The sequence below is a fragment of the Choloepus didactylus genome, chromosome 9 (genome assembly GCF_015220235.1).
Source record: "Choloepus didactylus isolate mChoDid1 chromosome 9, mChoDid1.pri, whole genome shotgun sequence".
In the NCBI taxonomy this organism is placed as follows: Eukaryota; Metazoa; Chordata; class Mammalia; order Pilosa; family Megalonychidae; genus Choloepus; species Choloepus didactylus.
In genome coordinates this window covers 116,164,599-116,308,777 of record NC_051315.1, presented here as the reverse complement: position 1 = coordinate 116,308,777, position 144,179 = coordinate 116,164,599, and positions in this window count along the sequence as shown.

Here is a 144,179-nt window from a genome sequence, read left to right as displayed (position 1 = left end):
TGATACATTTTGATACATCTTTACAGATGGCATTATAAAACCTACTGTAATGCATTTAATAGTTATTCCGTTTTTTGCTTTGCACTCACAATATTGCTTTGGGGGTTCCCTTCCCCCTTGCTGTTTAGGGAACCCTCTAGGCAGGAATAACCTCAGCTTTAATCATCTTTGAGCCTGTAGGAGCCCCAGGGGCTCTTGAATCAGCCCCAGGAAGGAAACTCCCCTCAGGGTCCCTACAGAAGAATATCTCATGATATCCTTTGGGGCCAGAAAATGCCATACCTGACTTAGTGTTGTTGTTTGATATTTTTTAATTATAAAAGTAATGCATATTCATTAAAACATTTAAAAAAACACTAAAAATGAAAACCAGAATAAATTTAAAACACTGCATAATCTCAGTACCTAGAGATAATCACTGAGTTTGCTGATGAATGTTTTTCTAGTCATTTTGTATTGCATGTAATACATATTTTTCTACAAAACTGAAATCCACTTAACAGATGATCCACATCAATATTCTTCTACAACATAAATTTTAATGGCTATATAATATTCCATTATATGGAAAATACATATAGTTCTTTTAACCAAGCCATCTATTATAAGATCTTTGGTTGGTATATCATCTTAACTCTGTGATCTTTTCCATCTAGGGTTTGCCAGATATGAGACCAGAAGCATCATGTTTGAGATTATTAAATTCAAAAGCATTGGCTCAAGTATATGGAGTATATGGAAGAAAGATATTGAATGAATACTTGCTAAACCAGATTTCACTTTTCCTTCTACCCTTGCAATACTCTTCCCCCAGTCTGCTCCCTCCTGCCCCCAACTGAAGTGGGGCAAAACACTCTTTTGGACTAGAGAAGGAAGAGAGTGTTAGATGCTCATGAAGGGTTAGGAGAAGGGGCTCCCCTCTCCTCACAGACTGCCATTAACCTCAAGGGATGGAGGCAATAGAATCCAGATCTGAGATTTGAAGATCTGAGAATTGAGGAATCTGTGCCCCTCTCAATTTAGAGCTCTGAAGTGGCAACCCTGCTCGGGTTCCCTGGGCCACTCTGGCTGCAAGATTGCTGGGCACAGAAAAGTCCTAAGGCATGATTCCTGAGCCTCAGAAAGGCAAAGAGGTGCAGCCAGATCTTCACTGTGCCATGAAAAGGGAGTGAAGGAGTGCTGAGAGAGAAAGCTAGCACATGAGAGGTGTCCTGCCCTGGGGTGAGAGGAGGCAGCGGGGGAAAGAAGTAAGGGTGGAAGGACCTGGGACCAGATGAAGTCAGCTGGGTTCATGTCCTTGTCCAGTGACTTGATGGTGTGTTGTAGGTATCAGCAGATGCCAACATAAGTAGGCCAACCAAGGACTGGGTGTGTACTCTTGCCAGAAATCTGAGTACTTGGGAACTTAAATGCCATTCCAGAGAGAAGAGGGAAAAGGGAGAAATCCTAAACTGACTGAGTTTAATCCTGAAAAGATTGAGTTAATCCAGGATAAAGTATGAGTGGGCAAAGTGAGAGTTCAAAAGAAACTTTTTGGAAAATAGAGTAGCTTTTATTGTTCACATGGTTGAGTACCTTTAATATCTCTATTAAAATACAATTCGCATGCCATAAAAGTCACCCATTTAAAGTGTACATGGGGTTTTAGTATAGTCACAGAGTTGTACAGCCATCACCACGAATTTTAGAACATTTTCATCACCCCCAAAAGAAACGCTGTAACCGTTAGCATTTACTTCACCTTCCCTCCATTCCCAGACCTGAGAAACCACTGATTTACTTTCTGTTTCTATAGATTTGCATAATTCTGAGCATTTCATATAAATGAAAACACACAAAATGTGGTCTTTTGTTACTGGCTTCTTTCACTTAGCAAAATGTTTTCAAGGTTCATCCATGCTGTAACATGTGTCAATGCTTCATTCCTTTTTAATGCATGCTAAATAATATGCCATTATGTGGACATACCACATTTTATTTATCCATTCTTCAGCTGGTGAACATTTGTTATTTCCACATTTGGCTATTGTAATAGTCAGGGTTCTCTAGGGAAACAGAATTGAAAGGATATATAGATGAGGGTTTTTAAATAGGAATTGGCTCATGTGATTGTGGGGATGGGCAAGTCCAAATTCCCTAGGACAGGCAGCAAGCTGGGAACTGGGATGACAGTCTTCAATGAATTCCCCAAGAAAAGCTGGCTGACAGAAGTAGAGATGGAGATTCTCCCTTCTGACTACTGAAATCATCATTTCTCCTTTAAAAGTGTTCAACTGATTGGTTGAGATTTCTCTCTTTGTTGAAGGCAATCTCTTCAGTTGATTGTAAATGTAATCAATCAGCCATAAATGCAATCAAATTTCTGATGATTTAAGTCCTTGAAATAGCCTCACAGTAACAATCAGGCCTGTGCTTTCTTGACCAAACAATTGGAGACCATAACCTAGCCAAGTTGACATGTGAACTTAACCATCACAGCTATCATGAAAAATCCTGCTAAGAACATTAGTGTACTCATTTTTACATGGAAATATCTTTTCATTTCTCTTGGTGTATACCTAGGAATGGAATTGTTCAGTTATATGGTAACTTAACGTTTAATATTTTGAGGAACTGCCAAACTGTTTTCCAAAATATCTGCACCATTTTACAGCATTGAATGAAGGTTCCAATTTCTCACATTCTCACCACTTCCTATTGTCTGTCTTTTTAATTTTAGCCATCCTCATGTGTGTAAGTGGTATCTGATTGTGGCTTTGATTTGCATTTCTCTAATGACCAGTGATGTTGAGCATCTTTTTTGTGTGCTTCTATTACATTTATATAACTTCTTTTAAAACTGTCTATTCAAAGTCCTTGCCTATTTTTCAATTGGGCTGTCTTTATATTGTTGAGTTGTAAGAGTTTCTGTCTATTTGAGAGACAAGTCCTTCATTACGTACATGATTTTCAAATACTTTTTCTCATTCTGTGTGCTGTCCTTTCACTTTATTGATAGTGTCTTTTGATGCACAACAGTTTTTAATTTTGACGGAGTTCAATATATCTAATTTTGCTTTTGTTGCTTGTGCTTTTAGTGTCTTGAAGAAGGATTTGCTTAATCCAAAGTTAAAAAAAATTTACTCCTTTGTCTTCTTCTAATATTTTACAGTATTAACTATTACATTTAGGTCTAGAATCCATTTTGAGTTACTGATTGTATATGTGATGTGGAAGGGGTCCATGTTCCTCATTTTGCAAGTGGACACCCAGTTGTCTCAGCACCATTTGTTGAAGAGACTGTTCTTACATTAATTGTCTTGACTCCCTTGTCAAAAATCAATTGACTGGAAATGTATTGGTTTATTTCTGGACTCCCAATTCTATTTCATTGATTTTATATCACACTGTCTTGAATACTCTAGCTTTGTAATAAGCTTTGAAATTGGGCAATTTGAAGTTTCCAACTTTGTTTTTCTTCAAAATTTGGGGGTCTACTTTCAGTTTCTTGCATTTTCATATGAATTTTAGGATCATCTTGTCAATTTCTGGATTTTGATAGAGATTGTGTTAGTTTGTAGCTCAATTTGGAGAGTATTTCCATCTTAACAATAATAAGTCTCCCTATCCATGAACACAAGGTGTCTTCCCATTTTTTGGATTTTGTTTATTTCAACAATGTTTTATAGTTTTCAGTATACAAGTCTTGTACTTCATTTTAAAAATATATCCTATGCATTTTATTCTTGCTGATGCTATGGTAAATAGAATTATTTTCTTAATTCTATTTTCAAATTGTTCATTGCTGGTATATAGAAACACAAACTGATGTTTGTATACTGATCTTGAATCTTGTAACCCTGTGGAAATTGTTTATTAGTTCCAGTAGACATTTTAGTGAATTCCTTAAAATTTTCCATATAAGATTATGCCATCTGCAAATAGAGACAGTTTTACTTCTTCTTTTTAAATCTGGGTGACTTTTATTTCTTTTTATTGACTAATTTCCTTGGCCAGAACCTCTAGTACAATGTTGAATAGAAGTGATGAAAGCAAATATCTTTCCTTTATTCCGATCTTATGGAGAAAAAACATTCAGTCTTTCACCATTAAATATGATGTTAGGTGTGGAGTTTTCACAGAGGCCCTTTAACAGGTTGTAGAGGTTCCCTTATAATCCTAGTTTGTTGAATGTTTTTATCATAAAAGGGTGTTGAATTTGACAAATGTGTTTTCTGTGTCCATTGAGGTAATCGTATGTTCTTGGTCCTTTATTTGAGTAACGTGTATTATATTGATTGATTTCTGACTTTAAATCAGCCTTGCATTTCTGGGATAAATATCACTTGGTGTGTTGGTTAGGTTCATGTGTCAACTTGGCCAGGTGATAGTACCCAGCTGTCTGGTCAAGCAAACACTGGCCTAACAATTGCTGTGAGGATGTTTGTGGCTGGTTAATAAACCAACAGGCTGGTTTATTAAATCATCAGTCAATTGACTGCAGCTGTGACTGATGACTCACCAAAGGGTGTGTCTTCCACAATGACAGAATGCAATTGGCTGGATTTAATCCAATTAATCAGTTGCAGACTTGTAAGTGAGACAGACAGAGGACCTTCACTTCTTCGGCTGCCCAGTGAAGTGTTTCCTGAGGAGTTCATCAAATATGTTCATCGAAAATCCCAGTTCATTTCCTGAGGAGTTCATCGAAGTTGCCGGTTCGTTTCCTGAGGAGTTCATCAGACATCTTCCTTGGAGATGACAGTTTGCTGACTGCTCTATGGAATTTGGACTCATGCATACCCACAGTTACATGAGTCACTTTTACAAATTTGATAGTCAGAGACACCTCTCATTGATTCTGTTTCCCTAGAGAACCCTAACTAATACAACTTGGTACCAGGAATGGTTCTTGAGAAACAGAATCTTATAATGGGCTTTTACAATTTGTTTTCTACTCTGGTTAGATTCAAAGGCACTAATGACTCTATTTCCGATAACCAAGAGGGCACTGACAGTCCATGGCATGAGTTGACAAAGGAGATATGAAAATAGCACCATTTGATTCTCCTAATCATACTTGAGTATGAAGCAAGGCTCTGGGTGACAGTGTTTTCAACACCTTCGCAGAGTTTTGCAGAATTAAGAGGTATAATAATGTTGGCTGGCTGCTCTTAGATACTTTGGATAAAGTTGTAAGAGAAAGAGATGAGCTAAAGGCTTCAAATTCAAAACTTAAACACCGTATGACAGATGTAAAGGTGTCTATGTGTGCCCTGAAAGAAATCTTATTTCCTGTGCCTGCAGACTGGAAGTTTCTGAAAACCAGACTCAGACTCTCATTGTGTGAGTAGCAGATTTACAATGTAAACTAAAATCTCAACCTCTCAGAGTGTCTGCTGTTAAAATAAAGGCATTGATTGGAAAAGAATGAGATCCGGAAACCTGGGATGGGGACATATGGATTGATAATAATGGCAGTGAGGACATTTACCCTGGATTCTGCTGAGTCATTGTTAGATTTACCTGTAGAGGGCTGTCCTGAGGAAACAGCTTCCCCACCTCCAGTCTGCCCTAAGGAGCCTGCCATCCAACTCCCACCTAAAGAAATTAACCCTTCAGTGCCTGCTGATCCTGTAATCACCTCCCCTGAGGAAGCAGCCCTCACTCCTCTGTCTGGAGAGATTAATTCTGTTTTAAGAGATGAAAATGCAACAGAATGTCCTGAGGTAAATAGCTTGAGGGATAATTCTAACTCTTTTTATGACCCAACCCCACCACCAATCTTTGCTTCAAGACCTATAACTAGGCTCAAGTCCCAACAGGCCCCAAAGGGTGAGATACAAAGTGTGACCCATGAAGAGGTATGCTATACTCCAAAGGAACTGTATGAGTTTTCCAACTTATACAGACAGAAACCAGGGGAAGATGTGTGGGAATGGATATTAAGGGTGTGGGATAATGGTGGAAGGACTATAAGGTTGGATCAGGCTGAATTTACTGATATGGGTCAACTAAGCAGAGATTCTGTATTCAATGTTGTAGCTCGAGGGGTTAGAAAGGGTGTTAACAGTTTGTCTGGGTGGCTGGCTGAAACATGCATCAAAAGGTGGCCGGCATTACCAGCGGTTGAAATGCCAGAACTGCCCTGGTACAAGGTGGACGAGGGATTCAAAGGCTTAGAGAGATTGGAATGTTAGAGTGGATTTATCATGGAAGACCTGCTCACACAGCCCTGGAATCTCTAGAGGACACAGCTCTTACCAGGACTGTAAGGAATAAATTTGTGAGACTAGCTCCATCATCCCTGAAGAGCTCTGTAGTTGTCCTTCTCTGTAGGTCAGATATTACTGTAGGAACTGCTACCACTGAGCTAGAATCCTTAAACACAATCGGGATAATTGGGTCCCAAGTCGGCAGAAGCCAAGTGGCTGCAGTTAATTGCCACAGACAAGGTGGTCATGGCTACCATAATGGAAAACAGGCTCAAAGCAGCAATCAAAATAATATGACTCGCAGAGACTTATGGCATTGGCTAGTGGATCATGGAGTACCAAGTAGTAAAATAGATGGGCAGTCGACTAAATTCTTGTTTGAACTATATAAGCAGAAGAATTCTAGGTCACATGAACAAAAGTCTCCCTCAAATTACAAAAACAGAGAGTCACGGCCCCTTAATCAATTCCCAGACTTGAGACAGTTTACAGATCCAGAGCCCCTTGAATGAAGGGAAGGCCAGGTACCCTTGGGGAAGGACCCTGTTACACTGCCAAAGTTTAGACTGTTAATCTCCCTCCCAGCCTTCCCCAGGGGGACCTATGGCCTTTTACCAGCATAACTGTGCATTGGGGAAAAGGAAATGATCAGATATTTCATGGATTATTAGACACTGGTTCAGAAGTGACATTAATTCCCGGAGACCCAAAACGTCACTCTGGTCCACCAGTCAGAGTTGGGGCTTATGAAGGTCAGGTGATTGATGGAGTTTTAGCTCAGGTCCGTCTCACAGTGGGTCCAGTGGGTCCCAGGACCCATTCTGTGGTTATTTCCCCAGTGCCAGAATACATAATTGAAATAGACATACTCAGCAACTGGCAGAATCCTCACATTGGTTCCCTGACTCCTGGAGTGAGGGCTATTATGGTGGGAAAGGCCAAGTGGAAGCCACTAGAACTGCACCTGCCTAGCAAAGTAGTGAACCAGAAGCAATACCGGATTCCTGGAGGGATTGCAGAGATTAATGCCACTCTAAAGGACTTGAAGGATGCAGGGGTGGTGATTCCCATCACATCCCCATTCAACTCTCCTATTTGGCCTGTGCAGAAAACAGATGGGTCTTGGAGGATGACAGTGGATTATCGTAAGCTTAACCAGGTGGTGACTCCAATTGCAGCTGCTGTTCCAGATGTGATATCATTGCTTGAGCAAATTAACACATCCCCTGGTAGCTGGTATGCAGCTATTGACCTGGCAAATGCTTTTTTCTCAATTGCTGTCAAAAAGGACCACCAGAAACAGTTTGCATTCAGCTGGCAAAGCCAGCAGTTTACATTCACTGTGCTACCTCAGGGTTATATCAACTCTCCAGCCCTATGTCATAATATTGTCCACAGGGATCTTGATCATTTCTCCCTCCCACAAGACATCACACTGGTCCATTATATTGATGATATCATGTTGATTGGACCTAGTGAGCAAGAAGTAGCAACTACTCTAGATTTGTTGGTAAGGTATTTGTGTGGCAGAGGATGGGAGATAAATCCAACAAAAATATAGGGGGCTTCCACCTCAGTAAAATTTCTAGGTGTCCAGTGGTGTGGGGCCTGTCGAGATATTCCTTCTAAGGTGGAGGATAAGCTATTGCATCTGGCCCCTCCTATGACCAAAAAAGAGGCACAACAGTTAGCTGGCTTTTTTGGGTTTTGGAGACAACATATTCCTCATTTAGGTGTGCTACTTTGGCCCATTTACCGAGTGACAAGAAAAGCTTCTAGTTTTGAGTGAGGACCGGAACAAGATGAGTCTCTGCAACAGGTCCACACTGCTGTGCAAGCTGCTCTGCCACTTGGACCATATGATCCAGCTGACCCAATGGTGCTGGAAGTGTCCGTGGCAAATAGAGATGCTGTTTGGAGTTTTTGGCAGGCTCCTATAGGAGAATCACAACGCAGGCCCTTGGGATTTTGGAGTAAAGCTTTACCATCTTCTGCAGATAACTACTCTCCATTTGAGAAACAGCTGTTGGCCTGCTACTGGGCCTTAGTAGAGACAGAACGCTTAACCATGGGCCACCAAGTTACCATGAGATCTGAGTTACCTATCATGAGCTGGGTATCGTCTGACCCACCAAACCATAAAGTTGGGCGTGCACAGCAGCACTCCATCATAAAATGGAAATGGTATATACGAGATAGAGCTCGAGCAGATCCTGAAATTACAAGTAAGTTACATGAGGAAGTGGCCCAATGCCCATGGCCCCCACTCCTGCCACATTACCTTCTCTTTCCCAGCCCATAACCATGGCATCTTGGGGAGTTCCTTACAGTCAGTTAACTGAGGAAGAGAAAACTTGGGCCTGGTTTACAGATGGTTCTGCACGATACGCAGGAACCACCCGAAAGTGGACAGCTGCAGCACTGCAGCCCCTTTCTGGGATGTCCCTGAAGGACAGTGGTGAGGGGAAATCCTCCCAGTGGGCAGAACTTCGAGCAGTGCACCTGGTTGTTCACTTCGCTTGGAAGGAGAACTGGCCAGAGGTGGGTCTGTATACTGATTCCTGGGCTGTTGCTAATGGTTTGGCTGGATGGTCAGGGACTTGGAAGGAACATGATTGGAAGATTGGCGACAAAGAAGTCTGGGGGAGGGGTATGTGGATAAACCTTTCTGAGTGGGCAAAAAACATGAAGATATTTGTGTCCCATGTGAATGCTCACCAGAGGGTGACTTCAGCAGAAGATTTTAATAACCAAGTGGTAAAATGACCTGTCTGATAGATACCAATCAGCCTCTTTCCCCAGCCACTCCTGTCATTGCCCAATGGGCTCATGAACAAAGTGGTCATGGCAGTAGTGATGGAGGTTATGCATGGGCTCAGCAACATGGACTTCCACTCACCAAGGCTGACCTGGCCATAGCCACTGCTGAGTGCCCAATCTGCCAGCAGCAGAGACCCACACTCAGTCCCCGATATGGCACCATTCCTCGGGGTGATCAGCCTGCTACCTGGTGGCAGGTTGATTACATTGGACCACTTCCATCATAGAAGGGGCAGTGATTTGTTCTTACTGGAATAGACACATACTCCGGATATGGGTTTGCCTTCCCTGCACAACATGCTTCTGCCAAAACTACCATCCGTGGACTTACAGAATGCCTTATCCACCATCATGGTATTCCACACAGCATTGCTTCAGACCAAGGAACCCACTTCACAGCAAATGAAGTGAGGGGATGGGCACATGCTCATGGAATTCTGTGGTATTACCATGTTCCCCATCATCCAGAGGCAGCTGGGTTGATAGAACGGTGGAATGGCCTGTTGAAGATGCAATTATGGTGCCAACTAGGTGACAATACATTGCAGGGCTGGGGCAGTGTTCTTCAGGAGGCTGTGTATGCTCTGAATCAGCGTCCACTCTATGGTGCTGTTTCTCCCGTAGCCAGGATTCATGAGTCCAAGAATCAAGGGGTGGAAAAACGAGTGGCACCACTCACTATCACTCCTAGTGATCCACTAGGTAAATTTTTGCTTCCTGTCCCTGCAAGCTTAAGCTCTGCTGGTCTCCAAGTCTTGGTTCCAAAAGGAGGAGTGCTTCCACCAGGAAACACAATAATCCCATTGAACTGGAAGTTAAGACTGCCACCTGGCCACTTTGGGCTTCTTATGCCTCTGAATCAACAGGCAAGGAAGGGGATTACTGTACTGGCTGGGGCAATTGATCTTGACTATCAAGGGGAAATAGCACTGCAACTACACAATGGAAGTAAAGAAGAGTTTTCCTGGAATATAGGAGATCCCCTAGAGCGTCTCTTAGTACTACCATGCCCTGTGATTCAAGTCAATGGAAAACTGCAACAACCCAATCCAAGCAGGACTACCAATGGCCAAGAAACTTCAGGAATGAAGGTTTGGGTCACCCCACCAGGCAAAGAACCACAGCCAGCTGAAGTGCTTGCTGAAGGTAAAGGGAACATGGAATGGGTAGTGGAAGAAGGTAGTGATAAATATGAACTATGGCCATGTGACCAGTTACAGAAATGAGGACTATGATGGCATGAATATTTTCTCCTTGTTTTGTTATGATTATGTTTGTATTTGTCTGTAAAGCAAATATCTTTGCTTTCTTCTCTGTCTTATCCCCTTATCATATGGCATAACCCGTACTGTTCGTTTTGCTGTATTTAAGCTAAAGGAAATCAATTTTAAGAGCTAATGTCACCCAAGGACTTGCATCCTATTCTGGAGAGATTTAGTGCATTTCCAGTTGTATGCTGCACAGAGGGGTATTGTTAGGCAAATATATGTCTGTTATTGTTATCAACTTAGAGATAAAGTATGGTTTTAAGTGATGTGTATAACTGCCAAGTTGACAAGGGGTGGATTGTGATGGTTAGGTTCATCTGTCAACTTGGCCAGGTGATAGTACCCAGCTGTCTGGTCAAGCAAACACTGGCCTAACAATTGCTGTGAGGACGTTTGTGGCTGGTTAATAAACCAGCAGGCTGGTTTATTAAATCATCAGTCAATTGACTGCAGCTGTGACTGATGACTCACCAAAGGGTGTGTCTTCCACAATGAGAGAATGCAATTGGCTGGATTTAATCCAATTAATCAGTTGAAGACTTATAAGCAAGACAGATAGAGGACCTTCACTTCTTCTTCAGCTGCCCAGTGAAGCGTTTCCTGAGAATTTCGTCGAAGTTGCCGGTTGTTTCCTAAGGAGTTCATCAGACATCTTCCTTGGAGTTGACAGTTTGCTGACTGCTCTACAGAATTTGGACTCGTGTATACCCACAGTTATGTGAGTCACTTGTACAAATTTTATAGTCAGAGACACCTCTCATTGATTCTGTTTCCCTAGAGAACCTTAACTAATACACTTGGCTACGGTATATAGTCATTTCTAGCTGCTCCTTTAAGTTTGCTAATTTTTGTTTTGAGGATTTTTGCATATAAACTCATGAGGCTATTTGCCTGAGTCTTCTTTTCTTGTGATGTCTTTATATGGCATTGGTATCAGGGCAATACTGGCCTCATGGAATAGGTTTGAAAGAAAGGCAATACTGGCCTCATGGAATAGGTTTGAAAGAAATTCTTCTTCTTTTTTTTTTTTATGAGTTTATGAAGAATTGGTATTAATTCTTCTTTAAATGGTTGGTAGATTCCACCATGGAAGCAGGGCAGTTTTCCAAAGTAATCCTTTAAAATCTTTTTATTTCTCTAAGGTCAGTATTAATATTCCCTCTTTCAACCCTAATTTTAATACTTTTAGTCTTCTCTCTTTTTTCTTTGCCATTCTAGCTAAAATGTTGTCAATTTTGTTGATCTTTTCAAATTAAAAAGAAGTATACATAAACTTGATTTCATTGATTTTCTTGAATGTTTTTTCTTTTCTATTTCATTTATCTCAACTCTAATCTTTATATATCCTTCCTTTTACTTGTTTTTCCTTTAATTTGCTCTTCTTTGTATAATTTCTTAAGGTGGAAGTTTTGGTTATTAATTTGAGAGCTTTCCTCTGTTTTTAATATAGGCATTAACAGCTATAAATTTCCCACAAAGCACTGCTTTAGCTGTATCCCATAAATTTTGGTATGCTATATTTATTTTCACTCATCTTAAAATATTTTTTAAACTCTCCCATGATTTATTCTTTGCTTCATTGATTATTTGGGAATGTGTTTTTTAATTTCTACATATTTGTTATTTGCTCAAATTTCCTTATGCTACTTATCTCTAATTTCATACCATTTTGGACAGAGAATGCACTTGCATAATTTTCCATTTTGGACAGAGAATATACTTGTATGATTTCAATATTCCATTTTGGACAGAGGACATACTTATATAATTTTAATTATTTTACATTTATTCATTTTTTTAATGACGTAACATATGATGTATCCTAGAGAATGTTTCTGTATGCACTTGAAAAAAATGTATTACGCTCTTATTTGTGGAGTTCTACAGATGTCTGTAAGGTATATGTATTATATGTATCTTCTGTATCTTCTGTATCTTTGTTTTATCATTATAAAATGCCTTTCTTTGTTTTTGGTAACACTTTTTGCCTTAAAGTCTATTTTGTCTGATGTTAATATGCCATTCTAGTCCTCTTTTGATTACTAATTGCATGGCTTATCTTTTCCCAGCCTTTTACTTTCAGCCTATTTATATGTTTGAATCTAAAGTATCTCTGGTAGACAGCCCATGATTGGATCATGTTGTTTTATCTATTCTACCAATCTCTGCCTTTTAATTACAGTGCTATACATTTACATTTAATGTAATTACTGATAAGGTAGGACTCACAGCTGCAATTTTGGTATTTGTTTTCTACATGCCTTAAGACTTTGATCTTCTCTTCTTCCATTACTGCTTTCTTCTGTGTTAAATAGATATTTTCTTGTGTGCCATTTTAATCTCCTTGGTGTTTCTTTTATTATTTTTTTAGTTATTTTCTCAGTATTTGCTCTGGGGATTGCATTTTGCATCTTAACTTAAAAAAAATCTACTTTGCATTAATACTCACTTCATGTATTTGGAGAAACTTTGCTCCAATGTAGCTCCTTTCCTTCCCCATCCTTTATGCTATTACCATCCAAATTATGTCCTTATACATTATAAGCTCAACACAGTTTAATTTATCCATTTTATTTCTGCATATAACCTAAATACTAGCCTTCATAATCCATCCCCACACTTTACTGTCTTTTGCTCTCTGGCTTAACTTGAAGAAATCTCTTCCTGGAGTTTACCCATTTACCATTGTCATCATTCTTCAAATCCTATCCCAGTCCCTCTTTCATGCAATCTAGCACCAGGATCAACACCAACAAACTTCTCCTGTCCATCATCTCATCCTTGGATTGACCAATTCTCATCAGGCCCTCAGTTTGGCCTTGGTTCTGAGGTCTGAACCAGAAAGAAATTTGACTTTTATGTTCAGGGGTTATAAGTAGAAATTTTAAAAGTGAGACAGCTTATCTCTCTGAGTTACTCTTCTTCAAGAAACACTCATGTTTTATTCCAGATGCCACTGACAGTTCAACACACCCCAAACTTGCAGCTAACTGAGTTTGGGTTGGGCCAGGGGGTGACGCTTGGAGAGAGGTGAGGATTAGGGCTAGGGTCAGGGCACAGGATACAGAACACAAGGCTTCCTCTTTCCTCCTATTTCTTCCCTCTCTCTTCTCTCCAGCTCATCTTGCCTGCTGGACTGGCTTAAAATGCAACCTCTTAGACACAAAAATTAGTTGAATATTATAAAAACAATTCACCAGGGAAACCAAGCTTGGTTTCTGTCCACCACCACCTCCCCTCTCCACTCACTCCCCCCACCCCAAGGATTACTTCTTAGGTAACTTTCACATTTTCTTCTTCAGTTATTGGGTACTCTGATACTTCAGATCTCAAAATCTGCCAATTTAGGTGTCTTACACATTTTTAGAAGAACATTATTTTATTGTGATTTTTGATTGATTAATATTCAACTTGATTACATTTGATACTTTTTCATTTCCTTTATACCTATTATTTCTTTGTCTTTCTAATCCTTAATTTGTATTTTTTCTCTTGACTTGAATTGCAAGGGCTTTATCTTTTGTATTGGTTTCAATAACTAATATTTTCCTTTTTATGAATAATTTCATATTCTTATGTCTTTTTGATTGTTTCATTTCCCACTGTTAAGAAAAATTATTATCCAAAACCTGGCAATGAGTAAAAAGATGACTATGTGTATTGTCAATGTCACAGGACTACTTAGGGATTATTTAATTTTCTGGAGGAGTATTCCTATGTTTGACTTACTATTTACACCATTGGTTAGGGCTTAGACTCTGTGAAGTTTCATGTTAACTTTTAGAAGTCTGTCATATCTTAGACTGAAAGCTTAATTCTTTTTTTTTTTTTTCATACAAAACAAATTGTACTTTCGATTGTTTACAGTACCATTACATAGTTGTACATTCATCACCTAAATCAATCCCTGACACCTTCATTAGCACACACACAAAAATAACAAGAATAATAATTAGAGTGAAAAAGAGCAATTGAAGTAAAAAAGAACACTGGGTACCTTTGTCTGTTTGTTTCCTTCCCCTACTTTTCTACACATCCATCCATAAACTAGACAAAGTGGAGTTTGGTCCTTATGGCTTTCCCAATCCCATTGTCACCCCTCATAAGCTACATTTTTATACAACTGTCTTCGAGATTCATGGGTTCTGGGTTGTAGTTTAATAGTTTCAGGTATCCACCACCAGCTACCCCAATTCTTTAGAACCTAAAAAAGGTTGTCTAAAGTGTGCGTAAGAGTGCCCACCAGAGTGATCTCTCGGCTCGTTTTGGAATCTCTCTGCCACTGAAGCTTATTTCATTTCCTTTCACATCCCCCTTTTGGTCAAGAAGATGTTCTCCATCCCACAATGCCGGGTCTACATTCCTCCCCGGGAGTCATATTCCACGTTGCCAGGGAGATTCACTTCCCTGGGTGTCTGATCCCACGTAGCGGGGAGGGCAGTGATTTCACCTTTCAAGTTGGCTTAGCCAGAGAGAGAGGGCCACATCTGAGCAACAAAGAGGCATTCAGGAGGAGACTCTTAGGCACAAATACAGGGAGGCCTAGCCTCTCCTTTGCAGCAACCGTCTTCCCAAGGATAAAACTTATGGTAGAGGGCTCAACCCATCAAACCACCAGTCCACTATGTCTGTGGTCATGTTAGCATCCATGGAGTTGGGGTAGGCGAATACCCCTGCATTCTCCACAGGCTCCTCAAGGGGGCACTACATCTTTTTTTTTTTTTTTTCCTTGTTTGTCTTTTTTTTTTTTTTAACTTTCCCTTCTTTTTTCTAATCACCTGTATGAAAAAAAAAGTTAAAAAGAAAACAAACATACAATAAAAGAACATTTCAAAGAGACCATAACAAGGGAGTAAGAAAAAGACAACTAACCTAAGATAACTGCTTAACTTCCAACATGTTCCTACTTTACCCCAAGAAAGTTACATAATATAGCAACATTTCAGTGAACTTGTTCCTACTACATCCATCAGAAATTAACAGACCATAGTCATTTCTGGGCATCCCCAGAACGTTAAATAGCTTATGTGTTCTTCTTGGATTATTGTTCCCCCTTCCTTAATTGCTCTCTACTGCTAGTTCCCCTACATTCTACATTATAAACCATTTGTTTTGCATTTTTCAAAGTTCACATTAGTGGTAGCATATAATATTTCTCTTTTTGTGCCTGGCTTATTTCGCTCAGCATTATGTCTTCAAGGTTCATCCATGTTGTCATATGTTTCACCAGATCGTTCCTTCTTATTGCCGCGTAGTATTCCATCGTGTGTATATACCACATTTTATTTATCCACTCATCTGTTGAAGGACATTTGGGTTGTTTCCATCTCTTGGCAATTGTGAATAATGCTGCTATGAACATTGGCGTGCAGATATCTGTTCGTGTCACTGCTTTCCGATCTTCCGGGTATATACCGAGAAGTGCAATCGCTGGATCGAATGGTAGCTCTATATCTAGTTTTCTAAGGAACAGCCAGACTGACTTCCAGAGTGGCTGAACCATTATACAGTCCCACCAACAATGAATAAGAGTTCCAATTTCTCCACATCCCCTCCAGCATTTGTAGTTTCCTGTTTGTTTAATGGCAGCCATTCTAACCGGTGTTAGATGGTATCTCATTGTGGTCTTAATTTGCATCTCTCTAATAGCTAGTGAAGCTGAACATTTTTTCATGTGTTTCTTGGCCATTTGTATTTCCTCTTCAGAGAACTGTCTTTTCATATCTTTTGCCCATTTTATAATTGGGCTGTCTGTACTATTGTCATTGAGTTGTAGGATTTCTTTGTATATGCAAGATATCAGTCTTTTGTCAGATACATGGTTTCCAAAAATTTTTTCCCATTGAGTTGGCTGCCTCTTTACCTTTTTGAGAAATTCCTTTGAGGTGCAGAAACTTCTAAGCTTGAGGAGTTCCCATTTATCTATTTTCTCTTTGTTGCTTGTGCTTTGGGTGTAAAGTCTAGGAAGTGGCCTCCTAATACAAGGTCTTGAAGATGTTTTCCTACATTATCTTCTAGGAGTTTTATGGTACTTTCTTTTATATTGAGATCTTTGGTCCATTTTGAGTTAATTTTTGTGTAGGGGGTGAGGTAGGGGTCCTCTTTCATTCTTTTGGATATGGATATCCAACTCTCCCAGCCCCATTTGTTGAAAAGACCATTATGGCTCAGTTCGGTGACTTTGGGGGCCTTATCAAAGATCAGTCGGCCATAGATCTGAGGGTCTATCTCTGAATTCTCAATTCGATTCCATTGATCTATATGTCTATCTTTGTGCCAGTACCATGCTGTTTTGGCAACTGTGGCTTTATAATAAGCTTCAAAGTCAGGGAGTGTAAGTCCTCCCACTTCGTTTTTCTTTTTTAGAGTGTCTTTAGCAATTCGAGGCATCTTCCCTTTCCAAATAAATTTGATAACTAGCTTTTCCAAGTCTGCAAAGTAGGTTGTTGGAATTTTGATTGGGATTGCATTGAATCTGTAGATGAGTTTGGGTAGAATTGACATCTTAATGACATTTAGCCTTCCTATCCATGAACATGGAATATTTTTCCATCTTTTAAGGTCCCCTTCTATTTCTTTTAGTAGAGTTATGTAGTTTTCTTTGTATAGGTCTTTTACATCTTTGGTTAAGTTTATTCCTAGGTACTTGATTTTTTTAGTTGCTATTGAAAATGGTATCTTTTTCTTGAGTGTCTCTTCAGTTTGTTCATTTCTAGCATATAGAAACATTACTGACTTGTGTGTATTAATCTTGTATCCCGCTACTTTGCTAAATTTGTTTATTAGCTCTAGTAGGTGTATCGTTGATTTCTCAGGGTTTTCTAGATATAAGATCATATCATCTGCAAACAATGAGAGTTTTACTTCTTCTTTTCCAATTTGGATGCCTTTTATTTCTTTGTCTTGCCGGATTGCCCTGGCTAGCACTTCCAGCACAATGTTGAATAACAGTGGTGACAGCGGGCATCCTTGTCTTGTTCCTGATCTTAGAGGGAAGGCTTTCAGTCTCTCACCATTGAGTACTATGCTGGCTGTGGGTTTTTCATATATGCTCTTTATCATGTTGAGGAAGTTTCCTTCAATTCCTACCTTTTGAAGTGTTTTTATCAAAAGGGATGTTGGATTTTGTCAAATGCTTTTTCAGCATCTATTGAGATGATCAATTGATTTTTCCCTTTCGAGTTTTTAATGTGTTGTAATACATTGATTGTTTTTCTTATGTTGAACCATCCTTGCATGCCTGGAATGAACCCCACTTGGTCATGGTGTATGATTTTTTTAATGTGTCTTTGGATTCGATTTGCAAGTATTTTGTTGAGGATTTTTGCATCTATATTCATTAGGGAGATTGGCCGGTAGTTTTCCTTTTTTTGTAGCATCTTTGCCTGGTTTTGGTATTAGATTGATGTTAGCTTCATAAAATGAGTTAGGTAGTGTTCCATTTTTTTCAATGTTTTGAAAGAGTTTGAGTAAGATTGGTGTCAGTTCTTTCTGGAAAGTTTGGTAGAATTCCCCTGTGAAGCCATCTGGCCCTGGGCATTTATTTGTGGGAAGATTTTTGATGACTGATTGGATCTCTTTGCTTGTGATGGGTTGGTTGAGGTCTTCTATTTCTTCTCTGGTCAGTCTAGGTTGTTCATATCTTTCCAGGAAATTGTCCATTTCTTCTACATTATCCAGTTTGTTGCCATACAGTTGTTCATAATATCCTCTTATAATTTTTTTAATTTCTTCAGGATCTGCAGTTATGTCACCTTTTTCATTCATTATTTTGTTTATATGGGTCTTCTCTCTTTTTGATTTTGTCAGTCTAGCTAGGGGCTTGTCAATCTTGTTGATCTTCTCAAAGAACCAACTTTTGGTGATATTTATCCTCTCTATTGTTTTTTTGTTCTCTATGTCATTTATTTCTGCTTTAATCCTTGTTATTTCTTTTCTTGTACTTGGTTTAGGATTGGTTTGCTGTTCATTTTCTAGTTTCTTCAGTTGATCCATTAGTTCTTTGATTTTGGCTCTTTCTTCCTTTTTAATATATGCGTTTAGTGCTATAAATTTCCCCCTTAGCACTGCTTTTGCTGCATCCCATAGGTTTTGGTATGTTGTGTTCTCATTTTCATTCGTCTCTATATATTTAGCAATTTCTCTTGCTATTTCTTCTTTAACCCACTGATTGTTTAGGAGTGTGTTGTTTAACCTCCAGGTATTTGTGAATTTTCTAAGTCTCTGATGGTTATTGACTTCTAATTGTATTCCATTGTGGTCAGAGAATGTGCTTTGAATAATTTCAATCTTTTTAAATTTATTGAGGCTTGTTTTATGTCCCAGCATATGATCTATTCTGGAGAAAGTTCCGTGAGCACTAGAAAAGTATGTGTATCCTGGTGATTTGGGATGTAATGTCCTGTAGATGTCTGTTAAATCTAATTCATTTATCAGATTGTTTAGGTTTTCAATTTCCTTATTGGTCTTCTGTCTGGTTGATCTATCTATAGGAGAGAGTGATGTGTTGAAGTCTCCCACAATTATTGTGGAAACATCAATTGCTTCCTTTAGTTTTGCCAGTGTTTCTCTCATGTATTTTGTGGCACCTTGATTGGGTGCATAGACATTTACGATTGTTATTTCTTCTTGCTGAATTGCCCCTTTTATTAGTATGTAGTGGCCTTCTTTGTCTCTCAAAACATCCCTGCATTTGAAGTCTATTTTATCTGAGATTAATATTGCTACACCTGCTTTCTTTTGGCTGTAGCTTGCATGAAATATTTTTTTCCATCCTTTCACTTTCAGTTTCTTTGTGTCCCTGTGTCTAAGATGAGTCTCTTGTATGCAACATATTGATGGTTCATTTTTTTTGATCCAGAAAGCTTAATTCTTGATAATAACAATATTAAAAGTCATCTTTTACTAGTTGCTGTTTCAATCATATATTTAAGGTTTTTGTCTCACTGATGCTTTTACTTTCTTTGTAAGCAACTGTTCTAAGTAAGTGCCTAGGCTTAGTTCCTCTGGTTGCCATATAGACCCCAGAGTGTTCACTGTTTTTATCCAGAAGACTATGGGGATGGTATCTGGTCCCTTTATTGTCTACCGTTCTCCAGTTTGAAGCTTTCATTCCCTTCTAGATTGCCCACTAAAATGCTGTTTCCTGTCTGCGGAATGCCTAAAGAATAACAGCTTATTTACAGAGGAAACTAAGATTGACACGAATTCATTAATCATCAAAAGGCTCAGGTTATCATTCCTCATCATACCCTCTATCCTCAGAGGATCTGGTGTCTCTCATTAGAATTCTATAGTACTAAAACACCTTGGGCCCATACTTAAAAATAGCAATCAGAAGACAGACAAAAGAGAAAGCACTCTACTTTCCTTGATGCAAGAGCAATTTAGTGCTTTGACAGATGTCCATGTCACCAATATCTCTGAAATATAACTCATAAAGTAACCCACAGTACAATAATAATCTGTAATTTTATCTCCAGCAGCAATTTGAAAGGGTATGTTTTCCATACAAACAAGTCTATAGAGTCAGACAAACCTGAGTGCAAATCCTGGCCTTACTGCTTACTCCTTGCCTAACAGAGGTTTGTATGAAAACTATATAGCTCAGTAATCTTACCTCCAAAATTAACAGGTATGTGCCCTATATACGTAACATATACCATGGAGAAAGTAAGTTCTGTGGCACAGACATCCTTTAGAAATAGCTGTGAGATTCAAAACTCATTTTATTAAATTTATGAAAGGGAAGTTACTGATATGCTTTTTCTACCATGAAATGAAAAACCAAATTATTTACTCAAACCTCAGCTCCATCCCCTCAAAAAGTAACATAACAGAAGATTAGGTGGCCCTCATCTGTAATAGAAAGTGCATTAGAAAAATGGGTACCCAATTTGATGGGAATTTTTTTCTCTTACTCTTATTCTAAATAGCAGTAGCTATTAGAACCATAAAATAGCCATTCATTAGTCAGAGAACAGGCTCCTGAAATGTCACTAAGAGCTTGATTTTCAAAAATGAGTCATGAGGAGTACCCATTTGGCTGCTTGCCTTTGAGCCATTTTGTCCCTGGCATAAATTGGTCTGATACTGTGACAGGGTCTAAGGGACTTTAGAACCTCTTTGGATGCCCTCAGAAACTGTAATAGCTCTACTCATACAAAGAGTTCCAGCCTAGAATCATAATATTTGGGTCAAGAAAGACAACCTAATGCAATTTTCTGATTTAATTGATGAGAGAAATAAAAAGTTAAGAAAGTTGCCAGAGGTCATGCAATTAACTCCAAAGTGCCTCTCCCATAATTCCTACCAGTGTCTGGCAATTCACCTTTAGAGTCTTACGTTTGGTCCTCATTAAAATTCAGGTATGCCTAGGAGGGATGACAACTTCAGTTTGCATAATTGGAGAGTAAGTATGCAATGAAACATTCGGGAAAGAGAATAGACTCGGTGAAATGAGCCACGGTCCCTTTGGGGCAAAGAGAAGTGCAAAACCAGAGAGGACACCAAGAAGAAGAGAAACATAGATGGAAGTTCTGGCTGAAACTACAGTTCTGGCTGAGCTCGCAGCCTACAGCCAGCATCATCCACCAGTCACTTGAACATGCCCTCTTGGACTTCCAGCTTAGTCAGACTTTTTCTATCAGCAATGCCAGCTGATACATAACTGCAACAGCATGAGACAACTGCATAAAATCATAAACAAAACACAGTGGTTGGCTGGGGTAATGTGCTATCTAGCAAGAGTCACTAAAACAGATGTGATTCCCTGATGAGTAGATTAGTGCTTTCAAGTGCTTCTAAGTCTCTGTGTCTTTTTGTATACATTATGTGGATGATTGCAATACTCCACGGGGGCATAGAGTGGTTTTGAGAATTGAAAGTGAATCCGATATGGTTCCTGATTCACAGTAAACACTTGTAAATATTCGTTTGTCTTTGTATAACCTGTAAACCATACACGTCTAATCTGTAGTTAGACCTTTAGATAACAAAAAGTTTGCTTCCATAGGCCCACTGTATTTTGTTTTCAAATTGATTCAGTTTTGGCTCAGCTGAGACTGTGAGGAAAGGGATCACTGTTAGTACCTAAAACTGGGGAATACTGAAGAGGGATCTATTCATGAAGGAGAGAGAGATATTAAAATTATGGAAATCCATGGTATGAGTCAAAATGTCTGTGTCTCGGAGGGCAGAAGCAACAACAAGAAGAGAATGAAGTGAGGACTGTCTGGGTCAGCTGTGATGTCTGTCCTACTGCCCTAGAATCAACCTTCACATGTTCTCATTTGCTGCTGTCTTGGAGTGCATTTTTTTAATTGAAAAAATAAGTACAATTCTCTACACATCATATTTTCCACTCCCAAGCAAGTGGGTAAATGAAAATCATCAACAGATTAATGTAACAAACTTTACTTAGTAACTATCATCAAGAGGAAAAACAATTTTCAAAAGAAAAAAATCCAGGAAAGACTCCTAGGTTTCCATGGCATAGCATCCAATTCTTGGATATTCTCTAGAGCAGTGCTTCTCAAACTTCAATATGCATACAAATTCCAGATGATTCTGTTGTTGCTGATTCCTGAACCACACATTGGGTAGAAAGATTACAACAGCACTGTCCAATAGACTTTCTGCAGTGATGGAAATATTCTACATCTACACTGCCCAATTCAGTAACCGCTAGCCACGAATGGCTATTGAGACCTTGAACTGTGGCTAGTGCAACTGAGCAACTAATCAATTAATTAAAATTTAAATTTAAATAGTCATATGTGGCAAGTGGCTACTATATTGGATAGCAAAATTCTAGAATATCTTTGCCAATCTGTAATCAAGTCTAAACCAAAAACCTACAATGAGAAGGAACTCACTACTTTCTGAAGCAGCTCGTTCATAATGTTTGTAACTTCATCTTCTGATAGCAGATCTTTACCTGTAATTATGAAGAATAATCATAGTAAACATAACTTCTTCTATGGGGAGGCCCTTGAAGTATCTAGATAGCATTTCTCTGTCCCTCTGAGAGTTTTCTTCTCTACTTTAAACCCTTCCACGTTCTCCAACTGCAGCTTAAACAGTATTTTTCACAGGTGCTGCTGTAAAATAATATCTGCCCCAATTATATTGCAATATTTTGTCCATCATTCTAATGTGTAAAGATGTTGTGGAATCTGGATCCAAAGTATCAGCTCTCCCTTGCAATTTTTTGTTTTCTACAAATTTGACTTCTGTCCCCTCAATATATTCATCCAGGTAATTAATAAAGACCTGAAAGAGGGCAGACATGAGGACAGAGGACTGCAGCACAACCCTGCAGACTCCCCTCTGGCTTTATTCATTCACTCCACAAAATTGAGTACCTCCAACAGGAGAGCCAAACATCCCAGTTTTCCAAAGATCAAGGGGCTTCCTGGGATGAGGGGCTTTCAGTGCTGGAACTGGGATAGTCCCAGGCAAACCAGGATGGCCTGTCACCCTCACCTCCAATGTACCTCACTTTGTTTTGGTCACTAGGGAAACAACTCAAAATAAGGCACAGTATCTACTCTCAAACATCTCAGAGCCTAGAATCTAGTTTTTCTCAAACTTATTTAAGATTTCCTTTTACATGCAACTTTTCCCTGATATTCAAGAAGATTAACTTTTACTTTCTATAGTTTATAGTACCAGAAAAATTGATATGTCCGGTATGTTGTTATTCAGAGTATACTCCCTTATAACTTAGGAATTATATTTGGCTCCTGGTTACAGAATGTAACTAGAAGTCTGGAAGAAGTCGCTGAGATCTTTTATAACAGCTCCATGATGTAATTAGGGATCCCAGCCCTTTCTGTTTCAACCCAGTCATCATTGCCTGTGTGCATCTTTTCATACCCACAAAGGGGCTGATCCATGCCCTTGTTCCAGACAGAAGAAAGAAAAGAACAAGGGACAAAAGGTACATGCCAACTGAATCAGCACCCTGAAGGATTTTTCCCCAAAGCCTTACTTAACAACTACTACTTACAACTCACTGAGCAGATCTCAGTTGCTTAATCACTTTTTTTCTGTAAGGAAGGCAGGGAGATGTAGTTTGTTAGCTGGGCACATTGCTCTCACCCTCCCCAATAATTAATTTTCTAATTAAGGATGAAGGGGGAAATCAGATATTGGGCCGGCATATCACTCATGGTCTCCAGAGAAACAGAACCAACAGGATATATGCATACATACATAAAGAGATTTATGATATGGAATTGGATTGTAGGAGCTGGAAAGTCTGAATTCTGTAGAGAGACCACAGGCCCGAAATTCTGGTTAAGGTGATGTTGAAGTCCTGGATCCAAATTCTTTAGGGGAAGCTGGCAGGCTGGAAATTTTGGTAAGAATTGAAATTGAAGTCTTGAGGCAGAAATTCTTCTGATCTCTGGAACCCTTAGTTCTTTGTGTTAAGACCTTCAGGTGACTTTATGGAGGGTGATATCCCTTACTTAAGGTCAAGTGATTGTAGACAATTATCCCATTTATAAATTGCAGCCACGGTAACAACTAGGCCAGCATTTGACCAAATAACTGAACACCATAATCTAGCTAAGTTAACCTATAAAATTAGTTATCACAGTAGGCAACCAGCTATCTCAACCTGACCCTCTCCCCTAAAATGGTGACCCTGCCTATCCTGAATCATTCCTGTTCCTCCCCATACAATTTCTATTTGTCAAATGCTTTATTAAAATCTAGATGTACAGTGTCAATGAGATACTGCTATCTACTGGCATAATTATAATCCTATCATAAACACCTGCAGGCAACTCCAGCTAAACTAGTGGAATTTGCTTGACTTTATGAATGACCAGAATAGTGAGGGCCACTAAAAGAGGTGGCTATCATTTAACGTTTATGGTCCCTAAACAGACCTAAAGAAATTGAATTACTTTTCACTACTTATTAACTATTTTCTCTCACATTTAGAGCTATATTCTTTAAGAAAAAAAAAAAAAAAACTGGCCAATAAAGTAAACAAAATTTGTAGTTAATCATGTAAAACATTTTAAATTACATATTAAAGAGAAAATAAATGCATTTTTATTGGTCTATTATTAATAATGTTTATTGTTTCATTAAACAGAGTATTATTCCAGACACAGCATTTCTTTGGGGCTAAGACTAGGGCATTCCCTTTAAATAAACTCTCTTAAAACAAGGATATTCCCTGACCTTTCTGTGAAAGCTGAGTAATCCTTTGGTTAAAAGTTATCAAGTGTTTTAGCTAAAAGCTGCAGCTCATGGGCTTGTGCCATTCCAACACTTAACTAGGGGCTTTTAGTTAGAGTTGTTTTAACTAAAAGAGTACTTAGTATGTGGGACCCATTGTTAAAATCACCTTTCATGCTTCAGTTGGGATAAAAGCACAGCAAGAGACTGCAAAGGAGAGGCTAGGCCTCCCTATATTTGTGCCTAAGAGTCTCCTCCTGAATGCCTCTTTGTTGCTCAGATGTGGCCCTCTCTCTCTGGCTAAGCCAACTTGAAAGGTGAAATCACTGCCCTCCCCCCTACGTGGGATCAGACACCCAGGGGAGTGAATCTCCCTGGCAACGTGGAATATGACTTCTGGGGAGGAATGTAGACCCAGCATCGTGGGACGGAGAACATCTTCTTGACCAAAAGGGGGATGTGAAAGGAAATGAAATAAGCTTCAGTGGCAGAGAGATTCCAAAACGAGCCGAGAGATCACTCTGGTGGGCACTCTTACGCACACTTTAGACAACCCTTTTTAGGTTCTAAAGAATTGGGGTAGCTGGTGGTGGATACCTGGAACTATCAAACTACAACCCAGAACCCTTGAATCTCGAAGACAGTTGTATAAAAATGTAGCTTATGAGGGGTGACAATGGGATTGGGAAAGCCATAAGGACCAAACTCCACTTTGTCTAGTTTATGGATGGATGTGTAGAAAAGTAGGGGAAGGAAACAAACAGACAAAGGTACCCAGTGTTCTTTTTTACTTCAATTGCTCTTTTTCACTCTAATTATTATTCTTGTTATTTGTGTGTGTGTGCTAATGAAGGTGTCAGGGATTGATTTAGGTGATGAATGTACAACTATGTAATGGTACTGTAAACAATCGAAAGTACGATTTGTTTTGTATGACTGCGTGGTATGTGAATATATCTCAATAAAATGATGATTAAAAAAAAAAAAAAAAAAAAAAAGCACAGCAAGAGAGGAAGGTGACAGAGTATGGTTCAGGACCTTTTGTTCTGCAGGTAAACAAACCTCTTACAACCTGCATCTGATTTAGAAGTAATGAACTCAAGTAAAGACTGATGCCACTCTTACTCACATTATAATCAATTTTTCATTCACCATAATTCCAATGCCATTGTGCAAGAAATGTTAGTTAATCCATCATCTCTAACTCTCATTGCAAATGCACAGCTGTAACATTATAATCCCCATTTTACAGTTGAGAAAATTAACATCCGTAAAGTTGTGTAACTTGCCCAATACGAGGATCCAAACTTAGGAGCATCAGTCTCCAAAGCTTAGACCCTTTCCAGAGCACTCCTCTGCCTTAATTGTAGGTCCTAAGGGAGCCTCAGAAATACATTTTAGAAAGGTATTTTAATACCTGATTAAACATATACACCCCTCAGGTGCCTTATTGTTGGAGGACTTCTTTTTTCTCTTTCAGTGCCTTAAAGAAGCACTGGCCTGGGTGTGAAAAGATCCAGGTGAGAGTCTTGACTTGAATTACCATGCACCAGCTGTGTGATCCTGAATTTCTCTTTTCACTTTACTGAGCCTCAGCACCATCATCTCTATAGTAGGGATTATAATATCTAGGAAAGATAATAGTAGCATCTGCATTATAAGGTTGTGGGTAAAATTAAAGAAGATAATTTAGGTTTAAATACTGTTCTAGTTTGCTAATGATTCTGGAATGCAAAAACACCAGAAATGGATTGGCTTTTATAAAGGAGGTTTATTTGGTTACACAGTTACAGTCTTAAGGCTGTAACTTAAGTGTCCAAGGTAACACATCAACAGTTGGGTCCCTTCACTAGAGGCTGGCCAATAGTGTCCAGAAAACCTCTGTTAGCTGGGAAGGCATGTGGCTGGTATCTGCTCCGCAGTTCTGGTTTCAAAATGGCTTTCTCCCAGGACGTTCCTCTCTAGGCTGCAGTTCCTCTTCAAAATGTCACTCTCAGTTGTTCTTGGGGGCATTTGTTCTCTCTTAGCTTCTCTGGAGCAAAAGTCTGCTTTCAAAGGCTGTTTCCAAAATGTCTCTGTAAACTGCAGTTCCTTTCTCAGCTCCTGTGCATTCTTCAAAGTGTCCCTCTTGGCTGTAGCAAGCTCACTCCTTTTGTCTGAGCTTACATAGTGCTCTAGTAAACTAATCAAGGCCCACACTGAATGGGCAGGGCCACGCTTCCATGGAAACTATCCAATCAGTCATCACCCACAGTTGGGTGGGTCACATCTCCATGGAAACACTCAAATAATTACAATCTAATCAACACTAATATGTCTGCCCGCACAAGATTGCATCAAAGAACATGGCTTTTTCTGGGGGACATAATATATTTAAACTGGTACAAATACCCAGAACATATCAGGTGCACAGTAAATATTGTTATATCATGTACTAGTCACTGCAGGGGGAAAAGAGAGTACTAGACACAGAGTCAACATTTATGGAGTTTGTAATCCAGTCAAATGACTTACTAGGAATGCTAACATAGAAGAGATTAATTTATTGTTATTAATTGTTATTAATTTAACTGCCCTTAGGAGTTAAACAACATCTAAAAGAATGGAACTTGAGACATATGAGTTTTATTGGGACAGTGTGGTACAATAGAAAGGTCATAGATTTTGGAATTAGTGGGTGGGGGAGTCTGGTTAGTGGGTGGGGGAGTCTGAATTTGAACTCGGGATATGAAATGCAATGTAAAGTGCATGGGGGGTGGGGCACCTGGGGGCAACATAAAGTTCCTGGTGATCTGGGGGTGTTGGAAAGCCAGTAGTCCTGAAGGACAGTATAAAGACATAACAACCTTACAGTATTTTTAGAGGGTAAAGGGATAACAGAGTAAAAGACCTATTGAAGTTTGGGTTCTCCAAAAGCAAGCACTGAAGCCATCTGGGGTGCAAACTATTTATTAGGGGGTCAACACCAATGAAAGGAAGGGTGAAGCAGCAGGATTGGACAGAGGGAAAAGTTGACTAAGTTCAACTGTGTTCAAAGCCTTGACTAATTGGCAACATGGATTGTCAAATTGTCCCATATCCAGCAGAAGTGCCCAGGAATTTATACCCCCACCACATTCAATCACCAGATGGAGAAGACCATGGGTTAGGGGTGGGTTGTGACCTCTGGTGAGATGGGTTTTCTACAAACTCTGAAAGAGTTGATGGCTGAAGACTGCCTACCAATTGCAGCAAATCCTGGATCTGGGTGGTGTATCTTAGTGTAAACCACAGGGCCATATTGGATTTTGTCCTTATGAGACCAGGAAGCAAAGAGCACTGGCCTGGAATTCTGAGATCATATCTGAGTTCAAGACCGCTCTCCATCCTTATGTGAGCTCTGACCTTGAATGTGTCACTTGACTATACCTCGACAGTTTCCTTTTCCATGGATAGGGGTTTGACCTCTGTGACCTCCAAAATCCACCCAATCTCTAATATTCTACAGTTCTATGGCTTTAATCATTCATTCATTCAACATGAATGCACCAGTCACCGTTCCAGGCAGTGAAGGGTGAGACTAATCAGTGAATAAAACATACAACACGCCTTAACCCTGTCGGGTGGCCATTCTAGTGCTTTGAAAGTTCTCTTCATTATGAATAAAAGCAATGAAGTATGAATTTAATCAGTCAGAGAGCTGCTTTCTTTAGTGAAATCACTGTAACTTTCTGTGATACTGCTTCAAAGCAGAGGAATTTGATGAGGGGGGCAGGGAAGATATATTATATCTTAAAAATAACTTGACTAACTTTTTATTCAGCCATACCATAGCTTCAAAACTTTACAGACAGTAAGGTATTCTTTACACCTTTGGTCTGTGAGAACTAATAAAATTATTGACAATCTTTTCTTACTGACAAAGGCCAGGAAGAATATTAAGGTCCAGAGGGGAGAAAAGCAAAATACATTTTTGGAAATTTGGACTGAAAGCATGTCAGTGCTCTTCTCAGTGATTCAGCCAGAAAGTTATTAAAACCACGATCATAACACAAGATACGGCAACAAATAAAGAATATTTCATCACATCTCATATGTGTCTCAATATTGCATTTTTTCATTTCTGCAGTTGTGATGGGGGTGGGGGAGTGGATAGAAAAATTTCCATGAGACTATCACTTTACTGCATATCCCTTTTAAATCCAACTGATAACCGTACATGTGCTAGCTAGCTTATTACATTAGGGAAAACCAAGAATGTATTCTAAGAGAAGGGGTCTTGATTTATTATAAAGAAGTAATCATTCAATCCAGATTAATGTTAAATTAACAAAGGAATTTTTGACATGATTGTTACTTGTGATTCAGTAATAATAAGCTTTTTTTTTTTTTTTTCAAAGAAAATATAAATGCACAGTACCTCAGTCAGGAACCAAATTTAGGAAAATCACTGTAGAAAATATCACTGGGCATTTTTTTCCAAGTTGGAGCAGAGGAAAGAATATGAGCACCAGCACAAAAACAACTGCCAAATCCTTATTACATGCCCTGGTGAAACTCATCTCATCCTCCGAACCCTAAAGAACTTTCTTTCTGCCCAGAAATTAGCCTTTCTCTGGCAGTAGAATAGCTATACCTGAGGCTGATTGGATCTCAAGTCCTCTCCATGACTGGGGAATCTACTTTCAGAAATAGCAAACAGGCTCTCTTACTGAGAATGGCCGGCAAAGCTGAGCAACAACAGAATCCATTTGAAGGCTTCAAAGAACTATTAAAGTAGTAAAGAATTACAGAGCCAAGTGCTAAGAGAAGAAAACCTAGAGAGGTGAGCCAGACCTAGGGCAGCTTCCATCTGGAGGTGTTTGCTGGCACCCTGAGGGACTCAGATGATGATGAGAACTTTGGAGAGAATCACAAGACTGGGGATCAAAATGGAAGTTCAGGTCCCACAGAGGAGTGGAGTCCTGGGAAAAACACCCAGGTTTGTAGTTGGGACCACAAAGGACTCTACTGTCAAGGAGTGAGGGAGATCCATCAATAGAAGAGCCCACAGAGAGTGAAGACCAGCTTGGAATGATTTCCATCCCTGATTGGATCAAGGTGATTAGGGTTTTCTAATGCCTCTCTCCTCCTTATGGAAGCACATTTATACCATGGAAAACACAGTGAAGGTTTCTGTTTATCCAAAGTTCAAAAATAGGCAAAACTCATCTATGGTGTGAGAAGTTCAGGCATGTGAGAAGTGAAGGAAGTCAGCATGGTGATTACCTTGTGTGGAGCAAGGGGTATGATCAGGAGAGGGAATGAGATGTGCTGCTGGGGACCTGGCTATTTTCTTTCTTTACCTGGATAGTGGTTACATGAGACAGAGTTTTGTGTTAATTGTCCAAGCTCCCAGATCTCACTCAGTGGTGATCTCACTTAGACCCACAAGTCTATCCAGTTGAATAGGAAAGCTGTTAGCAAACCACTCCTACTTAGAGCAGCTTTGTGCACAGCATCCACCTTGCTCTCTTGTGCAGGGGTCCCATCTGTCTGCCTTGCCCATGAGCTCAGTGACTCCCAGATTTCCCCTGCTACTAGGAAAATTATGGACACACTCAGCGGCCATCTCCCATCCCTCACCTACACCCTCCTTTTTTCTTCTTGCTTGTTTCCATTCAGGTATTCAGTATGTTGCCATTTTGCAAGAGACTGAAAACAGCCTGGGGGTGGGAGGGTGGTCCTTAAATCTCAACAAACCCCAGCTGCTTGCCAAGGTGCAAAGGTGCTTGATGAATGCTTTTTGTTCACTGGCAGGTTCCCTCCCTCTGGGGTATATATAAACCCAACACTTGGGCAACACAAGTGTCCCCCAACTCCAACAAGAGGCATGACATACAGAACCACCATCCACTGACCCCGAACCAAGCAACTGGCCTCCCTGGGGACTAGCCACTATGGACTCACTTCCCCTGCTCTCTTTGGCCCTTTGGGCTGGGTAAGTAATAAAGCCGTCATTTGCTGAAAGTCTCTGTTGTGCCTGAGCCTGTGTTCCCATGATGTTCCATGTAGCAACTCAATCTACACTTACCACACAAGGGCACAACTCCTTTCACTACTGGTTAGAGAACAGAAGCCCTCTCTAAAAGGCTGATCTTGTGCCCCTCTCCCAGCTAGGGTTCATAGATTTGGCAAATAAAAATATAAGATGCCCAGTTAAAGTTGAATTTCAGATAAGCATCAAATAATTTTTCATGTAATATGTCCAAACTATTGCATGGGGAGAATGCTCATACTAAAATAAATATTTGTTGTTTATCTGAAATTAGTTTAACTGGGCATTCTGTATTTTATCTAACATCCCTTTTCTCACCCCCTTTCCTTTGGTTCTTTGGGTTGGGAGATGTGGGGAGGTGAGGGCAGGGGGCAGGGAGCAAAGAGGGAGAAGCAATAAAGCAGCTGCTAAAGGAACCAGAAAGCAGTTTAATTATTCTGTACTTTACAGGCTATTGGATTAAACCTTAGTTTAAAAGAACTTGTAAGATAACTTGAATAGGGTTTTGAGATTAAAATCCAATGGAATTTGCTTTGATCACCATCAAGACCTCAAGTGGCATTTCCTAACCCAGAAAGAGGAGAATGTTGTTTATCTTCTGTCCACCTTTTTAAAGGTAAACAAGATCCCCTTGTGATCTAGGCCTGCACTGTCCAATATAGTAGCCATGATCCACATGTGGTTATTTAAAATTTTAATTAATTAAAATTAAACAAAATTAAAAATTCAGCTCCTCAATTGCACTAGCTTCATTTTAAATACTCAATAGCCACATGGGGCCCATAGATAACATTTTGGACAGTGCAGATTATAAAACACTTACATTAATGCAGAACATCCTATTGGGCAGCACTGCTCTATATCGTCTATCTTATTAAGGTAAATTGGGAATCAAGTATTGCGTTATTGGGGCTGACCACGGAGAAGACTGCCATCGAGCTGCACCTCACTGCACCTGATACCTTTACTGGGGGCTTTCCTTTATCCCCCTAGCTACAAAGCACAGTCTTGATTCAACACACCCAATAGAGGCATTTTGACTGGAGTTTCCTACAGAACTCAGACATATAGCCAAATTACCTGGTGTAGACTAAAAGCAGGGAAGGAAGTCATCATTGAAGAGAAATGAATTTTGCAAAACTAGTTGCTATGAGCAGAAATCACAGTCGTTGGTCTACAGGAGAGGTGGGAGGTCTCTGAGGAGGGAGTAAGGCAATGAGGGTTCTAGTAGCTTCTCTGCCATCATCTATTCTGTGGACTGGATCTAGGCACTTCCCTCTCTGGGCTTTATATTTCCTTCTGCAAAAGCACATTTTGTTTTCATTAAAATAAAATTCACGACTGATATTTGAAAAAGCCAATACTGTAATCTAGAGTAAAATACACTGTGTTCTTCATTATGTGATTACCTATGAAAACAACAAGTCTCTCCATATGGATTTCCTAAAAGTAAAACAATATTAGTTCCCCAGGACAGTCAGAGCCTCAGAATTCAGAAATTGGGATGAGCTTCCAGCTTTGGATTTCAATTTATTGTTTGGGTCTGGCCTGAGTTTCCTGGAATTTCAAATGTGAAGACATTTATTTAAACCCTGAATGAAATATTTAATAAATTACCTAACCACTTTAGACCTTAGTTTCCTCTTTAGTAAAGCAAGGATAATAATGCTAGCATCATATATTTATTAAGAGGATTAAATTAGGTAACATGATGAAAGGGAAAATAGAGATAACAAGGGAGAAGAAAATGTTAAATAAATAGAATCTGTCATTGATAATGATTTTTCTACTCTCTTTTTTTAAACTGTCAAAAAAGATAAAATAATTTTGATTCTATTAATTTTAACCCAGCTATCAGTTCTACCCAACATCCAATTAGGAAAGCATTTTTCTGCTTTTCAAAAATTGTACTAGTATTGACGAGAAGTATACACAGTATCTCTTTGTTCATCCACTAACGTACATTGTTCAAGAAAATTTGTCACCTTCAAAAAACTCCTCAATAACAGATACACTATCTAATGCAGAACAAAATAGGTTTTGTAGGTGGACAGTCTCAGCTGGGAGGTTCCCATTTTGAGTCTCTCATGGGGTCCTAGTTGGTTGTGGCTAGTGTAATCTGAAGGCTTGACAGGGTTGGTTGTCCTGGGCAGGCCACTTGAAACACTGTCATCTATGGCAGTCTGTAGGCTGTAGGCTCAGCTGTAGGCTCAGCTGTAGGTGGGCTGTAGGCTGAGAGCAGCAGGGGAGTTGGATCATCAAATGTGGTCTTTCCATATGGCTTGAGGTTTTCACAGTATGACTGCTGGGTTCTGAGAGAGCATCCCAAAAGTGAGTGTTGCAAGACACTCAGGCAGAAGTTTCAAGGCTTCTTATGATCTGGCCTCAGAGGTCTTGCAGGTCCACTGTGTTTTACTGGTCAACAAATCACTAAGACCAGAGTAGATTCAAGGAGAAAGAAATTAGACTCCAATCTTGACATGAGGAGTAGATGGAAGGAATTGATGGCAGTCATTTTTGGAGGCTATTAGAACATACATACTTCAAATTATATAATATCTAGTGGGTCCAAAAACATAAATGTCTGGGAACTTCAAGATTTCCACTTAAATTTGAATTTCAAATAAACAATCAATAATGTTTTAGTGGAAGTATGTCCCAATTCTTGCATGGGACATGCTAATACTAAAAATAATCCATTATTTATAAGAACTTCAAATTTAACTGGGCACTCTGAAATTTTATTTGCTTAATATGCAAGCCTATCCCTGAATAATATTGTGATTTTATTTCAGGCTTTTGCCTGCAAACACATCTAATGAAGAATAACTTTTGCATTTTGTTTCAAAATATAGGAATGAGAGCAGGCAGATAAATATAAAGAACATACAGAATGCTTTCTTAAAAATATTGAGATAAATATATTATTTAACATTTCTTAAGAACTTTAACATCTTAGCACAGTTGCAGACAGTATAAAACACTATTTTTTTTCCTTGGCAACCGTAAATTCCACCTTGTTACAATTAATGCTATTTTCCTCTTTTTTGGGTAGAGATTAAAACAGCTGGTCACCATATGAAAATACTTCATCACTTAAAGGCACGTGTTATCTCTGAGTGTTTCTCATCTTCAGGCCAAATTATGTCTGCTCCTTTTTCTTCTTTGGTTCTGGCTCCAACTCTTTTATCTTTTCCCTGTTTTTCTCTTCTGGCAGTCTACAAATTTTCCACATTTCTGAATCTATGGAGGTTGAAATGAAATTCAATATTGTAATAATGTGTTTATAGTAAATAAAACCATAAATATTTCTTAGGTTATATAATTCTGACTATTAACCTTATCATTTCAAATGCATAAAGTATATTTAAAATGCACTGACCAAATATAGCTACAAAGCAAATAGATAAATTAAAATGGAATTCTAAAAAAAATACAATGCAAATAATTTAAAAGAAATCAGGAAATCAGGAAAAGTGAAGCAGGGGAACAAAACACAAAGGTGATGATGGAAAACAAATAATAAAACACCTAAGGATAATAAAATAAAATAAAATAAAATAAAATAAAATAAAATCTGATCTGATTCTAACTATATCATTTACTACATTTAATGTTAATGGACAAAACACTCCAGTTAGGTAGATATTCTCCAAAAGTTAGAGATTCTCAGAATGACGGTTGATATATACCATCAATGATGGAAAGATACATACCATGCAAATGGGGAACATAAAAAGGCTTAGAGAGGCCATATTAATATCCCAGATAAAGTCTTCAAGACAAATAGTATCACCAAAGATTGAGAAATATTTCACAATGATCAAAGGGTTCATTCTTCAGAAGACCCAAAAATGCATATGTACCTAAAAAGAGAGCCTTAAAGCATTTGAGTCAAAATTTGAGAAATTAAAGAGAGAAATAGAAAATTCTGTGATTATATATGGAGAATTTAACATCCATCTCAAGACAATTGATAGAATTACTCGGCCAAAAAAAAAAAAATTAGTCAGTAAAAGTATAGAAGGTCTGAACAACAGTATCACCTATCTTGACCTAATCGATGTTTACAGAACACTCTACCCAACAAAAGTAAAGTACACATTCTTTGTACGTTCACCAATGTAGACCATATGCTCAGTCAGAAAATAAGCTTTATGAATTTAAAAGGATTGAAATCAGGGACTATTCTCTGATTCAGCAGAATTATAATAACATGCATGGATCTTGTCTTTCAGAGTTTTTAGTCATCGTTCAAAGATATTTTCCCACTTTTATTGACACATTTTAGATTTCTCTCTGGGCATACCTATCCCACTTATTTGGACACTTTTTTGGTCAGTCAATGAACCTATTCTCTTCTGTCTTTTCAATTCCCTTCTTATGAGACCTCCCCACTTCCGTATTGATGTTCTTTATAAATTAAAGAATACAGCTTGCTTATGAGCACACAGTGGATGTGCATGTGCTTGCATAAGAAGTGACACCAACAGCCTCTTAATTTCCAGTTCTAATGGTTGTCTCTGCCCACATCAAACTCTACATCATTTGGCTCCTGGGAACATCATTTTCTTGGACCCCTACCACCACTATGGCTTTCCTAACACAGCATTACCTGTGATCTCCAACCAACACTCCCTTCCTTCTTCATGGACCTCCACCCTCCGTCTCTCTCCTTGGAGCACTTCTCCTTACATGCTTTTCCTCAAATATCTTATCCATCCCTGCACCTTCCACTATTACCTCTGTGCAGATAATTTTCAAGTTTACATCTAGGTCCAATCTTTTCCTTGAGCTTCAAGTTCATAATCCCAAATAACTGTTGTGACTAAACACTTTACAGTAAAAACCCATATGTGGAAGATTTTTAGGTTTCTTTAGACTTTTTTAAAAGCAGGCTGAAGCTGAGTCTGAACACCCAAGCCTATGGAAAATCAACCCCAGTCATTACTGCCATTTTTTGCTTCATGGGGACATCACAAATTCCCAAATCATCTGGGAAGTCTCCCCAGTCATCACTTACCCATCTGTTCTAGATGCCATCGGAATGCCATCTGCCTCAGCTCAGAATCTCACCAGATTGGACTGCATTACTGTGTCCAGACCATGCTTGGGCAGAGTTATATGTAGTCAGGCTGGATCCACCAAGTCCAGGTCCCACTTCCTCAGGCAGATCCAGTAAGGTCCTGACTCTCACCCCTACATGCTGATAGGTAACTCCCCTGGATCCCCAGATCTTTGCAAGACTCATAACCCTTCAACCTTTTCCAAGTATGGGGAACAAAATCACTCATCTTATTCTCTCCTTGACCTCAAAGATGCTTAATATTTCAATTCATTCTTCTTCTGGGACAGAAAGTAGTACTCTTCAACAACCTGCAATTTCAAAAACTAGGAGACAAATATTAGTATTAAAGCAGTATCTTATTTATGCCCTGCAAAACATAAGGCAAAGAAATGCTAAAGTTTGTTTATTTGTTGGAACAGGAGGGTGGGGAAAAATATATGGTGAGCACTCACAAATTAAGATCTCAAAAAATTATGCTGTGCTTTCTTGATGCCTTCTCCTCAAAGTATTTATAGACAATCCACTATGTGTCATATTGTCTAGTTTAATCATCATATCTCCCTCCAGTAAAATAGACATAAGTTCTATTCTTTCTATATCATTATTTCTTTAGCTAATGCTTATTGTTATCCATCATAATTCTTTTGATTTTCCCTCTTTTTTCCATTCCTTTTCAACTCCTATAACATCTTTATTCAACTGTTCTAATAGCTTCCAAATGCTTTTTTTTTTTCCTCATCTCTCCTTCATCCTAAACACTGGTGCAAAAGAAGCCTGGCAAAGATGCAGATTCAATTACTACCTCATTTCCAATTAACCTGGTACACACGCTTCGCTTTTGATAAATTCCTCTGCAATCCTTCTGAGCCTACTTTGCCATTCTGATATCTGGCAGTAACCTCTACCTACTTATCCCATGATAGAATGAAAGTTGGCTATTTACAACTCCCTGAATAAACCGTCCACCCCCATCTCCTTTCCTTGTCCGTGCACTGGTTGTTTCTTCTTTCTGAAATACCCAAATATCCATGATTTTTTCCAGGCTCATATTAAATGCCCCCTCATCCACTCAAGAAAAACTTTTGTGGAAGAGTTTACTAATGCTGTCTCATAGCCAGTTCTCTTCTCTTTCCTGGAAACACAGAAATATTATATTTCCCAGCCCCCTTGCAATTAAGTAAACCGTATGACTAGTTCTGCCAATGAAATGTGAATGGAAGTAACATACATCAGGTATGGACTGAGATATTTTAATACCCATGTGCTAACTCTCATGTCCCATCCTCAGTGATCCTGTAAGTCATGTGTTTTAAACGGCAGGACTACAAATGGTGGAGTCTCCATCAGCCGGGGTCTTTTAGTGACTATATGGAGCAGAAACTCTCATCAATCCACGCTACACATATAAAAAAAAAGAGGGAAAATATCTTTTGTTTTGGCAAACTGCTTTGTTTTGGTGTTAATTTCTTACTGAAGCGTAGTTTAGCCTGTCCATACTAATGGAACTTCCTTAATCTTCCTTTTACAATTATAATTTCTCTCTTTAAACACAAAATGTTCTTCATGGGTTTTGTATGACACGCCTTTGTCTCTATATGATTGTTATTTGTTTAGTTGTCTAATCCTCCATACATAATAAGCCTTTATTGGTCAATGGGTCTGCCTCTTAATTAGTTTTTATTGATGCCTACTATTTGAGAGTCACTAAGCTATGTGTCAGTGATTCAGCATCTTTTGCATGAATAATGCATGAATAATAGACATTTAATGAATGCTTCTCAAATTGAAAACAATATGATACTTGGAAGAAAGGAAAGGAGGGCATATAATTTATTTAAATAGAGTCATCATAATCTCAGCAGGTTAAAAGAAGCATTGCTTATTTCTTTTCCAGGCTTCCATTTATAGTCAACAAAGCAGAATTATAATTTTATAATTATAGAAATATAATCACAATTTTAGATATAAAAATATTTGACATAGATTTTTCATATCAAGCTCATAAACCCTATAATTTCAAAATCTTTCATTAACTCATTAACCTCAGGTGCCATGTACATAATTAGATAGCAATGGACAAAATTAGGCAATGAGTGAGAGATAATAAAATAAACCAAATCACTGTCTAGTTTGATTGAGATCCCTATGTGAGTAAAATGTATATGTGATATTCTCTTAAATGGCCTGAGTGAGATTGATTGCGTTCATTTCTGCCTAATTCCCAGAGTTGGGTGTGTTGAGAGTGATTCAGAGAAGAATCTAATAGCATTTGTGACATGCCGGTTCAATTACCCAATGCTATAGTTGTAAATATTCATCTGTTTTGAATTGCCTGGAATTTATTTAGCTGTTATTTAGAGATCAATCAACCAACAAATATTTACTGAGCACTTTCTGTGTCAAGACTGTACAGAAACATTTACTGCTGACAATTAAAAAGAATTGATGAATTACCAGCCTTGGAAGAAAAGGGCATAAAATGATGAAATAACCAGAAAAGAATTTTTGAAGTAAAGAGAAAAGGTGAGGACACATTGTCCACAGAAGTTAATCGGATCACATTCTCTGTTAAGAATAAAACCCTTCATACTGAAGTATCAGATTGACCTGTTATCTTAGGGATGAGTCAGAAATTTGAAAACATTAGGATAAGGCAAAGATCTTAAAGGATCAAGTATAAAGTAGTCTACAAAATTCTAACAAAAAAAGTGCAGTTTGGTACATTTCCTGTTAACTCACCATGGGACACTGGACAACCCAATTTCCCTGCTTTGATGTTTCAGTCAATTTCTCTGTTGTGAGCAGTAGAAACTAACTCTGGAATCACTTTAGAAGAAAAAAGAAAATTGAGTGGAAGGATACTAATTCACAAGTCAAGGAAAAGGATGAACCATCAGGACTCAGGAGAAAGAAGACAGGGGGAAGAGGACCCAGACCCAGAGCTGCCAGGCTCACAGGGGCAGGGACTCAGGAAAGGTTTCTCTAGAATCCTGATGGTGGAACAGCTTGTTCACAATCAGCTTCCATCTTTCTGTCACCCTGGAAGAGAGAGTCTCTTTAATCTTGTTTGGGGTTCTGGGTTTGAGTGGGTTCAGCACCCAACTGACATTTCTCAGGCCCTTCTGAATACCAAAGAAGGATGAAGGGGGCACAGGGCTCGCCTAAACCATACTGAGTTTTCCTCATCTTAAAGCAAGAAGTCTGGACTAGAAGAATTCTCGGATCTCTTGGAGCTCTCATGTTCCTTGATTCTTGTTTTGCTTTGTTTTACTAAATCCAAAGAAGTCCTATACAGTTATTATGCATTTTCAAAAGAGGTATTAATCAATGACAATTGAAAGAAATATCCAAATTTGAAGGGAATAAAAAGACCACATGCTATATAAAGTGATAACTTTGTTGCTAACTAATCATGTGTTCATGGGTAAGTCCCTTAAGAATTTCAATGTATTTGACTATAGTATGAATACCCTAAATAGCTTGATATGAAGCCCATTGCTATTCTCAGATTCGAAATCGTATCTATATGACCTTAACCATAAATACTTGACTTCCTATAGGGTAGCCCAGAATAAACTTTTTTACCTCCTAAGTCATTTGCTGCCTTGATCCCAGATTTTAAGTATTGTTACTTACACCATTGATTAAAACTGTAAAAAGAGACCATTTGCTTTGTCATAAAATGCGAAATTATTTGCTTCTGTAAAGAAAGCTGTGATCTACACAAGAAGAAGCTGTTAAACCCAAATAGTTTTTAAGAGAATACAGCCTTAGACAGACCATGCAGCCTTAAATATATAGCATCTAAAAATAGCTTTAAGGTGGACAAGCGTGCATGTTTAATGTTGAGTGGTAAAACCATCCGAATATATTTCAAGCTGTATAAATGCCACCTGTTCTACATCAAACATTAAACATAACATTTTGATGTTCTTATACTGTGTTCACTCATCATCCCTCTTCAGATCACCTTAATTATTATGTTCCTTCCAGAAGCAGGAATTGTTCTCTCCTTTTAATTCTTCCAGGCCTATTTTAGACACTGTCTCTCAATGTGGGGTTATCTGGCTCTTTGCATGCCTAAGAATCGCTTACTGGCTTTGGAATTAGCTTTCAGAGCATATGTTTTGTTTAAAGAATAAATATCCATTTATGTGGTTATAAAACACAGACTCTTTGTCGGAGATTTGGAAAGTACGGTAAAGAAAGAAAGATCATCAACCAGGAATAAACATTATTCATAGACTTTTTGTGTTTCCTTCTAGTGTTTTTCCTGTGTGTATATGCAGTAGTTTAAAGCTGGATCATATAGAAAATAGTCTTTATGGTTTTAATGGTTGCATAGAATTCCTTCCAAGGAATGATGTAACAGTTTTCTGTATTCACATGCATTCTCTTTCTTGATAAATAAATGGCTCCATATTCTTTGGTATAGTCTTCTTGGTGGTATGAATATTGATAAAATAAGCCTTATTCTTAAAATAAGAACTGAGTATATATGGGAACTAATAATGCAGCACAGGAATATCACTAAGGAACTCACTCCTTAGTGAGTTTTACAGTCTTTACTTAGTGATTAAATATCTCTTCTGATGATAAAGTTTATGCAGAAGATTTAGCTAGCTCTCACCAAAAAGTCAAAAGCAGAAAGAAAGCATGAGTATCTCTTGTAATTTCTTTAGACAGCTACTATTGGATGTTGGGCTGATGTTTTTTAACGGATTTTAGATAGAGATTTAATTTGGACTCAAAATGCTAGATATTTTTACCATTTCACATTACTCTTAAGCTGTCTATGGATGCTTGGATAAGAGAGAATAAAGAAAAATAAAAAATAATTTCCAATCTGAGAATTAGAGAAAATGAATGGATGGATGGATGGGGAGATGGGGCCGGGCGGGACAGGGCGGAGGTGATAGATTCACACCCTTCACCTCTTCCCACTATTTCTGGGCAGAATTATTGCTTGCCTTATTTGGCTACAAGGGTAAAGAAGAGATTGGGAGAGAGTTTTGAGGAGATGATTGAAAAAGGACTTTGGTAAGGGGTTGCTGAGTATTCTGTGCTGTAATTCTCTTGTCCTTTTGCTGCTCCCTTAAAGCAGATCTTCAGTAAAGCTCTACATTGCTCTTCAAAGATTTCCAATGCAGGGTTTCTTCATATGGAAGCATCGGTGTACTGAGGCTGCCCTTGATGCAACAGCAAGGGTCCCCTCTCACATATACTTTTTGAAATTTGAATGGTTAATATGTAAATTAACCAGTAAATATGTAATTCGGTCCCTTGGCATGGTGCATCAAAAATAAATAAAAATCAAAACTAAAAAGTGTTGAACGAGAAGTTAGAAAATTGAAAAGTCAATGTCTTTGTTATCACTTAAACACTGCTTCAGGTTCATTATCTTAAAATGGGGAAAATAACTTGAGTCTTGCTTTACCCTGAACTTTTTTGTGGGTGTTCAATGGGAAAACCTTTTTAATTGCTTTGTAGACTACTGAGTGCCTCATAAGTGTGTTTATAATTGTTCATAATGAAGACTTTCTGTTGTTAGCAATTCCCAATTAAGATGTCTTTACTTCTCTGATTTTCAAGTTCTGCCACTTGTAAACTGGACTGTAAATGAGACAACGCCTTAGCTAAATATCTTCTGTTTGCATCCCTGCCTCCCAACCCAGTTTCTATCTTTTTCCACCCTTCTGCATGGCCAGGGATGTTGATCCATATGGGTTGAATCTATGGGTTCCCTTGCCTTTTCTTCCATTCCTCTGATTTTCTGGAGGTTTAGGGAGAAGATCAGAGAGTGGGAGAGTGAGGTCTGTTATTCCTTCCCTTATTTCCTCCCAGTCTGGTCACCGTGGGCTGGCTGTGATGCTGCATCAGAGGCCAGAACTGTCAGAGATACAGCCACTCTTTCCAGGCTCCAGCCACTCCTTCCTCCATTTGCCCCTTTAGGCTTAGTGGTGGTTCCTGCTCAGCAACACTTCCCAACCTTGAGGACCTGCACTATACCTTGTTACCTTAAAGTTCATCTATACCTTTGTAAAAGTCCCTTATTAAACTCTTCTCAAATTACCCATTTGAGTGTGCCCTCTGTTTTCCTACCCAAATTCGGAATGATACAGGTCTACATCTCCACTTGTTTTTGCTCCCTTAATCTCTATCATTGCTTTCTCCAGTCAGAGGTAATCTTGTTTTCCAGACATGTTCTAATTCAGGTTGTTAAAGTTACCAAAAAAGACAATTTTATACTCATATGTTTTATTATTTTTTATTACACAGAAGTATACAAGGGTAAAATGATGAAGTGTCCCAAATAAATATTACATAAATGGAAATGATTTAAATTGTTCCTGAAAGACAGATAACCATATCCCTCCCATTGCTTCCCCATGCCCGTTATCACTAGAACCGCACCACACACATGTGCACATATACACACACACTCGCCCATACCTAATTCAAAATACTTTAGGCCCAGAACAGTAGCCACACAAAGGTGGAATTTTGGTTTGCAAAGAATAGATAAGTCTGCCTATCCAACCCTTTCCGGTGTTCAGGGGAAAAGGAGGCAAGCCCTCCGCATCAGCCAAGCAAATGCACAGTTCAGAGTGTACACAGAAGAAAAGAGGAAAGTGGTCAATTCCATTTGTTTGTAGCTATACATGCAATACTTCCTAGAAATTCCCAGAAATAAGTAGGGAAAGAGATTTTGTTCTAACTTTTCTGCAAAAGTAGAAGAGCTTTCTGCAAAAGAAAAATGCTATAAAAATATCAAAGAGTTCAGAAAACATGAGTTACATAATTTTAAAATAGTAGAGGAAAAAGAATGAGGACAAAAGAGAGGAATAGAATACTCATGACCCTTTCAATACTAAGGATGTAGGGGGGATTGCTCTATGTTAAGTACTAAAATGGGCCAGTACCTACCCCCAGCACATGGTATGGTGAAGAGGGAGGGGCACATGTTTTCTCCAAAGCCCACTAATTAATTTCTTTTAAGCTTAGACTACTCTGATCAGATTTATTCTCATGGCTGCTTTAATGATGATTCTATTGCTATTTTATGCTTTTATTACGTGTTCAAAGAGTACAAAAGTTCATCTTTTTTAAAAGGCCAAAGGTACATAGAATATCTACAACACGATTATGAAAAGGACAAAACTGAAATATTTTAAAGCCATAGGGAGAAAATGAATTAACAAGGATTGTAAATAGCTCTATTAAAACTCCAAGACATCATTTTCCCAGTTAGCAGAAGAATGGAAGACCCATCACCTTCAGTATTTCTCCTTCAAACTGGTAAATGGAGATGATGACTGACACAATGTTCCAACTACCAAAACAGAAAAAGCCCTGATGAACAAACAGCCCTCAAATAAAATGGCAGGATGATTGAAAATGAAAGCAGGCATTCCAGAGACTTTTAAGTAATCAGAATTTAAAACCAATTATGAAACTCATCATGAAGGTTCTCAAAATATTTGAATTTCTCCTGCTCAAGAAACGCATCCTTTGTATTGCGCATTGTACCCTAGTTAAGGTTGATCCTGAGGTCACTACTTACGGCTGACTTCAGCCAAACATCTTTACCCCCAAGCCCATCTCAAAACACGTCCACAAATAAAAAGGCTCAGTGACTGAAACTCCCTCCTCCAAGCATTTATGACTTGGGTTAAGCACTGCATCTCCAGGGGTTTCCAATCAAATGCCCCATGAAATCCTGGGAAATGTTTTCCACCACAAAGTCACTGATGTATGTCAAAACAAGCAAATCTTTGCTTGTTTCTGAAGAGACTGGAGCTCCATGGCCTTCTTTCCCTCCAAATCCCCACCTTTACCCTAATATCTCCTAGGAGCTCCTGTGGTTCACAGTTTGAAATCATGAAGCTATTAAACCCTTGGTTCACTCATTATCCAAGGAGATATCAAGGGCATAAAGCTATACACAAACAGACAAAAGCTTTAGGATGTAGAGATAGATAATGGGGAGAAATATCCAGAAGAAAATTATTCTTAAAATTATCGTTCTTACCATATGCCAGGTGCCATGCTACTCACTTGACATGCAAAATCTCATTTCAGCCTTAAACCCATTAGGTAGAGATTTTTATCTCTACTTTTCCAGATAAGGAAACAAACTAAAACAGCCCCAAAGTCCACAACTGGTAACTGGTGAATCCAGAAATTGAACCCATGTCTATAATCTAAAGCCTCTGTTTTTTCCATGACACCCTGGGGCTTCTCACAGGCTTTGCTATTATTTCTAGAATCTCCAAAAAATCAAATATGGTTTCATATCAAAGAATCTTATATTTGATTCAATATTTAGTTAACCGAAAATAAAAATATTTGGTTTTAATTTGAATTAGTCTTTTTAAGGGCTCAGCTAGGTTTGGTTCATAATTCATTCTTTTAAGAAGTAAGGCTCAGTTTAATTTAGGATTCAATGTGCTGATGGTTGTTTAGAAGAGGAGTCAAAGACCTGGATTCTTGTTCCCAATTTATCACTTGCAGGGACTGTAACTTTGGATAAGTAACTAGCTTCCATAAATCTTAGTTTTGCATTTGCAAATAAGGAATTGGACTATGCAAGAAGAATTTCTTAAAGCTGGGTGACCTTGATTCATGGCTGTATTTGGAGTGGAAACCATGACAGTGCCTCAGAAAACCAAGAAATGATTTTCAATAAATCCAGTGCTTGTTTATTATAACATTGGAAAGCCAATGTAATGGTGGATATACAAAAATAAATTTATTATACTAGTCTTTTAAATGTATCCAACAGAATACAAATCCCATATTAAATTGATATGCATCATCTGTTTTTAAATACATGAAGAAAATTTCCTTAAAAGTCAGTATTATATGTTTTCTCTTTTATCCATTCTATTTCCCATAAATAATTTTATCCCAAAGAAATATATGTTTATGCTTAAAAGGATTTTATTGATCATTGCATAATTTTCCTCTGCAATAAACACACCATATAGAAATTGAAATTTATTTTTCTGTATGGCCATAAAACTCTGTGTGTTAACTATTGTTCTCCTGGATTTAGTTGTTCTTAATAATTATTAAAAATACACAATTGACCAAAACAGCATGCCCACATAATAAAACTTAATAATTTTTAATTATATAAAGCAAAATTTGACTCTAAATTCATCCCCTGATGATATAGATGAGGTGTTTTCCTTTTCAGTTAGTTCATATATTTGTGGTTGACAATTGCTCTGTTACAGAATGAATTATGATTCTGCATCAATATTACTTCTATTTTTCATTTTTAGAAATAGAAGCCCTGAGAAATGTTGTTTTCATAAATACATTGCTGGGAATGAGAGTTTTATTTGAACAATTTCATCCCATTCTTTAAACCCTGTCATAGCTTCATAGCACAATGAACTCTCATCAAAAATTATTTTCATGCTCAATAAATAAGCAGTTCAGTTAGGTATTTTTTCAATTTTGTTGAAATAAAAAAAAATGGGAACAAACTGACTTGCAAAATGATTTGTTACCCATATTTACAGTCATTTCCTCAGTTGGCCACAAGGCTTTACTAAGTTTTATAAAGTAAAACTCATTATACTCATGACCAGGAGCGGTATTCAAATATTAACTTGTGGTAAAGGCAGAGAACCAACCAAGCAGCAGGACTAGCCGCTGGCCCGAGCGCTGGAGAGGGTGCCGTAGACCTTGTGTTCTACAAGGCATTGACCGTACAGTTGCTAGATTGTGAAGAAGCTTGATAGGTCCCAGACCCGAGGGGTGGGGCCGAGGCTGCGGTAGGGCACCTATAAGGGCACAGGGACGTGACTATTTACCAACTAGTAGGAAAGGATGTGAATATTTCAATAAGGGAATGTCTCCTTGTTACGCATTTTCCCAGAGCATTTTGCCTTATTCTATGCTTTGAAATATATTTTCATCAAAACCTTGGAGCTGTTCAGTGAGCTCATTCAATTTGTAGAAAACATCTATCATCTAAGCTAATTGAAAAAGCCAATCTTCATTATCAAATCAGTCAGCAAAATCAGACCAGCTTTCCATTAGGAAAGGTCTAACCATCTCTTTTCAATTTGAATAACAGTGTTGAGATGCATCCCCACGACAACTGTCTCACTTCTTAAAGCAGATGGACAAAACATGGCACCCAGCTATGATGAATTGAGGCACAAAGGCCTCAGTTCAATACTTCTCACCAACAACATAGTCTTTGCTTTGCTTTAAGGATCCTCTCCTCAAAGGGACACATTCCATAGCAATAGCCAGGGGATGGGAGAGGAGAGGTTATTAGGGGAAAATATCAGCACTACTTCATGTCCTTCTTCAATGTTTCTAAATTCTGAACATCTCAACATGAATCAAAATGCCCCAAGTCTAAATGCATGATTCTCCTTTAAAAGAAGCATGTAGGATACAAGGAAAAACACAAAGCTGGATACCAATATTTGAAATTATCCATTTGGTTTTGTTCTAGAGGTTTGCACACCCAAAAAGACAATCCATCATAGAAAAATGTTGGGTGTATGGGAAGTACGCCTCTCTTTTGTAAATCAGCAGGAAGGAAACTGTGAAAGGGGAAGGTGAGATAGGAGAAAAATGGCTGTCTTGACCACAGGCTTATTCTCAGACAGGTCTGTTTTAAGAAAGGAATATGCATGTGAGTTAAGGACATAGAAATTAATTCATTTTAAATTATTCATGCTCAGGTACCCTTTGTGACGTTTTCATGTACCTCTAGAGGTACGTGGGCCCCAGTTTGAAGGCTACTAGACTAGATGGTCTTTAATAATTTCCTCCTTTGTGTCACATTTTAGGCAAGATCTTGGTCATTTCATCTGACTGAATCCTAACAAAAAAAAAATGGAGTAAATAAATTCCATCAAGTGCTATAATGACCAAAATAGGTGATTCTGCACATTTAGACACAAACTATCCACCCATAGCCAGTTGGGATGGTGCTGTGAATTATTTTCGTGGTAGAGGCAGGTTTCTCTGGGTGCTCCCCACTTCCCCCCAGGCATACATTTGTAAAGTGCTGGTAAAGTGGAGGGATAGCCTTTGGGTTTGCAACAGATAACATGGGCCTCCTGTTACTTTAGACCAGATACAAAAAATATGTACAGGATTTTGTGGAATAAATAGGCTGTATACTTAGCCCAGCTAGGAGATGTCAGGGAAGGAGGACTTTGCTGGAGGATGAAAACAGTTAGCCAGATGACAGAGATGGGAGAGGCTGAGGAAAGGGAAGAGGATTCTTTTCAAATAATCTTTTAACAGATCTTTCCAAATAATTCATATGATGTGCCAGATAAATCCAGGTTGAGGCTATTTTATTCCTGGTCTCATAAATTTGGTTACCATAATGGGGTCAGTAAGGTCCTGGGTCAATGTCTTGAGCCTTACTTTATCAAAATCACCTTATTTCATGGAATCCAAGAAGCTCTTATTTCAGACATATTAAGTGAATCAGAAATTGCTAATTGAATGAAAATCAGAGCAAAGGGATCTGGCTGCTCTTAAGGGTTGTTAACCTTGGGCAGAACAGACCTGATGATTGGTTTTATTTCATTACCGAGTCATCATCCTAACAGCTGGAATGCCCATGTCTGACAGATCCTTCATTTTAGGTATGTCTCATACATGTATATATCCTGGAAAGATATATCTACTTTTTTGTGTATGTGTATCCTGAACTTTCATAAATTGTGTTGTTAAAGTAAAATACAAAAAAAAAAAAAACTTGCTATTTTGGAATATAAAATTAATGTAAACAGCTTTGTAGTTTCTCAATAAGTTAAATATAGAATTACTGTATGATCTAGCAGTTGCATTCCTAGGTATATACTCAAAAGAATTGAAAACAGATGTTCAAATGAAAACTTGTACACAAATGTTCATAGCATCATCATTCACAGTAGTCAAAAGGTAGAAACAACCCAAATGTCCATCAAGAGATGGATGGATAAACAAAATTTGTTATATTCATACATGAATATATGTTATGTTCAGTCATAAAAAGGAATGAAATACTGATACATGCTACTTCATGGATGAACCTCAGAAACATTATGTTAAGTGAAAGAAGCCAGAGATAAAAGGACAAATGTTGTATGATTCCACTTTTATGAAATATCTAGAATAAGCAAATTCACAAAGATGGAAAGTAGATTAGAGGTTACCAGGGGCTGAAGGGAGGGGGGGATGATGAGCAACTGTTTAAATGATGAAAATATATTGGAACTAGATGGTGGTGATGATTGTACAACGTTGTGAATGTATTCAACATCATTGAATTATATACTTTAAAATGGTTAAAACGACAAATTTTATGTTATGTGTATTTTACCGTAATGTAAAAAAAAATCACATACACACAAAAAACTTGCAAGGCATCTCATCCCTTCCTCCTCCCACTCAAGAACAAAAGATCAAATGCTTTACTTTGTGGTACTTTTTAAGTGACACTTATATTTAAAAGCAGCATTGCTTCTTATTTAACAGAAGAAAAAAATCCCACAAAAAGTTAGACCTGAATTATCCAAATTTAAGGCCTACACGGAAAAACAGAATATCACAGGAAGACAGATGGTTGTATAAATGCATATCTATAAAATCAATTGCTCTCCCTTTCCAGGTGAAGGTGATTTATAATGAAGCTTTTCTGTCAGAAGCCCATCCCTTTTATGTAGCCTCTCTCTTCCTAGAGTTCCCATTCCATAGCCTGCCGTTGTAAATCTGCCATGGGCTTTATTTATATAATTATTTTCATTTATGTAATTTTTCCCTGAGTTCTTTCATGTATATTTTTAATTTCTTGACTTTCAGGCAGAGCAGAATCTATCACGGGAGATGAAAAATAGGTCAAATACTTCTCTGTTGCCCCATAAAACCTCTTGGCTGAATTCTGAGATACTGAACAGTACTTTGAGATTATTTATGGAGCAGCTGGTAGGCGTGTGCAGGTAATGCAAACATCAGTCCAGGGTCCCAATGAAAGGCAAAGAGAGAAAGGGTGCTGCTTGTAGCAGAAGCAATTTTGAAGGTACAAAATTCTGTGGAAGACTAAAAGCAGTATTCTTCAGTAGTCAGGTTAAGTCAGAAGCACTTCAGATTGTCAAAGGTAATCTTTTATTCTGAATTATTAGTTAAGGATGATTTAAAAAAAAAATGAAATTTAAAAATAGCCTGAGCACAGTCTGTAAATAAAAACAAAACAAAAAACAAGAATTTCTTGACCTTACAATTAGCACTTACTCCTACTTAATTTCCAATAACAGAGAGTAGAGAAACCCTTCTGAGTTAATAGCATATTTCTCTTTTCAGACAAGAATCAAATGCTTTCTGTGTTTCTATGAAAATGAGGGTTTAAATATTGTCTCCTTCCATTATGGCTGAATTACCTTTCATGTGTTACTTAAATTTACTATTCCTATTTCCTAATCTATAAAATGAGGATAATACTAATTATTATTATTGCCAGCACTTACTGAATGCTTAGAAGTTTCCAAGCACAGTCCTGAACACCTCACATGAATTATTTCTCATACCAACCTCACTAGGGAGGCCTTATTAATATCCTGCTTTTTTATTGACAAGACACCAAAAAGTTAAATAATTTGCTCAACGCCACTGTGGTAGGTTGAATTATTTACTCCAACAAACACATGTTTTTAATCTTAATCCATGTCCCTGTGGTGTGAACCCATTGGGAATAGAACCATTGAATATGTTAGGGTGAGTCAAGATATTGACTCACTTGTGAACAGGATCTTTGAAAGTCCTATTAAGGTGTGGCCAACTGAACCAGGGTGAGCCTAAATCCTCATTACTGGAGGCTTTAGAAAGAGAACCAGGAAGTCACAGAAGCAAGACAGGGGATGACATCAGCATGTGATGAGAGGCGGAGATACAAAGCAAGGAACTCCCAAGAATTGCTGGCAGCCCACACCAAAATGCCATAGATTCCAGGAGACAGCAAGTCTTGCCAATGTCTTAATTTTGGACTTCTTCTAGTCTCCACACCTTGAGCTAATAAACTCCTATTGCTTAGGCCAACTCGATGTGCGTTTGTCATAGCAGCCTGGCAAACTAAGCCAGCCACATAGTCAACAAGTGGTAGGGCCAGAACCTGAACCAGACAACCCAGCTCCAGAATTCATGGCTTAATGATTCTGCTGTCCTCTATGGTCACCTGCAGACACAAGGGCCTTGGGGCCACTGGGTTCCTTGCTCCCCTTCTCCCTATTTGTAGAGCTCTAACAGCAGCTTTGCAGTTGCAGGTTCTTATAGTGGTGAAGACAGCATCGTAAAGAAGAGGAAATGCCAGCTCTCCTCCAACTCTTGCAGGTAGTCAGGAATTGCCCTTGTATTGGGCCATTTTCTGAAGGATGAAAGTTATACTAGGCTATTCTCCAGCTGGAAGAGGTCCAGGTAGGCAGGACAGAAGAGCTGCTGAGAATCACACAGCAGTAGCATGAGGCTGTTTTCTCTGAGGCGCCCCATGGTCTGTACAAGCCAAGCTTCTGCTGCATCTGTGGCAGGACCAAGCAGACCCTAGTCTGCTTGCAGCAGTGGGAGGCTGGGCAGCAGCAGGGGCTGAAAAGGACCCTGGAAGTGCCTTACCAAGCCATCCTGGTGCCTAAAGCACAAGGAAAAAATCAGTAATCCTGGACCCGTCTTTATTTAAAACTATGAGGTTTTGTTCATTGTGGATATTTTTAATCAATTTTGATTTTTTGAAAAAAAAATTGCACTAAAATATCAATTATCTTGATCACTGGTATTTTTTGGTGTCCCCTTAAATTTTGTGCCCCAGGTAAGTGCCTCAGATGCCTCACCCTAGGTCGGCCTAGGTACGCTGCTCCAGCTGCTCCAGCTGTCAGATGTGCCAGCTGTCAGATGGCCTGGGCTTAGTGCTGACTCGCTACCGTAGCGTATGTGATGACACAAACTACTTGACTTGGTTTCTCTTCTGTGGAATTAGCGTAAACTCCCCTCTCCACTACAGAGGGCTTTTGTGATTATCAAACAAACTAGTATGGTGGAAGTGCTATGGGCCGTGAAAATGCAGGTCACTGTTGGTAAGTGTACCAAAGAAATTGTGCTCAGTGACCAGATTTGGCCTGAGTTACCCTTCTGCCTCCCACAGATTCCCCTTACATTTATGTAAAAATTAATAGTGACCCCATTGGACCACTGGCAGCAAAGAGGGAGAAGGAAATACTGTGATGGAAAGACACCAGCCCCCCAGCAGGTAGAGCCTGGAAGGAGAAACGTGATGCTTCTCCCCCTGCCCTGGTGAAAGCAGAGATCTTGGGGCTACTACTGTAGGAGTGATTTATTACTTCCCTCACTTCCCTACAGTTCTAGAATATTCTGCAGTCATGTGACTGTGCCCCAGGACCTGGCCCTAACAGGAGGTACACTGCTCCAAGTAAAAATGTTAAGAGAGATATAAGTCATAACCCTGGAATTATTGGACTTATGACTGAAGAGTATCACCAGATATATTCTTACCTATTTCAATGAACATCTCAGGAATTTGAGGACACAGATGTCAATCTCCCTTTATTAAAGAAACTCAGTACTTACTCTTATATCTGATTTCCTGGGTAAACTATACGGAAGAAGGTTTAGGTGAGGGTGAGAACAATTAAATAAGGGAAAAATGTTCTTAAGGTAAAAAAAACCAATGTCTCCCATCATATTGTTTCCTGATTGCTCAGAGATGACTCATGCAAAAAGCTCAGTTAAAAAAAAAAAAATTCAGATAACAACACATCTGCTTTTGGCGTCTTTGTCCTGTAGTTTTAGAGTTATTGATATGTGCCCCCCAAGTTCAGTAATTGGCCCCCTCTCCATAGCCATGACCTGGAATGGATGCTGGAGGAAGATAATGAGTTTCAGATCAGTAGGGGAAGCCTAGATATACAAGATTCAAGGAGCTCAGAAGAAAGTCGGAGACTTGCCAAGTGGCTATAGAAATGAACGTTTCTCTGCTTGGACATGTTTCTGCTGCTACATTTGTAACCAGCAGAACTACAGGGTTGGGTTTTTCTAATTTATTGAGCATGTATCCTCAGGTCTTCACATGGGGTTCCCATCCACTCCCCCAATTAGTCCTTTGACCATCTAATTGTGTCATATCATTTGACCATTTGGGACTTAGGTAAATGGGAGGGAAATCCTAAATTAAAACTCCAACTGAACTTCTCGTATGCTGCATTTCTCTATTTCAAAGACCATCTTGTTAAATCCTACAGCTGATATGCCTCCATTCCAGCTGAATCCTGCAGACCTGGCTTTGGGTCTGAACTCCTGTTGGGAATGATGCATTTGTTTTACATGCATCCAATCTTCTCCTTAATGTAGTCAATACGCATATTGTTGGGAAAAATGAGTCATGCCTCTGCATCCACAGGAAGTGATTCAGAAGTAGTCTTTACTGATATCATACAGCTAATCACAACAGGAAAGGGGGAGGAATGAGCAGATTCATGACAGGGGAAGTAAAGACACCAGACAAACAAGGGGGCCAAGTAGATGGAGTTTGCAGGGGCTTCCTGATCATACAGTCTTTCCTGAAAAATGCAAATCTGAAGACAGTCAGAGAGTGAGGCCACAGCCTATTGCTGAAAACTGACTGCATCTTGTTTCAAACCCCTCTATGGAGAGTGTTCTGCTTTATACGTGAGAGAAAGGAATTAAGTTATACAACATCTTCTAGAATTTTCCCAGGATGTACAATAAGGGCACAATGTAAATTTCATTTACACCAATAGCTTAGCTACAGCAAATTACAGTGTCATTCCAACCTGTTCAATTCCAGACTTCTCATTGCCATTAGGAACCCTCCATCAATTGAATAAGAAGTAAATATGTCTACCTAGTGTTCTCCAGTCATTCCTCAAATGCATATTTAGTTCTTACTCATATTAGTTATATATTGCTGCATAACAAACTATCCCAGAACTTACTGACTAAAAACAGTAGACATTTATTACCTCACAGTTTCTGTGGATAAGGAATCTGGACTCAGCTTAGGATCTCTCACAGGCTGTAAGCAATGTGTCACTGAGCTGTAAATTATCTCAAGGCTCAACTAGGAAAGGCTCTCCTCCCAAGCTCATGTGGCTATTGGCATTCCCAAATTCCTTGAAGGGGTTGCCCAGAGGCTGCCCTCAGTTCCTTGCTGGATGGGCTTCTGCAACATGCAATTTGCTTCATCAAAGCATGGAGGCCCAGAGGCAATAGAGAGTTTGCTAGCAAGACAGAGGTAAAAATCCTTTGTAATCTAATCATGGAAGTGATATCTTATTGCTTTGGCCAAATTCTAAATCACCAGATTCCACCCTCATTCAAGAGGATTACACAAGAGGTGAATACCAGGAGGTGGGCTGCATTGGGAGCTGTTAGAAGCTGCCTACACCACTACTCTATTGCAGGTTGTGTGTTCAGTGAGAAGATAAAGTGAGCACCAAACAGGAAACATTGCCTCCCTCCTGAAGTTCAGTTTGAGGCTAAGATACTCAATTATGAAACTCCAATTTCATATCTACAAAATAGAGACAGGGGACAAAGCAGGATCATAGACAGATTCAACCATCCTTTCTCATGAGTCCTGTGTTAAGTGGATGAATGAGAGGGAGTGTCTGAAAATTACGTTAGAACTCACTGGGGCAACTCCCAAGAGAGACGGAGCACATAGCTGTTAATATGAAGCAATTAGAAAGCAAAAAACATAACTCCCCTGGTAAAACTGCTGCCTCAAATCTCTTTACAAGAGGAGAATGCCAAGATGCATTCTAATGCAAATGCTTCTGGAATAGGTCACACCTTGTCTTCTATCTAAAGTACAAATGTTTGGATGTCAGATGTACAAAATGCCAAGCAAATTTGATGAGGGATGACCCTGCCATGGATGTGGAAAAGGAAGATCAAAGGATAGCTGGAAGGGATGTGATTTCCTGGCTATTTCAGAGAGTAGCCCCTGCTTGCAAAATAGGGATAATATTAGTACTTTATTGCGGTCTGCAGAATAATGGCCCCACAAATACATCCACACCCAAATCTCTAGAGCATGTGAATATGCTACCTTATGTAGCAAAAAGGATTTTGCAGATGTGATTAAGATTAAGGAGCTTGAGTTGGGGAAATTATCTGGATTACCGAGTGGGTCCAATGTAATCCCAAGGGTCCTTAAAAGTGGAAGAGGAAGGCAGAGGAGGGGGTCAGAGAGATGTGAGGCTGGAGGGAGGAGAGATTGGAGGTATGAAGATGAAGGAGGAATGCCAGGAAGCAAGCGATGTGGGGAGCCACTAGCAAATGGGAACAGCCCTCTGTGGCCAGGCAGCAAGGACATGGAGACCTCAGTCCTCCAGCTGCAAGAAACTGAATTCTGCCAAAAGCTGAAAAAGCAAGACAGTGGATTCTCCCTTAGAGCTTCCAGAAAGGAATGCATCGCTGATGGTACTTTGATTTTAGCCTAGTGAGACCCATGTCAGACTTCTGACCTATGGAACCAGAAGATAATAAACTTGTGTTGTTTTAACCTGCTCAATTTGTGGTAATTTATCACAGCAGCAATGGAAAACAGTACACTAACTCATAAGGTTGTTGTAAGGATTAAACTCATTAGTATATGTTTAAAGTACTTGGAAATGCATCTTGCACATGGTAAACACTCTTCCATGACCCTGCAATCCAGGAGTTGTTAGTTTATAGATGGAGAAATACTGCTCAGCTGAAAAACAGTTTAAGGAATGTCTCTACATACTGTTTATTTCTAAATAAATCTCTTTTAATGATCTACCTGTTGTCAGGCAATAAGCTGCAGGTTCCTGATGCCAGAACCCAGTGGAAGGTGACTAACGAACAGTATTTTTAGCACGAGTCAGTAAACTGAATAAAGGGCCACTGACCTTTTAAGATCTGACATCATACTTTTTCATTCTGGTAAAGTAATTTCCTTCTGGATTTAGTTTAATACATTTAGCACTAAAATAAGATTTGAGCCATATGTCAAACCCCAAAACAAATCTATTTCATAATATGTTTTCATCCTGTTATTGCCAGGATATCAATTTTCCCTCCTTTTCTTTTTATTCACCCCTTTATGCCCAGCACTTGTATTGGCAACACTCAACCAGCACCTAGGGCAAAGCAGATGCTCAGCGAGCGTTTGCTGATTGAGATGGAATCACTGTAAGATGTATCAGGGTATTTTTACCCTACTTATCCTTCTACCCAATTCCCATACTTACTATCTAAGCATTAGGATTAAGATAACCCTTATGCTGGGGATTGAATTATGTCCCCCACAAAAGATATGTTCAAGTCCTAAGTCTCTGTCCTGTAGGTAGGAACCCATTTGTAAATAGATGCTATTACTGAGGTGTGCTGAATGAGGATGGGCCTTATCCCAATATGGCTGAAGTTCTTAAAGACAAACAAAATTGGCTGTGGAAACAGAAACCAGAAGAGGAGACAGAAAGAGAGAGATAGCCATGTGATGGAGGAGTAGTACCATATGCCACCACCAGAATTCTGGAGAAAGCACAAACTTGCCAACACCTTGATTTTGGATTTCTAGCCTCCAAAATTATAAGCCAACCAGTGTGTTGTATTTTCTATAGCAGCTCTGGCAAACTAAGACAGATACTAAGGGAAATCAAGATCTTTAGTACCGTCAAAGAGTTTGTTAGTTTATTAACTAGTAGGAGGGGGCAGGGATTAAAAAACACATACACAATTGACAATATAAGGTGATGCATTATATGATAGCGTGTCTCGAGGTGTACTATGGCTAGTATGTGCCATACAGGGTGATTTCAGGCTGTATGAGAAAGACAGCATTAATAAGTTAAGTGCTTGAGTCAGAAAAGCCACTCTGCTTTCCATCCTTCAACTACTTTCAGAAGAAAGCCTAAGTTTCTTGTCAGAGTGCCCTTAACTCCATTCTCATACTTGATTTGTCTCTCTTTATAACCTTGAGGCTCAAAGACCCTGGTTGGATCATTGTGTAGCTAGAATTTAATCATGGTGTTTGGACTCTGCTGTATTTATTTCCATGGTTACCTTCTTTTTATAACAAATGAAATGCTGTTCTATTGTCAATAATTGTATATTTTTTCTTCTAAAATTACTTTATTTAAATTTTTAAAAAGTGAGTGCTCTGGTTTGCTAATGCTGCCAGGATGCAAAACATCAGAAATGGATTGGCTTTTATAAAGTGGGTTTATTTGGATACATAGTTACAGTCTTAAGGCCATAAAGCGTCTAAGGTAAGGCATCAACAATCGGGTACCTTCACTGGAGGATGGCCAATGGTGTCCGGAAAACCTCTGTTAGCTGGGAAGGCATGTGGCTGGCGTCTGCTTGGGAGTTCAGGTTTCAAAATGGCTTCCTCCCAGGATGTTCCTCTCTAGGCTTCAGCTTCTCTCCAAAATGTCACTCTCAGTTGCTCTTGGGGTGATTGTCCTCTCTTAGCTTACCTCCGGAGCAAAAGTCTGCTTTCAAAGGCCATCTCCAAAACGTCTCTGTAAACTGAAGTTCCTCTCTCAGCTCCTGTGCATTCTTTAAAGCGTCCCTCTTGGCTGTAGCAAGCTCGCTCCTTCTGTCTGAGCTTACATAGTGCTCTAGTAAATTAATCAAGGCCCATGCTGAATGGGCGGGGCCACCTCTCCATGGAAACTATCCAATCAGTTATCACCCACAGTTGGGTGGGGTGCATCTCCATGGAAACACTCAAAGAATTACAATCTAATCAACACTGATACATCTGCCCACACAAGATTACATCAAAGATAATGGTGTTTTGGGGGACATAATACATTCAAACCAGCACAGTGAGTAAACTTAAATTTTAAAAAATATTAAGTAAATATTGACCTAAATGCTTCAATGATATGGCAACAATTGCAAAAGTGTTTCAAGAATACTTAAAATTTGGGAAATACTGTCATAAAATTGAGTATATGGAAATGGGGTGAATATAGTGTTTGAGAGAAAGAGACACTGTTTTCAACTGAATTGGTCAATAATTGTATAATTTTTCTTCTAAAATTACTTTACCTCTTCATGATGAGAGGGCATCATGAAGAAAGTGGAATTTTGTACTAGCAATGAGAGAGGAATAGGGAGTATACACAGGGGGATGGCTGACTTGAAGCAGAAAAGGCTTCAGAAGGCAGCGAACAGTGCACTTTCACTGAAGTAAAAGTACAGATAGGCAAGTAGTGACAGGTAAACCTGCAATGAAGTTGCAGAAAAATCTTTCATTCCAGGCTTTCTCTCCTCCTTTGTGTCAAGTCCCAAGTCAAGACTTACCTGCTTCTCTCCAGAAGCTGCCCCCGAGAGAGCTCCCAGGTGCCCCATCACAGTGCAAATTCCACCATAGCATTTGCTTTGATTGCTGCAGGCTCTCCCAAACTCCTTGAACCTCTGCTGCACAGTCCACCAGCAAAGGCTGCACGTCTTGAGAAATCAGTCACATAGCCCTCTGATGAGTGAATTCCATGACTAACTTTATTTATGCACCGTTTTGCTCATTTGCAATATGAAGCTAGCAGGTGATGCTCTCCCTCAGTTTCAGGAGCCTACTCACCCTGCAGCTAGCTCTAAGAAACGGTGTCCACAGACTGGTCCCTCCAAACAGATGCCCTGTAGGGGAGTACAACCTGAATTCCCATGGTTTCGTTTAAAGGTTGTGATTTTTCTTTTAAATGACCTCTCTGGGAATCTCAAAACAACCATGGTGAAGTTAATTTATAATGCTCCTCTTCCTGGAGTTACATATGTGGGATAGAGACATGGAGGCAACTGGCAGTTTTATGAGACTAAATTTTTTTAGATTTTAAATTTCCTAGATTTCAAGAATAACTTCCTGAGTGTAAGCCTTATCCCTCAAGTCTGATCTTTCTAACCTATAACAAGAATGATGGAACCTTCTCTATCTTACTCTGAAGAGCTACCTGCAGTCCTTCCCAGCATCACATGAGTGGGCACCCATCCCATTTCCTAATGCTGAGGAGGGATCACGGTTGGCCCGGCAGAAGAGGAATGAGAAGTGAACTGGTTTAGTGTTCTGGAAGTGCAGGTCCTTGCCAAGTGGGTTGATTTGAAGGATAATAAAAGTCTTTGAAACCAAAGAAGTATTTCTTGCCACCTGCCATTGTGCCTGACATCACTACCCATCATTAATGACTAATGTCTTTGGATTAAGGCATTATTTCTCCATTGTTTGTATCTTTGGAGGAGTAGCACAAGGAGCCATCCTACCACGAATCAAAAACTCCTTAGAGACCTAAAGGGGCACAAGATACATACATATCGATAGAAAAGAGGCTTAAGAGTGCATGAGGAAAGCAGATTTTAATGGGCTTCACTGATAGTACCTGGTAAAGAAGCAGCAGGAAGGATGTTCAAAAAACGTTACAATGCTTTATTGCATATACCAACTGTGACGGTTACATTCGTGTGTCAACTTAGCCAAGTGATGGTGCCCAGGTGTCTGCTCAAGCAAGCACTGGCCTAATTGTTACTGCAAGGACATTTCATGGCTGGTTTATTAAATCACCAGTCAATTGGTTATGTCTACACTCAACTGAGGGACTGTCTTACACAGTGAGAGAATTCAATTAGTTGGATTTAATACAATCAGTTGAAGACTTTTAAGGGAGAAGAGAGAACTTTGATTTCTTCTTTGGCCAGCCAGCCTCTCCTGGGGAGTTCACTGAGGACCTTCATCAGAGTTGCCAGCTCTCAGCCTGCCTTACAGAGTTTGGACTCGTGCATCCTGCCCTACAGAATCTGGACTCGTACATCCCCACAGCTGCATAAGATACTTTTATAAAATCTCATATTTACAGATATCTCCTTTTGGTTCTGTTTCCCTAGAAGGCCCCGACTAACACACCAACCAATCAGAAAAGACTTCAACCCAATCAGAATAGACACAGGCCCTAAACAATTGGTGGGACTAGAGTGGTACATTCCGGCTAAACATCAGTACTCAGAAGAGGAATCATCATTTGGGAGGTCATCCCAAGGACAAACTCTATGAACTCATTTTAACATTCAATCAATCAGCATAGAGAACATTCATTGAATCCTTAATGTGTGCAATATGCTGTCCCAAGTGTGTGTGTGGAGGGGGGGTTTAAACAAGAATGCCTTTATAACTAGCCATTGTGCCCTGCCATAACTTATAATGTTTAGTTTTATTTTTTAACTCCGTATCCTATTAGTGCAAAAGCAATGTGATGCCACCGTAAGAAACTGACAACAGTGCAATGTTCAGCTGCATCCTGCCAGCACTCAGCACACCTGTGATCTACAGAATCTGTAGTTACTTGTGCTCTCAATGGGTACTGTTTTGCCTGAGCTACTTCACATATGGCTTATTAGGAGGTGAACCCCATTGCAATCCACCAAGCAAAAAAGACCCATCTAACCCCCTAGGTTAGTGAAAAACAGGCAACAATTTGACCTCTTCAAATATATTCCTACTCCTTAAGCTCTGGTCTCTACACCTATTTACTGTAAGGTGTAAAATTAAAAAGTAGTTGACCTTCCTGGCTGTCATATGATGCTCACAGCTTCAGAAAAGTGACAAATAGTACATGGACCAAAAATGACCAACCATGGTGGAATCATACACTGAAACTGTCATTAAAATGTCACATGTCACACAATAGGTGATTATATGCATGTCGTCCTTTTGACACACTGGAGAAATGGTTAGATGGTTAGGTGAGGAACTTTCTGCTCAACTGATGATCAGTCAGCTAAGAAGAAAACATTTAAAATGAGCCACTAGGTTGCAGAAGATGGAGGAGGAATATTTGAGACTACAGAGTTATGTATTGAATATCCACCATTGTTGCATGCTCAATATCTGTTATGCATTAAAGCACCCACTATTCCTTGGGGATCGTGGTGATTTGGAGCTCTATGTCCAGAAAACATGTTCTTAAACCTAATTCATTTCTGTGAGTATGAACCCATTGTAAATAGGACCTTTTGGTGAGCTTGTATAGCTCACTTCAATCAGGATGGGCTTTACTCCTATCACTGGGGTTCTTTTAAAGCAGAATGAAATGCAGAGAGAGAGAGAGGCATGGAGGGAGCAGCAGAAGTGGAACATCAACAGAACCCAGGAAGAGAAGAGAGAGGTCAGAAGAGGCTGCCATGTGCACTGTCAACCCAGGACCAAAGATTGCCAGCAGCCAGCCCCAGAACACCAAAGTCTTTGGGCAGAAAGCATTGACTTGTTGACATTTTGATTTGGACTTTTTTTCCTAATCTCAAAACTGTGGGCTATTGTTTAAGTTCACCCATTGCATAGTATTTGCTTGATTGGTCAAGGAAACTAAAACAGGGACTATCACTGTCCTACTCTCAGTACCAGCAATTTAGAAAGTTTACCCATCCTCTTACTTCAAACATGGGCACGTGACTCAGGCTATGTCCACCAAAATGTTGTGTCTACTTGGACATAGTGATTGCTACAGAGATGGTTACGTGACTCAGTTAGGTCAACCAGAGCCAATGAGACCTGTTCTAGTTTGCTAATGCTGCTGGAATGCAAAACACCAGAGATGGATTGGCTTTTATAAAAGGGGGTTTATTTGGTTACACAGCTACAGTCTTAAGGCCATAAAGTGTCCAAGGTAACACATCAACAATCGGGTACCTTCACTGGAGGATGGCCAATTGGTCCGGAAAACCTCTGTTAGCTGGGAAGGCACATGGCTGGCATCTGCTCCAAGTTCTGGTTTCAAAATGGCTTTCTCCCAGGACGTTCCTCTCTAGGCTTCAGCTTCTCTCCAAAATGTCAGTCTTAGTTGTTCTTGGGGCATTTGTCCTCTCTTAGCTTCTCCGGAGCAAGTCTGCTTTCAACGGCCGTCTCCAAAATGTCTCTGTAAGCTGCAGCGCCTCTCTCAGCTCTGTGTGTTTTTCAAAGTGTTCCTCTTGGCTGTAGCAGCTTGTTCCTTCTGTCTGATCTTATATAGTGCTCCAGTAATTTAATTTAGACCCACGCTGAATGGGTGAGGCCAACACCTCCATGGAAATGATCCAATCAGAGTCATCACCCACAGCTGGGTGGGGCGCATCTCCATGGAAACACTCAAAGAATTCCAGTCTAATTAACACTGATAGGTCTGCCCACACAAGATTACATCAAAGATAATGGCATTTGGGGAAACACAACACATCCAAATTAGCACAAGACCCAACTCTGAATCTCTTATTAGTATAATAGAAAGGGAACATCATTCCACTGGAGTTACTAAGAAGATGGGATGGCAGCCTAGAATCACTGGCAGCCATTCTGCCACCAGAAGGAGACCCCAAGATTTGGGTGAAAATGAAGAAGTCCTGAAAACAACTTTTGAAGATCTAAACTAAACCCTTGGATTCAGTACTTGGACTTTTCCATTATATGAGCAAGTAAATCTCTCCTTTTGATTTAAACCAGTTTGAAAGGAATTTCTAAACAATGCAGATTATATCTCCTAGGGTCATTTATCTTTGGTTACTCTAGGTGAGGGGTTGAAAATCTTCGTTGGTAAACAAATGTTATATTTCAAAATTTGGGAGAAGGGGCATTCCCAATGGCCCTGAAATTTCTCCTTAGGCAATGGCCAGTTGTTGTGGCCATTAAAAGGACTCTGAGTTGGAGGGAGTAGATGAGCAGACTGTTTGCCAGCCATGAGAGGGAGACCCTCCCCAAAAGAAGCATCAAGCCCAATTCAGCAAAACTGTCTGTGATTTTCTTCCAGTCTTTAGAGCAGTGAAAAAAAGGAAACTGTTCTTTAGCTTACCCCTCACTAGATTCTATCTGGCTTAATGATTTATCCCATTCTTTTTGTTGCCAAACTCTGTCCTGCTGAGTACAACATAGCATCATCACTCCATCAAGGTAGCTGACACTTAAAATTTAAAAGAGCGTGAAGGAAAATTAGAGATGTGAGAGAAAGAAGGTTCTGTCCTAGAGTTGTGAGTTGGGGTTCTGGCTGAGCCAGGAAAGATTTCCATGTAAACACCATCTTTTTAAAAAGCCAGACTTCTACCAGGAGAGTGACTGTGACTGTGAGAAACTAGAACATCCATCTTGATAAACTGGAAGATCATCAATTACAAATCTGTACCTTCCTATGCTATCAATTCTCTGCTCTTGAAAAATAAAAGGGCAACTGAATGCTTTTTATTGTTTTCTTTTCAATTTTTCTTGCTTTAAGATTTGGCCATCATAGAATTATAGGTGAGACCATTTGGATCACCCAGGAAGCAGTAAAGCAACAGGGCAACTAGTGTGAGTTCTGGAGGTCGATTAACTGATCTTGGCTCAGCCATTTATCATCAGTGTGGTCTCAGGCAAGCTGCTTAATGTTTCTGTGCCTTAGTTTCTTCCTTTATAAAATGGGAAACGTCACTGCCAGCCACACAAGCTTAAACAGGGATTAAAATAAATGCTATATAAAAAGCATGAGAAATATTAAGGGCTCAATATATGCTTAGGCATATTATTATTGTTGTTGTTATTATCATTATCTAGTTCCAATCCCTCAGGCAGGAAGCTGAGACCCCAGGGTGGTTTAAATGCCCTAGCCCAGTGGCCCCTAGATGTGTTCTGGAGCCAGGAATAGCACTCCGACTCCTAAATTCAGTTCTATGCTCTTCCCATCTCCAAAATGTTAAGCGATACTTGTACTTGTACTATATTTTTTAAACAAAACGACAGTAGGGAAAGCTTCAGATATTCCTCAGACCATCATCAAAAAGAAAGGGTTATTTAAGAAAAAAATAAAAACTTTGGAAAATAAAGGTATGGATGGTATTTTAAATCTATTGAATTGCAAAGAAACATAAAAGGATAAGAATTTGTTTTTATCTGCAAAAAATCAGTGCAACAAAAAATTCCATGCCATGCACCAAGGAGATAATCAATTACCAATTTCCCCAGACTATCTGGCGAGACTCTCACAGACTTACTGATAAGAAAAGCTCCTTTGCTAAAATTATGAAGGCATGTTTCCCAGGAACAAAGAAATTATAGGAAGGGTAACAAGGCAGAGGGTGGGTAAAACTCATAATTAGACCAAGTTTTTACCTAATGCACCATATGCTGTTTTGTTATCCAATTTGGTTTATTTGTTGTTTCAGAACCTCTCCACCAAGGCCTGCTTTCCCCAGGAAAAACTTTATCTCACAATTCAAACATTTTCTTTTTCCTCACTTCTCTCTCCCATTCCCCACATCAAACTCTACAAATGAAGTGTCCTATTTTCTCCAGGCCTTTCTGGGTGATAACCACTCAAGCTGATCCACTGCTCTGGGTTAATTGCATGGTGGGTAGTTAATGACTCAGCAAGCCATGCCCTTGGGACATATCTACACTGTACATAAGTCTGCTGGAAGCTCACGGTCATAACCCAAAGGAAGGAGGCTAATGTGAAAAACTACAAATAGTCGTGAGGAGAGGACAAAGACAGTAGCTGGTGGGAAAGCCCTATCGCAGTAAAAATCCTTCACCTATCTAGCTGCAGCTGTTTACTCCAGCGTCTCGTGTAGTTTGCTCAGAAGTCAGGGAAGATGGTTTTAACCTTGAAGCTGGCCCCAGAATTTGTATATTCATCCTTACATCCATGAACTGAATTGGATCCGAACCTAGTCCTTCACATATGAAAAACATTCTAATCTGGAGCATAATTACTGTCAGCAAAAACTACACCAAGCTCAACTAATTGGCTATGAACATGAAAAAATGGATCTTTTTTATTTCCAAAATTGACGACTATTTTCTTTAAAATCTCTCAGACATGTTTACAAGTGTTCAGAAGCAGCATTTGTATCTCCTTAGACACCGTCACTGGATTCAGATAAATGAATGCATGTCACAAACCAGTCAGTTGTGGACCAGATGTATGCCGATCCCTAGCCCATCAGACTTACATAGAACTGATGAAATCTACTGTAAAACAGGGCTAGTTATTTGCCTACTTCTAGCATATTTAAAGTTGTAGAAAATCAAACTCATATTTGGCAAATTCATCAAAGGCTCAAATTGAGCAATAATGTTTAGTATAGATTTTCAAGCTAGTGCACATGGATATGTTTTCAGTGATTCCTTTAATGAGCAGACTAAGAAATTAAAAATTTTGCAGAGTTATATTGAGTTACTATTTCCTCCCTTCACATCAACATGATATTTAGTGTACAAAACAAAAAGACTGCCTTGCCGAGATGGGGACACTGCTGACTTGAGAAGTTACCAGTGAATTTAGAAATTACTTTCCATGCTCACAGGAAGGACACGTAGAGCAAGACTAATTGATAAAGCATAATTTAGATGTTAACTCACCATGGAACATTTGCTGTGCATCCATTGACAAAGGAATGCCTTTAGGATGTTGAATTAGAGAAACTATTTAACTCTCCAATTAAGCCAGTAGGTATAATAGCTCTGGGACAATCTCTGCTCTGCCAGATATTTCAAACCTAATATGACCAAGGCAGAATTCTTGATTGTACCCCCCATACCCCCCTCAAAACACCCCACACTTTATCTTTACATACCCCACCTCAATAAATGATATGTGTATTCATCCACGCGTTCAAGTCCCAAATCTTAAAAACATTACTCTTCTTCTCACATCCCACAAAATTTTTATTTTTTTTCTCTGATATATCATTAACACATGGAATATAGCTTGGCATATTGTAGAGTCACAATAACTGAGCTCTAGTCTCTGGTTTTCCTTTTATACTTATTTCTATGGGTAATTCACTTAACCTCTTTGAGCCTCAGTCTTGATCATCTGCAGAATTAGGATAGCAGCTGCCTGTTAGTAGCATTTCTCTTGATTGCAACTACTGGGTAAAAAATCAACATGCTTTTAAAAAAAGAAATGAGTTTACTGGAGTAACCTCTTATCTCATGAACCCAAGGTCATGAACCCAAGCCATCAAAAAGATGAGTCATCCTCTCTGGATCTCTACTGTGCTTCTCCACACAGGTTTGCTTCAGTCTTCTCCCTCTTCAGACAAACTTCTGTGCTTCTCCTTTATTTAAGGAACTAGTCAAAAATGGTTATCTCAGTACCAATTATAAATTAGTGAGAGACAGAATCTAATTGTAATCCATTCAAGTCACCATCCATCTTACATTACATCAATTGAACCAGAGGAAGAACTTCACGTAATAGAAATGTAACCGTAGCGTTGAATGAATTTGGCTTCAAGGATACAAGCAGAAAGAAACTGGACTTTCTCACTCCTGCTACCTTAAGCCTACTCTATGAATCACTGTTTCCCACCTCAGGTGGTCCAACCCTCCAGGTGGCCTTCTTAGGCAAAGACTCCTTTAAGATGACTGCAGTCCTGCTCTTGTCTTTGGTCCACATGTTCGATGGAAACACTCCCACGTCCTTGGCCTGCCATTGATGGATGTTCAGCTTGACCCACTGAATCCCTTTCTATGTATCTTGCTATATGGGCAGCTCCAGACATCCTTGCTAGACTTCTCCCTTCCATATGAATGAGGTGGCCTTCCTGGGTACTCCTAGATCACTCCGAACATACACCTTTCATAGTGCTTGCCTCTCTTTACCACCCTCAATAGTTTGCCTGACTCCCTTATGTTCATTCTTCTCTGGCTGTGTCATCTACTTCATCTCTGACTTCAGGGACTAACACAGCATGCAGCACCCAGAAAGCACTCAAGTTTGTTAATGAATGAATGAATGAATGATGTGGAAGAACTGAAATCATAATCTAGGACTTCTCACAAAGCCTAATGCTCTTTCAGTTCTTTTTTGATAAACTATTTCAAAACATATATGATTTCTTATGAACAAGTGTAGCCAAAATATATCTTGACTATGGAAAAAAGTCTGGAAAAATGTTGCATTTTTTTAGTTCCTAAATTTATGCCTATATTCTTCAAATTTTCTCTCTGTGCAATGAAGATATGACCACAATCTAAAAATATCTCAACAGGCTGGAGTAAGTGTTGAATCCAAGAAGATAAAATCTGATGGGGATAAATTTAAGCTTTTGCCCATATATATATGACGGAAGAGAGAGATAACTTAACAAGAACATAGCTGAAAAAGACTTGGGAGTTAATTTGGAGGTAACCATAGGCTTCATATAAAACTGAAGTATAAGATTTGGCCCCTAAAAAATTTAACATGATCCTCAGTTGTTTTAATAAAAGTATTTTTTCTTAAATGATGGAGATAAAAATCCTGTTCTACCTTGTAATGGTTAGACTACAAGATGAAGTGGTGGTCTTCAGACTGGGATATGATTACTCCTGGGAGTGTGCAAAGACTTTGAAAGGGGATGTATTAGTCAGGATTCTCCAGGGAAATAGAACCAAAAATTTCTGAGGTTTATTATAGGAATTGGCTCATGCAACTGGGAGGATAGGCAAGTCAGAATTCCACAGGGCAGGCAGCAAGCTGGGAATTCCAAAGAAGGTTTTGATGAATTCCCCAGGAGAAGCCACATGGTCAACATGAAGATGGAGATTCTTCCTTCTGACTGCTGAAAACATCAGTTCTCCTTCAAGGACTTCATCTGATTGGATGTGACTTCTTTCATTGTTGAAGGCAATCTTAGTTGATTGTGGATGCAATCAGCCATAGATGCAATCAACTTACTGATGATTTAAATCCATAAAATATTCTATCTAACAATAACAATCAGATCAGGCCAATTTTTGCTTGACCAAACAATTGCACACCAAAACTAGTCAAGTTGATACAGGAAGTTAAACACCACAGAGAACATATACCTGGATATTTTTAAGGGAATCTATTGTCAGATCATCATCATCCAAATTTATTCTTTTCTAAACCCAATCTGCCTAAAATGGTGGCAGTGGTCAAGATTCTTCTCTACCTCCCCTGCCCCCACTTCACAATCATCCACATTATAAAAGGAAGACAGAGCTCTTACTCACTCTCAGTTTTACAGTGGTGTGTTGCTCAATGGTATAACACCCTCAGAGAAAGAAAAAATGAAGAAAGGAAAATAACAATTAGATAATTCAATCAAGGCCAACTAATTCAAATATCCACTTCATCTAACTCATTAAAAACATATGCATTAGTTAGGGTTATCCTGGGAAACAGAATCAATGAGAGATGTCTCTGATTATCAGATTGTAAAAGTGACTCACGCAACTGCGGGCACGCACAAGTCCAAATTCTGCAGAGCCGTCAACAAACTGTCAACTCCAAGGAAGACGTCCGACGAACTCCTCGGAAACGAGCCGACAACTTTGACAAACTCCTCAGGAAACAAACCGGCAATTTCAACAAGCTCCCCAGGAAATGCTTCACCGGGCAGCCGAAGAAGAAGTGAAGGTTCTCTAACCGTCTGGCTTATAAGCCTCCAACTGATCACCCGGACCAAATCCAGCCAATTGCATTCTCTCATTGTGGAAGGCACGCCCCTTGATGAGTCATCAGTCAGCCGCAGTCAATTGACTGATGATCCAACAAACCGGCTGATCACCCGGACCAAATCCAGCCAATTGCATTCTCTCACTGTGGAAGCACACCCTTGATGAGTCATCAGTCAGCTGCAGTCAATTGACTGATGATCCAACAAACCAGCCCGTTGGTTTATTAACCAGCCTCAAATATCCTCACAGCAATCATCAGGCCAGTGCCCGCTTGACCAGACAGCTGGGCCACCTAGCCAAGTTGACACATGAACCCAACCATCACAACATATTACAATAAATTTTTCCTTTTATTTTAATAATCATTATCAATATTTTTAATATATTTATGCTTGATCAATTATATACTATTATTATTGTAATACCCACTCATAAAAATTTTAACATTTAAATCCTTATCATCCTAAGAAATGAGAAAATTAATCTCAAGATGGTAGAGAAGAAATAGTGTGATTAATATAAGACTAAGAATAAAAGTATATTACATTGGGACAAAATTCTGTGGGAGGGAGTGGAATAAAATTATGAGTTCAAGGAGAAATAGGAGTGAGTCTACATTGTTAACAAAATACAAACGTATGTATGTATTTTCAAAATGAATAATGGTATTAAATTACTTTGATGTTTATATTCCTTTGGATACATTAAAAGGAGTGATGTAACAGTTTTATTTTTAAAGTCAATATTTCCAATATACTGGAAATTACATCTACCGTAACGATTTATATTTACGAAGAAAAAGTTTTAAATGTCCATTTAAAAATGTTCAAAGGAATATACAGTTTTTCAAAGTTCTTTTAGGGAATATATGAGCAAAAAGAACCACTTCCTTGATAAATCACATTTAATTCAGAAACAAAAAGGTGTTCAAGGAAAGATCACAGGATGGCAAAAGGACTTGAAATACCTCAGATGAGAAATTTTCAAATAAACATATGAGTATTTACCTAGGGGAACAAAAGGATCTATCAGCACATAACATTGATCTTTAGATTCCTGAAGAACTGTGTATTTACACATATTTTTTCAGTCCACAGGGCAGGTCTGGAGCTAATCGCTGAAAAATACAGGTATTTCAGCACTGATTTATTTTCCTTCAGGGTACAGGTCATTTTGTACACCAATATATATAAGTGCCCTGACACAATGGTTGGCAGGTAGTAGTGTCAGGACATTGTATATACAGTTATATACAGTCATATAAATATTTGTTGAATGAATGAGTGAACTTGGCATGAGAAACAATTTCTCAAAAATTAAAGCTTCCCAATAATTAAATGGACTGCAACAGGAATTCCCTTTAGGGAATATTTTGAGTTTAAGTTTGAAAGAGATTAACACAGTAGAGTGCTGTTAGCTGGGATAGATCTTTAAGGTCACCTCCAACTTTCTTATTCTGGAATTCAGGATATGATTTCTCCTATATGAGGAAGAATTATGTATTGGGGACCTCAATCATTACTAGAAAAAATTCCATATTTTATATATATGCAGTTAAGAGACTGTTCACTCTGCCCAACTTTAACGAGAATAGTTTTTGTGCAAATAAAAGTTACTTTAATGATGTTAGGGAATGTTGATGCGGATATCACTAATTTAATCAGGACAATGTCAATAACTAGAATCAATTAGAACCTTAACAAGAGTCAGCTGGCCGTGTTAATTTCTTTCTAATCATGTGTGCAACTCATTAATTCAATAATTATGACCAATAGACTGAATTTTCCATCAGGACTATCTTAACTGGGTCCAATTAAGCAAGGCATCTGGATGTCTCTTGAAATAAGCAGAATTCATATTGAAAGAGGACTATCAATGCCATTTATTTCCAGGGTACTGACAAATCCTTCTTTCCTTTTTATACTAGAAGATTCCCCCAAACTTCTTTAGTAAGAAATCTCCATGCTTTCTCTAGAAAAGAACCAAGTGTGATAAACATCTATGTGATGTAATTCAAGGTGATAGGAGTCCACACAAACTTTCAGTTGCACCTCTCCATCCTGACCAGTCACCCTGATTTCTGCCCTTGTATTGATAATGGTGGCTTACTGGGTCTCCGTATTACCAGGGACTTGCTTCTTGTAACCCAGAATGGAAACCTGCCTGCTGGTAAGTGGTATTTGTTCATGAGATACCATGGACAGCTTCTCCTCCTTTTCCCCTGGTAAAGGAACCAACAAAAAAATTCATTCCGTCTTCCAATTCTAAAAAGCACGAAGGTTAGGTCTTCCACCAAGACAAGACAGAAAGCCAATCTTCAAGATTCATCAATCTTTAGTGACAACTTCCATAGCTGGTCACAGGAACCCCATAAGAAGCACCGCCAGCTGCCAAAGAGATGGCTCAGGGAATTTCTCCAAGTATACTACAGCAGTCTCCATTCTGAAATTCAATATTTCTCTGCTCACCAGAGTAATATATATCACAGTCTCCTTCACTCTACACCATATTTCCAGTAATTTTTTTTTTTTTCCATTTCATGATGAGATGTTACTGGAGCATACTCTTACCCTGCCTTTTTAAAAGCGGATTAACGGAAATCCAGAAATCTGTGCCCATGACCTAGTTTTACTGCTGACTATGTGTGTTTTTCTGACATTTCTGAACTTATGTTTTATGCAATTTCCATAAGAAGAGGGTAACAGACATTACATCCTGTCCACACAGGAGTATTACCTCCCTGATTCCAACATTAATATCAAAAAGATAATACAAAATTACAGATAAAGAACAGCCAACTTATTTTACCTGCCTTTTCTCTCCTCTCCTTTTCCTTTTCACACTTTTCAGAAAATCCTGCACTTAAAGTTTTAATTTTAAAATAATCTCCTCATTTTCTCCTCCACAAAGAATATTAGTGGTCATAAAGTAATCAATCATTTCTTCCCTAGAGTAACCACTTCTTTTGTTTTATTCCTCCAAATAAGTGATGATCTTGCTAACAAAATCATCTTCTGTTCTGAGTATCTGTTTCCCACATAATTGTAGCTCTTCTTGGCACATTATCCTCTTTTTTGGAAACTTTCTACCAGATCAGCACAAAATAGGACAGGAAACAAAAAAAAAATAACTATGAGGCCCAGGTCTCCATGACTCCACATCCCAATCTCTGTGAGCACAAGAGCTGTTACTCTCCTCGTTAGAGATCATCTGGTCTACTTGTTGGTCTCCAGTTGTGTCATGAGGTTACCCTCACCAAACTCAAGTTGCTGTAATGATTGGTGGCTTTTTGTCCCAATATTGGTTCTTTTCTCATCTCTCTCTTTGCTCTGTTCCATCTCCCAGCATCCTTTCTTGAGGGGGAGTATGTGCCAAGGAAAGGACACAGATGCAAAAGCTAGAACAACACTATTTGTGTCCTGTCACCACTGCTTACCTCGTATATGACTATGTGAGTTTGGATATACTATGTCCCCCAAGAAAAACCATGATCTTTTAATCCAATCTTGTGGGATATTGGGATTAGGTTGTTTCCATGGAGATGTGACCTGCCCAACTGAGTGACCCTTTGGTTAGGGTGTGACCTCTGATCGAATGTTTCCTTGGAGGTGTGGCCCTGCCCATTCAGTGTGGGCCTTGATTAGTTCACTGGAGTCTTATAATAGAGCTGACAAACAGAAGGACCTCAGAGCTGCAACTTAGAGAAACATTTTGAAGATGGCTGTTGAAAGCTGACCCTGACATTTTGGAGAATGCCATTTGGAAACGCAACCTGAGAACAAGCAGACGCCAGGCCCATGCCTTTCCAACTTACAGAGGTTTCCTGGATGCCAATGGCCTTTCTCAAATAAAGGTACCCGATTGCTGAAATGACTTATCTTGGGCACTTTATGGCCTTAAACTGTAACTTTGTGACCAAATAAACTCCCTTCATAAAAGCCAATCTATTTCTGGTATTTTGCATTCCAGCAGCATTAGCAAACCAGAATAATGACCTTGAACAAGCTTTTAATTCTTCCTTGGCCTGTTTCCTCACCTGTATAAAGGTGATAATAATAACTAACTTAAACAAAATAGCAGGAGTGAAGACAACATCTTTAGAAACTAGAAGGTAAACAACAAACATGTTATCTTTGTACCAAGTATGATCTGAGTGTTCTCTTGTCAAGTGCAGTGTTATTGAACAATATAATGCATAGGAAAAGTAATTATTTCAATTAAAGAGGCCATGTGACTAGCTGGCTTAAATACACTCTCTGTAAGAAGTATCTCTAGGGTAAAACATGAAACAATGGTACATGATGACTATAATAAAATGAGAACAAATCTGGAAAATTGTTTGATGTTTCATTATATAATTTTTGCCAGTCATGTTCTAAAAAGACTGTTATTTAAAAGTAATTTTTAAATATACAGTTAATATTAACTATTTACCCAGTTTTGAAAAGTTATTAAATATCAGAAATTTTTTTTCCTTTGCTAGCACTTACAAAAATATATTACTGTAGAAAATATTTTGGACATAATATTACTCAACCATTCTAATTTTTAGTATTAACCTTTAAGAAATAAAATTGTATGTGTATACTCAGACTAATGGCAATGCTATTAGTTAACAGAATTTTCCCCTTCTGTAGACTAGTCAGCATCTATTGTACTCAATGAACATGTTCAATAACACATTTATCAATGAAAGTGTGTGCATTTTTAAAAATCAACATTTTGAGACTTCTGAACATGAGAAGTTTGTTTTATAATCCTTCCCAAGAACACATACAAAAAATTTCCATGGATCAGAACTGCCTAAAAATTTGCTCACATTCAGTACACTTTATGTTATTTGACTGCAGCTTGAACTGCCCCCATATGTCACAAACACCTTACAAATAATTGGATATTGATGCATAAACATCATATGCATTTCTGGGTGAGGGCAAAAGCAGTTTCACAATTGGCATTGTAGAAGAATATGTAAATATATACATACATATATACATATATATATATTTGAAGAGGAATAATGTAGAAGGCAAATGGAGAAGAGAAAACATCTCAAATGAAGGAAGATACAAAATTTGAGGTAGTGTGTCTCTATAAACCCATTTGCCTGGGTCAAAATTACACATGCTTACAAAGATTCTTAACGTAAATTTATGGCTATTTAAAGAGAGAAAAATGGAGTTGTATAAGTCAGTGGCATTTGCTGTAGTCAACCAACACAACCCTTCAGTATTATCATTCAGTCCTCACAATACTGTATTGTGGTAAGGAGTAAAAGCATTACAACCTTCCCTTAAATAAATTCACAAATTAGGAAGATAATCCATCAGAATTCTGGAACCATAGCAATTTAATAACACAGCAGGAATCAATCTGGTAGAGCCTTTAGTCGTCCTGAATACTTCATCAGTCTAAGCCAATTCATACTGAAGAGAATCAATATAAATGTCACCTATCTGGCAAAGCCTTTGGTAGATGGTCACATGATATACAACATGAGAGAACTCATAAAATAAATGTAATGAAAGTGGAAGAGCCTTCATCCACTGCTCCAACTGATAGACTAACCAGAGAAATCACATGTGAGAGAAATTCTATGTCTTTAATCAATATGCCAATAACTTATTTTAAAATTTAACCTTTAATCAATGTGTGTGAACTCCGCAGAAGAGATTCCTGTCTGTACTCACTGTCCATTGTCGTTCACCAAGCACAAGTCTTGGTATGCAATGGAAAACTCAGTGTTGGAATGACCAGTAAAGCAAGACAGAAAAGTCTTTACCAGATAATGAATCTCTTGAGGTAATGGCAGGTAATTCATGCAGGAGATGTTATTCAATGAAAAAGCATGCAAAATTATTTATTCTTGCAACAACACTTGTAAGGTATGCGACAATTCACACTGTATAAAACTCTTATCCATGTCATGAATGAAGGCATGTCTTCAGTGAACTCTCATTTCTTAGCATTAATATTCTTATGCTGATGAAACAATTCTAAAGTCAATTTAGGAAAACCTCCAGCTGGATTTCACATCAGAAAGTTCATAGTGAAAAATAATATACTTTATAGGGACCCTTTAGCCCTCAATTCAGCAAAGAGTCAAGAATTTTGAACAAGACTTGCTATTCAAACTATGTAGGATAACAATGTAGGATTGTGAAGTGACCCAGATATACCAAATGATGAGTTTTGTAAGAAATAATATGAAGTGAGATTAACTCAATTGATCAATACTTACATATATGTAAGCAACAAATATTGTTGCTGAAAATCTACTATGTTGGCCACATTCTAGTTTTATTTTTATGTGGTTCTAAGCACAAAGATTTAAATCAATCACAAAAATAATTTTAAATGTTAACTCAAACATTTAGAACCCAGTATGATGATTCTTAACTCTTATCTTAGTGTTATAATGTATATGCTCATGTCAAGGATGAAAACAAACACGGATAAATAAACACACTTTAGAAGTACAGTCCGATGGTACATGAATCATCCTCTTAAAATTCCATTCAATATTGCCATCAAAATTTACAAAGGTATTAAAAATGAAACTATTTAAATAAAAAAAAAAAACAGCAGATAATTTTATCCATCGTATCATGCCACCTGAGCCTCTTCCAAGGAAATATTTCAAAAACATACAACTCAATATTTTTCAAGTGTAAGGAAATGTGGGGAAATATTCTGCTCCTTTATTTTTACCTTAGTCAATGACACTCCAGGAAGCATTTAATAATCTTTGCCCAGGAGTGTTTAAAAAATTTTGTTTAAAAAATTAATTAAAAAATAATTGGGAAATTAATTGATTCAAGATCAAGAAAATGTGAAAGAGGTAAGTATATTCCTAACTGGGGGAAAAAAAGTAGAGGAGGTTGGTGCCACGAATTCCATCAGCTTCTTTGTGGATGAATGAATGAATGGATCCACTGACGTGTCTAGAGAAAAACGAGACAGTAAATCTACCACTGCCATTGAGGAGATCTTAGTAAAAAGCTAATTGGATTCCTTCAGCTCCGTTTGGAAGACTTCTACTGAATAAAGACCAGTGAATCCCATTTGCTGACATCCACCATAACTTAGAAAACAGTAAGAAAATCTCTGCAACCCCAATGCTGTCCTCAATCTCACTTTGTCTCAGCTGCTCATATATACATTCAGGATAATTTTTCTCGCTTACATTTTCCTACAAACTTCTTAGCAACATCCTTCAACATTTTTGCACTAAAAAGCTCCAATTATTCAACTCCATATTTAATCGTTATTTTCCTTGTAAAATAAAATAGTATATATTAGTTATAGAGAATTTAGAAACTAGAGAAAAGTACAAAGGAATAAAATAAAAATCATTCATTATCTTACCATATAAACAAACTACTATTAACAATTGGTGGGTCTAAAACAAACTTTTCCTTACCACCTTCCTTAGAAGACAGCTATGATATAATGGAAGGAGCTGGATTTTAACTCTAAACTTGTCCCATTTTCTTAATACAATGTAATACTTTCATAGAGTAGATAAAGTAATGAATCTAATCTACATATATAAGCATGGATACATCAAAAACATTTTGTTGAAGGGAGAAAGAAAATAAGTTCAAAAATATATTCTGGATGGTATAATTTATGTGAAACTCAAAAACAAAATATTATTTATAGATGTTTATACAGATCAAATCAAAAGGACAGACACATGCAAAGGAAGGATACACACAAGCTCCAAGACTGTGGTTTCCTCTGGAAAGGATAGATGGGAATGATATGTCAGGACTTTGAATGTACTAGAAATACTTTAATTCTTTAAAAAGTGATATCTGGATTAATAGAAATGCTCATTATCTTGATAGTGGTGACGGTTTCATGAATGTATGTATATGTCAAAACTTATCAAATTGTACACTTTAAATATGTATAGTTTTATGTTATTATACCAATTTTACCACAATAAAACTGTCAAAAAACAAAAGTAAAAAATGATAAAGATAACATGGCAAAGATATGATCTGAGTTGTGATACATGATTGTCTTTCATATCTTTTTCAATACTTTTTGGTATGTCTTAAATATTTTATAAATAAATAGAAAAACTTTTTTTTCTGGAAGGCAGATATATGAAATGATACAAACTGTTTCTTTGGCTTTTTAATCTAAAACAACTATCACTTTACAAAATATGTGAATTTGTACCTGGTGGGTGGTGACAAGTAAAAGGCTGTTTCTGGAATGAAAGTTTGGGCACAACTTCAGAGGAAACTGAAGAAATGTCGTGTTTGTGCTTCTTTGTCATTGTTACAGGAAATCTATGTGAGGCCCTCCTTTTGTTCTACAAAGAAGAAACTTTGCCCCTTTTTGTCAGGGGATGGAGAAAGCTGATATGTTTCTATCTACATGAAGTAGTTACTTTGGAAATTTACCTTGTCACGCAACAAAATTTGTCAGATGACAACTGTATGGGCTTGCTGCCTTTGTCTGGCAATTGGATCCTGCTTCCCCTCTCATATACCTGCCTTGGCATCTTTTCCTTGACTGATCTTTCCAAGGTTTCCCCACCAGAGCAATCTCCCCCAGTTTTTCTATTTCCCATCTGTGAAATGTATATTGTGAGTACTACTACCAGGATTGTTGAATGATTAAATGTAAGTGTGAAGCCCTCAGAGCAGTGCCTAGGATAGACCAAGTACACAATAAATGCTACTTACTACTTTGTTAAATGTAAATATTGCACTTATCACACTCCCCTCCCTCTCTCCCAAAGAAACAGTCTGTAGTTGCCCTCAAGGTCAAATTCAACCTTCTGATTCCTCCCTGCTCTGTCCTCTGTCCACTGCCTTAATGATTGTTACCACTTTTCTTTAGCCATATCTATTTTTTCTCATCTAACCTTTCTGATACTACCTCTTGCCTGAATTTTCCCAGGCTACCACTGGCCTATGAATCACTTTACTCCCTACCCCTAAAATCTACTTGCTTCTAGTATCCACACTATCCATGTTGACCATTGGGATACACACACAAAAGAGAAAAACAATGTAAGGTGGAATACCTGTCTTCTCAATTAGACTAAATTCTTTAAGAGACAGAACTGTCTCTTCCTGCATTTTTCATTTCCATGTCTGACACTGAATTCAACACATAGTAGGGACTCAAGAAATGATGACTGAAAACCATGGTGGAGGAATGGTTATTTGAAATGTGTAAACTCATTGTAAACCAGTTTTAGGCTATACTTGAAATCACTACTTAGTTCATTACGTCCAAATCTTTCTACTTCCTCATTTAAAGTTTCTGAATTTTTCCCCAAGGCTGCCCAGTGGATGGGCCTGGGTGAAGCTGGGTTGATTATTCACTTCCGTGAGAATATGTAAGAGAAATATGCTGAGAAAACATAATTGAATAAAGAGGGATTTCTGTAATTCCTTGCTTTCACAAATACAGCTGATTGTTGCCTAAAAACGAAAAACAGATACCACAACAACTATAGGGGCCAAATTAGACACTTTAGAAAACAGTAGCTATTTGGCTTGAATTCCTCTCTTTCTCCACTACCAATTCATGTCCCCAGCACCTTACTGCTGTCCCCAAGTATCTCAGGGCATCCGCTGGAACCATCCCAAGAATCTGATCTCAGGTCTGCTTACTTCTCTATGGGATGAATGTAAATGTGCACTATTACCCCCATTTTATAGATGAGAAAACTGATAAGTTCAACAGCTTAAGCAACTTGCCCAAAGATTTACAATAGGGGAATAACAGGGCCAGAGTTCAAAACCAAGGTTGTTTTCTCCAAAGCCCATTGCAGGAGACTGCTTCTTCTTGGAGCTCATGGGTGAAGGGGTGATTGACTTTCCCTAGGACAACAGCAGCTCCTGAGGGTGTGAGCTGGAGCGATGGGATTTTTCTAGAACATGTGTGGGTTCAGTGTTTCCCAGTGCCAACTATTTCAGTCCAGTATCTGGAGCCCTCACAGCAGTCAGGCATAGATACCTGAAGATTAAAAAGACAGCCAAGCCAAATTATTTCCTCTGCACATTGATTCTATATTGTCTTAGAAAATTATATTCTTTCAAAGTAGTTCTCAAAAGTTTGAATACTGCTAATGGGAATTATTTTTTTCCAAAGCAATTTGCCAAATTCAGTGGCCTTAGCTTTTCATTGTTTTCTGTGTAAGGAAACCCTGTGTTTCTGAGAGGTAGCAGAGGAAGGGGATATGAAGTCATTATTTTCCGCTCACCCCTCCCAGGGCCTTGACCTGAGCTGTTAGGATTAGGTGCACAAGGCAGACCCCAGAGAGGCTGTTGATTCTCTATTGCCCCAGGTAGTTTAAAAGCAGTTAAGCAGCTGTGGCCCCAGAGTTCCATGCTCTCCAATAGTTTTAGGCTCCAGCACAGAGGCTCCATGATATTGAGAAGAACATGTTTTAATCTCAATTGTGCTTTGAAAAACAAATACAGAACTGAAACAAATATGCATAAATATTTAACAGTAACACACCAAAGAAGGCAATACTTTATCTGATCAAGACCAGAGTTTCTCAAGATTGGCTGCATAATAGAATCACCTGGGAGCTTTATAAAAATATCAGAGCTTGGGACTCAACCCACATTCTCTTTGATTTAGATAGTATAGGAAAAATAAAACAAAAACTGTGCAACACAAGCAGTGAACCCTAAGGTAAACCATGGACTATAGTTAATAGCACAATTTTTAAAACGTGCTTTCATCAATTGTACCAAATGTATCACACTAATACAAGGTGTTAATAATAGGATGGCATGTGGGAATGCTGTATTTTAGTCATGATTTTTCTGTAAACTCTCAACTTCTTGAATAAAATAAACTAAGCGTAGTTACGGTAACTTCACTCTGAATCTTACCAGTTAAAAATCATAGTTTAAAAGAACTCCTCTGTTTTTTACTTAAACAATGTTGAATCAGCCACACCCAGAATCTCTTTCTCTGGAATTGTGATGACTGCAAAGTATGTCAAACGTCCTGGTACCTGTGGCCATTTGGACAACACCTTTGGCTTCTTCTTACCGCCTGGTGTTTTTCCTATTAATAGTGTGGGAATAAAAATGAGCATGCTAAGCAGACAAATGCATGAATTCTCTATCAGCTCTGAGATTGAAAGAGTTTTGGCATGGAGCATAAGCAGAAGGAAGAAAAGTGTTTGCCTACACATTCTAGATATGTCCCAAGTGTCAAATGATAAGACAATCTTTTCCAGGTTATTAGGAAACTAATTACCACTGAATGTCTATTATATGCCATGCAATATCATATACATAAAGCCACATTTAATCTTTAACAAATTTATGTGAGTAATGTATTCTTAATTCCCACTTTATAGATGAAGAGAATTGAAGATCAGAGAATTTACTTCCCTCCTTCAAGTTCCCACAGTTAGAAATCGGTTGAGTCAGAAGGCAAGATAAGTATCACTTGATTCAGATGTTCTTTCTCTTCCTATAATTCTGTTTTTCTCCCAAACAAGAAAAGTTTTTCTCCCACCTTAATTGTACCCTGGAAGCACAGGTTTACACTTACGTTTGATTTTACACCTACCATTTTCCATCCACGATACAAGCCAGAAAGCAGATTAACACCGGTGGTGCCTTGGACTTGGGAGGTTCAGACCTTCTCCACGATGGAACATCATTGACTGAGCCTCCGTTGCTGCCCCTTTGGATCCACCACTAGCTTCATGCCCAGGCCATGCTCCCCACTAAGCTGCTCCCAGCCAATGACTGAGCATGGTCAGGATTAGTGCCAGCTCATTCCTGCCTGGTGTAGGTCCCTTCTACTGGGCCATATTTGCTCAGAGACTCTGCACACCTGGCCAAAACCTTCTCAGAACTCAGCTGCAATCTGGATCTCTTCCTACCCAATTCTTCCTTCCTTCTACCTTTTCACAGAACTGCACAGTGGTCTGAAGGATTTTTTTTGTCTGCTACTGCTCCTTTGTCCTTTATCCCATATAGGCATTTCCCCTAAATCTCCTGGCATCTGTTTCCCAAAGCTGCTGTAACAAAGTACTACAATCTAGGTGGCTTAAAATGACATACATTTATTCTCTCACAATCCAAGAGGCCAGAAATTCAAAATTAGAGTGCTGACAGGGCCATGCTCTCTGAAGGCTCTAGAAGATCCTTCTTTGCCTCTTCCTACTTTGGCATCCCTTGGCTTATGGCAGCATAACTCCATAACTCTGTGTCTTTCTATCTATATCTCTTTGTCCAAATTTGCTTCTTCATAAGGACAGCAATCACATTGGCTTAGACCCACAGTAATCCAGCATCTGCCAAGACACCATTTCCAAATAAGGTCACATTCATAGATACCAGGGTGTTCTGGTTTGCTAGTGCCGCTGTTATGCAAAACACCAGAAGTGGATTGGCTTTTATAAAGGGGGTTTATTCAGTTACAAAGTTACAGTCTTAAGGCCATAAAGTGTCCAAGGTAAGGCATCAATAATAGGGTACCTTCACTAGAAGATGGCCATTGGCATCTGGAAAACCTCTGTTTAGCTGGGAAGGCATGTGGCTGGTGTCTGCTGATCCCAGGTTGTGTTCCAGCTCTGTTCTCAGCTCCTGTGCATTCTTCAAAGTGTCCCTCTTGGCTGCAGCACCTCCTTCTCTCTGTGAACACTTTTACAGGACTCCAGTGATTCAATTAAGACCCACCTTGACCCACAGTTGATTGAGTCACATCTCCATGGAAAGTCTCACCCACAGTTTATTGAGTCACATCTCCATGGAAACACACAATCAAAGATTCCAACCTAATCAACACTGATCCATCTGCCCCCACAAGATTGCATCAAAGAACATGAAGTTTTGGGGGACAAAATACATCCAAACTGTCACACAGGGATTAAGACATGAATATATCTTTTGGGAGAACACACTTCAATCCACAGCATCATCGAATCCCCTCTGGAAATTCAGTGAAAACTGCTTCTTGGAAGACCTGAATCAACACAATATCTTGTTTCATCTCTCTCTCTCTTCCCACCTCTAATTTAGCTCAAAATTCTTCAGTTCAGACTCATGAATTGTGTTCTTCTCCTCAATATATCATTACAGCTTCCCTGGTTCAGGCCCTGAGCTATTGTAAAAGGCTCCCTCCTGATCCTCTTGCTCCTAACAGTGCCCCTCCAGGCTGTCCAAATTTACCTTTCTCAAATGAAAGGCTGAACTACTGCACAGATACTTAGGCACTTTTTATGGCTCCTCATCTTCTGAAGAAAAAGATAAAGTCTATGCATGGCTCTTGAGTCTCTCCTCCTGGCTGGGCCTCCCTCACCCCTAATCTCTTGGCACCCAAGCTCCAGTTTGATTGAATTACTGACCTTTTCCTGTTGCGTCATGCATGTGGACATGGAGTATGGGTTTTCCTTCTGCCTAAAAGTCCCGCCTCCCCCACACTCCATGGAACATAACAAGGCTTTTAATTTGAGAAATTAAGTGATTTTTCCATAGTGTGTTTCCTTAAAACTTTGTGTGGTGTGGCTAAGAAATTGTTTTTCTGATTCATACTGATGGATCCAATGATCCTTTGAGGGATTTATCCCATGGTAACCAACAAAACTGTGCAAGAAGATTTATATATAAGGTTCACTCTTCATAGTGTTATTTATAATGACAAAATAGTGAAGTAAACTAGAGGTCTGATAAAAGGAGATTGGTTAGATAAATAATAGTACACCCATAAAATAGAAAATTATATAGTCACTAAGTATGAAATTTGAAAGACTAATGTCTTGGGAAACTATTTATACTGCATTAAGAGAAAAATGCAGATTCCAAACACTCCATGTCTTGAGTGTTTCAATTTTATAGTAAATAGGTGACTGTATCTATGGATGTACATATAATAACTGAAAGGCTATACATCATCTGAGAGGGGCCAAGAATGACTCTGGTTTCTCTTTTTATACTGTTCTGTGTTTTCCAAATTTTCTGCCATAAATATTATCTTGGTTTTTCAGGGCCACTATAACACATACCACAGGCTGGTTGGCTTAAACAAAAGGGATTTTTTGTCTTACAGATTTAGAGGTTAAAATTCCAAAATCAAGGAGTTGGCAGGCCATGCTTTCTCTGCAGTCTGTAGCATTCTGGTGGTGGCTTTCAGGCAATCCATAACTCAATCTCTGCCTGTCTCCCCATCTGTCTCCTACTGACTTGGTGTCCAAATTCCCTCTGCTTGTAAGGACTCCAGTCAAATTGGATTAAGGCCCATCTTGATTCAGTTGGGATTCACCTTAACAAGTAACATCTTCAAAGATCTTATTTACAAAATCAGACTGGGAAGCTCACTGCAGTCTCCTGAGGGAGGAAGAACCAAGAAGAGCTGAACTTGGATGAACTCCTTTGAAACAAATCTAAACCAAGTCAGATTAAAAGAACCCATGAGAAGAGAGCAAAATACACATTATCACAAGGGGCCCACTCTCAGAAATTTCCCACACCATAGAAGTTTATCACTGTCTGGGCAATGCTGGTACAACACAACAGCACATATTTCTCCTGGTACAACACAACAGCACATATTTCTCCTTTTTCTCCGCACTCCACAACAGACAATAGACACTGGACATCTGAGAAAACTCAGTTTTCTGGTTTTTCCCCCTACAAATTTTACTAATGTGCTGAAGATTTCAGCTTGAGCCTCTCAAAAGTCCCAGGCAGTTTTTATGTTCATATATCAAACAAAAATTAAAAAAATCCTGATTTCACACTTGATTGCGGTTTGCCAACTGTTCAAAGTAGAAGCACAGAATTGAAGGAGTGGACAGAAGAACTTTACGTGCTCTGCAGTCCTGGGATTCAAGAGGAATATTGAAAAGCTGTTCATACTTCCTTGGAAGATAAAGAATTTTCTGCTTTATGGAAAATAAATAAAAAACAAACAAATAAAACAATTAAATGTATGGCATTGAAATACAAGGCTTATATGATATTATAAAAGTAATAAATATTATCATCAATGCTTTACCAGTGGTAATTTTTATTTACCCTTTGAACAAAAGGAAGATAGAAAAAGCAAGTGTAGATATATTTATAAAATATATGTGCAAAGTTTATAAATATAAAAGTATGTATTTATAAATTATATATATATATAATTTTACTAAGGATGATCATGATTTGCAAAGGGTAAACTTCAGATGTCCAAAGTTCACGTCAGCCAGTTTCAGTTATCTATTGCTGTATAGTAAACCAATCCAGAATTTAATGGCTTAAAATTATAGCCATTTTATTTGCTGATGATTCTGTGGGTTGGGGACTTGGACAGGCCCACATAATATCTGGAGTCTCCTCAGGGATGCTTAAAATGGCAAGGAGCTGTCTGGGAGAGCTGCACCTCTTTCTTCTTGAGGCATTGGCTGGGGTAGCTCCACTGGCACTGGAGGATCCAAGATGGCCCTACTCACAGGTTGGTGCCTTGGTGTTGACTGTCAGGTAGGGTGACTCGGTTCTCCTCCATGTGGCTTCTCTCTCCTTTTGTGGGCCCACCTCATTTAGTAGTCTAGCTTAAACTTCTGTACATGGTGACTGGTTTCCCAAAGGGCAAAAATAGAAACTCATAAGATCTCTTAAGACATTGGTCTGGAATCAGCCAAGTTTCAGGGATGGAAGGAATGTTGTTGGTCATCTTTGGAGACTACCTACCCCAAGACCTTACTAGCATGGCATTTTCTCCCAAGTAGCTAAAGTTTATCTGCCATAATAGGGTTGATATTTTAAGCAAAATATAAAATGATTCAAGGAATTTTCAGTAGTGTAAAACCTCAATGAATTTGGGGAATGGTGTTTTCTATTGAGTTGACATTTCTTTTTAACAGATAATTAACTGAGTTTATTCCAGTTAATTGTTGTTCAGGCTATGAATTATTAACTGATCAGGATTCTCTCATTCACAGTCATTCATATACTTATCCAACAGAAGTTCATCAAGCATTGTCTTTACGCTAGGCACTGTAAACAAGCAGTAAGCAGCCCCCCACCCCACGGATGACTCTATATTTGGTCTTGAGAAGTAACCATCAGTCAAAATTATTTTGATGAACTTAACTTTATGGAGTTTGCCTTATGAAATCAATAGCTTTTTTTAGCATGCTTTTTCAAACTACCTGCCTCCTTCACCATCCTCACTCTACCTTATACCACACTTTGAGAATCACTGCTCTGAGCCAGTCTTCTCAAACTTGACACCCCAGAGTGCTCACAGGAAATGTTCAACAATTCCACAAACTGTTAAATTGAGAAATTTAACATTGAGAAACTCTGCATGGAAAGTTAAGCCTGTTAGTCTTCATTTGGTGCCACAAAAGTCAGAAATACAAGTGCAGAATCTGTAATCCTGTGGCGATACTCATATCAGATGCTTGTCCAGGTAATCCTGGACTAACATGTATTAATTTGATTTAGACAATCATCAAAATTAAAACACAAAATGAAAAAATTATCATAGAAAACTTTCAGCTCCCTCCCCCAAGACAGTCATGGAAGGAGCTAAATTTGAGAATCACTGTCCTAAATAATTCTTAATTTTTCTTTACTTTTTCATTTTTTGCACTCTGAACACTTAAGAGTCCCTTACCATGAAGTTTAATTTTGTGTTCTAGAATTACAAGGTTAAGTTAATTTATTTTTGAAGTCTCTAATGTACATGGTTAATTTCTTTTCTAATAAAGAAAAACTCATTAAAAAAGCAGGGCAGTAAACAAAACAGACAAACTTCCTGCCCTCTATGGGCTTACATTCTAGTGGAGAAGTCAAACAATAAACCTGCAGTTCAATTTTATATATATTTATAATATATATATAATTTGTCAAGCAGGATTTCTTATCATAAAGAAAGATATACATGGTGAGGGGACAGAGAAACTAGCAGTGCATTTTTAGGAAGGGTAATCAAAGGAAGTGTCTCTTGAAAAGGTGGCATTTGGGCAGAAACCAAAAAGGAAGTGAGAGAATGAGCCCTGTGTATATCTTAGGGTTGGGGGTAATTTGGGGTACATGGAATAGCGTGTACAAAGGCCCTAAAGAAGGAGACTGCAAGGAAGCCAGTGCAGCTGGAGCCGACTGCATGAAGGGAAGAGGGATGGAAGATGGGGTTGTAGAGATGGCCAGGGGCCAGGTTATGTGGGCCTTGCTGGATAAGATCAAGATTTTGGATTTTGCTCTGGGTGAAATAGGGAGCCACTGCAGTTCTTGAGCAGAGGTGTTACATGATATGACTTTCATTTTTAAAAGATCATTCTCTAGTTTGAAGAGAATAATGGGGTAAGGGAAGAAGGGGAGGCGACATTTGGGGAGTGTACTGCAGAAGTACAAGTGCGACATGATGGTGGCTGGGCTAAGAAATTGCTATTACAGATAATAAGATGTGGTTAGATTCAGAGTCTATTTTCAAGGTAGATCCAATGGGATTGGCTAATGGATTGATGCGGTGTACATGAGAACGGGAGGAGAAAAGGATGCTCCAAAATTTTCAGCCTGAGAAACAAAGGATGTGGTGCAATTACTGAAATGGGTGCAAATACTGATTTCACCTGTATTGAAAAATACCTCCCTAAAATGTGCTAGTCTCCACTACTGCCTTACCAAACATGAGTAAGGAGAAAACATTAATCTTTGCTGTTTGTTTGAAGATCTTACTAGTGGCCCAGCTCCATTATTTTGAATATATATCTCCAATGCACATAGAATGTGATGCCTTGTCATAAATTATTATGAGTCTGCACTCACAATATAGCAGACATCAAAAGTGGTTTTAAAGAAAATAAAGCAAAAAATAACAATATTCTGCTGCATGCTTGTTTTGTGGTCATTTTTTCTCCTTGAAATGGAGAAGAGAGAAAAAGTAATGTGTAGTTCTGTTGAGCTATATTTTCTATTGTGTTGTTTTTTAAAATAATAACTAGCTTACCACTTGGCTAACTCAACATATACAAAATAAATCTTGATGTATGACCAGAACAAAACAAAGGGGACTCTAACCCTTACAGTCACTAGGATGACACCATTCTGAAAATTAACATTGCTGCTTTTAGAGCCAGCAATTTCAGCCACTTTATTGTATGTTTTGTGAGATTTTCCTTCCTTCAGCAAGAGCCAAATATGACAAGATGATATTAAAATAGCAGGAGACAAAAATAATTAGCAGGAAACAGGACCAAGAAAGTAGCTACTGAAAGCACCTTATTACCTTGGTTTCATCTCATAAGGCTACACCTTATTACCTGCTATCCTTGAAGAAGAAAAACGCAGGGAGGAAAACTGGCTGGAACTCCTACTAAGCTCTTGCAGAGGTAAGGACACATTATCCCTTTCTTCCAATATTCCTCAGCTGCTGAGAAATACCCCAGTGAAGCCAAGCGAGGATCTCAGCTTGGTAATTTTCACAACAGGAACATTACTTGCTTTCTTGGAGATCTGCAGTAGTCTCGTCCCCTGCAGAGATGGTGGCTACTTTACCTGTCTGCTCGTAAGCCCTGGATTCTCTCACAGTAGAAAGTTTTCATTATAATCTTACCACTTGCCTCTGATAGGTAGGCTGAGACTATCTCACCAGGAAAACTGAAAACAATATCTATACAACTCAAAGTATCTACTGCCCCCTACATGCCTTGTTTCCTTCTTCAAAACACAAACCATCCTCCTATCAAAGCCACCAGAAAAAGAATTATCCAAGACATAGGATGACCATGGAATTTGACTCACTTAATAGAAATGCACTTTCTGTAAGGCCAGACACAGATATATATATATATATATATATATATATATTGATAGAATTAATCCAAGCAAAATAGAAAACCAGCCAATTCACTCAAGAAACCTAGGAGTATTTAAATTCAGATTTCTAAACATACTTAGTATATCCTGAGGCCTGGAAATGCACAAAACCTAAATTGGTACAATTTCTATTTTATTAAAACAGCTTCCTGATACATGTATAACAATATTATAAAATCATTTATGCAGGAGAGAGTCGTACTAAGTATTATGTGAAGTGATGGCTAATTTAGTGTCAACTTGGCAAGGTGATAGTACCCAGTTGTCTGGTCAAACACTGACCTGTTGTTACTGTGGAGGTATCTCATAGATAGGATTAGAACCTACAATCCATTGACTTTAAGGAAATGAGATTGCCGTTAGCAAGGTGAGTGGGGCTTATTGCCAATTAAAGGCCTTCAAAGCAAGAACTGAGGGATTCAAGAATCAGAAGGACTTCTTCCTGGAAACTACACTCCACTCCTCCCTGGAGACTCTTACAGGCTTGGATTAACACGTCAATATCACTCTGACCAGAAGTTCCAACCTCTGGCCGGCCCTAAGAAATTTGGACTTGCCAGTTTCCACAATTGTGTAAACCAATTCCTTATAATAACACACACACACATACACACACACACACATATATAATTTCATCTATATATTTAGAAATCTTTTTTGTTGTTCTTCCTACAACTTTGATAACCAAATGTAACCCAACCAATGTGCTTTTATTGACTGAAGGGTTGACCCTTATACTGTCTGAAATATAATCAGTTAGTGTTTTATATATACTTAGGAAAAACCTTTACCTTAACATTTTTATTTTCTACATATTCATATATTAAGACACGGATCTGATTCATCTCTGTATGCCCAAGGATTGATCTGAAAGAGTAACAATTAATAATTCTATCAAAAATGATGAGATGTGAAACTTTGTTCCCCTTGCCAATGGTAGGAGTAAAGAATTAATCACAATTTCTTGTCAAGAGAACCAATTTTTGATCCAAGAAATTCAGAGTTACTGTGTTTCACAGATTACTAGTTGAAAGAGAAAAGTCATCATACTTTATATGTGCACACACACAAATAAATATTAATAATTGTTTCAAAAGGCCTTATATGTGGACATTGAAACAGAGGAAGTTAATACAGGAGAGAGGTTATATATGCGGGGAAAGAATGAAAATATAATGAAACACCAAGAATTTGATATGCATATATGTGTATAAGTCACACTGGAGCTTAAATTGAGAAATAAGATAGAAGACTTGCAAGACTTCTAGCTGTCCCTAGAGCCTCAGTCATACCCACCCTTTTATTAGCCACTTTAAGCTCATAATGAAGGGTCTTAAGAGAGGGGAGGAGAAAAAAGGGAAAGTAGATGGAGTTAGCCCAAGGCCAGGACCTGAGGGAGTCTTCTCCTGGGTGGGCTCCCTGAGGGGCTACACAAGCCTGCACTGCTGCCAAAGTATTCAATGAGAAGATGATTTGGAGCGAATATTTTATAAAAGTGAGAAAGTTGGGTGTTTTTGTTTGCTAGGGCTGCTGTAATAAAGTACCACAATCCGGTGGCTTAAAACAACAGAAATGTACTGTATCACAGTTCTGGAGGTTAGAGGTGAGATGGAGCTGTTGACAGGCCATGCTTCCTTCCAAGTCTGCAGGGAAGAATCTGTTCCCTGCCTCTCTCCTGTCTTCCGGTGGGAACCAGCACTGCTTGGTGTTCTGTGCCTCAGTTGTCACATGGTGTTCTCTCCTGACCTTCTTATAAGGACACCGGTCATATTGGATTAAGGGCCTAACCTAATCCAGGATGGCTTCATTTAACTTGCCTAATTCCATCTGTAATGACTGTATTTCAAAATAAGGTCACACTGTGAGGTACTGGAGATGAGAAATTCAACATTTGTTTTTGGGGACACAATGCAATCTAACAGGTATGTGGTTTTCTGGGGTAAGAGCCTTCCAGATGCAGTGGAGGTTGTAAAGTGGGGGTGTGTCTGCAATGTTTGGGGAACAACACGGAGACCTGAGTGCCAGCAACAGAGAAAGTGAGAAGTGATGTGGTCAGAAAGGGTGGGTGGGGCAGGTGTGACAGGATCTCCCAGATATTGGTGCCCTTGACATTTACTCTAATGAAATGCAGAGCTGGCTCAGGATTCTGAAAGAAGAATGTGATGTGACTCATTCTAAAAGGATGACGCTGGCTGTTATGTGGACAGAAGACCGTAACAGGGAGGTGTTAGTCAGAGCTACTTGCCCCAGTGACGTGAAACTGGTTCGTGGCACTTTCTTCCGCAGCCTCTTTCTCTCCCTCATCCACTAGGGTCACATACAGAGGAACCTGGGCTCTGAGACTCGACCAGCTGAGTCTCTTTTCCCCCTAATGTCAGACATATTCAGCCCCACCAGGACCTCACTCAGCCTTTGGGTTCCTCAAGATGGCTCTTTCCCACTAATGCCCAACCCTACAACATCCTTCTCCTGGACAAGGCTCCTTATTTGTCCTGTGCATGGCCTATGCATTCCTCCCCTACTTCAGCTTTAGAAACTTCTCCATTTCCTTTCCATTCATCTGCATTTCCCTCCCACATTTCAGGTATAGCAAAGGCTCCACCTCCAAGCACCCAAGGCCACAAAGCAGCTTATAATTATTTTCAAATTACTTCATGCATGTTAGTCTTATCTTCTCAGCTAGACTGCAACTTTCTCTGATCGTAGCCCTTCTTTGTTCCTTACTTCCACCAATATTTACTGTGTGTCAGGGATTGGGCTACATACTGCAGAAAGAAGTTTAGGGGTAAAAAATATATAGTCCACTGCCTATAATAATCTATTGCTGTGTAACAGATTACCACAAAATTTAAGAGCTTAAAACAATACACATTGAGTATGCCACAGGTTCTATGGGTTAGGAACCCCCAGTCTTGGGGTCTCTCACAAGGTTGCAATGAAGTTATCAATTGTCACCAAGGTCTCATCTGAAGACTCAACTAGGGAAGGAGGCAATTCCCTGCTCACTTAAATGGTTGTTGGTAGGATTCGGTTTCTTGTAGGTTTTTGGACTGACAGCCAGAGGACATCCTCAGTTCCTTGTCATGTGGGCCTATCCATAGTGCAGCTAAAACATGGCAACTTGCTTCATCAAAGCCAGCAAGGAAAAGAGTTTGCTACAAGAGAGAAGTTACCATCTATGTATCGTAATAATGGAAGTGACATCCCATCACCTATGCTGATTCTATTGGTTAGAAGCAAATCACAGATCCAGGGGAGGGGATTACCCAAGGGCAAGAGTAACAGGAGGCAGGGATCTTTGGACACCATCTTGGAGTCTGTCTGACACACTATCTACACTGAGGTAGAGAAAATATTATTCAACAAGATGCTCAAGTGAGTTGGAACTGCCAGTGTGACAAGGTCCATGAAGAAGTCCATGTTGCCATGATATTTGCTGGCAGGGGGATGTGAACTAGATAAATTAGGGGAGAAGCTTTTCCTGAGAAATAAGGAACTGAAGTTGTAATAAGAGGTAACCAGTTATGTTTTAAATTGCACCTTTTCTTCCTTCCCTTCCTCTTTGCCTCTGAGTCACTCATTTAAATCATAGAGTTATTCAGGGAACAAAAGAAATGGGGAACAATGTATTTTATGTCAGATGAGCTCACTCCAGAAATGTGCAGAGCCTGTGTCATCGCCTTAACCATAATAAACATTTTCTTCAGGAGAAAAGGGAACTAAATAGCTACCATTTCCAAGGTTGTCATTTGTGGAAACATCACCTTGGTGCTAACAAAGCAGAAAAGACTTTAAATAGATCATATTGATTCAAAACTCTTTGAAAACAGAAAAGCTCCCCCCCCAAAAAAAAAACAAAAAACCCAACAAAACCTTTTATACCTTTTTCTACAGCTGCAGTAATTCATCCCACATCAAAATGTGGATACATGAATTGATATAAATTTATATAAAACATACACAAAGATATTCCTCGGCCTAAGTAAATAAATTCTATGAAACATAATTTAATTGTTTCTTGATTATATAAGGGCATTCTTAGGAAAACCATTTATTATTCTCTTTTATAAGAGAGTGGGAGAGAGGTAGGGATGGTGAGTTGAAATGTGAATGTCTTTTTGGCTTTTTCCTCAATTTTTTGGTGCTTGTTCTGTGCCCTTCTAAGCACTTACCTCTCCTTTTTCTGTGTTGCTTCTACAAATGCTCCTTTCTACTTTGCAATGACCTCTCCTTAATGTTCAATTCACTGCAACCTCGGAAGATCAAATATTCCCCAGGGAAAAATCAGACAGTTCAATTTATGGAAGCTAATATCTCAAACAATCCTAAATCAATATTTTAGCTCTGGAGAGGATTCCATTCCCCTCTAGAAGAAAAGTTTATGGGGTAAGTTACAGCTCAAATCACTGCTCAGTGAGACCTTCATTTATTTCTGTCTTTAAAACTGTAGTCCTTATAGCTGAAACTGACAAAGATTAATCACAAAAAGAATGGGTCATGATATTATTTATGTGTAAAACTGAGATGATACGCATTCCTGTTCTCTGGAGCAAACTGCACAGATTTTATCATGGCCATTTTCCTCTCTCTGAGGCCTTCATACTTCCAGGCATAAGTTTTATCTAGAAGGCAGAAAGTCTGACAACTGGATCTGGTGCAATTGATAACTTGAATTTTTGATCCTCGTTGTTGATGATATCAAAGTTTCATAAGATGATTTTATTCTAATTATTCCTAATTTTCATGGAATTTAAAAAGTGAATTAGCAAATTGACATTATTTTACAAGTAAAACCTCCTACAATGATTTCTCACTTTATTTACTGCTCACAGCTGAGAGTAATATTAGGGATCATATATACAGATGTTTTAAATGTTCACTTTTTGTGCACTTTTGCTTTTGGATCATACAGAGTAAGTTGTAGTAAAACAATGTTCCTGCACAGAAAACTAGAAAACATGGATACAATAAAAAAACATTCTTATTGTAGGTGTCAGAGAGCTGATGAATCAGTGATGAATAGAGGTAATGAGATTCTGGAGAAGAAGATAGAAGGAATACAGAAAGACAAGCTTCTTTTTCTCTGATTCCATTTGCTAACTCTGGGCCCAGAGAAGAGACTGAGAATTGAGAAAATACCACAGTTTTTGACAGGCACATGGAGCCGAGTGCCAAAATCAGAGGCTTGTTATGCCTCAAATGCAGAGATTATTTCCCTCTCAAAACATTTTTGTAAATTCCAAAACTTTATATGATAGGATGCTAAAAAGCTAAGCCAAAATCCAGGAAAAGAACATATTTTTCTGACATCTTAGGGGGCTAATGAGATTAACATTAGCATTTAGGATTGGCCAACAGTGGGGAGATTTCACTGAGCACACCAGCCCTAGAGGAACAGAAACACACCAGAGACAGACTAGCCTTACCAAAAGACAATCCAGGCTCAACTCATCTCAGACCCTGGATGGATTTTAAGGTGATCCATACTATCCATACTATCTCCCTAACAAAGGAAAGGGTCAATCATCTCTAGGGGAATTTATCATCATCTGGAGCCTCTACAGTATAATATACTAAATACCAGGATTTAAGTAGAAAACTAATAGGCATACAAAAAGGCAGGACCTTATAATTTAAAGCCTGGGGAAGGAGAGATATAAAAGATACCCAGATGTTTTCCCAATACTTGCATGCAAGCCTCTGACATTCAGCCCAATATAATCTAAGGAGTGGTTGCCATAGGTACAGACATTCTTGAACGAAATTCTTGACATTTCACTGTCCACCACGCAGCAGTGCAGCTCTCTATAAGTAATTTTCCCTAATAAATGCTTAAGGATTGACCACCCTGGCATTTAGTACCTGTTTCTTCAGAATACCAATAGGTACCTTTGTGGGAAGGCTTGGAACAGTCCTGGCTGAATCTCCCCCTTATTTCTTCTTTTGAGGTGAGTCCTGCTGCTGGTTCAGTGGACTGCAACAATGTTTAAGGAATTAACTCCCTTAATTTGTTAAAGTTTGTTTGTAAATCAGCTAGTGAGAACATCATACTTAAGGCTGAATATTCTAACTTTTTTCCTTAGGCTCAAGAATAGAGAAGAGACATTTGCCATCTCTCCTTGTAAGCAACATTGTATGGGAGGTCCTAGCAAGTGTCAGAAGGCAAGAAAGTTACATAAAAAAAAATTTATTTCTAAAAGTTATCAGTCTTAAAGGGAAATGTATGAAAAATCCAAAAGTATATACTTCAAATGATTACTGTTATTAAGGAATTTAACAAGCTCATTGAATATGGGGTCAATATAAAAAAATCAATGTGTTTCTACTTACCATCCAAAATAGAAAGAATCTGAAATCTCAAAGAGATGTTATTCAGAAGAGCATCAATTGGAATCAATGCCAAGTAATAAATCTAATGAAAGACGTGTAAGAACTCTACTGTGAAAATGAAGAAACATAGCTGAGAAAAATTAAAGACGACTTAAATAAATAGAGGGAAACATCACGTTCTTGAATTGGCAAACCCAATATTGGAGCAATATTAATAGCTACTAAATTGATTTATAGATTCAATGCAATATCAATCAAAATCCCAACAGTTTATTTTGGAAAATTAAGATTTTATAAGAATTATAATTTCATAAGAATTATATGAAAATGCAAATGGCCAAGAATAGCTGAGGAAATTGCTATAGATTAGTTTATGTTTCGATTCCTCACTTCTTTTAGTAATATTGTGCATCCTTACCCTTCCAGTAGCCTCACAGTTTACACACTTCTTCGTCTCTTGATTTCATGGCTATATGATTTGCACATGACAAGGAGACAGATATCCTGCAAGCAGAAGCAATAATGTGTTTATGTGAATCAGTGTGGTCTCTTGTCCTTTGCCACCACCATGAATACATATTCCAGGTAGCCACTACCCCTTTAGCTTGTGTTTCAGAATGAGAGTATTCCACCCAAAACAACCTACCTGCAGCCTAAAGGAAAGATATCACATCTGAGCCACAGACCCAAGAGTATGAGAATAAATATTTATCATTGAATACCACAGAACATTAGAATGGTCTGTTATGCAGTACTGTTGTGGAAATAGCTGACTAATACAGCAAAATTTAAAGAAGAATGAAGCTGGAAGACTTACACTACCAGATATCAAGACTTATGAAAAATCTGTAGTAATTAAGAATAAGTGCTATTGGCACAAGGTTAGACAAATAGATGAATGAAGCTAAGTAGAGAACTCAGATAAAGATCCATATATATATATTACCAACTGATTTTTTACAAAGATAGCACTGCAGTTCAGCAGGGAAAGGACAGTCTTTTCCATAAATTGGATATCCATATGGAAAAAAAAAGAGAACATTGACCCTCTGATTTATACCAAGTACAAAATGAATTCAAAGTAGATTTTATATCTAAATGTGAAAGGAAAAACAGTATTTTAGAGGAAATAAGAAAATATCATCGTAAATTCAGTTAAGCAAAGATTTCTTAAAGAAGACACATAAAGCTCTAAATATAGTAGAAATAATTAATAGATTGGTCTGCAGTAAAAGTAAGAATTTCTGTTCATCAAAAGATACTATTAAGAAAATGTAAAGGCAAGCGGTAGAATGGAAGGGTATATTTGCAATATATATATATATATATATATATATATATATATATATATATTTGCTATATATATATATTTGCTATATATATATATTTGCTATATATAGATATATCTCAAAAGACTTTTATCCAGTGTATATATAAAGAACTAAAAATTAATATGAGAAAAAGACAGACCACCCAATATAAAATGAGTAAAGAGTTTGAACAATCACTTCAGAAAGAAGATATACAAAAGGCCAGTAAATACAGGAAAAGGTGTTTGACTTCATTAGTCATCATAGAAAAGGGAATTTTAAACCAGAATGCAAAACATTCTCCAGAATAGCTAAAACAAACATAAAAACTCGCGGGTATGCTAGAGATGGTCATATGCATCCCTTCTCAATTCTCAATTCTCCTTCAACAATGTCATGTTGGCAGCTTAAAAACAACAATGGTGGGGGCATTTACACCACAAAAATTGGCAAATGCTACAAGTTCAGGATTTCCACCCAACCCCAAAGAGCCAATTTAAAAGTGCATTACTGAATAGTGTTAGAAAGAATGCAGAACAACTCAAACTCTCCTACACTGCTGGTAGAAACATGAACTAATAATCATTTTGAAAACCATGTAGTATCATCATTAAAATATGAACATGTGCAATTCCACTGTTAGGTATATCCAATAGAATGTAAATATATGTTCACAAAAAGATATGAACAATAATATTCATGGCAGCACTATTTATAATAGGCCCAAACTGGAAACAACTCAAATGTCCATAAACAATAGAATGGGTTATTTTAAATGGTGATGCAGTCATTCAATGGAATACTAAACTGAAATGAGAAAGAATAAACTTCTACTCTATGCATTCACATTGATGAATCTACCAAATGTAAGTTTGAGTGAAAGACGCCAAACACAGACATGTACATTCTTGATAATTCCATGTATTTGAAGTTCAAAACCAGGCAAGACTAATTTATGATCTTAGAAGTCAGGAAAATGATTATCCTTGCCATGGAGGAAATGAATAGAATGGTCATCCAAGGGACTTCCGGGGTTCTGGGAATGTTCTTTTTCTTGCTCTGGGTGCTGGTTACTAGATAGATGTACTTATTAAAAGTGCAAGAGATATACACTTAGTTGTGCACCTTACCACATAATTCAATGAAAAATTTGACTTTATAAAATAATAAGCTAGACACCAAGGAATAGATACCCTGTGATTCCCTTTATTTAAAGTTCACAAACAGGAAAAATGAGTCTGGTGAAAGAAGTCAGAATGGTGTTTATCTTGTGGGGGTGGGGAGAGGGGTAATGACTGGAAGATAGAAGACAGCAGCTTTTGGGGTGCTGGAAACTTTCCACATCTTGGGTCATGGTTACATGGTATACGTATTTGTAAAAAGTCATTGCATTGTGAAGCTAAGATTGTGCCCTTAACTGTTCTAAGTTAAAATTCCATAAAAGAAGTTAAGTTACTGTGGAGAATAAACCTAACCAATCTCATTTATCTTACTGAAAGGCCTTGCTTTCAGCCTGGCATATTCCTCATGTTTAAGAGCTAAATTTCTGGTTCATTTCTCTGCTCACTGACTGGAACTTGAGGATGATGAGAATTCAATGAAAAAAGAGATAAATGAATTTTGTTTTGGAGTAAAGACAGCCAGTGATAGTTTATTGACTGCCCAGTCCATAAATTTAGGAACCAAATAAATATAGGAACTATACTGAAATCTGTGGCGTAATAGTAACATGATAAAAAATCCTCAAAGAATTTGTGTTCTAGTTGGAGAACACAACACAGATGCTAAAATACATTAAAACATTTACAAAACAACATAAGAGCAAGTTAATACATTACACAAAACTTTCTTTCTCTGAGGCATAGCCAACTCTAAAATTTGGTTTTCAATCATAGAAGAGGTTACTTCTACCTTTTTTCTTCTGACTTTCATTTCTACTGGTAATTCTACCTTCTTTAAGAAACATGTAAAGAAACCTTTAATGAACTTGTTAAAATCCAAATGCATTTCTGTTTATCAGAGTGATTTTTCAACTCCATGATTTAAAATTCCTTCTCTTTCTGAGTAAACTCTGTAAAGGCTGAGTTAAAAGTATCATAAAACCAATAAAGCAGAACTCTAAATCATTATGCTGGGAAGAGGCTGAGTTTTATTGCTCATAAAATTCTAAGGAAAGGAGAGGAGGAACCAAGTCACTCTTCTTAAAATGGAAAAGCATTTAGGAGAAGTGGAGAAGTGGGATATTAGGAGCTCAAGGGGAGCAAGAGAAGGTGGCACGAAGTTCCCTGTGTTGAGCAAGACCACATACCCTGGTTGCCTGGCACAGTTCTGGTTAACTCCGATAGTCCCAATGCCCCGTCATGTTTAGCATTTGTCCCTTATGTTTTTGGTTAATTGCAGTAAGCCAGAATAGGCTTGGTAAAACTCTATTGTGAACTTGTAACTTCCACCAGTCTCATCTTACAGTGTGTGAGACATGTGTGCAGTGAGAAAAATGTTAACTTAAATGTGCAATTAAATCTGAAAAACATCTAGTGATAACCTATCTTTCCTCTCCTGACCCTGCCCAGACACAACATGACTAACAATTCACAATCAAGGGCACTCACTGGGGCAATGAGGCTTGCTCAGACAACAAAGACTGACTGGACAGAAAATCAGTGAGAAAACAGCGGACTTGAAAAATACTATAAACCGCCAACAGCAGAATACATACTCTTCTTAAGTGCAAGTGGAGTATTCTCCAGGATAAATCATACGTTAGGTCACAAAACAAGTCTTGATAAATTTTGAAAGGATAAAATAATAGAAATCATCTTCTCCAATCACAATTGAATGAAGCTAGGAATCAAGAACAGTAGTAAAACTGGAAAAATCATAAATATGTGGAAATTATATAACACACTCAACTAGTCAAAGAAGAAATCACAAGGGAAATTAGAAAGTTCTTAGAAGTAAAATAAAAACACAACATACATAAAAGTAATGGATGTGGCTAAGGCAGTGTTTGGAGGGAAATTAATAGCTGTGAATCCCTACATTAAAAAAGAAGAAAGATCTCAAATCAATAACCTAATAACCCAACTTCACACCTTGAGGAATTAGGGAAAGAGCAACTATATCCACTGCTAGTTGAAGAAAACAATAAAGATTGGAACAGAAGTAAATACACAAGAGTGTAGACAAAAACAGAGAGAATCAACAAAGCCAAAAGATGGTTCTTTGAAAAGATCAATAAATTTGACAAACCTTTAGCTCAACTGACAAAGGAAAAAAGAGATAGGACACAAATAACCAATATCAGAAATGAAATGGGGGACATTATTACCAAGCTTACAGTAAACCAAAAGAGTATAGATTACTGTAATAATTATACACCAACAGATTAGATAACCTAGATAAAGTAGAAAAATACTTAGAAACATATAAGTTATCTAAACTGAATCAAAAAGAAAAAAAAAATCTCAACAGACCAATAACAAGTGAAGAGATTGAATCAGTAATAAAAAAAAAAACCTTCCAACAAAGAAAAGCCCAGGACCAGATGGCTTCACTGGTAAATTCTACCAAACTCACAAAGAAGAATTAACATCAGTCCTTCTCAAATTCTACCAAAAATTTGAAGAGAAGGGAGCACTTACACAGTCTATGAGGGCAGCTTTACTTTGATTCTAAAGCCAGACAAAGACATCATAAGAAAAAGAAATTTAGATCAATATCCCCTTATAAATATAGGTGTAAAAATTCTCAACAAAATACTGGCAAACCAAATCCAACAGCACATTAAATGGATTATACATCCTGACCAAGCAGTTTCTTTTCCTGGTATTCCTGGGATAAATCCTGCTTGGTCAGGATGTATAATCCTGAACATCCTCAGTCTCTTCAGCTGGTCCTCACATGACTTTGTTGTCAGGCCCCTGATCTTCCTTCTCTGATACCATTAAGAGTTTGATGAAGGTGAAATGTAGCACCAAGCTCAGGTGAAGCCAGTTTCCAGTAACTCGTTTAATATTTTTTATCCCTAGAGAGAACTCCTCTTGCTGAAGTAAGATTGGCTGAACATTGCTGGGATGAAGTAATAAAAAAAAGAAATTCCCCCCCTCGCTATGGTAGTTAGCAGAGAAAATGAACCAGGACCCCCTCTATTTTGCCATGAGCCCTGTCATAGCAGCCAGCTCTTACAGAGCTACTGATGGGGATTTAGAAAGAATTAAACTGTCTTATGTGTCATGAAAAAAATTGCTCATGATATAACATTAAAAATGAATAAAAATTATGGATAATGGATGCTCTGTGGAGGTAGGTATGCATGTACATTTTTGTGTTTCATGTACAGAAAAACTCTGTAAACAAATCTTATAGAAGAATAAAGGAGATTTCTATTTTTCATACTTTTCTGTATTTTCTAAGTATCATCTGGGAAATAAAACCTTTAAAATTACTTGGATCAAACATCACTGCCTAAATTATAAGAAAAACTTAACAAAGTTGGCTTTCAGCAGAGATAATCAAACTATGTGTGTGTGTGTATGTGTGTGTGTACCACGTAGTGATTTTAACAGGCAAGGTCCTTTACTAGAGAAGTGAACAATTATAAACAATAAAGACTATATGTACAAGGTTCTTAAATTTCAGTTGGAACACCCAAAAACATCAAGGAAAAGAATAAAACCAAGAGAGGAAAACATGAACATAAAAATGATAGTATACAAATCTTGCATAAGTCTCAAGAAATTAATTTGCCCCTCCATTTTATTATTTGATATTATAAATCACCATTATGCCTGATATAATTCTTAATATAGAGAGTTTAAACTAAGGTAAATAATTTTTTAGTGAAAAAGTTAATTTTCCATTTAATTGGACTTCTCATTTTTGTTTAAATGCTTTCTGTAAACATATCTAAATGTCACATGGTAAAAGGCAAAACAGCAACAAAAAAGTGATCATGGAATAGAAATTAAAATTTAAAATCATTTAGCACTGATATATCATGTCTTGTTTTGTAGAAAGACATGGAAATGCTTATAAAAAGATATCTTTTCTATCCTATGAAACAAAATGAGAAAGGTGAAGATACAATTTATTGCAAAATCCAGTTTCTTATGCTGATGTGGCTAAACAATGTAATCTCTAATTGTTAAACTATGCAATTTCAAGTTTGTTTTCTGATCAATGTTCTTCAATATTACTGATGAAGAGGAGTTGGCTGTAACATAGCATCCAACCATACTCAATAGCTTTTGGACAAAAAAACCAAACCATTCAAAAATATCTGGAGTAATTAATTTTTTCTGTGACCAATTCTAGGGAGGCAGGGCATGATCATGGTTAGTCACATGGGATCAGGAAACATAGACTAGAACTAAACTAGAGAAGTCTAAAAAGTGAAATGAGAAAAAGAAAATTAAATTGATGACATAGCCCAATAGTTCAAGTTTCTTTTCCTAATCTAGCTAAGGAGGTTGAAGGTTGATTTCTGAGTTTAAATCTACATCTATAACAAAAATAATTTAACATTCAAAGAAACATAGGTGTGTTTAATCTTATAAGATATATCCCTACTGTTAATCAAAAATCTTCAAAATTTAAGTATTTTAAGTAATGGCTATTTCCTCCTAATATTACCCCGGTAAAAATAAATTTCAAATATCCAAGATTAACCCTGGGGAAAAAACACATTTATTTGGAAAGAATATAAAAACATAGCTACAATAAAATTGAAATTAATTTCATCAAAAATAAGTGCTGGAAGAGAACTCTGAGGAAGAAGAAATCACTGAAGGCTGGAGAGATCAATGCAGATGGATTGAGCTAGGTTTTAAAATATGGTAGGATTAGGTCAGAGGAAATGAAAGTTGAGCAGAATAAAAGCATGAAGGTGGAAACGCATGTGGCATGTTCAGGGACAATGGGAAATTGGTTTGGCTGGAGCAGTGTACTTGGGCAAGGAAATGGCAGTCAGTCAGTATTGGGAAAAAAGACTAGTGCTAGACTGTTATTTAAGGAAGAGATGTTTGAATTTTATCCACAGTGTAGAGCATAACCTATAGGGGTGAGGAAATGCTAAAGGTTTTCAGCTTTGTTTGATGGGAGAGGGAATGGGATGATCAGAGAGATGCTTCATGAAAATCAGTTTGGATGTATTTGCCATGAGGAAACTCTAAAGGCAGACCTCCACCACATTTAAACTCATGGTGATAATCCTGTTCTAAAGCTATATAGGCATGAAAACAAAGAGGCAACTGAGTATGTATTTCATAAAACATTTCTGACTGGGAGTGAATAATGAATTAAGGGGGGGAGTGTTTTAAACGAGTTCAAGGTTTAGAACCTGCAAGACTAAGAAAATGAGAGTACCAGAGATGGGGAACCCACCTGATGGAGGAGAGAAGAATATACATGAAAAAAATATGAATATATTTGATGGCTAAAATGCCCAAATAAAAATGCCCATCAGATAAATGGGGCTGTGGAAGCAGAAGTCAAGAGCAAGGGTGGAGGTGGAGATACCATTTAGGAAGGCAATAGGTGATGCCTCTCCTGACCCCATGTTATAAAAGTTTTTAATGTCGATGATTTAAAAGAAATAGAGCAAAGGTCAGATCTGCTACATTTTAACCGGTCAACTTAATTGCTAACGAAAATCTTAGGAAGCAAACTAAAAGCTGCATAAGACAATGGTGGTAAAGTTCAGTCACAAATTGAGAATCCTAGAGAGATGGGAAGGTCTGTTTACCTTTTCTTTTGGGTTATCTGAGTATCTTTAGCTACAATATATGTGGGTTTATTTGAATAGTCATCCTGAACCCATTGTACCAAAATGACTTTTCAATTCATTTTCATTTAAAATCAAATTGCTGGGAGGTGGGGCAAGACGGCAGAGTGGTGAAGTCTAGGTTGTAGTTACTCCTCTGGGGCAGTTGGTAGAAAGCCAGGAACTGCACGTACTGTACACCAGAGAACTTGAGATTGGACAAACTTCATACAACATTCCCAAACGTGTGGAACAGCTATCAGCAAAATCTGTAAGTTCTTGAGGCGAGGGGGCCTGCACCCCTTCCTGCCATGCACAATCCTCAGGGAGGAGGGGCTGTTGGTGCTGGGGACCAGGATGGAGAATGAAAGCTACAACTATAGATAAACTGAGAGCAGACATGGGAAAATCTGAGAGCAGTCAGCCCAGTAGAGAGGAGACAGGCCTAGCAAAACAGTAAAAAAGTAGAAAACAAAATAAAAACAGAGACTTTTTGGAGTCAAGTGAACATAACACAGAGAAGGGCAGGGCTCAAACAGAATCAGACACATATGCAAATCCGGGGGTGGGGAGAGCCTTTGTCTGAAAAGCCAGCTTCTCTGCTTTCTTGATTGCTCCTTAATCACCCTCAACTCCTGGTCTTTCAGCATTTCAGTAGCCCATTAGATCCGCAAGGAGTGTAAATAGTCCATAAAGGACCCTTCCTTTTTTTTTTTTTTTCTTCCTTCTTTTTTTTCTAAAACAGTTATTCCAAGAAGCCTACTACAGAAAGCCTCAAAGACTTGCAGTTTGGGCCCAGGCAAGAGCAGAGCTAAGATAACTCTGAGAGACAAAGCAATAAGTCTAGTGGCTGAGAAAATTTGCTAAACACCATAACCTCCCAGCCCTTTGGGGAACTCAGATCCCAGGGGTTGGAATTCATTAACTAGCTTCAGTCAGCCATGCCCCTGACAGGGTCAGGGTCACCTGGAGAACTAAAGGCTCCCTGCCTCTTACACTGGTGGGGAAACTGCAGGCTGGCAAGAGCCACCTGCTGGACAGCATAGGAGAAGGACAGAGTCTAAAGGCCTCACAGGATGGTCCCATTTTTCAAGGAAACTCCATAACCTCCTCTCAAGACCTGGGCCTCTCTGGACTAGGAAAACCTGACTGGGCCTGACCATATCTGAGGAGATCACTACACAAAAAGGCTACGTAGAGGCAGGGCAAGAAACAGAAAGACAACAGGTGAAAAACTCTGATCAACTAAACAGAATCTAAGTTAAAGGTATAGAATAAGCTGAACTAAACACCAAAGGTTAGAGAACAAAGCCAACCAACAGAAAATCCTAGGTAAAAGAGTGAAAACAAGCTCCAGAATAAATTAATCAAGAAAGTCAGATGCCTAGACAGCTTAAGATAACAAGCCATACTAGGAAACATGAAAATATGGACCAGCCAAAGGAAAAAAACTAATAGTTCAACTGAGATACAGGACTTGAAGCAATTATTGCTAAATCAATTCAATGAGCTGAAGGAAGAACTGATTGGAGATGTTCAAACAAATCTAAATCAATTCAAAATCAAGTCAATAAACTGAGATGAAAGATATAAGGAGAACACTGGATGACAATAAGGAATAATTCATAAACTTGAAAAAACAAATGACAGAACTTTTGAGAATGAAGGGCATAATGGAGGAGATGAAAAAGACAATGGAGGGATACAATGGTAGATTTGAACAGGCAGAAGAAAGGATCAGTGAATTGGAAGGCCAGACATCTGAATACATACATATAAAAGAACAGAAGCTGAAAAGAATGAAAAAATATGAGCAGGGTCTTATGGAGCTGAGTGACAACACAAAACACACAAACATTCATGTTATGAGTGTTCCAAAGGGAGAAGAGAGGGGGAAAGGGGCAGAAAGAATAGAAGAAATAATCACTGAAAATTTCCCAACTCTTATGAAAGACAGAAAATTAGAGATTCAAGAAGTACAATGCATCCCAAACAGAATAGACCCCAATAGATGGACCCCAAGACACTTATTGATCAGATTGTCCAATGTCAAAGATAAAGACAATTCTGAAAGCAGCAAGAGAAAAGCAATCCATCACATACAAGGGAAGCTTGATAAGATTAGGTACAGATTTTTCTGCAGAAACCATGGAGGCAAGAAGACAGTGGTATGATATATTTAACATACTGAAACAGAAGAATTGCCAACCAAGAATTCTATACCCAGCAGAACTGTCCTTCAAAAATGAGGGAGAGCTTAAAATATTTTCAGACAACCAGACACTGAGAGAGTTCACGAATACAAGATCAGCACTACATGAAATACTAAAGGGAGTGCTACAGGCTGATAGGAAAAGACAGGAGAAAGAGGTTTGGAGAAGAGTGTAGAAATGAAGATTATCAGGAAGGGTAGAAAGAAAGAGAGGAAAAAATAAGACATGACATATAAAATCCTAGAAGAAAGTACTGCCCTTACAGTAATACCACTAAATGTTAATGGATTAAATTCCCCAAAAAAAGACATAGAGTGGCAGAATAGATTAAAAAACAGGACCCATCTATATCCTGTCTACAAGAAACTCACCTTAGACCCAAGGACAAAAATAGGCTGAAAGTGAACAGCTGGAAAAAGATATTTCATGCAAACAGCAACCAGAAAAAAGCAGGAGTAGCTATATTAATATCAGACAAAGTAGATTTCAAAAGTAAAACAGTTAAAAGAGACAAAGAAGGACACTATATATTTAAAAGAGGATCAATTCAGCAAGAAAAAATAACAACCATAAATACTTATGCACCAAGCCAGAGTGCCCCAAAATTCATGAGGCAGACACTGAGAACACTGAAAGGAGAAGTAGATAACTCTACAATAATAGTTGGAGACTTCAATACACTGCTCTCATCAATGGATAGAACATCTAAAAAGAGGATCAACAAGGAAACAGAGATGTTGAATTGTAAAATAAATGAACTAGACTTGACAGACATTTATAGAACACTACACCCCACAACAGCAGGATACACATTCTTCTTAAGTGCTCATGGTACATTTTCTAGGATAGACCACACGCTGGGTCACAAAGCAAGCCTCAAAAAACTTAAAAATATTGATATTATAAAAAACACCATCTCAGATCATACTGGAATGAAGTTGGAAATAAACAACATGCAGAAGATTGTAAAATTCACAAATATATGGAGATTAAACAACACACTCTTAGAAAACCAGTGGGTAAAGGAAGAAATTACAAGAGAAATTAGTAAATACCTTGAGGCAAATGACAATGAAACACAACATATCAAAACTTATGGGATGCAGCAAAGGCAGTGCTGAGAGGGAAATTTATTGCCTTAGATACCTATATTAAAAGAGAAAAGAGAGTAAAAATTGAGGAATTAACTATCCACCTGGAGGAACTAGAGAAAGAACAGCAAATAAACCCCAAAGCAAACAGAAGGAAAGAAATAACAAAGATCAGAGCAGAAATAAATGAAACTGAAACAGGAAAACAATAGAGAGAATCAACAAAACCAGAAGCTGGTTCTTCAAGATAATCAACAAAATTGATGGACCCCTATCTAGGCTAACAAAAAAAAGAGAGTGGATGCAAATAAATGCAATCAGAAATGGGAAAGGAAACATAACTACTGACCCTGCAGAAATAAAGGAGATAATGAGAAGATACTATAAGTAACTATATGCTAATAAACTGGACAACTTATATGAAATGGACAACTTCCTAGAAAAGCATAAACAACCAAAATTGACCCAAGAAGAAACAGAGGACCTCAACAAACCAATCACAAGCAAAGAGATTGAGTCAGTCATCAAAAAGCTCCCAAAAAAGAAAAGTCCAGGACCAGATGGCTTCACATGTGAATTCTACCAAGCATTCAAGAAAGAATACCAATCCTGCTCAAATTCTTCAAAAAAATTGAAGAGGAGGGAAAGCTACCCAACTCATTCTATGAAGCCAACATCACCCTAATACCAAAATCAGACAAAGATACTACAAAAAAAAAGAAAATTATAGACCAAACTCTTTAATGAATATAGATGCAAAAATCCTCAACAAAATACTCACAAATCAAATCCAGTAGCACATTAAAAGAATTATACACCATGACCAAGTGGAATTTATTCCAGGTATGCAAGTCTGGTTCAAAATAAGAAAATAAATTAATGTAATACACCACATCAATAAATCAAAGCAAAAGAACCACATGATCATCTCTATTGATGCAGAAAAGGCATTTGACAAAATTCAACATCCTTTCTTGATGAAAGCACTTCAAAGGATAGGAATAGAAGGGAATTTTCTCAATAAGATAAAGGCAATATATGAAAAACCCACAGCTAACATCATACTCAATGGGAGAGATTGAAAGCTTTCCTTCTAAAATCTGGAACAAGACAGGGATGCCCACTGTCACCACTGTGATTCAACATTGTGCTGAAGTTCTAGTTAGAGCAATCAGGCAAGAAAAAGAAATAAAAGGCATCCAAATTGGAGAGGAAGAAGTAAAACTTTCACTATTTTCACATGACATGATTCTATATGTAGAAAATCCAGAAAAATCTACAGCAAAGGTATTAGAGCTATTAGAGCTAATCGGTGAATACAGCAGAGTGGCAGGCTATAAGATCAACACACAAGTAATGTGCAAAAAGAGGAAGAAATAAAAAAATCCATTTACAATAGCAACCAAAAGAATCAAGTATTTAGAAATAAACTTAACCAAGGCCACAAAAGACCTATACAAAGAAAATTACAAGAAACTGCTAAAAGAAATCAAACAGGACCTAAAAAGATGGAAGAACATACCGTGTTCATGGATTGGAAGACTAAATATAATTAAGATGTCAACTCTACCTAAACTGATTTACAGATTCAATGCAATACCAATTAAAATCCCAACAACTTACTTTGCAGAAATAGAAAAACCAATAACCAAATTTATTTGGATGGGCAAGGTAGCCTGAATAGCCAAAAATATCTTGAGGAAGAGGAACAAAGTGGGATGTCTCACACTACCCAACTTTGAAGCATACTACAAAGCTACAGTGCTCAAAACAGCATAGTACTGGCATAAGGACAGAGATACTGACCAGTGGAATCAAATTGAGTGTTCAGAAATAGACTCTTGTATCTAAGACAATTGATCTTTGATAAGGCAGTCAAGCCAAATCAACTGGGACAGAGCAGCCTCTTCAATAAATGGTGTTTGGAGAACTGGATATACATTTCCAAAAGAAAGAAAGAGGACTCCTACCTCACACCTTATACAAAAAATGAACTCTAATGGGATCAAAGACCTAAACATAAGCACTAGGTCCATAAGACTCTTAGAAGAACACATAGGGTACTATCTTAAAGATCTTGTGATAGGAGGTGGTTTCCTAGACCTTACACCCAAAGCACAAGCAACCAAACAACAAACAGACAAATGGGATCTCCTCAAAATCAAACACTTTTGTACATCAAAGGACTTTGTTAGAAAAGTAAAAAGGCAGCCTACACAATGGGAGACAATATTTGGAAACCACGTATCAGATAAGGGTTTAATATCCCGAATATATAAAGCAATCCTACACTCAAAAACAGAAAGACAAACAACCCAGTTTAAAAATGGGCAAAAGACATGGACAGATACTTTTCCGAAGAGGAAATACAAAGGGCTCAAAAACACATGAAAAAATGCTCAACTTCACTGGCTATTAGGGGAATGCAAATCAAAACCACAAGGAGATACCATCTCACACCTACCAGAATAGCCATTATCCAAAAAACAGAAAATTACAAGTGCTGGAGAAGATGTGGAGAAAGAGGCACACTTATTCATTGCTGGTGGCAATGTAGAATGGTGCAACCACTCTGGAAGACAGTGTGGCAGTTCCTCAGGAAGCTAAGTATAGATCTGCCATATGACCCAGCTATTTCATTGTTAAGTATATACTCAAAGGAACTGAAAGCGAAGACACAAACAGACATTTGTAAACCGATGTTTATTGCAGCATTATTCATGATTGCCAAGAGATGGAAACAGCCCAAATGTTCTTCAATGGACGAGTGGATAAACAAACTGTGGTACATACACATGAAGGAATATTATGCAGCTGTAAGACAGAACAAAGACATGGAACATATAATAATGTGGATGAACCTTGAGAACATTATGTTGAGTGAAGTTAGCCAGAAACAAAAGGACAAAGACTGTATGGTCTCACTAATATGAAATACACAAATGAGCAAACTCTGAGAGTTAAAAGCTGATAACACAGGCTACCAGGAGATAGAAAGAGGGTAGAGATCAGGCATTTGATGCTGAAGGACTACAGAAATGTTCAGCAGGATTGATCATATAGAACCAGAAATAGATAACGTAGCACCGCATAATGGTAGCACAATATTGTAAGTATATGTAACAAAGATATCTGTGAGTAAAGCTGAAAGAGGTGGAATAGGGGCATGTATGACACCAGAGGTAAAGATAGATGAAGACTGGGACTATATAACTTGGCAAAAACTGGAGTGGCCAATGACTGTTACTAAATGTACAAATATAAAAGTGTTTTTACATGTGGGAGAACAAATGAATGTCAACCATGCAGAGTGTTGAAAAAGGGATGGTGTTTGGGAAAAAACATAATCAAAGCAAACTGGACTCTATGGTCAACAGTAACATTCCAATATGCTTCCATTAAATGTAACAAAGGCAATATACCAAAGTTAAATGTGTATGAGAGAGGGATATAAGGGAAGGATATGGGATTCTTGGTACTGGTGTTGTTTTCTGTCCTTACTATTAAACTATATTGTATGACATTTTTATTTTTCTTTTTATTATCTTTTTTATTATTCACCAAAAAAAAAACTTTTTCATAATAATAATAAAAAAAAGTCAAATTGCTGATGAAATCCCAAAGAAGCATAGAGTCAAAATGCCTGATTTATTCTAACGTATTAAAGTAAGTTCTAAGAAAGGAGTCTTATAGTAGAGTCTGAACTGGGCTTTCATTCGCTAAATAATTGTTGAGTGTTTGCTGTTTGCTTAGCACCGGGAATATAACAAGTAAACAAAACAAAGCTCTTGTTCGAGGGAGGTTTAGACTTAAGGCTGGGTAGTGGAGAATAGAAATTAAATTAGTAACATGTCAGGTCATGATGACTGCTATGAAGAAGACTGAAGCTGTGTGAAGGGGATAGAGAGTGATAGGCCTATTTTTATAGGGAAGTCATGGAACGCCTCTTGTTACATCTGAGTAGAGACTTAAAGTGAGTGAGGAGATGGATGAACCCTGCAGAACACTCCAGGCAGAGGGCACAGCTGCTGAAAAGGCCCTGAGGTAACTAGGCAGAAGGCCAGTGTAGTTAGAGCAGAGGTGACAGATAATGAGGTCAGTGTTCATTGGGAGGTGGGCAGAACATGGAAGCCCTTAAAGAAGTTGGCAAAAGCTTTGACTTTAACCCCCAGTGAGATAGGCATCCATCCCATAAAGGTTTTGCGCAGAGGAGTGCTTGATTCAGCTTTAAAAGGATCACCCTGGCTGCTATATGAAGAATCCCCTACAGGTAAGGGAGGGGCAAGGATGGAAATCAGAAGACCACCTAGGAGGATACTGCTGAGATCTGGGCAAGAGACGAGGGTGGCCTGGACCAGGGTTGCGGTATTGGTGGTTGTGAGAAGTACTTGGATTCAGGCTACATTTGAAAGGTATAGTCACCAGGATTAGCTAACGAACTGGATTTTGGATGTGAGACAAAGAGAACAGTTATGGATGTCTTCAGTATTTTGGGAATAGAGTTGTCATTCACTCAATTTTGGAAGGCTGTGGAAGAACAGGCTTTTGAAGGATGGGAAATAAAGAGTTCCACGTGGATATGTAAGATATAAGATACTTCTCAGACACCCTAATGGAGAAGCCAAGTAGGCTGCTGAATTTATGTTTTGAGTTCAAGAGAGAGGTCTGTAATTCAAATAAAAATTCAGGACTCACTAGTGTGTAAGTGTTATAATTCTATTATAATAAATCATTACCAATGTGTTTGAGACATATATTTATCAGCCTTCAAAACACAAGTGGGAATCTATTTTTCTAACTCCCAAATGTAAAAATATTTTTTCTTGAAAAGAACCTGAAAAATATAAGCAAAGCAAATTTATAATAAATAAGAAGCACAGTACTGACAGCCTCTATGCTTGAGGATACACTGTATGAAACTAGGATCTTTGTGTCTTTACTTGAAGCTATTAAATAAGGAAAAGGACATTGTGAAATCATCAACATATATGTTCCTGTGCCAAGAATTGCATATTATATAGTTTAATAAATTCTTTAATATTCCATCACCGAAAAGCCATATTCTAGGTTCATATTTCTAATATTTTATCTCCAGTCACTGATCACTTAAGAGCAGCAAATTAAAGCTCAAAGAAAAATCTCAAATGTCAGCCTTACAGGCCAAAAAAAAACTCTCTACTAGGAACATCCAATCCACGAAGTTAAAAAAAATTAAATCTTCTCTTTTCATTGGGTGAAAAGTAGTCACAGAAAAAAAGGAAAATTATAAGAAAAAGCAAATAAGCAAATTATTATTGGATTGAAATTCAACCTGTTGAATTTTATAAAAAAGGAAAGTTTTATAACATTTTATAGAAAAACTTTCAAAAATATATTCTATTCTGTTATATAAGGCTTAGAATAACTCCACTTGACCTACCAGAAATAAGCATTGAATTCTTTCAACCAGTCTTGTCAAGTGTTTTTATAATGTTACCATGGAAATCACCCATGGGTTTACATTTTCAAAACATCTTAATTGTATAACATCACACAACACTAAAACTTGTGCTGAATGTAATTTGTTTTCGTTTAGCTGTTTTATAAGACCTTCAGTACTTTTTAGTGGCTCAGGGGCACCACTGTGAACATCAGTCATCATTGTACTAATGAAATACAAAATGTGGAAACAGATTATGATTTATAGTTTGGAAGATGCCAACCCAATAGGGCTTTTGCATATTTTGTGAGATTTCATCATGATTTCAGTATGAATCCTCTTCCTGACAGCGTTTCTTTTTGGCGAGAGATTCTGGAAAGAGGGTAACTGACTGCTTCCCAATCCTTCTTTAGTTTAATTCCAACTCCAGCCCATCCATTCTCCTGTAGTGACCAACAAGTAGATGGAGTCCAAGGGTATAAGAAGAGGGCTTTTGCAAGGCTCTTTCCTTTATGTTTGGTGTGAACCTAATGGCAGAAATAAAACAGGCACTAAAGCTCTAAAAGCCATGGTCCTAGAAGTTAGCCCCAGAAAATCCCTGGACTCTGCATAGGAGGTGGACATTCACAGAATAAGGGAGCTATGTCTTCCTAGCTATCGATCAACTGAATTGTTATTTCCAGTACTGGGAGAGTGAGAGAAGACTAGGAAGCAGAAAACAGGCTTTGTGTTGGTGCCTTGGCATGGACAGTTAAACTCAGACCCTAGAAGTACCTCTTTCCTAATACTTCCCACACAGGTTCCTTTAGTTGGAACTAAGCCTGGATTAGCAAAGGAAATGTATCCACCTAAGGGGACTTACCCACCTGAGGAAAGAAGAATAAATAGAACATATGAACTGGTCCCTAATGAAACAGAGTTGCTGGAGGAGCCAGAAAACAACTTGAATAATAACATAATGAGAATACTTATGGCAAATCAAGTTAAGAATAAAAAAGATTTCCCAGAACAAGCAAGTAAGCAAACAAACAACGTGATTGTGGAATTTCTTAAAAAGCAGTAAATAAATTGAAGGAGATGGTCACTGTGGAGACTTGAATTTGGGATCTCAAAGACAAAGCAGAAAAGATACACAGAGAAAGAAATCTTTAAAGAAAACATAACATTCAAATAAACTAATATAGAAACAATACTAATCTCAGAAGTAGAAAAAGGAACAGATATGGGAGGCATGATAATTAATCTAATAATAGAAGTAAATTTTCTGAGCTGAAAAAAGACCTGACAGTTCCAAATGTTTTTGATGTGAAAATAGACACACCTTTTGTAGGCATATGTTACTAAAATTTATGAAAATCCAAAAATAAAATAGAAAATCTTGCCAGCTTTCAGATAGAAACAGCAACCATAACACTTGCAAAGAATAAGACTAGCATCCTGTGAAGTCATCAAAGATCATCAATAATGCCAAATACTTTGCAATTTGGGGTAGGCTTTTATTTTCTCATTTCTTTTCCATTTTCTGTCAATTAGTTTTCTTATCTTAGCAATCTTACATAAGAATAATCAGCTCAGGCTCTGAAGTATGATCAAGCTTCAAATTCCAGATTTACCATATTTCAACCACATGACCGTGAGTTACTTATTTAACACCTCAGAGCCTCAATTTCATCATTTGTTACATGGGGATACTAATTATATTTATTTCATAGAGTTGTGAAATTTAAATGGCATAATTCTTCAAATATTACATACATAGCAATTTCATTTTCAACCACTTTTTTTCACATAAGATGGTCTGTATCATTGTTCATTAGAATTTTTCTGTCCAAATATTTTTGTTTTCTGTCTTCTTATAGGAATGGCTTTCATAAGTGATGATCAGGACTAGTAAAAAGAATTTTCAAGGTCAGAAACTGTTGGATTAATTGTTCAGGCAATTCCCTGCCTTAGTCATCCCATTACTGTATTTTCTCCTCATATAAAGTCTTTACTATTCAAATACATACTAAATAAATATTCTATTTCTTAAAAGAGTGGTGCTAAAAATCAGGGAAATTAAGTGGCAACTGATTAGCAGCATTACTTTGTCCCCCATTGACAGATTTTCAGGAGTTGAAAGACCTATTTGGCTTCTGAGGATATACCTTCTCAATCTGTTGCTAGCACAGAAGGAAGGTTTTCCTGAAGGAGGAGAACTGCTTTTTGGGCAACAGGACAGGAATTTACTTCTCCTTCCACCTTCCCATTGAAATGCATATGGAGCCAAGAGATTAGATTAGCCATTAATTACTAAGCCAGTGGAACTAGGTAGAGAAAATGCAGTTACCAGAGACACAGTCGGCTGTGCTGCAGAAAGGTGTGAAGATATTCTGTCTTTCTGCATCTGTCTCAAAAACACACAGTCTTTGAACAAACACAAACTAGGCACCAGTTCCTGGAGTATAATTTTTGTAAGAGGCGGAGAGTGTTTCCTTACATCACAAGCCTGCTAGTATTTTTGTACCCAGGAATTTGCAGCTCTCCTAAGCAGGAGGAGTGATAACAGCACATGGCATCCTGGGAGTGGGAAGGACACAGAAAGGGACCTTGGGATCATAAATGTGGGAGACTGTGATTTTCCTGTTCTCCATTGATTGAGTGAGTCACAGCACCAGGTGATGTGAGTAGGGGGCGGTGCCACCTCAGTCGTCTGAGTTTCACAAGAGAGGACTGCTCATCAGATAACTGAACCTAGACAAAGATAAGGACAAGCCTACAACTTGTAGGATAGAACACCAGATTTTTTCCCCCTTTTCTTTTTTTTTTATTAGATAAGTTATAGATTTACAGAAAAATCATGTGTATAAGCATTTCCATTAAAGAAAATAGCATTTCACCTAATGGCTTAATAGAAAAGAACAAGCCATAATTGTCATAGGAAATCCAACATGAATCTATGTAAACTTTCTCTAATTGTATGAGTAAAATGGTTTCATGATGTGCTTAACCAAGAAATTACCTATATCCTGCATCATTAACAACTAGAAGAGTGACACAATATCTTTCGCTTTCTCCAAAAATAAAATAACTCTGGTCTTAGGCACAGCTTGCAGTTTTGACAGCACAGAGCTGTCAAAAGGAAACTAGCACTCCAGGTGCCAGTTCTGGACTTACACTAATTATTTATGTGGGGCATGGTGTCGCCTCCTTCCACAGAGATAGTTTGTGCACACCACACATGGAGTTTCTAAAACTTTGGGGCAATTAAGAATTCTAAATAAAGTTGTTCATCTATCTTATAAATGTGCAACTTCATCTGGAATTTTTATCTGGATATTGACTCAAATGACCTGAAAGTTGTCCAGTGTATGCCTCACTGAAGAAAATAAAATAAATAAAATACTTGAAAATCAAGACAGTGCCTCATTTTAGTTCTGGGTTGACCTCCAAGGAGGCCATGGCCAACGTTCTTCCACTAAGAAACTACTGATGTCAGGGAATTGATGGTTTGGATCCCACCGTGAGGTGTGGAGAAAATGTCAGGGCACTAGGCACAAGCACCATCTTGACAGCCACTTTAAAGATTCCTGGTGGCCCAGAAACAGTAAAAACAAGGAGAACTGATTTCTAGTGGAAATTTTGCAGTATGTTAGCCAGATGTGCAATATTACTTTTGAAGTTTTTTCAATTCTTTGTGTTCAATCTTCCGAAGTTCAAGTATTGACAGCTGCACCTGACTATGTTAAATCAAATTTATAAAAGGAATGTATCTTAGCCTATTTGTACTGTCTACAGCATATATATGTTAAGTGGTCTGGAATTAAAAAGACAAGAAATTGAAATACAAAGAGAAAATAGATTTTATCTTTTTCTATAAAATCATTTAAGGCACATTAAGCTTGATGTAGCTATATTTTTAAAAAGTCTTATGGCATTGTTTAAACCTTTACAGGTTTAAACAAGTAGATAATTTTCCTTGAGTGAACACTGTTATGGTTTGGTTTGGGGGAGTGCTATTACTTTTTTTCTCTGTAACTATATTATCATAGAGCAAGAGTTTTTCAAGATAAATAAAGTTTCATACAGCATTCCTGCTATGGAAGAAACAAGCTTCCAAAATGCCTTTGGAAAATAATGCTACGAAACTTAAAGAAATCTTTGCTAATCCCTTGAACAAGGAGAAAATATTGATTTTTATAAAAAGGAAAATAAACTGCCATATGGATCAGAGATTAGAATTGGTACAAGCATCGAGGCGAACTGAATTTTTCAGCTCAATTAGTGTTTTGCACCTGGTTTGGGAAGTACAACTATTCCACATTAATTCTATTCTTTTCCTTGTCACCTAAGGGAACCGTACTCTTCTAAGGACAGATAGAAAACTCCACAGTTCCATCCTTAGTCAGTCTAGGTGTACTGGTGGACCATGGGGTTGCTCATGTACCCCCAGGAAGCACCCCATGACACAACTGAGCACTAAGGCCCAGAAGTCGTGATGGGGTGTCCCGTCTCCTGTGGCCAGCATACCACAGGCAAGGAAAGCCAGACTCACTCCCCAGTGGACATTTGTAGGGCATTCTTCACTCATCAAAATCCTCCTTTTGTTTTAACTTCTTCTGAATTATAAAATTTAAACCTACTTACTGCAGATTTGAAAAGTGCTGAAAAGTAAAAAAAATTCATATGACTTACAATTCTGTTCTCCAGAGAAAATCACTGCTAACATTTTTGTTAATATATACCTCCAGTATTTTACACAGATAGCTATAGCTTTTATCAGTAAAATTAGCTCATACCATATATATTATTCATAACCTCATTTTTCTCATTGACCAATAAATCTCAAATGTTCTTCCAGTCATTAATTTTTCTATAACACACAATTTTTAGTTCCTGTAGAGCACTATTTTAGCTATATCATAATTTGTTTAAGCAACTCCCTATTTTTCTATTATAAATAATGCTAAAATGAACAACCTTGAAGATACATTTCATGACATTCTCATGGTAGCTTTTTGCCTGTTTTTTTGTTTTGTTTTGTTTTGTTTTGTTTTGTTGGCAAACCACTTCCCCTACTACTCCAAAAAGTTAATTTATGGTTGGCTTACAGAAACTCCAGAAGGTCTAGAGAACTCACTAGAGGCATGACTCTGACCCAAGGAATCCACTGCTGCCCTCACCACTGTCCACAGAGCCCACATCTCCCACCCCCAGCCTCACTGAGACCGGATACTGGACACTGACGTTGCCACCACTGCTGCCACTGGATGGAAACTGTAAGCAGCTGCCATCATCACCATTTCTAGAGTGGTTGCGGCATTCTCCATGCTTCTTTATCTTACTAACTTATAATACAAAGGCTCTATCAGGTATATCTGATTATCAGGGCATGGGCTATGGGACCATACTCCAGTTTCTAGGGAAGATGGAGAGCAAGTATCTGGGAAGTAGACCTCACTTCATAAGTTAGGAGACCCTCCAAAATAGCAAATACTGGGAAACTACTATGTTCCTTGTTACTGTCTTCTATTGAGTCCCCACAACTCTCTGTCTTCTTTTTCACTCCTTTCCCTGTCACTGCTCTTGGTTTTATCGATAACCAATGGATGTAGCACATAGATGTCTAGGTTTCTTTGTCTTCTAACTTCCAAAAATCCACTCCTCTTCCCCACATCAGCCACCACTTGTGTAATCATCCCTTTGATCTTGTCATCATCACTATCCGCATCACCTCTGAAATCTTGACTTCCAGGAGTCCCCTCTGTGACCACCATTTCCTGTCCTATAGGCAGGAAATTACTCTGGTATAATCATCCCAACAGTTCCTTAACCACCCCTTCAAGTCTTCTAACTCATTCATTCTTTCATTATATCATGTGTTAGTAATCTATTATTACATAACAAATTATCCCAACACTAAAAGGGTTAAAACAATGAAAACCTATCTCACAATTTCTGTGAGTCAGGAATCCAGGTGAGGCTTAGCTGGGTCCTCTGGCTTATGGTCACTCACAAGGCTTCAATCAAGCTGTTGACCAGAGCTGTGGCCTCAGGTAAAGGCTCAACTGGGGTAGGATCTGCTTCCATGATCATTCACGTGATTGTTAGCAGGATTCAGTACCCTGGAAGCTATTGATCAGAGACAACTCTCGGTTCCTTGCCATGCAGGTCTCCCCACAGGGCAGCTCACAGCATGGCAGCTTGCCGTATCACAGCAAGCAAATGACAAGTGAAGAGAGAATGTGTTGCCAAGATGCACATCACAGTTTGAAACCTAGCCTCAGAAGTGACATCCCTTCATCTTTGTCATGTCTTATTCACTAGAAGCAAATCGCTAGATCCACTCCACACACAAAGGGAGGGAATTGCACTAGGGTGTGAACACTGGGAAGTGAAAATTTCAAAAGCTGCCCACTACATGTCACCATCAGCCATTCCTTGTGGCCTCACACAACCAAGATTGCACTGGTTCATCATTCTAATCATTGCCTTCAAACACTGCTTCCCTGCCCCTCTCTCCTACTACTGCCTTGGCAAGCAAAGCTCCAGTCTTGTTTAAACCCAACTATACATTAGTGAGAAAAAATCATGATGGTGCTTTCTGGTCTCACTTATAATTTATGATCATAAATCTTAAGAGAGCATTTAACATGGCCCAACAATTCTGCTATACTTCTTTAAATCATTTAATTTCCCACTTCCTCAAACCATTTCTCATTTTCTCTTCCCTCCTCCAATTATCTGTACTCCATTCCACCATCACACATACAGCCAATAGCCTATTCTCATACTTCACTCATTGAAAAAAAAGAAAAAGCAACACCTTCATCTTCCCACCAGAAAAACTCCTCACCTCACATATCTTCTCATCTCATCAAACATTTTTTCTCATACTGTTTCCTCCTGTTGCATTGTATAAAATGTCCCTGCTTTCCACAATGGCCTATACCTCCAGTAATGTTCTAGATTTCATCTCTTCCCACATTCTCAAAAACTCTCCTTCTGCTATCACCCCTTCTTTCTCCTTTATCATTAATGGCTGCTGTATCATTCCTGTCAACATAAAATAGACCAACCAATTTTAAGAATCTAAAACTCCCTTTATCCCACATCTCCATCCAGCTATTATCTTATGTCTCTGCTCTCTTTTACAACAAAGCTACTTAAAATATTTGTCTCTAGTCACTGCCTCCAATTCCTCTTTTCATTCATCCTCCCTTCCTTCCTCTTTACCCCATTTCAGTAAATTCTGCCCTCACTCTGCCCAAGAACACACCTGGAGATGCAAACAGAAAGATGTTTGGAGATGCTAAGCTAAGAGATGAAGCCCAGTGTTTGCCCCAGAAAAGCTGAGAGGACCCCCAGATGCTTAGAGAGAAATGCCCTGGGAGAACAAGCAAAGATGCACAGAAGCTGAGAGAGAGAGAAACTAAGAGAGACAGAAGTCCAGGAACATCTTGGAGAAAGCCATTTTGAAAACAGAAACTGAGAGTTTGCTAATGCTGCCAGAATGCAAAACACCAGAAATGCATTGGCTTTTATAAAGGGGGTTTATGTGGTTACACAGTTACAGTCTTAAGGCCATAAAGTGTCCAATCAGGTACCTTCACTGGAGGATGGCCAATGGTGTTCGGAAAACAAGGACCAGCAGATGCCTCCCAGCTAACAGGTGTTCTGGATGCCATCGGCCTTTCCTCATTGAAGGTATCCTGTTGTTGATGCCTTAGTTTAGACACTTTAATGGACTTAGAACTGTAAATTTATAACCTAATAAATCCCCTTTATAAAAGCCAATACATTTCTGGTATTTTGCATAATGGCAGCTTTAGCAACCTGAAACACTCACCATTGTGTCCCCAGTACCCAGAGCAGTATCTGGCACAGAGGAGGGGCTCATCAGACACCTGTTGGATAAATGATTCTGTTTTCCCAAGAAACTTACTCAAGAAGTAGAATTACAAGATCAAAGATTACAACAATCTTAAATCTCCATTTCAGAGAAAATGTTCACTTTCAACAAACCATAAGTGTGTCTGAACTTCCAACGGGAGCACTGGGCACCACAAGGAAGGAAGATGGTGATATTTGTTCCTGAGACACAAAGCACAGCCACAATATGCTATCACCAGATGTGCATATCTTTAATCAGTAAACTGACTCTTGTCTAGAACATTGATGGAACCCTAAGCACTTGTCTTAAAATGACTAAGGAAGACCCCTGACAGCTCACTCCTCAGCACCCTTTTCCATGGACCCCCACCCCAATCCCCAAATTAAACCTGATTCTTTGCTCCTTTGTAGGCACAAGGGAAGAAAACAAACATACTAAACTAGAAGTATTCTTAACATGAACAAAAATTGTCAAAGGAAAGAAAATGAGTAGATTCTAAAACAATCATTCTTTCATTCATTCAACTAATCTTCTTGAGAACCTGCTTTTTTGCCAGGCACTGGTCTAGAAATTGGCATGAAGAAAGCAAAGTTAACTGCCTCACATAGTTTATATGATTATAAAAATTGGATTTTGACAAATCATATCAAATCATATTTTTTCAACCTAAATTATATAGCTCCTTCTACCAGAAAAGAATCTCTTCTTCCAGTAGTTTGTATCACTCATCCTGCTGAGCTAGCAAGGCCTATGTCTATGTTACTTATTAGATATGCACTGTGGATTAACAAATGAGATATAAACATTTTATTACTTAAAAATGCTTTTGTTTCATTTCTTGAGAACAGGGACAGTTCTGATGGTCCGTTCTATTCTGGACAACACAGCCTAGTGTCATGTAGAGTTGGCATTTACCGTATTACACTGCTCATTAATTGTACATTTTTTTAAATGTTAATATCTCATGTAAATTTATCTCTCAGAATTGATGGTGCCTTACATATATAAATTAAATTGTATTTTTCTTTTGTGGTACATAAAATAAACGGTGCATCTTACAACCAATGGTGTCTTAGATTCAGTGAAATGATTCAATAATGTTGAATTAGCATTTCAAAAGTCCTGGCAACCCAGATCCTTACAGTTAGTAACTGATATGTTTGGGTTAAGGGGAAGGAAAGGGATCATGTTAAGCCTTTCTTGGTAGCGTTAGTTCAGCATTCTGATCCTGAATATGGACATAAAGTGTTCTGCCAGGCTTCTTCCCCTCTCCTTCTTTCTTCTATGGAACAACACAACACATCTTTATGAGTCCAAGCCCTGGATCCACCACTGACCGGAGGGTTGACCTTGGGCATGTTTCTTAACCTTATTGTGCATTTATTTTTCTTTTTAATGAAATGTGGCACCTATTTCCAAGAGCTATATATAAAATTAAATGAATTAAATTATGCAAAGTATTTAGAACAGTGCCTGGCAGAAGAAATATCCAACATATTTTATTGATTGCCCTTTCCTTTCTGGAGCAGATCAAGTTCTGCACTCACCTTTTCCACCTCCGCCCTTGAAAAGAGAAGATTCTTCTGATCACGTAATGGGAATGCTGGGCTCCAAAGTCAGAGAAACTGCATCCAAATAAAGGCTACAGTGCAGTTTCTTAACCTCAGCAATCTTGATGCTTTGGGTCAGGTAAGTCTTTGTTGTGGGGGTCTGTACTGTGCGTTGTAGGATGTTTAGCAGCATCCCTGACCTCTATCCCCTAGATGCCAGTAGCATCTTTCCCCTTCCCCCAAATACAATAAGCAAAAATGTCTCCAAATATTGCCAAATGTCCCCTGGGGTTGGGGAGTAAAACATACTGTGGTTGACAACCATTGTTCTAGTGTTTGTCACCATGGGCATTTTCTCTATCTTTAAAACGGGAATGACTATGATACAACAAACATTCTGAGGATGAGCCCCTGTGCAAAGAAATCAAGTTCTATGCTCTAAGGATGCTATAAATCTAATGGAGATTCAGTTTCTCATTTCTAACTACAAGTGTATTTTTAATGTGTACCTTTGAGATGTAGTTAGTGCTACCATAAAGCTGAAATGAAGCTAGCTAAAAACAATTGTCACACATCAGACAACTGGGAATAAACAGTCATTAAGACAGAGTGTGGGTTTCCAAGCAGATGTAGAGTAACACAGTCCACAAAGCAAGCACCTTCCTGGGGCCAGGCTCAGATCACAACAGTATGCAGTTACCCTGAGGGCAGACCTCAACATCAGCAAGCCGGAAACATGCCACCTCCACGGTTCCAAATTGGCTTCTGCAGAACAATTATATAATGGTGATCTTTGTCACATTTGTCCCTTTCTGTGTGTAAGTTTTTTAAAAAATGTACAAAGGGGTGTGAACGGGGTGGACTTGGGCAGAACAGTGGCCCTCAACTTTCTCTATTTCCCCTTTCAGTCCTACTCTCCCCACTTGGATGCCTGATTCTTAGAGATGGAGCCCAGTGCCTCTGACTGTCCCCTCCAGGCCTCTCCAATGGGATCCCGGATCCTACCTCTGTTAGATCAACTTCTTTCCTTAAAAGGAACTAAGCACTTAGCGAGTTACACTCCCCCTTCCCCAAGTGGCACATTCCTTTTCAAAGCACACCATTATTTAACCAACAGAGCAAAGCTTTCCCTATAGAATTTATCCCAAAGTAGAAAGGGAAATAACTTTGAAAATCAAATGACCTTTATTCACCAATATTTCCCTCTGATTCCCACTTCAATTTCCTTGTGTACGAAATATTGAAGAAGTAAGGAAGCTCTGTAAAGAGTCTTCTAGTTCTTCAACTAAGGAAGAGGGCTGTCCCTTCCTCCTGAGACCGAGGCCAGTAACAGAGCTATGATCAACTCTGACCTCTGAATTCACACGCATGTAATATGGGGATTCATTTTTAAATGACATTTTCTTTTAATTCAGCTATGTTGTCTAGCTAAAGCTGTGAAACTTCTCCTATGTCTTTTAGGGGAAGACATACAGATGGCTATGGCTGAAAGAACGAACATTTCCAGGCTTCCTCTGGATAGAACAATTTCTGACTCTGTACGTAATAATATTAATTGGACACATTTACTGAGCACTCGACTCTGTCACAGACAGGGAAGTAAGTGCTTTAAGTGCATTGTCTCATTTAATTCTCATCTGACTATGAATGTACTAGCTGACATCCTTTAGAAGGAAACCATTGCATTTATGTTTGTTTCTAAATTTTAGAATTCACTTTGCCCTGCCATTACTTTTATCAACTCATTCTTTGATTATACTACATAAAAACAAAGAGTAAGGACTTTAATGAACAAAGAAGGCTGCAATTATGTCTGCCCTCAACCCTTCCCTTGTTGATGTTATGTAACCTTTGGCCTTTATAGATATCGCAATGACCACATACTACTTTTTTCCTGAAACTTGGCTGGGGGAAAAGGAGAGGAATTTAACAGTATGTATTTTTGCTAGAATCGGAAAATAGAAGATCGTGGTTTAAATCTGGCTTTGTTACTTTTCTTTAAGTGTCTCTGTTCCAAGGGGTTTAAAGGGCATGACAAGTTCTTAATATCATAAGATAATAAAGGAATAATTCACTCCAAACCAGCCTTAGAAGAAATGTGGCTGAGACTTACATGAAATAATTAGAATATGGTAATTCAAAGAGTCAGAAACTAGAATACAGGTTATCAGCGGGGAGAATAAGGAGCCAATGCTTAATTGGTTCTGGGTTTCTGTTTAGGGTAATAGAAAAGTTTTGGTAATTAACGGTGGTGATGGTAGCACAACACTGTGAAGGTAATTAATCCACTGCATCATATATTTGAAAGTGGTTAAAATGGGAACTTTTGGGTAACCTGGAAAAAGCAACAACAAAAAGCTACCATTGAATTGTGTAACACAAGGAGTGAAACCTAATATAAGTAAAAAGAAAAAGAAGAAAAGTAATAGGGTGAGAGGGGACAGATGATGGCCACCCATGAAATTAGTATGAGGAGGGGCAGAAAAAGGCTTTCCTACTCCAAATGAAAATGTGATTCCTTGTCACACACCCATCAGAGGCATAAACTCCTCCATTAAAATGCATTTTCCCTAACAAGGATAATCACATGTTTTATCCATTATAAATGACTTTGCACATTTTCCTATTTCTAAAACCTGGATCTATTTGACAATCAATGTCAATGTGTACATTTAATATAGGGGCATTCCACCATCCTATGCCTCCAATGAAATCCATAAAATCAGTGGCATCTCTTAAAAGTGATGGAATCTTGGAGGAGGGGCAAGATGGTGGCATACAGAGGAGTGGAATTTAGTTAGTCCCCTGGAAAAACTAATAAACAACAAGGAACAACTAGTTAATAATTTGGAGTAACTTCTGGGAAACAACCGTGACTGTCCATACATCATACAACAACCTGGATTGGGAGGAATGCCTGAGATTGCAGCATAGAATCTGTAAGTGAAAGCTATGGAACCATGCTGAGAGCCCCCTCCCCCATGGCAGGTTGAGCTGCAAAACCTCGCTTGGTAGAAACTAGCACCAATCTCCAAGGGAGCAAATATAGCTCAGCTGAGCTCCAACTGGGGTTTTAATTAACAAATGTGGACTGCTGAATACAAGCTACAAACCCCCAACAAGCAGACAGAGGCTTTTAGTGATGACTGATCTTAAATAATCAGAAGACTCATACATCCTAAGAGGAGGAGCTCAGAAGACTAGGTGTTACCTCTGGCAGATAAGTAAAACTGGGGGACCATGCACTGGCTACAAAAGGGGGCTTTCTGTCCCTTTTTCTCTCTCTCAACCTTAGGGGCTCAGAAGAGAGAGCTGCAGCCATTTTCAGTTCCCAGTGCTCTGACCCAGACAGGAGTGGAGATAACAGAGATAGAGAGACTATTCAAATGCAGATGATAACTCCCTATGGGGTGTATCTTCCCTAAGAGTAAGGAGGTGGAGCCCAGCTTTCCCTTTAGAACAAGACCACAGAGCCTGGGGGAAAACAACCAAAACAGAAGCTAAGGAGGCCACACCTCCTTACACCAATTGGGAAGGATGTTGACAGGTGCCACCTGCTGGGAAGATTAGGAAAAGCACAGTGACCAGAGACCTCACAGGAAAGTCTGTCATTCCTCTAAGATATACCCTGAATATAACCCTTTTCTAAGACCTAAACCCATTCTGGTCTGGGAAAATCTGACTGGGGTAACCAACAGAAAACTAGACAACAGAAAACTACAATCTATACTAGGAAAAACAAAGATATGGCCCAGTCAAAGGAACAAACTTACACCTCAATCAAGATACAGTTGAGATATTGTTTCACTTTAATGAAACAATCTATTAAAGATTTTCAAAGAAATATGCTAAATCAAATAAGAAATCAAATCAATGAGTTCAGGGAAGATATAACAAAAGAGACGAAGGCTATAAAGAAAACACTGGGCAAATATAAGGTAGAAATCGAAAGTTTGAAAAAGCAACTGGCAGAATCTATGGAAATGAAAGGCACAACACAAGAGATGAAAAACACAATGGAGACATACAACAGCAGATCTCAAGAGTCAGAAGAAAATGCTCAGGAACTAGAGAACAAGATACCTGAAATCCTACACATAAAAGAACAGATAGGAAAAAGAATGGAAAAATATGAGCAACATCTCAGGAAATTAAATGACAAAATGAAGCACATGAATGTATGTGTCAAGGGTGTCCCAGTAGGAAAAGAGAAGGAAAAGGGGGCAAAAGTGATAATAGAGTAAATAATCAATGAAAATTTCCCATCTCTTATGAAAAACATAAAATTACAGATCCAAGCAGCACAGCATACTCCAAACAGAATAGATCTGAATAGGTCTATGCCAAGACACTTAATAATAAGATTTTCAAATATCAAAGACAAAGAGACGGCAGATCAGGCGGGGCAAGATGGCGGAGTGGTGAGGAGCAGAATTTTGTCTCTCCCCTAGAGCAGCTGGCAATTACCCAAGAACTATATGAAACAGTGTTTTCGGGGTCTCCAGTAACCAGTCACACATTGGACGCAAGTTTGGAATTGGAGGAAAAGCTGAGATCACAGCGAACATTGTAAGTTCCCCAGACCAGGGGTCTGGCGCCCCTCCCCACCCAGACCTCACAGACTGTCTTGCTGCTGGCTCCCTGAAAGGGGGGGGGACCAAAAAACAGCAATCTGCTGAGGGCAAGAAGGGAGGCTCAACCCAGCCTCAACTGCAGAATTAATTAACAAATTAATTAACTAACTTTGGGAGCTGGGGTGCTAAAGAAGGGCTGGGCTCCAAGAAGTGGGGGCACATATAAGCGGGCACCCATTCCCAGACACCAAAAAAAGCCACTTTTTTTTCCCCTACATTTTGTCCCTTCTGGCTTCTCACTGATCCCTTAACTTTTTGCATTTCAATAGTCCCCGGCAGGGGTGGAACTGAAGCACTTGGAGAGTAATTATCAGACAATGGCCCAAAGCATATCTTTAAATGCTCTATTCTGACACTGACAAAACTTCCAGGCTGGGGAAAGACTTTTAAAAGAGACTTTTTGTTTTTTCCTTTTTTCTTTTTCTTGATTTCTTTTCTATTTATTTTTTTTTTAAATCTAAAAGTAATATATGTGGTTATTTTCTATTGGAAAGCCCAGGTTGAGGGACTAGGCTGGGCTTGGGGGACACAGAATACCCACAGTGTCTTTGAATTCCGTATTCACTACTGAAGGTCTCCACCCCCGTCTTTAATTGGCAATTCAGGCTGACCAAGGAATCTACCTGGAGAGGCCCCAAAGAGGAGAGGGGAGAAGGGAATAGTGACCCTGAGAGACAACTCGATTTCTGAGGATTGGGAGAGTGGAGGGAGGTCCAGCTCAACTGGCAGTCCTCCTTCTGGGAATTCAGACCCCAGGGGCTGGAATTCAGATTCCGGCTCCAGTCAGCCATGCCCCTGACAGGATCAGAGTCACCAGGAGAACTAAAGTCTCCACACCTCCTTACACTGGTGGGGGAGCTGTGGGCTGGCCAGCGCCACCTGCTGGACAGGAGAGGAAAAGCACCAATTCTAAAGGCCTCATAGGAGGGTCTCATTCTCAGGAAAACTCCATACCCTCCCAATGAGACCTGGGCCTCACTAGACTGAGAAAATCTGACTAGGGTCGACCATATCTGAGGAGACCCACTCACAAAAAGGTTACATAGAGGCAGAGCAAGAAACAGAAAAAACAAGAGGGGAAAAATTCTGATCAACTAAATAGAACCTAAGTTAGAGGTCTAGAATAAGCTGAGCTGAATAACAGAGGCCAGAGAACAAAGCCAACCAACAAGAAAACCACTAGGTAAAAGACAGAAAATAAGCTCCAAAATAAACTAATCAAGAAAATCAGATGCCTAGACAACTTAAGATAACAAGCCACACCAGGAAACACGAAAACATGGACCAGCCAAAGGAACAAACTAATAGCTCAGCTGAGACACAGGAGTGGAGGCAACTAATGCTAAATAAATTTGATGAAATGAAGGAAGATATAGCAAAAGAGCTGAAGGATATAAAGAAGACACTGGCTGACCATAAAGAAGAATTCATAAACTTAAAAAAACAAATGGCAGAACTCATGGGAATGAAGGCCACGATGGAGGAGATGAAAAACACAATGGAGGGACACAACAGTAGATTTGAACAGGCAGAAGAAAGGATCAGTGAACTGGAAGACAGGTCATTCGAATTCATACACACAAAAGAACAGATGGTGAAAAAAATGGAAAAATATGAGCAGGGTCTTAGGGAGCTGAGTGACAACATGAAATGCACAAATATACGTGTTATGGGTATCCCAGAAGGAGAAGAGAGGGGAAAAGGGGTAGAAAGAGTAATAGAAGACATATTCACTGAAAATTTCCCAACTCTTATAAAAGACAGAAAATTAGAGATTCAAGAAGTACAACGTACCTCAAATAGAATAGATCCCAATAGACCTACTCCAAGACACTTACTGGTCAGATTGTCCAATGTCAAAGACAAAGAGAGGATTCTGAAAGCAGCAAGAGAAAAGCAATCCATCACATACAAGGGAAGGTCAATAAGACTATGCACAGATTTCTCTGCAGAAACCATGGAGGCAAGAAGACAGTGGCATGATATATTTAAGATACTGAAAGAGAAAAACTGCCAACCAAGAATTCTATATCCAGCAAAACTTTCCTTCAAAAATGAGGGAGAGATTAAAACATTTTCAGACAAACAGACACTGAGAGAGTTTGTGAATGAGACCAGCACTACAAGAAATACTAAAGGGAGTGCTACAGGCTGATAGGAAAAGACAGGAGAGAGAGAGTTGGAGAACAGTGCAGAAATGAAGATTATCAGGAAAGGTAAAAGGAGAGGAAAAAATAAGATATGACATATAAATTTCAAAAAACAAAATGGTAGTAGAAAGTACTGCCCTTACAGTAATAACACTAAATGTAAATGGATTAAACTCCCCAATAAAAAGACACAGACTGGCAGAATGGATTAAAAAACAGGACCCATCTATATGCTGTCTACAAGAAACCCACTTTAGACACAAGGACAAACATAGACTGAAAGTGAAAGGTTGGAAAAAGATATTTCATGCAAACAACAACCAGAAAAAAGTGGGAGTAGCTATATTAATATCAGACAAGTTATACTTCAAAAGCGAAACAATTAAAAGAGACAAAGACGGACACTATATATTAATAAAAGGGTCAATTCATCAAGAAAACGTAACAGTCATAAATATTTATGCACCAAGCTAGAATGCCCCAAAATTCATGAGGCAAACACTGCGATCACTGAAAGGAGAAATAGATACCTCTACAATAATAGTTGCAGACTTCAGTACACCACTCTCATCAATGGATAGAACATCTAGACAGAGGATCACTAAAGAAACAGAGATGTTGAATTGTATGATAAATGAACTAGACTTGACAGACATTTATAGAACACTACATCCAACAACAGCAGAATACACTTTTTTCTCAAGTGCTCATGGAACATTCTCTAGGATAGACCACATGTTGGGTCACAAAGCAAGTCTCAACAAATTTAAAAATATTGATATTATACAAAACACTTTCTCAGACCACAATGGAATGAAGTTGGACATAAATAAAAGGCAGAAGGTCATAAAATTCACAAACATATGGAGGCTAAACAACACCGTCTTAGAAAACCAGTGGGTAAAGGAAGAAATTACAAGAGAAATTAGTAAATACCTCAAGGCAAATGACAATGAAAACACAACTTATCAAAACTTATGGGATGCAGCAAAGGTGCTGCTGAGAGGGAAATTTATTGCCCTAAATGCCTATATTAAAAGAGAAGAGAGAGCAAAAATTGAAGAGTTAACTGCTCACCTGGAGGAATTAGAGAAAGAACAGCAAAGTAACCCCAAAGCAAGCAGAAGGGAAGAAATAACAAAGATTAGAGCAGAAATAAATGCAATTGAGAACAGGAAAACAATAGAGAGAATTAATAAAACCAGAAGTTGGTTTTCTTGAGAAAATCAATAAAATCGATGGACCACTGGCTAGGGTAACAAAAAAAAAAAAAAAGAGAGAGAAGATGCAAATAAATGCAATCAGAAATGGGAAAGGAAATATAACTACCGACACTGCAGAAATTAAGGAGATAATGAGAAGATACTATGAGCAACTATATGCTAATAAACTAGACAACTTAGATGAAATGGACAACTTCCTAGAAAAGCATAAACAACCAACATTAACTCAAGAAGAAATAGATGACCTCAACAAACCAATCACAAGTAAAGAGATTGAGTCAGTCATCAAAAAGCTCCCAAAAAGGAAAAGCCCAGGACCAGATGTTTTCACATGTGAATTCTACCAAGCATTCAAGAACGAATTAGCACCAATCCTGCTCAATCTCTTCAAAAAAATTGAAGAAGAGGGAAAGCTACCTAACTCTTTCTATGAAGCCATCATCACCCTAATACCAAAACCAGGCAAAGATACTACAAAAAAAGAAAATTATAGACCAATTTCTTTAATGAATATAGACGCAAAAATCCTCAACAAAATACTCGCAAATCGAATTCAGCAGCACGTTAAAAGAATTATACACCACGACCAGGTGGGATTTATTCCAGGTATGCAAGGCTGGTTCAACACAAGAAAATCAATTAATGTAATACACCACATCAATAAATCAAAGCAGAAGAACCACATGATCATCTCGATTGATGCAGAAAAGGCATTTGACAAAATTCAACATCCTTTCCTGATGAAAACAATTCAAAGGATAGGAATAGAAGGGAACTTTTTCAATATGATAAAGGCAATATATGAAAAAACCACAGCTAACATCACACTCAATGGGGAGAAAATGAAAGCTTTTCCTCTAAGATCAGGAACAAGACAGGGATGCCCACTATCACCATTGTTATTCAACATTGTGCTGGAAGTTCTAGCTAGAGCAATTAGGCAAGAAAAAGAAATAAAAGGCATCCAAATTGGAGAGGAAGAAGTAAAACTTTCCCTATTTGCAGATGACATGATTTTATATGTAGGAAATCCAGAAAAATCTACAGCAAAGCTACTAGAACTAGTCAATGAATACAGCAAAGTAGCAGGCTACAAGATCAACATGCAAAAATCTGTAGTGTTCCTATACACAAGTAATGTGCAACAAGAGGAGGAAATCAAGAAAAAAATCCCATTTACAATAGCAACCAAAAGAATCAAGTATTTAGGAATAAACTTAACCAAGGACACAAAAGACCTTTACATAGAAAACTATAAGAAACTGCTAAAAGAAATTGAACAAGACCTGAAAAAATGGAAGAACATACCATGTTCATGGATTGGAAGACTAAATATAGTTAAGATGGCAATTTTACCTAAACTGATTTACAGATTCAATGCAATACCAATTCAAATCCCAAAAACTTACTTTACAGAAATAGAAAAACCAATAACTAAATTTATTTGGAAGGGTAAGGTGCCCCGAATAGCCAAAAATGTCTTGAGAAAGAGGAATGAAGTGGGAGGTCTCACACTACCTGACTTTGAAGCATATTACAAAGCTACAGTGCTCAAAACAGCATGGTACTGGCATAAGGACAGATATACTGATCAATGGAATCGAATTGAGTGTTCAGAAGTAGACCCTCGCATCTACGGACAACTGATCTTTGATAAGTCAGTGAAGCCGAAGCAACTGGGAAAGAGCAGCCTGTTCAATAAATGGTGTTTGGAGAACTGGATATCCATTTCCAAAAGAATGAAAGAGGATGTCCATCTCACACCTTATACCAAAATTAACTCAAAGTGGATCAAAGACCTAAACATTAGCACCAAGACCATGAAACTCTTAGAAGAAAATGTAGGGCAATATCTTAAAGATCTTGTGATAGGAGGTGGTTTCTTAGACCTCACACCCAAGGCACGAGCAACCAAAGAACAAATAGACAAATGGGATCTCCTCAAAATTAAACACTTTTGTACATCAAAGGACTTTGTCAGAAAAGTAAAAAGGCAACCTACACAATGGGAGATGATATTTGGAAACCACATATCAGATAATGGTTTAATATCCCGAATATATAAAGGAATCCTGCATCTCAATAACAGAAAGACAAACAATCCAATTAAAAAATGGGCAAAAGACATGAACAGACATTTTTCTGAAGAGGAAATACAAATGGCTCAAAAGCATATGAAAAAATGCTCAACTTCACTGGCTATTAAGGAAATGCAAATCAAAACCACAATGAGATATCATCTCACACCTACCAGAATGGCCATTATCCAAAAAACAGAAAATGACAAGTGCTGGAGAGGATGTGGAGAAAGAGGCACACTTATTCATTGCTGGTGGGAATGTAGAATGGTGCAACCACTCTGGAAGACAGTATGGAGGTTCCTCAGGAAGCTAAATATAGATTTGCCATATGACCCAGCTATTCCATTGCTGGGTATATACTCAGAGGAACTAAAACTTAAGACACAAACAGACATTTGTAAACTGATGTTTATTGCAGCATTATTCACAATTACCAAGAGATGGAAACAGCCCACATGTCCATCAAAGGACGAGTGGATAAACAAACTGTGGTATATACACATGATGGAATATTATGCAGCTGTAAGACAGAACAAAGACATGGATCATGTAATAATATGGATGAAACTTGAGGACATTATGTTGAGTGAAGTTAGCCAGAAACAAAAGGACAGATTCTGTATGGTCTCACTAATATGAACAGACATTAAAGAACAAACTTTGGGAGTTAAAAGCTGACAACACAGGCAACCAGGAGATAGAAAGAGGGCAGAGATCAGCCATTTGATGCTGAAGGACTACAGAATGTTTAGGATTGATTGCATAGATCCAGAAATAAATAGCATAATACTGTGTGATGGTAGCACGGTATTGTAAGTACACTGAACAAAGATGTCTGTGAGTAAAGCTGAAAGAGGTGGGATAGGAGAATGTATGACACCAGAGGTAAAGATAGATGATAAAGACTGGGACTGTATAACGTGGCAAAAACTGGAGTGGCCAATGATTGTTAATAAATATACAAATATAAAAATGTTTTTGCATGTGGGAAAGCAAATGAATGTCAACCATGTAGAAATTTGAAAAAGGGATGGTATTCAGGAAAAAACATAATCAAAGCAAACTGGAGTCTATGGTCAACAGTAACATTGTAATATACCTCCATTAAATGTAACAAAGGCAATATACCAATGCTAAATGTATATGAGAGGGGGATATAGGGGAGTAATATGGGATTCTTGGTAGTGGTGTTATTTGCTGTCCTTAGTAGTATATTGTATTGCATGACATGTTATTTTTCTTTTTATGATTTTTTCTTATTGCTAAAAAAAAAAAAAAAAAAAAAAAATTTCTTGTAGTAATCAGTATGTTCAAGTGCTGATTGTGGTGATAAATGTACAACTTTATGATGATACCATGAACAACTGATTGTACATTGTGGATAAATGTATGGTATGTGAACATAACTCTATAAAATTGTAGGAAAATATATATATAGGAGTAAAAGTGTTGGAGAAAACATGGTGAGAGGGATGATGCCTCACCAATATGGACTAACTACAATGTATAAACTCAGAATTGAATCTTAGAACATAGCCTAACGTGGACACAATAATTGTAATAGTCCCTAGATTGTAAGCTCTTACAGCAGTTAACTCTATCCCTGAATTGTAAGGCCTATCTCTAAACTTTGAGATGCTGATCCCCTAGCGTATAACCTGATTGGTCTCTGGAACAACGCATATCTCTGAAACACCTGAAACTCAGAGCTAGAGCTCGGCAGATATGAATGTCAGTATTAGTGCATACAGCCACTGTCAAAAAAAAAAAAAAAAAAAGAAAGCTGAAAAAGAGCCCAGACTTCAATTAGTGATATGAATGAAGCAGGTCTGGTTAAGACCAGGGCAAGCCAGGCCAAAGGGTAAAGGTTGAAACTGATTGTGTTTTAAAACTTCAACTTTCATATGAGACCAAGGGAATAGATACCTATTTGGTACAGGATCTAAATTTTCTAAACGGTACAACTCTACAGTCGATTTGTTCAAACACCACAATTGCATGGAACTTTGAATAGGAAGTGAGATACGGTAGGTTAGTATAGGCTGGAGTGAAATAGTGACACATCCTAGAGTAATTTGGGCAGATAATAAAAAATATATTTACAGCCTCCCCCTCCCCAGCCCCGAGGATCTGGGGGAAGGTGCGGATGTGTTGGACATCCTCACCTGGACTGGTGTTGATGTTGTCACAAACATTTGGACTGGAGGTTTGATGTGCTGAGCCCTCGAGCATGGGACTTGCCCTTATGAAGCTCATTACCACAAAGAAGAGTCTAAACTTGCATGTAATGGTGCCTAAGAGTCTCCCCCTGAGTACCTCTTTGTTGCTCAGATGTGGCCCTCTCTCTCTCTAACTGAGCCATCTCAACAGGTGAACTCGCTGCCCTCCCCCCTACGTGGGACCCGACTCCCAGGGGTGTAAATCTCCCTGGCAACGCAGAGTATGACTCCCGGGGATGGATGTGGACCCGGCATTGTGGGACTGAGAGTATCTTCTTGACCAAAAGGGGGATGCAAAATGAGATGAAATAGTTTCAGTGGCTGAGAGATTCCAAATGGAGTCTAGAGGTCACTCTGGTGGACATTCTTATGCACTATATAGATAACACCTCTTAGGCTTTAATGTATTGGAATAGCTAGAAGTAAATACCTGAAACTACCAAACTCCAACCCAGCAGTCTGGACTCCTGAAGACAATTATATAATAACGTAGATTACAAGGGGTGACAGTGTGATTGTGAAGACCTTGTGGATCACACCCCCTTTATCTAGTGTATGGATGAGTGGAGGAATGGGGATAAAAACTAAAGGACAAATGGGGTGGGATGGGGGGATGATTTGGGTGTTCTTTTTTCACTTTTATTTTTTATTCTTGTTCTGGTTCTTTCTGATGTAAGGAAAATGTTCAGAGATAGATTGTGGTGATGAATGCATAACTATGTTATACTGTGGACAGTGGATTGTATATCATGGATGATTGTATGGTGTGTGAATGTATTTCAATAAAACTGAATTTAATAAAAAAAAAAAAAAAGAAAGAAATCAACCACCACAAAAAAAAAAAAAAAAAGAGACTCCTGAAAGCAGCAAGAGGAGAACGATCCATCACATACAAAGGAAGCTTGATAAGAGTATGTGTGGATTTCTCAGTAGAAACCATGGAGGCAAGAAGGAAGTGGTGTGCTATATTTAAGATACTGAAAGAGAAAAACCACCTATATATGGCAAAACTGTCCTTCAAATATGAGGGAGAGTTTAAAATATTCTCTGACAGACAGTGACAGAGTTTGTGAACAAGATACCTGTGCTATAGGAAATACTAAAGGGAGCACTACAGACAGATAGGAAAAGACAGGAGTGAGAGGTTTGGAACACAATTTTGGGTGATGGTAGCACAGCAATGTAAGTACACTGAACAAAGATGACTGTGAGTATGGTTGAAAGAGGATGGTTAGGAGTATGTGGGACACCAGAAGGAAAGTGAAACCTAGGGCACTCAACAATTGTAATAAACTGTACAAATATGTTTTTACATGAAGTAGAACAAATGAATGTCAACCCTGAAAGGTGTTAAAAATAGGGTGGTATTGGGGAAAAAATACAGTCAATGAAAGCTAGAGACTATAGTTAACAAAAACATTGTATTATGCTTCCTTTAATGTAACAAAGGCAATATACCAAAGCTAAATGCCTATAAGAGGGGGACATAAGAGAGAGGTATGGGACTCCTGGCATTGGTGATGTTGTCCGACTCTTTTATTCTACCTTAGTTTAATTCTTTCTTTTTGTTGTTTTTTAGCTGTCATTTTTTTATTTCTTTCTTTTTCTTTTCTTTTGTCTCTCTACCTTCTTTGACTCTTCCTCCTTCTTTGTGGAAGAAATGGAGATGTCCTTATATAGATAGTGGTGATGGTGGTGAATACATAAATATGTAACTGTACAGGGAACCATCAATTGTTTACTTATGATGGAAAATATGGTGGGTGAACAAAACCGTCTTAAAAAAAATGGGTTGATGAAGAAACCTTGAGGGCACTACATTGAGGGAAATAAGTCAGACACATAAGGACAAATATTGCATGGTCTCATTGATATGAACTAATTATACTATGTAAATTCATAGAATGACATGTAAGTTAACAGGATATAGAACAAGGCTAAAGAATGGGGAGCAGTTGCTTATTATGAAAGAACGTTCAACTAGGTTGAACCTAAGTGTTTGGAAGTGACAGAGGTGATGCACATTACTGTGAGAATAATTAACAGTGCTGAATGGTGTGTGAATGTGGTGGAAAGGGGAACCTTAGAGTCACATATGTCACCAGAAGGAAAGTTGGAGATTAAAAGATGGGAACATATAAAACAGTGAATTTTGTGGTGGACAATCTCCATGATTAACTGTACAAATATTAGAAATATCTTTCATGAACTAGAACAAGTGTATGACACTATAACTACAAGCTAATAATAGAGGGATATATAGGGAAAAATATACCTATTGCAAACTATGTACTACAGTTAACAGTATTTTAACATTCTTTCATCAACAGTAACAAATGTACTATACTAATACTATGAGTCAATAATGGAGGGGGGTGGTTAGGGGTAGGGGAGGAGTTGAGTTTTCTTTTTTGTCTTTATTTCTTTTCTGGAATAATGACAATGTTCTAAAAATCGGAAAAAAAATTAATTGTGATGATGGATGCACAGCTATATGATGGTACCATGGGCAACTGATTGTGCACTTTGGATCTTTGGATAATCGTATGGTATGAACAATCTTAATAAAATAAAATTTTTTAAAAAGTAAAGGGATCTTAGTAAACAAGGAAATATGGAACTTTATGTATTTTGGAAATTAGTTTAACAGAGATGTAACCAAGAAGTAAGGATTTAAGAAATGATTATGGTTACTGAATCATTATATAGATATTCCTTTTACTTTCTGGTATATTAGAGTAGACAGAGGGAAATACCTGAAACTTGAACTGGAATCCAGCTGCCTTCATCTCTGCTAATGATTGTATAGCCTTATTTTGTGCCCTTGTGATTGTAAAAACCTTGTGAATGACCTTCACTTGTACCCATTTATCCAGTATTTTAACTTTAGACTCTTATGATCACTAAAGACAGCCCCTAATATTTATTAATGACAGATCTTGGGTAAGCCCAGAACTAACCCACCCCAAGTCCAAAGTTATCTTGATAACCAAAGTTGGATCTAACCAAAATGACCCACCTGATACACACAGAAGCTTAGACTTTAACCTACAAGTCACCTTACCTCATTATAATACTAAAAATCATGCCCATCATCATATTAAAGCCTCCATTTTTCTTACAAATGCTCTGTGACTAAGCATGTGATCAATCTGCACATGCTCAATAATTAGATCACCTCTAATTGCATCACCTGGGGTCATTGTGCTCATTATCCTAAAACCTGCCCATCTTTTAATAAAATAAAACTGTCATAATTACTGCAGTTCGGGGAGGCAGATTTTTAGGCTGATAGGCCATCTGCTCTCCTGCTTCATGCCCAGCAGTAAACTCTTCCTGTCTTTGAAACCCCAGTGTCTCAGGAATTGATCATTTGAGCTCACTGGGCAAAGAATTCACCGCCTTGGTTTGGTAACAGACAGAGCAAGATCACCCACAGCTTGAAGATAGGTCATAGGAGTAGGGCTTGGGAATGAGACGGATGGTGAAAAAAAGGAAAATAGCAGAATAATGTCACAGTTTACCTGAGGTGAGAATGAATAGAATCTTATTCTGAAAATATCTTGATGTTTTGCTTGTATCATCCACATATAGATAAGTTTGACCTTTGAGCACATTTAATTCAGATGATATAAAACATTTAAATGCTCTCTTCAGAACCCCTGGGATGGAGGGAAGAGCAAAGGAAAGAAAGGAAAGGAAAATAAAGGGGACAGAGACCTGATGACATTACCCAATGAATCTTTAAAACTGATAGTAAAGCCAGCTACTTCTCAATCCAGGACTCTCTTTCTTGAACTCTGTGCCATCATTCCTGAGTAGATTAGTCATTTTTGTTAACCTTGTGGAGTGTGAGACCCCTACAGAGTATTCACACATTTCTGATGCAAAGACATGAGCTCAGGCTGTGTTTCTAACTTGGGGTCCATGGAGGAACTTCCAGGAAGTTTGTGTACAAGGGTATACTCATAAGTAATTTTTCTGCAATTTTCTACTTATTATTTTGATAATTATCTTCATAGGCAAAGATTAATGTTAATTTCTAGTAATTATGTTATTTTATACCAAGCAAATAAAATGGGATACATGATGCTATTAAAAGCAGTTGACGAAATGTATTGTTACCATTATTTCCATGTGATAGCATTCAGCAGAGTAGGAATTCAAATAAAAACTCATTGTTTTGATTATGGCATGGGTCTTTGTTTACCTTGAGCATCTTAGCCTGAAAATGTCAAAAAAGGGAAGTACTACAAAGCTTATGCATATTAAGTTTTTATTTTCATTCCAAAATGTTATGGAGGGGTTCATACCAATAGAAACATAAAGCCACAAAGCCAAAAGAATACCGCATGTCTTCTGCCCTGGAAATGCATCTAAGGTGTGGCTGTTTGTCAGAAGGCTCAACTGGAAGAGTCTAAAGCTTCAGCAAAATGTGGTTTGTCTCAACATAAAAGCTTTGTATTTTCAATATGGAAGAAGGAGCTGGTGGTAAAATCCCAAAGCTTCTGTCCAAGTGGCCACTCTGGGAGAGGAGCAGGGAGATGGGAAACTTCCCAATGATGGAGGAAGAGTCTGTGCAAGCTGCAGTCAAAAGGGCAGAAAGCTGCTGACACTCAGAAACACCAAAGGACTCTTGAAAGTCTTTCAGATCAGACCTCCTGACATAAGGATTCACAACCCTTTCCTAGCCGATGTAGATTCAAGAATGAGGACCTTCTAGAGATAACTTCACAGACTCCTAGACAAAGGAAATGACATCATTCATTTATTCAGATTTCTACTGAGATTTACCATGTGCCAGGTTCCATTCTCGACACTAGAGATACAGCAATGGACAAAGCAGTTGGGATCCCTATCTCACAGCACTTACATTCTAGCAGAGGGTATGATGAAGAATCCTTGAAATTCTATTTCAATTATTCCTCCCTTCCTACTCTCTCCTGACAAATCAAGCCATGGGGCTCCCATTCTCTTTGCTATCACCTACTTTTAGTCATCAGAGTTTTCAGAACATGTTCCAACAAACCAGAAAGTTGAGATTGTTGGGAAGTCAAAGATAATATATCAAAGATCACCCCATGATTGTCTCTATTATCAAATGATAACAGCCATCCATTTACTTCTGAACAAGACTAACATTTATATCTCTGTTTGAGCAGACAATTTGGATTAGTTTACCTTTTGTTCATGAAGTGGTCATTAATTTTTATAGGAAAAAGGAAAACTTAGAAGAAGTAATTATTGTAAATATTTTTTAAACACTCTGCTTATGTGAAGGAAACCAAAGTTCAATGTAATGAAATAAACTATAGGGAAAATATTGTGTGTGTATATCTGCATTTTTCTGAGGAGGGCATCCATTGATTACATTATAACCTTAAAGGGATCTGAGACTTCAAAGGGGGATAAGGAAGGATAGTTGAGAAGCAGTGCTCTAGACCAATAGGAAATCCCTTATTTTGCAAAATATAGCAGCATCGACTGAGGTTATTCATCACATCTTTTCCCTTCCCTCTGTCTCATTCAGTAGGAGGTGCAATGTCTGTGGCTGAGGAATAACAGATTCAGAGTAGGTTAAGCTATCAGAATGTTTTGAGTACCTATTTCCTTCAGGAAATGACGGTTGTCAGTGATCGCCACTCTCATGGAACTCAGTATCAGTCAAGAGACTAGACCTTATCATAAAGAGCAACAGTAGAAAGGCCTTATAGCAATTCCCTACAATGTGAGATCCTCCCACGGCAGGACGCAAGATGATTTTAAGTGGCATCTAGAAAAGATGAATGTCTATAATGAGGAAGACATTCCTTTTTAATTCTCTTCAATCCCTGTGCAAGGCAAGAATTAGTTTGGAGCTATTATGTCCGTAGCACTCTCTAACATTGCTAATTTCCCTTCCGGGAGAGAAAACCACAGGCCTAGAGACTTCCAAGCTAAGAATCTTTAACTGGAATTTAAGATTTCATCACATGATTGGAATTTTACTTTTTTTATTAAAGTATACATGTATAACTTGTCCAAAACCTAAATGCACAGCTTGATAAATTTTTATGTATGTATGTTCCCAGGCAACCACCACCCAGATTGATATAGAATATTCCCATCACCCAAGAGTTCCTTTGTGAACTGTCTCAGTCAATACCCCACCTCCAGATGTAACTATTATTCTGACTTCAATTTTCAAGGATTCATTTCCCCATTCTTGAATTTCATAGAAATGTGGTCATGTAATAAATACTCTGGCTTCTTCCATTGGCCATTCTGTGTGTGAGATTCATCCATGATGCATGTTACAACGGTTTCTCTTTTTGTTGCTGTGTAGTTTACCATTGTGTGAATTTATTCTACAAATGATCGACATGTGAGTTGTTTCCAGTTTGGGGTTATTGTGAATAAGGCTGCTATGAATATTTTCTTTGCTTCTAGCTAGAATTGAATAACAATGTTTTTGGTTTCATTTTCTTCATTATGGTTACTTTTTACTTAAGACAAGTAATGCTGGTTTTCTATTTGAAACAGTGATAAAAAAATTCCTTTTAAATTAAATTGATTTGAAAAAGACTAAATTTATAGAAAAATATTATATAAATTCTTGCACATTAAGGCATATATTTGTCAAACATTACGAAAGAAAGACTGAAGTTTGGGGAAATGAAGTTTGGTTAGTAAAAATTTAGAGAACAGATACTTTGAGCATTTAGCAAACAGAGAAACTCCAAGGGGCTGGAGTGAACTTAAGGCCTTTGGATTTCACCAGACTGTGACTACCTCAAGGGAAAGAATGGCGCTTTATATATGCTTTATTCCTGACGATATGTCTGTCACCTAGAAAAAGTGCCTAGCCTCCAAGTCAGTCTCAACTGAAACCTGTTCATTTCTGCACAGTGGAAGGTGACTAAGGAGAAGTCACAGAATATAGTCTAGGCAGGGGGTCAACGTGAAAGAGAGAACAAGGTAGGAAAAAAACAAGTCATATTCACAGAATGTTAAACAGGACAAACTGATGGAAGAAGATCCTAGCGTAAGAGTGAAAAGAAGAGGAAGCCCAGACACACACGTCTGGAGAGGCAGGCTGGCTGCGAACCCCACCTCCGGGGGCTTTAGCTAGACAGTTACTTTTGTAGACAACACACTTGAAAGTTTCTCTCACTGTGGGAACTTGAAAAACATGAAACAGCTTATGAGTGGAAGGCAACTCAAAGAAAGCCTCTGAAATTTCCATAGCGTGTGGAGTCCTAGTCAGGTTATCACCTTGCCTTTTACCGGAAGGCCTTTCTGCAAAGTCCCAGATGTTGATTGCGCTCCCTTCCTGAGAAAGGGGAATGTTTTCAAAGTGTAGAAATCGCCGCTGCCTGACTCACTTGTTCCGGGAACGTTGCTTCTAGACAAGAAATGTTGTCTTCGTGTTTTCTATTTGTTACAGTGTCTTCTATTTTTTACAGCAGAACGTGCCCTGTGCTCATCTCATATTTCATCCAAATGGGAAAGTTCGCCAAGAAGAATTCTTCATAACCTGCTTACGTTGGTTTAGAGGGGACTAATTAAGTTAAGAGCTAGTGATCAGAAATATATAAGGCTTTGGACCATGAAGTATCTTTTCATCCAAAATGTATTAGAAAAAGCAGAGAAGCTGCAAAATTCTGCAATTCTCATTAGGAGTGTGCTTCATGATGTAAACAGAAATCTTAATCTCCCCAAAATAATGATTCTTATGGACCTGAAGAGTCAGAATTAGCTTTACTTTCTCTAAGAAGTATAAACTTGAAAATATAACAGATAACTACAGGTAATAAACCTTGGGCACTGACAAGAAAACCACCTGTGAATGCATCAGTGTTTAGGAACCACACAGTCTCCCCTCCTGAAATCAAGGTGAGCGCTGAGCAAGGAGTTAGGTCACATGCAATTGGGTACTCAAGTCTGGGCCCAAAGCAGTGACAGGTAATTCTTATAAGGTGGCACCTGCGAGATTCAGGCTTAGGAACGCTGGGATTCTCCCATTCTTAATTAAGTGACCTGGGGCAAGACCTTTCACTTACCCACAACTTTCATTGTACTGATAAGGAAAGTGAGGCCTGTGGGATGCTCTAAGAACCTCTTCAACTCAGAGATTTCCATTTCCAGACTTTTCTGGTGCATTGTTTTACTCAGCAAACAAATCTTGTGGGAATAAATTTCTGAGTAATGATAGTTATCATCATCCAATATTTCACACAGAGAGATGATGTTTCTGAGACGCTATTAGTGGGATGTGTATTTTGAGCTGATTTGCCCAACAGTGCGTCAGAGGCCTGCACGGCGCCAGCATAAATACTCTTTGGCTGCCATTCCCCTGGGATTAACAGAAATGCAAAGAGGTGGGAAAAAATGGTCCTCTGACAAAATATAACTCTGATAAACCCTGCACATCACTTTCTGCTTCTTGGAGAGTCACTCTGGTATTTGTACAGGAAAAGCTCTGAAAAATACTAAAGGGAAGAAGCTCTAACCTTGTTCCCCCAAATTTATTTGACCTGCAGCCCTTCCATTCTTTGGCCACAGTCCTGGTCCCACCCCTGAACATCAATACATTATTATTATCCTGTCACTTCTTGACAACTGCTCTTGCTTTATGCTGTATTTAAAGACTGAAAAAAGAAAGGTCAAAGCAGGTAGAAAAGAGCAACAACCTATGAAAGAGTTTGTTTTGATGAGTATTAGGTACATAATGTTTTCCTATGGGACCTGACAAGAACTAAGATTTAAATAAAGTTAAAAAAGAAAAGAAAAAAGGAATATTGCAGAAAATTCCACATTATATTACATAGCTCAAGGTGATCTCGGTTCACCTTCAGAAAGAAGAATCAGCTAGATGAAAAATCACAAAAGAAGAAATGCAAATGACTGATAAACATATGAAAATATATTCTACCTCACTTCTAATCTGAGTAGTACAAATTAAAACAATAATGAGACACCGCTGTTTCTTCTAACAGATTGGAAAAGGGTTAAAAGAATCCTAAGGACCATAATTAAGAGAGTATAAATTGGTACCACCTTCATGGAGGACAATTTGTGCATGCAAATAATTGTCTCCCAAAAAATGAATGTTTCATTTGACCCAGAAATGCCACTTCTTGGAGTGAATCCTAAAGAATTAAACAAGTGCACAAAGATATATGTAAAGGTTGTTTATCATAGTGCTATTTATAAGAGTGAAAAATAGAAAGCCACTTAAGTTTTCCTTTAAAGGTGACTAGTGACATGAACCTTGTGTTCCATTAAAAATTGTTATTGAAATGTGTATTAACTGAGATGGAAGGTGTTTAGGCTGTATTATCAAATAAAAGGAAGCAGATTCAAAACATAATGAGTAGTTTGATAAAATTTTTGTAACTATATATATGTGCATAAAGCAACTCTGGAATGATATACTCCCTAAAATTGACAGTAGTTATTTCTGGGTGCTAGAATTACAGATGACCCTTTTTAAAAAATCTGTGTTTTCTAATTTTTCTAGAGTAGAATGTATTATATACATAACAAAAATAGAAATAAAATTTTAAAACTGGAGATAAAATGCTGTTTAGAGGTAGAAGCAACGCTGAGGGATTCCTTAAGAGTCTTTTCAGCCCAAAAATAAAGAGAACTTTCTGTGGCCCCCCCAAAGGTGCCACACCAATATAAGCAACTAAGGAAATTCCTTATTTTCTTTTCAATACAGGTTTCTTGAGCTATCTTTTGAAAAGGAAACTCATCACAAAAAATAAATTTTAGAAACTTTTGAGGAACTAGCTAAAGCTAAAAATTCCTTAGACTGCCTTTTTCATTTTACAAATAAGAGGAGGGATGCAAGGAGGTGAAATGATCACAAAGCTGACGGCAGAACTGGGGTCCAAACTTCCTGAGTTCCCACAACTCTATCCCTAGAGACTGAAGTTGTTCATATGTATAATGAAACATACTCAACATTAAAAGAAATATTCATATGAGAACCATTCAGAACAACAATTAATAGGCATGTGTGGTAGTTGGAAGCTGTATGTACCCAAGAAAGGGTTCTTTTAATCCATTCCTGTGGGTATAGACATATTATGGGTGGGACTTTTTGATTAGGTTATTTCAATTCAGATGTGACCCACCACATTCAAAGTGGGACTTAATCCTCTTACTGGAGTCTGTTATAAAAGGATAAAACCCACAGAGATGAAATTAAGAGAAGCTCACAAAAAGCTCCAGAGAAGCTAAGAAGCCACTGAAGCCAAAAGCTGGAAGCAACAAAACCCAGGAGTGAAGGACCAGCAGACATTGCCATGTGCCTTGCTGTCTGACAGAGGAGCCCAAGCTCGTCTGCAATAGCTGGTCATCAAAGGTATCATCCTGTTGATGCCTTAATTGGGACATTTTCAAGACTTTAGAACTGTTAATTTGTAAGTTAATAAATCCTCATCTTAAAAGTCAACCCATTTCTGGTATATTGCATTCCAGCAGCTTTAGCAAACCAAAACAACATGCAATAAAAAAATTTTAAAGGCATCAACAAAAGCATCAGTTTCTACTCACCTCTAAGTCATATTATCTGTATTTTTGCTTTGTTTTTAAAAATAATTATGGGGGGTTGTGAAAGGTAAGTTACAAAAGGAATATGGTCTCCCTGAATAAAAATTAGAAAACACCATTAAACATTAATATAACTTCAAATCTTCTTCGGGCTTTCCCCCTCTATATATTATAGTATAAATATTTATTTTAGAAAAAGGAAATTATATTCCACCTACTCTTTGTAAATTGACTCTTTCACTACTGCAAAGTTTGTCTTTTGGTTTTGATTTGTAAGAACTCTTTAAATCTAATGTGGGTAAATTTTGGTCATGTTGCAAATGTTTTTCCCAGTTTGGTGCTCAGCTTTCTATTTTGTTTCTGGTGATGTTTTTTGTTTGTTTGTTTGTTTTGTTCTTTACTCTATTTCTATGTAATAAAATATATCAATATTTTCCTTTAAGGTGCCTGCATGTTTTCTAAAGGCTATTCACTCTTAGAAAAGAATTATCAATCTGTTTCACATTCAACTTCTAGGCTTCTTTTCAATTTTTTCTATTATCATTAAATGCCAAAAAATTTGAAGCTGAGATGTAGCAATAGCCCTGATCTTAAAATGGGAATGAGCAATGGTTTTCAAATGTTAAGTAAAGACCCACCAGTCTGATGTTTTGGGGGATTGGGGACTGAGAAACTAGTATGAAGTTAGCTGGAGTTAGGAAATACAATCAAAAGCTAGAAAATGGGCTAAAATTAACTGATGTATAAATGCTATACTATGTGTGATACTAAGCATCAAGAATTATACTAAAATGTTTTTTCCCCAATAGATTAAAAAAAAAAAGCTCATATTTCCTTGATCAATTTTTCTTCAGGGCTGAGGGACAATGGAGACCTTTTGGAACTTCGTGGACTACTCAAGTTGTGTTCACTAACTTAGGAACATTTGTCAGTGATCAACAAGTAAACTGAACTCGGGTTTATAAATATGTATTTAACTCATGTTTGGACTGAGACTTATTGTACCCCAGGAGTTAATTGAGACATTTAAAATACATGCTCAACAGTTAGGTAGGAGGTTAGCTAATGTCTCAAGTAAGGACAAAGAAAGGAACCCAGAGAGGGCAACCCTCCTCCTCCTGCTCTCCCTTCCTGTCATAACAATTCTGATTCAGCCCCACACTTGCATAAACCACTGCAGGTATCTGGATCCAACTTCCTTGCAAGGCAGTTTTCTCCATTTGCCCTTTGGGGAGTCTAATCTCCCATACCAAGTACATAAACTACTCTGATAGGAATTCTGCTAAACACCATTTTCCCCAGGGATTTTTGGGCCCTTTATAAATCAGAGTCTGTTTGATTGGTCCACCATTTAAGCTAGTTCTCTTTCAAGCTAAGACAATTGTCTTATTTGTTAATTGAATGGAAACTGCAACATTCACTAAGAACTGTTAGCCCTTCATGGCCCGTTTTCTGAACCTGCCCGGGTGACAGCACACTTTAGATACCCTTTAGTTCACAGCCCTTTGTCTTTTTTCTTGGCTGTGATCACAAATACCAGAAAATGGGTTGGCTTAAACAGTGGGAATTTATTCATTCACAGTTCTGAACCTAGGAGAGGTCCAAATCCAAGGTGTTAGCAAGGCGATGCTTTCTCCCCGAAGACTGTGCAGCCTGGGGCTGGCTGCCGGTGGTGCCTGGTCTCAGCCTTCCCATCACATGTCAACACATTGGTAACTTACACTCCTTTCTTTTCTGGGTTCTGTGGACTTCAAGCTTCTTGCTTTTTCACATGGCTTTCTCTTCATAAAGCCACAAGTAATAGGCTTAAGGCCCAATCTCATTCAGGTTGGCCACGCCTTAACTAAAAACTTCTATTTACAGTGGGTTCACACCCATAGGAATAGATGAAGAACATGTTTTTTCTGGAGTACAAAATTCAACTACCACACACTTTAAACACCTTGTGTATTGTATCAGATCCTAAAATACTCAGATAACTAAGTACACTTAAAAAAAGGAAGGAAAGAAACATTTACATGGGCACTAATTCACTAAAAGTAATGGACATTATCTTTGCCAGGCATGGATTGCTCCTCTCTCCTCCGCTCTTTGTATATTTATGTTTCCAAGGAGGGGAAGTGAAGGGGAAATTAATTCCTCTTGCTCAGACTTGCACACCCTTTCTTAAATTCACTTTCTCACTCAGCCATACTCAGACATGGTTGTTTCAGCTGTGTGGTTAGAAAAATATGCACACCCAGTGTCCTTGTTGAAAAAAATTTTCATTAATGAAAGAAGTATTTCCTCCAACTCTGCACATGATTTTGATCCTCACAGAGTGTGGGCCTCATGAAGAAAATGAGTTTGGTGATTCAGAATCAGTGAGCTTTATGCCAGCCTGGGTTGGTACTTAGACTCATCTATCTTACAGTGTCCCTGTCACAAGAATACCTTCATCCTTATTCTCACCCTCTACATTATTCATAGTCTCTCAAGTGTTACTGTCATCACTGTAATGCCTGCAATAGTTGGAAAACAATAGTTTACAAATAGAAGTATTCATGTTTCTGTTACCGGATTTACCCACTCCTATGATCATCTCTGCTCCTACATCAACTCTAAAAGTTGAAAAAGATAACTTAGAGGCATTCCATCAAAACCAAAACACAGAAGAAAACAGGGTAAAAAATATTCTAGTGCAGAATACACTGGTTATTGAAAATCTGCTTATTTTCTAAAGGAAACCTTTCATAACTCTTCCCTTGGTAAGAGAAACTCAGCCATACCATGCTGACTGATTCCTTATTTCCCAGGGCTGAATCCTGCCTCATCCTTCCATTTCTGAAGCCTGTGGATTGTTCTATAAATTTGACCCCAAAATCACTAAAGGCAAGAGAAAGCATTCAGCCAAAGGAGATAATGCCAAGGATCACCTTTTGGGAGAGCTTTACCCAAGGAAAATAAGAAAAACTTGGATAAAATAATCTTGGCTC